This window comes from Daphnia pulicaria, chromosome 1 (genome assembly GCF_021234035.1).
Source record: "Daphnia pulicaria isolate SC F1-1A chromosome 1, SC_F0-13Bv2, whole genome shotgun sequence".
Lineage (NCBI taxonomy): Eukaryota > Metazoa > Arthropoda > Branchiopoda > Diplostraca > Daphniidae > Daphnia > Daphnia pulicaria.
The window spans coordinates 29940286-30068823 of NC_060913.1; the positions used below are offsets into that span (position 1 = coordinate 29940286).

Sequence of the window (128538 nt, forward strand, 5' to 3'; positions counted from 1 at the left end):
ACGGTTTAGCAATCAGCATCCTAAAATCGTCAATCGTAAATATTCGTTGCGGATTGCAAGTCGATCTCTTGTTCAAATCATAAAACCCGAACATGCCAAACAACCGCGCACATGCAGTGTCGCGTTTTTACGCTGTCGAACGTCGCTTATTGTCCCAAGAAAACAAAGTCAACGCTATTCGTTATCGTGAAATCATTGAAGGTCATCTCGCAAATGGCTACGCCATCGATGTCCCGTACGACCAGCTGCAACTCCCTTTCGGAAAGGTTTGGTATCTCCCACACCATTTCGTCACTAATCCGAATAAACCAAATAAATCCGTGTGGTTTTTGACTGTTCAGCTAAATTCAACAACGTCTGCCTTAACGACTTTCTCCTACGTGGCCCTGCCTTACTCTCCAACTTAACCGGCGTGCTGCTCCGATCGCGGCAGTATTTAGTCGCTGTATCTGCAGATATAGAAAGCATGTATCACCGAGTCGGAGTCACCCCCAAAGACCAATCCGCATTACGCTTCGTATGGCGCACTCCAGGCAATGATGAACCGCTCCGAACACTACAGATGACGACGCAAGTTTTTTGAGCCATCTCCTCGTCCACTTCCGCATTTTGGGTCCTGCAGCACGCAGTAAACAGCAATTCTCAATTCCCAGCCGTAGCTAAAAAACTCGTCGACAATTTCTACGCAGACAACTTAAGCGAATCGTTCGAAACCGAAGAGGAAGCCATCCTCTTCTCAAAACAGGCCGTCAAGTCTCTCGCGTCCAGAGGCTTCCGTCTAACGGCGTTTGCTTCCTCATCCCGACGCCTTTTAGCCTCCATTCCAGCTTCAGAACGATCGAACAAGTCACTCAATTTAGATTTCGACAAATTGCCGATTGAATACTTGCTCGGCCTCGTATGGGTTTGCGACGTCGATTGCTACCGTATCCGAATCCGGCCAATGGAAATGGCCACATCGAAGCGTCAAATGCTGTCCGCAATGTCCCGCACTTTTGACCCATTAGGCATCCTTCTACCCGTTATCACTCAAGCAAAAATTCTGTTTCAAGCGACATGGCGAACAACCCAAGAACGCGTACCGGCCCGAAAATCTGGCTCTCGTTTAGAAGCACTAGGTTGGGACGAAACGTTGCCAGATGGAATCCTGCTCAAATGGAAATCTTGGTCCAAAGAGCTGCCATTGTTAGAAAAAATCTCCATCCCACGATGTTTCAGAACGGCAGATCTCCCCCTAAAAGATAGCCAGTTCGAATTGCACCTATTCTCAGACGCGTCGTCCGACGCATTTGGCGCAGTAGCGTACCTTCGAACCATCGCCAAGGGAAAGATTCATCTGAGCTTTGTTCTTGCTAAAGGCCGATTGGCTCCTTTAAAGTTACACTCTATCCCCCACCTCGAGCTCCAAGGCGCAGTCACCGCTGTTCGACTAGCAAAAACGATTAAAAGTGAATTGCGATTGCCCATTGCAGAATACTATTTCTGGACGGACTCAGAAATAGTCCTTCGCTGGATCCATTCTTCCCACTGCAACTATTCCAGCTTTGTCTCACATCGCGTCGCCGAAATTCTCCGGCATCAGAACCAGAACAATGGAGATTCATATCCGGATCAAAAAATCCCGCCGACGACTGCACGAGAGGAATGTCCCCCTCCAAGCTAGAATCTTTTTCTCAATGGTTGAGTGAACCAGCATTTCTGACGGAACCTTTGTCTCTCGAATCAGGACAGGCCGAGCTACTACCACTCGGAACTAACGACACCGAATGGTGCCCAAAAAGAACAGTCGGCCACGTAAATGTAGAACCAATCCCGTCCCAGCAATCAGCGCCTATTACCGAAATAATTCGCCACCACGAATCCCTCAACGACTTGAAACGCAGCGTAGCCCAGCTACATCGCCCCGCCGAAGACAAAACGCCTCTCCAGGCCGATGAGTTAGACCAAGCGCTTACTTTATGTCTGTCAGCAGCATGTCGCGAAGCATACCCTCAAGAATATGCCGCCATATCCGCCGGAAAGTAGGTAAAAAATACCTCTCCTTTACGAAAATTGAATCCGTTTATCGACAAGATTTGCTTCTCCGAGCCGAAGGCCGCCTCAAAAACGCTGAAATCTCCCCCGAGGCTCGCAATCCCGTAATTCTAGGACTTAATCACCACCTAACCATCCTCATTATACCCGACGCCCATCAGAAGGTACACCATTCAGGTGTAGAATGGACTTTAAGTGAGCTACGATGGAAATACTGGGTGCCCCGTGGTCGACGTCAAATTTCAAAAATGCTGTACAAATGCCGCGAATGTCAACTGTCTCGCTCCCGTCCAAAACCGCCCATTATGGCAAGCCTGCCAAAAGAACGTCTTCCAGCATTCTTACCAGCATTTACAAATGTAGGACTAGATTTCTTCGGCCCACTTTATGTTGTCATCGGGAGAAAAACGGACAAAAGATATGGTCTACTAATCACTTGTCTCGCAACACGAGCTGTTCATCTAGAGGTAGTCTGGTCACTAACAAGCGACGCTTTCATCAACGCCCTTCGCCGTTTCATAAGCGTCCGTGGAAAACCCGCCTCCATATTTAGCTACAACGGGACCAACTTAGTAGCAGGAGAAAAGGAATTAAGAGAAGGAATCGACAAACTCAATTCAGAAAAGGTCACTATGCACGCTGCCGAGCTAAACATCCAATGGAATTTTTGGCCACCGTCAGGACCGCATTTTGGTAGAGTTTGAGAGAGGATGGTGCAATCCAGTAAGCGAGCACTCCGCACAGTCCTCCAAGATCAGTCAGTCACCGATGAAGTACTCCAAACTGTGTTCAGCGAAGTCATGTTCTTGTTGAACGGCCGTCCACTCACCAACGTCCATATGGACCCCCGCGAACCAGAAGCTCTCACGCCCAACCACTTTATTCTCGGTCGTCACGAGCCCCACGTTCCACCAACCATCACAGACGACTCGCAAAAACTTACTCGCCGCCGCGGGATGCAAACGCAATTCATCGTAGACCAGTATTGGGCCAGATGGATGCGCAAGTACGTTCCAAATTTAATCGAGCGCCAAAAATGGTTCCGTCCGACAAAGCGCCTCGAAGTCGGAGACGAAGTCATCATAATCGATGAAAACAATCGGCGCGGAGAATGGCCAGTTGGTGTAGTGATAAAAACCCTCCCCGACAATCAAGGCGTCGTCCAAAAGGCCGTTGTTAAAACCAAAACCGGTGAATACCTACTTTAATTAAATAAGTAATTAAACTTTGTGTCATTTCAGAAAGTAATCCGCAACCGGAATAATCGATCCATCATGGCGGCCGGAGTGTTGTGCACCGGCACAATGATACTTGGCAACATCGAAAGAGCATAGGATGAGAAAGCAGAGCAGCAGACGACGGGCAGTCGAGAGTAAAAAACCTCAAGAAGAATCACGTTTTCTCTCGTTCTGATTGATATAATTTCTCCCTGTCGTGTTCACGTTCCGTGAAATAAAAAACTTGTTTCTCGTTCTACCGTCTATTTCGTTCTCTGTGACGCGAGTAGTTCACATGCGTAATGCCGGGACGGCTGGGACACACAAATAAGGAGACTGATGGAGGGAGGCATGGACACATGATTCGCTGTTTCTCTGTTGTCGATCCAATTCATTCCTATAACAAAAAATCAGATACGATGCAACAACGAAACCACCAGCAATTAAATCAAATGAGGCAAAATTTAAAAAAGGAGGAGAACGTAGTATATAAAGGAGGATGCGACGATGACAAGAGAGATGCCACAACCTCTCTTGAATAAAGAACAAACTTTATAGGAAGCAACAGAGAATGCTGCTCGTTAAACGATATGTTAAAGAAATGTCGACGAAGTGGAATCGTACATCGATCCAAAAGAGCAACCAAAGAATTATTAATTTAAATACTTTGTAGCTGCGTATTATGAGACAGACATTTTTAGGGGTGGGCTTTCATTGCCTGCAACCCTGAGGAATATTACTAGCGTCAGCGATTTATATGTTATGTATATTTGTTAAGGCCGGTTAAGGCACTATATTAGCTGCCGACTTTTAACTTATTGCATGCTGGTGTTGATGAAAAATCAATAAAATGCAATATAGCCTAAGACGTATTTTCATGACATAGAATTGAGTTGGGCTGCTACAGAGAATCCCCTGAGAAAGAGAATAACAATTCGTATCTTTTTTCCTCGTAAAATACTATGAAAACAAGGGTATACATGATGAATCGAGTGGAATAACTCGTAAACAAGACTATTATTAGCTGGACGGTATAAACAAACACAAGGATAAGCAAATGCAGTTAGGAGAATCGAAAGTGTCCAATTGAAAAGAAAAAAAAACTAAGACTAAAACAATAAGACGGTTCTTTATATTTCGAATGAGACGCAAACTCTGCGAATGTCCATCAAAATACAAGCGACGACCGAAATAATAACAGCAGCGAGCATCAAGCAATTTGGTCTGTTTTTGCTTATATTCCCATTCATCAGTTCTATCATCATATGACACCCGCACAATATAAAAACGAAAGAGCTTAACTTATTGATTCATTCTCATCAGCAAGATAAAAAATCGGAAATCCATTAAATTCAAAAAAAGCCGGAAATATTAATGATTTTGTTTTTATTATCATTATATAGATAAAACAATGCGACGTGTAAATATAATGCCTACAACATGTTCCAAATAGAATGATTGGGATGTTCTTGTCTCGTCTTTTTCCATCCGCTGGTCGCCATCACTTCACGTGGATAACGCCGGAAGAAATCCACCGCACTTTGCTTCAAAATATCCGCGGTTGGATCTGGTTGCTGCTGAGAAGAAGCAATCCCATGCAATTCTCAGTCTACATTTGACGATGCAAATGTGACTCGCATTCGGATTTCAGTTGATCCAGCAAATATTTGTCGGCAGCTGAAAACAGTCTGGGGGCCATAGTTTCCATCGTTTCTGAAGTCAAGCGGCTGGAATAAATAAAACGGAGAAATTCTTGAAATACTTCAGGTTGAATGTCTTCAATTACGACAGAGTGACATTTCTTGAATAATGTATGTAGCAAATAAGCGAGCATCAAGCAATTTGGTCTGTTTTTGCTTATATTCCCATTCATCAGTTCTATCATCATATGACACCCGCACAATATAAAAACGAAAGAGCTTAACTTATTGATTCGCCCTCATCAGCAAGATAAAAAATCGGAAATCCATTAAATTCAAAAAAAGCCGGAAATATTAATGATTTTGTTTTATTATCATTATATAGATAAAACAATGCGACGTGTAAATATAATGCCTACAACATGTTCCAAATAGAATGATTGGGATGTTCTTGTCTCGTCTTTTTCCATCCGCTGGTCGCCATCACTTCACGTGGATAACGCTGGAAGAAATCCACCGCACTTTGCTTCAAATTATCCGCGGCTGGATCTGGTTGCTGCTGAGAAGCAGCAATTCCATGCAATTCTCAGTCTACATTTGACGATGCAAATGTGACTCGCATTCGGATTTCAGTTGATCCAGCAAATATTTGTCGGCAGCTGAAAACAGTCTGGGGGCCATAGTTTCCATCGTTTCTGAAGTCAAGCGGCTGGTATAAATAAAACGGAGAAATTCTTGAAATACTTCAGGTTGAATGTCTTCAATTACGACTTGATTCGATACATTATACTTGAACTCGGCCTCAAATACTTTGCTGCTGGATGCCAAAATACATTTGTGAGCTTGAAATAGGCGCCCATGGACGCTCAAAGTAACGCCGCTTAATTGCCCGTCTTCAAATAATCGTTCCAGTGTGCTGGGGGCCATTTCATCGTTGCAATTAAATGGCTGAGCGCAAGCAGTAATGTCCATATTTGATACGGATTCTTCCTTAGTTATATACTCAATCTCGCAGCTAATGGTTAGACTACCGTCCTTTAGCAAAATATTGCGTGTCCTTATTAATTCTTTGCGCTATAGCTATAGCTAGCTTTAAACTTTCACAGCGATGATAAAAAACCGTGAAAAACCCGGAAAAACCAACAACAAAGTCAAGATGTATTTTATGACATTGAATCGAGTTGAGCTGCTAATAATAGACTGAGAATTGCTGCCTATAGAGGATAATTATCATTTATTTCTTCTGTGTAAAATAAAAATAAAAATTCAAGGAGAATTTTATGGCATCGGGGCAGAGTTACATTTTTTGAATATATATGTATGTAGCAAATAAGCGAGCATCAAGCTTGATGGTCTGTTTTTGCTTATTCCCATCCTTCAGTTCCCATCATGGCCTATATGACATAACCCGCTCAGCATAAAAACGAAAGAGTTTGACTTATTACTTCCTCCTTCAGCAGCAATATTAATATGAGCTAAAAAAATATCTCCACGGAAGATGATAGCCTAAACGCTGGATGATGCTGTTCAGCTTGGAGCGTATAAGTAGCCTAATTCGAGACAGTAGTTCAACTGACATTCGACGACATAAATGATTTTGTTCTGCCAACAAATTTCCGACATCGCTTCAATCTTTTTTTATAGTCAAGCGAATGTAAATGAAGCGATTCATATTAAGTTTACCTACATTTTTGCTCTATAAAGTTGTTATTTGTGAGATTATTTAAAAATGATTTGGCTTTCGTTCGTTTCCGACTGATGTATATACAGTCCTTGCGTTCATAAATTTGATTCTCGCTTGCTGAGTTTTTATATTGTTTCGCTTTTTCGAAAAAGGCGGAAAAAGGTTCGGAAAAAGATACATTTTATTCTCGCTATTTTATGTCTGAGGTCAAATAATGAAGAACAGCTTTGATTCCCATACCTGACACAACACGACACTTTTCGAGACTTGACTGACCAATTTAAATTTTAGAATCAGACGTTTTGTTTTCCTTCGGCCTTACCTGCTGCGGCTGCTGGCGTTGATACAATTTTAAAATTTATTTTCAGCTTTTCGTACATATAATTTTCTGTGCGATTTCTAAAACAGATACGAAACCGTTAGGGGTTAGCCTGTTTACATGCGGTGCTTGATGCGATTTTATAAGTTTATAACGACTAATGGAACTGATAGCTATATCGTGGATGACTGCTGCAAATTATAATGGTTATTACTTCCTTTTTTTGAGATGGTTTAATCAAAATTGATTAAGGCTGTCAATGAGTGTCAATGCTCTTTAATTTTAAAATGAATTTTCTTAGAGCTCTCCTGATTTTTTTTTGTTGTTTTTCCCTTGCACGGAGTTCTCTTTGTTACTCCGTGGTGACCCTTATAAATGCATTAAATCATCTAAATGCAAACCTGTTCAGATACAGTAAGTTCTGTAAATTGGAGTAAATCTTCTTAAAACTCTCCGGTTTGCACTGGTTTGCGTGTAGCCTTTATTTGTTAGGCTACTCTATCGTTACCGTTATTTTAACTGGCTTATTTGTATATCATCTCAAACAGCACGCTGTTTATTTGAAGTTTATTAATTAGACAACAAAATGTGTATTTTTTGATTTTAAGAATTTTATTTTTCGGTAAAGTCATGATTCATGACACATTTCAAAAAAAAGAGAAAAGAAAATAAAGAAAAAGAAAAAATTGGCAAATTTGGTGAACTAAAACTCCTCTGAGAAAAATGGGGTTGGCTAAGTTGCAAACAATTTGTGGTTTGGAGATTTTTCCTTCAATATATGATTAGTTTAGGTATAGGAAAATAAATTTTTCGGTAAAGGCAAACATTTGTTTGGTTTAGCTTACACAAAATTTTTGTTTAGAGGCATGCACAATGGATCTGGCGGCACCGAAAAAAAGGTGCATTTACTTTTCCTTTCTTTTACTTCAGTCGTTAAAAACAAAGAAAATAAAAGCTACCCCTCTTTTATTCACCTCTACCTCAAGCGCCTTTAATCCCTTTTTTTCTTGAACCTCCCACCCAGCTCCCATCCCACTTTTCTGTAGGCCGGTATTATTTTGATTTATCGGGCGAAGAGTTTTCAAATTAACATTCGCCAGGTCTAACATTTACGATGTCGATGCGCGGATTTGTTTGTAATAGATATGTTTTTTGCAACACATAAATAGCTATTTCCTATGGCAAGCCGTTCGTGCCACTTTTTGATCATGCATAAACCTTAAAGCAATGCATAAACAGCTGCGTAATGGTTAGCATAAACCGAAAGGCAATGCATATATAAATAGCTTGTTAATAATCAATTAAACTAACCATAAGCTCCCTTTTGGTCAGCCATTTTCAGATAATTTGTTCTGCTAATCACTCGTAGGTCAAAGTCGTTTTAACTATGAGTTTAAAAAATTCCCCCTTCCAAAATGGCCGACCGAAAGGGAGTGAAATAGCTTGGGGGGATGAAAAAACACGCAGAAAACACAAAAATGTATGATTATAAACTTCAATATATCTCACGATTAACAAAAAAAACCTTCCCAATTTTTTTATATGTTATGTAAACATATCTCTTGTTTCTCGGAAAAACATTCGCTGTTTGTCAAATTTTTTGACTGATTTAATATGAATTTTTAAAGTGTATCCATTTTAGATTCATTTTTTTCAAATTGCGATAATAAATATATTTTTTTAAATAAAAAAAAATTGTTAGATCGACGCAAAATTTAATTTTACGTCGATTGATTTAGGTTTCATAAAATTCTAATGACAAATAAAGTCACAATTAAAGAAAAATCAAAAAATGTATTTTTTTTCAGTTAAAGGCAACAAACAAAAACAATAAAAGAAATTAAAATTAAAATATCTCCCAAACTTTTAAAGCAATAATTCTGAAACTTTTAGAATCACTTTTTTTGGCCCATCTTTACCCAACCCCCCAAAATGAATGGAATCCTAATTTTGAAGGCACCATCGATTGTCAGATTTCGCGTGGAATAGCTTTGCTTTAAAAAAAACGTAAAACTGGCAATGTCAGCAATGATTTGAATTTTTGTGAATTTTTTTATTATTTAGAGAAGAATTTCTTCTTACGGTTCTTCACGGTTTTTACTTTGATTTTCCCAATTTATCAAATCCATTTAATTTTTTGATTTTGGTTCTCTTGTGCGTTTGTAAAAAGCTAAGTAAAATTGTTTATTGCAAATTAGTATGGGATTTAAAGAAACGTTATTGATGGAGCAAAACGGCACTTAGATCCGAAGCGGACTTTGCACTTATGCTCAAGACTGAAGAAAAATTTAAAGAATTTGGTACATACAATAACATTTAATTGTTATTTCTTCTTTTCTAAACGGTTAACATTCAGAAATTTCAAGAACAATTAAGACTGCAAGATACATCAAATTTTGTTTGAATATATTTTTTGTTTTATTTTCGTGGGAGTAAACTATGCTGAACGATGTCTGACAACTTCTTGAGTAATGGGACTCCTGGTCCTTATCGGAAAACTGTTTATTTATTATTTAATTTTTTTTCGGCAATGTTTAGAAAACATTGAAGGGTGGTTTTCGGTGGCCCGTTATTTTACTTATATTACGTTATTCTGCTTCAAACGAGATAAACGGGGATGCCGTCCCTGACCTTTGTTACAAACACGCTGGCCTCGTATCTGTAATAACTGCACATTGTTTTTAAATTATTTTAACCACTGGAAATTGTCATCCCTGTTACGTTATATTACTGGAAATTATTCGTTTGTTTACCTAAAAATTAACAGATTATAATTTAACCTATCCAGGTCGAACCTACGAACACATACAATCGACTTTCGAACACAACCAGCATATGTTTCGACTTTCGAACAATTCTATTCCGAAAGGGTGTACAGGTATACTGTTCACGAAACCTGTTAGCCTTATATTTTGATAATTAATAATTCCATTTTACCTCCAGATCAACATATGAACACGAACATACGGCCTTCGAACACACATACTCATTTCAAATAATTCTCGTCCGAAAGGGTATCTATACTGACCGAAAACTAATTGCTTCTACGTTTCGATAATTAACAATTGTTTTTACCATTCCAGATCGAACATACGAACACGAACGTACGGCAAAGAACACAGTCCCTCGTTTCGAACACGCCTTGTTCGAAAGTCTCTGAAAAATTTAACTCACTGTCCGTGTGACGTACGTTCACATTCTTCCGACGCCATGGACGACCTGGAATTAATGAATGCCCCGGATTTGTTCCGGCTACGAACCACTACAAAACGCCAGCACACGAACCTCGTTACGCGAGTGTACAACATGATTAACAGACGGGTATCGCAAGCTATATTCGCGGTGTTGTCAACGGCTCTTGAAGCTGTGTTAGAGCGTATCATGGCGATTAACGAGCGTTACGTCATCGCGGGAGAGCTGGATGATCAAGAAAGAGCGGCAGCAGATGACTACATCCGAGGCGTTGCTGCGGTAAATAGGCAAGCACGGCTTACCATTGGAGGGTATTTACAACCCGGTGCTAACCCACGCTTAGAAGGATGGTGTTGGGAATATACCGACACCCCAACAGCATATTTCCAGATCTGGCCGTCAGAGTCGCCTGTCGCGTCATCTTGATGATTATTGCCTTCGGGACTCCCGTTAGGTGGCCCCATTGTCACCATTCTACCCTACCCCAAATGTGTAAACGGCCCATTCTTAGCTATCAATAGATCAGTGTGAAAAAGAAGTCGATGAGTCTACACCTCATTTCCAAGTGTTAATTTATTTATCTACTTTCGGTATGTAACCGGTCTGCACTTCCTTTAAAACGTTACGTCCTTCCAACGGATTGAATTTAGTATCTTTTTTTCCTTTTTCCTATTTTTCCTCATTCGACTCACACTCCATATTGCTCCCAGCTCAATTCCCAATTTTTTTTTGTTATTTCCTTTGGCTCTTGATTTTCCCTTGTTCATTAAAATCGTCGGGTAATCGTAGTCGAGTGTAAACCAAGGTCGCTTCTCTCTCGACTCAAATCGAATTGCTGATTGTATGTTGCTTTCTCATATTGCTACCTTCGGCCCAAAGAATAGAATTTCAGGGTCTAGATAAAACCAGACCCCAAAATTCTCTACAGATTAGAATCTATAGAAGTACAGTTAATTGAACATTTCGTAGTAAAAAGCCGAGAGTCGCCATTTTGTAAAAAAATTTCTTGGGAAGTAAAATGTGCCTCTTAATCGTAAAAAAACGCCCACAGGGCAGCCATTTTGAATTTTTTCTCTCCCTCATTTGTCACTCCAGTAGTCTCTTCCCCATCCATTGATCGAATTTAGCGCGAGTTTTGTGATGAAAGAATCGTCCTCGGGGCGAACAGATTATAGTCGCCCCAGCCGGCCGTGTCTCATATTCTTTGCTTGGCTATTAAAAAAATTAACGCTGTTATCTTTTACCATCATCCGCAGATTAGCGGAGCACCTAATAAGGTACTCCACCGACAGCTTAGAAATAGGACTTGAAAAGGCCAGGATAGAGAGGGCAGCAGCCCAGCTTCGAGGATAGATTTTCCCTTGGACAAAAGAGCGCCTACCCAAGCTCTACCACAACACGCCGGAGGGGAAGAAGGAAGCCGCGAGGAAGAAACGGGAGGCCTATTTGAATAGACCCATAGTCCCAGCCAGAGTGCTTGATTCAGACGTGCGCGACCTAAGAACGGACGAACACCAACGACTCAACAGAAGGGATTACGTGCTGGAAGTGCTGGAGAAGGGGTGGCCGTTGAGAGAAGACCCGCACGACCGCCGCATCTTTCACGCTCCGGCTCCACTTGACGGCTTTCTACATATTGCAAGAACATTTCTGACAACGGAACAGCTGGCAGAAGCCCAAAAGCCGGTTTTTGCTGGCGATATTCGTTACAAGCCGAAGGAAGGAGACGCGACCGCGACAGCAGCGCCATCAGCGTCAACGTCGGGAAGGAGAGTGATATTTTCGGAGCCGGCGCCATCTACAGCGGCTCCAGCGGCTCCAGACTCCAGCTCGGAGGAGGAGGACGTCCTGCAGTTGTTGGCCGAGGACGACGAAGTAACTGGAGTAGCAGCGGCTTTGGCCAAATCGTTGATCCGACCCAGCCAAGCAAAAATCGCAGCAGAGCATCTTCAGGCACCAAAAGATCCAACCAGGCCCGTATTTTCAAACCCGATTGGAGTTGGCCGCGGTTCCACCAGGGGTCGTGAAAGTAGACAACATTGGCGTGAATAATTATTTTTCCGTCAACTTGAAACACCGTATTGTATTCCAGGAATGATGGCGAGTGCCATTAAATACAAACGTGTCTAAAATTAACCTCATTCTAAATCTTTAAATCTTAAAAAAAAGAAAATCGTGCAAAGTTGCCGGATATAAAAAAAAAATTTCTTTTCTCCTTTTCTCATTCTCGATCAAAGTATTGTCGGAGCCGGTTAACAAACTAGCTCCATAACTGAAAATTTGTGATTCAATCATATTGTCGGATCTAGTAATAATCTAGCTCCATATTAATTATTCTTAATTAGGAAGAGTGGCAACCGGCAAATAGAGTGTTCCACAACAAATGATCACGCCACCACAACAAAAGCGGAAAGACGCGGACGTTGCGCCATCTCGGACTCAATGATAAAATTATTCAATTTGCATTGCAATCATTAATCTCTTTTTCTTTCTCACTCAATAGACGGAGCCACTAAATCAAAATGGCTCCACCACCAACAAAGACATCAAGATCTAATGTGAAAGGCCAAAAAACAAAAAAAGATTAATCAGCTGAAGACGTACGACTTAGTCACAATGACATTGAAGACGTCAAATGAACTAGAAGACTTGAAACTAGATCTGAAGGAATCATTCGAAAAATTCCAGAAGCTTTCCCTTAAGATCCAAGAGGATCTGAATACAATGGATGCGCCCCAAGAAGATTACGAGACAGAAGAAGATTATTGCAGAAATGTAAAAGACGAAATCAACGCAGCCAGAGTAATTCTGAGAACGAAACAGATGGAATGGGATGCCATTAAAAAAATAGAAGAGAAAGAATTAGAGTCAAGATTGAGGAAAGAAGAAATGAAAAAAGCGGCGGAGATAGAAAAGCAAAAGGAAGAAGATAGGGACAACAGCAACAGTTCCAACAGATAAATACGGACAACATGCAACAAGTTATAGCCGCAATATTAGCTGCCGCCGCACCCAATGTGACTGTGAACGCGCCGGCCGGATTCGCACAAGCAACGCTACTCCCACAAAGACAGATTCGTCACTTTAAAGGCGATATCCTGGAGTGGACATCATTTTGAGAGACTTTCAACGCAGCCATACATTCCTCAAGCCTCACAACGGTACAAAAATTTGACTATTTGAAAGAATATCTTAAGGGGGAAGCCCGTCTTTTTGTCGAGAATTTAGAGCTCACCGATGCATATTACCAAATCGCCATCGATGAGCTGAAAAAAACTTACGGAAAACAGGAGGTGCTGATCAGCGCCCATTTTAAGAAATTGGATTCTCTACAGCCAGTAAGAGTCGCGAAGGACGTCGCAGCTCTGCGAAACCTTCAGCTTACAATCCAATCCCACATTAGTGCGTTGGAGACTCTCGGAAAAGGGAAATCAACTTACGGGAGCCTCCTTGGGACCAAGCTAATCAAATTGGTCAAGTACAAACTTCAAGAGAAATGGTTGGAAGTGGAAACCAACGACGCTACAGACATCGACTGTATGCTCAAGTTCATCCGTGAACAAACAGAGGCGGCGGAGAGATTCAGCAGATTAAAGGTGGCAGAAAAACCAAAACAAACCCAAAGCAATCCGTAACAAAAACAAGCAGCGCCTCCGGCTACAGCCTCGCAGTTGGCAACGGGAGCCACAATGAATTCTGCTACCCCGGTAAAACAAAATCGAAAATCAGAAAATAATTTTCCTCCTTCCAACACAGGTCCAAGAGAAGCAAGCAGACCTTGTATCTTTTGCAACCAGGGACACTGGCCATCAAAATGCCCTAAGAATTTAAAGGAGAGAAAAGTCGTGATCGCAGAGCTTCAAAGGTGTACGAACTGCTTTGGGACGCGTCACGCGAACAAAGACTGCACTTCACCAAGAAATTGCAATCGATGCGACAGCCGACATCACACAGCTCTACGTGAACGAAAAGACACAAGATTTTCAGATGCATCCGGAGCCGGGGCAACCAGCTCCACGGTGTCAGGAAACGCCGCGACCATTACTACAGCATGTGCAAGTATATTTGGCGATATTATGTTAAAAACAGCAACAGTGTTCGTGATCGGCACGGATTGCCGAGAATAGAAGACCATCCTATTCGCCGACAAAGGAAGCTATAGGACGTGGGTACTTAAATCAATCTCAGAAGATCTTAATTTAGAGCGAAAACAGATCGAGAGTCTCTCAGTCAGAGTGTTCCAGCAAGAGGAAGAAAGTCCGCCGGAATTGAAGAATTTGGTGGAATTCAAAGTGCGGGGCACCTGGCAAGGAGCCCCAATAATCAATCTTCTTGCTTTAGAGACTGAATTCATCGCAAACACAGGCCCGTACATCAAGTCCAGATTTGCGGAGCAACTCTGGTTGAAAGACGAGGGGTTGGCAGACGATAGATTCGACAAAACTCAGACGGAAGAAAAACATCCATCTGGAATTTTTGTGGGCATGGACCAAATAAATTTGATCATAGACAGTGGAGCAGCCATCCAAAACCCGTGTGGGCTGAGAGCCTACAACACGCCATTTGAAAAAATGCTAGGCGGCCCATCAAAAGAAACTTCATCCAAAACTGGTCAAAATATAATAAAACATTTCATCTCTCAATCCAATTATTCATCTTCGCAGGTCGTAACATCATTCACAACAACTTGCGCCAGTTCAACAAAAGTTTTCCCAGTCCAGTCGAAAAAATCAACCTCGGAGACAGGAAATTCCAGTCTCCAACGCCCGAATGAAAAATCATCACTCTCGGATGAAGCAGATTGGCCAGAGTTAGATTTCGACACCAAAAGGATGGAAGAAGACGAGCTGAGTGCAATCAAATTTGATGTTTCTCTTTTTTGGAAATTAGAGAATTTCGCGAATCTGGATGGAGCGGATGCGGTGGAGCCGAATTATTGTTTCGACTGATTTGAAGACGAGATAACTCGACTTCCGGATGGCCGTTATTGCACCCCATTGCCCTGGACAACGGATCAATGGAGATTGCAGAGAAATTTCCATCTGACCGCCGGAAGAATGGAGAATACGCTGGCAAGACTATGGAAGACTCCACAGGATCTCGCCGACTACAGCTACGAGATCCAGCAACAAATCGACAAGAAGTTCGTGGAAGAAGCAGATATGGAGTACGATGGTCACCACACGTATGTACCAAATCATCCAGTTTTCAGAAGAGACAAAAACACGTCGAAGATTCGCCCAGTTTTTGATGGAGCAGCTAAATCGAAATTTGGGCCAAGCCTGAATGAAGTGTTAGAAATCGGACCGAATTTAAACCCCGCTTTCAGTCAAAATGTGATTCCGGATGACTAAATACGCCTGGATTGCCGACACAGAAAAAGCGTTTTTGAATATCGCACTACAGCCCGAAGATGCAGAAGCGATCAGGTATTTATGGTCTACGGAGCCAAGTAAAGTTGGGTCCCCGCTGATGGCTTACAAATGGTTAAGAGTCCCGTTTGGCTTAATTCCTAGTACCTTCTTGCTGAGAGCAGCTGTAAACAAGCACCTGAAATCTGTTTATTCTAGATATCCAGACACGGTGGACCAATTAATGGAAAATGTATATGTCGACGATTATTTAGGTGGAGCAGACAAAGTCGAAACGGCCAAAACAAGAGTCGACGAGACGAATATCCTATTCAGTGAAGCACAACTCAACAAGAGGAGCTATGCAACAAATAGCGAAGAGCTCCGTCAACACCTGGAAGAAAAAGGCCTCGAAAATCAAGCAGTAGGTCTTCTGTCTCCCTCTTTGGATAGTCAACAGAAAGTGCTCAGGATCCGGTGGGATACTGGATCCGATACGTTCCAATTCGAGCCGTCCACAATTGTACAATCAGCTGAAGAGTTCGGCGAAAAAATCACAAAGAGAAAAATTTTAAGTATTTCATCTAGAATTTTTGATCCTTTAGGTTTTCTAGCCCCAACAGTCCTCCTGCTAAAGATAATTTATCAACAGCTTTGGGAGAAAGACGTAGATTGGGGTAGAGTTGCCTCGGAAGAAATCCAAAAATCATGGAAAGCAGTGATGAAAGGTGTTATCAATTTCAACCAGCTGAAAATTCCACGCTGGGTAGGATTTGGAAAAGACATAGTGGCAGCAGAATTACACGTGTTCGGAGACGCATCGGAAGCTGCGTACGGAGCCGTAGCTTACGTCCGGCTTCAAAGAGCAAATGAAAAGCCGTTCACCACATTTCTCGTCAGAAAAACGAAAGTAGCGCCTCTACCAAAACGTAAGGTCACCTTACCACGCTTAGAATTATTAAGCTCTCTTTTGGCAGTCCGTCTAGGTGAAGCTGTAAGAAAAGCGCTGCACATTGAAAAATGGAGAGTGACGTATTGGTCGGATTCATTGGTAACGCTTGGATGGATCCGAGGTGACGCTAACAGTTGGAAGCCGTTTGTCCGAAATCAAGTGGAGACAATTCAAGGTTTCTCCGAGAAGAATTGGTGGAAGCACTGCCCAGGAGTCCAGAATCCAGCGGATCTTGCTTCGCGGGGAGTGCTGTTAGACTCTCAGCTGTGGTGGCACGGACCCGAAAGGCTGATCGAAGAAGAAGACAATTGGCCGGATTCTACACAAGAAAAGCAAGATCCATCCATTCAAGAAACTATAGACGCAGAGTCAAGAGGAGCAGTAGTTAACATCACTGCTGCCGTTGCAATGCCAACAGAGCCTATCGACTGGGACTTAGATTTCGTCTCAACCTGGAATCGACTTCTGCAGAGTCGAGTCTGCATTCTTAGGTTCTCCAACAGAAGCAGTAAAAGAACACGTGACCCAGGCGTAGGGCTAACTGAAGCAATCAAAGTGAAAGATAAAGTTATCAGAGTCGCCAGGTTTGCAAGCGAAGAATTAGACGAGGCGGAGCTGACGATTTATAGGCAGCTCCAGAAAGAAAGGTATCCAAAGGCGTACGAGACACTCCAGCCTGACTACCGATCCGTCAAAAGAAAAAGATCGCAGCTCTTAATCCAGTCTGGGATGAAAGAGACAAGCTAATCCGGATCAGTGGCCGAGTTATTCTCGCGCTCAGGGACAAAAATATCGAGCCTAATCACAAAATTGTTTCCTTTATTATTGCAGATAAACACGAATCACTCCATCATGCTGGAGTGAAGACGACCCTCTCCGAACTCAAGGAAAGATTTTGGATCGTCAGAGGACGTCAGCAGACAAAGAAAGAGTTGTTCAAGTGCGTCAAATGCAAAAAGCTGTCATCGCCACCATTCAACGAACTAGCAGCCCCACTTCCGCTAAATCGACTGAAAAATCCACAGGCCTTTAATGTCACTGGAGTTGACTTTGCTGGACCGCTTTATTACAAGCTAGTGAAAATCAAGAAAACTAAGAAAAAAAAATTCCATTGAAGCGGATTCCATTCCGGAGACACTTGCAGAGGAAGAGGCTCCCAAAGAACAAGAGTCGGAGCCACTGACAGAAGCAGAGGCTCCAATCGAACAAGAATTCGAAGAAGAAACAGCGATTAATCATCGCAAGTGCTACGTGTGTTTGTTTACGTGCGCCGTTACTCGTGCTGTGCATCTTGAACTTGTCATCGATTTATCCGTCAGCTCGTTTCTACTGGCATTCAGAAGATTTGCCGCGAGATGAGGGCCAGTGTCGGTCATGTATTCAGACAATGCTCAAACATTCCGCTGTGTCGAGCGCCACTTAAACATTCTACAAGCCGATCCAACCGTCCTAGATCTACTCGTCAGAAGAAAACTTCTTTGGATTTATTCCGCCAGCTTAGCGCCATGGTGGGGAGGATTTTGGGAGCGGATGGTGCGGAGCGTCAAAGATTTACTGCGACGCTCCAACGGCAGAGCCTGTTTAGCTTACGACGAACTCGAAGTAAGTCTTATCGAAATTGAAAGCGTAGTTAACGCGCGTCCTCTCAATTACATCAGTGACGGAGCAGATGAACCACTCCCTATCACTCCCAACCAATTTCTTAACAATCGACGATCGACTTGTGCCAACCCGGAGCCAGCAGTCAACTTGATGGCTCCCACCTCCACTAGTGCAACACTCATCGCGATGGACCAAGAGAGAAGGGAGTATGTGAGTAACATCTGCGCCCGATTCATCGAGGATTATGTCATGCAGCTGGATAACTTCCACTCAAAAGGGAAATCCGGCCGAAAAATTCGCCTTGGTGAAGTCGTACTTATTCACGAGGAACATACCAAACGCCTTATGTGGTTAACCGGATTAGTCACCGAACTTAGACCGAGTCGTGATGGACTCATTCGATCGGTCGTTCTCCGGACCGCTAACGGTAATCATATTAATCTTGCCATTCAATGTTTATATCCTTTAGAAGTGTTCCAAGAACCCGAAGACGTGATCACCCAAGATGAAGCAGGACCGGAGCCAGTCGATGATCTGGCTCCCCCTGACCCAGCACCGATGATCAACGATCCAGCGCCAAACGATCCAGATCCAACGCCAAACGATCCAGATCCAGCAATCGGAGAAGTCGAGTCGGACGATACGTGCTCTGGTGGGGAGTATGTTGGGAATATACCGACACCCCAACAGCATATTTCCAGATCTGGCCGTCAGAGTCGCCTGCCGTGTCATCTTGATGATTATTGCCTTCGGAGCCCCCGTTAGGTGGCCCCATTGTCACCATTCTACCCTACTCCAAATGTGTAAACGGCCCATTCTTAGCTATCAATAGATCAGTGTGAAAAAGAAGTCGATGAGTCTACACCTCATTTCCAAGTGTTAATTTATTTATCTAATTTCGGTATGTAACCGGTCTGCACTTCCGGGAAAACGTAACATCTAAAAACAGATGGATCGTTGAAGACTGGAGTGTTGATCAAGCTCTGCAGAAGAATCTCCCGACTGAATCCACTGGAACAGAAGAAGATCAGGGTAGCGGTCCAGAGCATAATGAAATAAACCAACGACCTGTTCGCAGGATCCCACCGGGAGATCCTCCCATCGATCCATTAATTTTGGGCCCAACTGATGGCATCAATAACCAAATCGAGCCTAACGAAGCCAATCAAGCAAAACGGCGAAAAATTGAACTTGAATTCGAACTCAAAAGGAAAAAGGTTGAGCGTTCCCGCAAGATGGATGATCTTTTACGTCAATGCGAGAGAGAAGAAGAAGATCTTAAAATGGCAATCGAGCGCGAAAGGGTCTTGGCTGGTGCGCTCGATTGATCGATTCAAGGAAACACAATCCTTTCCTCCACACCGAAGCGCAATATGGATACCATCGGAAACTTACGACCCATAGAAGCAAACGAAAGATCGGCAACAATCGCTCCGCCAAGTCGTTGGCCAAAGATTATCGTCGAAAAATTCAACGGGAATCCGCGAAAATGGCAAAGATTCGCGCACGGTATTCACGTCACCGTTCGCGACGCGAACATTCCTGACTCCTACAAGCTTCTGGGCCTTCAAGACAACATTAAGGAAGATATTCGGAAAAGGATGGGCCACATTTTTAACGGATCATATGCATTTGAGTCGGCTTGGAATGAATTGGAAGTTAAATATGGAAATTCAGGTCTTATAATGCAGGCGCAAAACCAGCACCTTCTCCAAGTTCAGCCTTTAAAAACCGGAGACTTTAATTCGCTCTTCACTTTAGTGGCAGATATCCGTGATGCCGTATCAAGCGTTTCCGTTGAGCACTCGAAGGAATTTACGTTTTCAACCGTCATCTCCTCACTCGCCTCAAAGCTTCCAATTCAGCTTCAAATCGACTGGGCAAAATAGGCATATTCTCTTCGTCCGAATCTACCATCGCTACGAGATTTTGACAAGTGGATTGATATCGCTGTCGGCGTATAAGAGTATCGTGGAATTCGACTTTCCGTGGCCGGAGATGCCGTTAATAAACCTGCCCATAATACTCACCCTCGGCAGCAAGGCGGCTATGGTCAACCTGGTAGAAGTATATCTTGGAACTACTGTGTTGACGAAAAGAAATTCAAGAAAAAGTAGAAGCTCCGCAGTGTCCTGCCTGCAGTGCCAATCCTGGTCACCGCCTCGAGTATTGCAAAGTTTTCAAGAAAATGTTGGTCAACAAACGAGTAGCTCTCTGCGCCGACAACAATTTTTGTTTCAAATGATTGGCACAAGGCCACTACGGAAGAAATTGCTCCCGCACTGACGTGAAATGTAAGGACTGCGGAAAGGACCACAACACTCTCTTACACGGAACCGATCGCCAATTTCCGTCTGCAAAACTCAAGGTATCGAATCTCTAACTGTATTAACGATTCGTGCACCTAACCCAAACCACATATTGCTAGCCATCCTACCCGTCACTGTAAAAGGTAATGAGTCCGTCGCCGAAACATTTGTGGTATTGGATCCGGGGAGCGAGGCCACGCTCATTACGATCGCTCTCGCAGAAACCTTAAATTTGACTGGGCCCACCTTTCGTATTCAGTTCGGTAACTTCAATGATTCAATCACCATCGACTCTAAGGTCGTTTCGTTCCGCATTGCATCTATGAACTACGAAACCCCCATCAGTGAAGCTTTTCTCGTTCCAAAAATCAGTCTATCACCTAGAAAAATCGATTGGCCAAAACTGAAGAAACACTGGGCTCATCTCGCAGACTTGAATTTGCCAGCAATAGACTCTTCTCAAGTTGGTGTATTGATTGGAGCGGACCAACTTTCGGGCCATATTCAAAAGGAGATTAAGGAATCAATTGAAGAGGACGGCCCTACAGCGATTCTGACTCAATTCTGATGGTCGGTGGTGGGGAAAATTTAAAATTTTCTTGTGGCCGGGCCAAGCAAGAAATTATATATCAACACTCACTCAGCTTCCCATGATGAGGCGCTAAGTAATTTCGTAGAACAATTTGACTCTACCGAGTCTTTCGGTAAGGATGTTTATGCTCCCACGATCACCTCGGCCGAAGATGCTCAAGTAATAGCCGTGCTCGAATCATCAGCAATTTTCATCGGATGCTGATGGCAGGTGGACCTCCATCTACGCTTACAAAACTTTGTCTTCCCTAATAATAGAAAACAGGCCGTGTCTAGGTATTATGGGATGGAAAGACGTCTCTCGCTGCCGGAAAACCAACATTACGCGGATAAATACAATCTCATCATGAAAAATCTTATTGATTCCGGCACCGCTGTAAAGGTAAACTCGTCTGCAATCAAAAAGCCGGAAGGAATGATATGGTATATGCCGTGTCACTTCGTTGAAAATCAAAACAAACCAGGAAAAATCAGAGTGGTTATGGATTGTGCTGCGAGTTTTTGTCAAGTCTCGCTCAACACCCAACTTCTCCGTGGGCCGCCGCTCCCAAAGCTAGTAGGAGTTCTCCTGAGATCAAGGGAGTGCTCTTTTGCGCTCTCCGCTGATATTTCAGCCTTTTATCATCGAATCAACGTCCCAAGTAAGCACCAATCTCTTCAGCCATTCGTTTTTCGTGAATTTGAAAGTAACAAGCCGCTACAAACACGCCAGATGACTACGTTGGTGTTTGGAGCAGTTCATGCGTCAACAGCAGCCATCTGGAGTCTACAACACGCTGTCAGTCAAAACAGAAATTATCCAGAAGTTGCATCGCGAATAAGGCAAAATTTTTATGCTGATAATTTAAGTGACTCGTTCGACACCGAAATGTAAACCATAAAATTTGCAAAGGACGTTACAGAATCGCTGGCGATCGGTGGTTTTAAATTGACGGACTTTGCGTCTTCATCTAAACGGGTCCTAGAAACAATCCCGTCGAAAGACCGAGCCGGATCGATCCTTGACTTAAATTATGGCGCCTTACCGACAGAATTCATATTGGGACTCGCATGGGACTGCAACAGAGACTGTTACAAATTGAGAGTTAAAGAGCTGCCTCCAATCATGACGAAACGGGAGTTGTTGTCGGCGATGTCAAGAGAATTTGACCCATTAGGAATTTGCCTTCCGGTCATTACGTATGCAAAACTACTCTTTCAAGAAACGTTCAAGCTATGGTCAAGAATTTCCCCCTATAAGAAGCCGATTGGGTGGGACAAGCCTTTACCAGAGTACATTCTAGGAAAGTGGAATATATGGGCCGGCTCATTGTCATCTCTCTCTCAAATTTCCATCAGGCGATGTTTTCGTTTCGGAAGATTGCATATTTGACCTCATCGTTTTCTTGGACTCATCTCTCCTTACGTTCAGAGCTGTGGCTTACCTAAAGACAACCTGTAACGGCAAAATGCACCTCGACTTCGTTATGGTGAAGGGCCGCATCGCACCCACCAGCATCCTAAGTATTCCCAGGCTGGAGCTACATGCGGCGGTACTAGCGATCAGAATGACGCAATCCATCATAAGAGAAATGCGCATCCCGATATCACCCATCGAATACCGAACTGACTCAGAAATCGTGCTTCACCAGATAAATTCTTCACATCACAAGCATCCAACTTTCGTGGCCAACAGAATCGGCGAAATTCTCCGTCACTCTAATCCCGAGCAGAGGAAAATTCATATCTGGTAAGGATAATCCGGCCGATGACTGCACTAGAGGCATCATCCCTGACTGCTTCAAATCCAATAGTCGGTGGCTTACCGGCCTGTCCCAGTCGCAGTTGTCAGCAGCACAAGTTTGACTGCGTCGCTCAACCAAGCAGAAGATCATGACCCATCCATATAGCACTGTCGGTGTGTGCCCTAGATTTGTCCTCCCTTCCCGTCAAAACCTCATTGCCAGCCGTTTCAAAGTTGATTGCGGATAGTCAAGATGGTCTTTTCTCGGTTAAAGCGTGATGTAGCCTTGTCATTGCGCAAAGGAGCCAATTTGAAGTCGCCAATCACTGATGATGAATTAAAGCAAGCAATGCGGACGTGCATCATTGTTGCAGCCGAGGAGGCGTTTCCGGAAGAAATCATCGCTCTCAGAAGTGATAAGCTAATTCCGAAAGTTTCCGTCCTTCGTAATGTGAGTCCTTACATCGATCCTGCGGACGGGCTAATGAAGGTGGATGGCCGTCTTAAACATGCCAAGCTGCCACAGCACGAGTGACAACCCTTTATTCTTTCCTCGGATCATCGTCTGACCTCGCTGATTGTTGCTGATGCTCATAACGAAATTAATCATGCGGGAGTAGAACACACTCTTTCAATTGTCAGAAGGAAGTATTATTTAACTAAATGTCGCAGGTCCATTCGAAAAACCTTGGCGCGTTGCGTCAAATGTCGACGTAGATGTGCACAGCCCTGGCCACCCATCATGGCTAGTCTTCCTAAGGAAAGACTGCTGCCATTCGTTCGACCCTTTTCAACATCTGGTCTCGACTTCTTTGGACCTTTTAACACCGTGATCGGTCGACGCACTGAAAAGCGTTATAGTCTTCTCATTACGTGCTTTTCAACCCGTGCTGTACACCTGGAATTAGTGTACTCTCTCTACGCCGACTCCTTTCTGATGGCGCTGCGGCGGTTTATTGATGATCGTGGCAATCCTACAACCATTTATTGGACAAAGGGACCAATCTGGTTGCGGGAGAGAAGGAGCTGCGCGAAAAAATTGTGAACCTCAACTCAAAGCTGGTGAACGAGGAGATGATCGATCGGGGAATCAATTGGAAATTTCGCCGCCATCAGGCCCGCATTTTGGTGGTTCGTGGGAGTGCCTTGTCGTCTCCAGCAAGAAATTTTTGCGCGCTGTTCTGGAAGAGCGCAGCGTTAATGACGAGGTGTTGCTGATTGTATTAAAGGAACTTGCGTCACTCCTCAACACTCGCCCTCTCACGCATGTACAAGTGATCCGTCCGAACCGAAACCTTTAACGCCAAATAATTTTATTCACGGCTGCCATCATCCCCATTATCCGCCGGATGTCCAAGAAGCGTTTTGTGGCTTGACCAGACGACGATACAGGCACTCACTATTCATTGTAAATCAGTATTGGCGTAGATGGATGCGGGAATACGTTACAAACCTAATCGATCGGAAGAAATGGAATCCAGTAACCCCTATGCTCCGCGTTGTCAACCGAGTGCTTATCATGGATGAGAACACTCGCCACGGACAATGGCTTACTGGAACTGTGTAAAAACTATTCCCTAGAGTAAATGGTCGCATCAGACGTGTCTCTGTCAAAACTGCGATTTCTGAATTAACCCACCCTGTTGTAAAACTTTGTCTATTTTCAGATGCGTAATCAGCCGGGCGGATCTGTTGTGCATCGGCACAGGTGATGAAAGAAATCGCGATATGGCAACGGTGGCGGGGGAGGAGAAGAAAAAACGAGCAGGCAGTCGATCCAGATTTTTCAACGAGGACAGAACATTCCGGCGAATCGAGAGATTTTCGTGCTTAATTTTGAGTTTAATCGAATCGATTGTAAGGTGCGCGTGTTCCCTTGTACGTGATTTCGTGTCGAGAATACATATTCTTCGCTGTCTATGGTGTTCGTGATTAATTTTCCTCAGCGGACAGCAGTCCGTCACATATATGATACTGTACTCTATTGCCCTTTGCCTTGGCTCTGTTCTACTGGATCCGGATGCTATCGCTTCCATTCCATTCTATACTATTCGACAGCGATACATTCTTTACTATAACAGGCAAGTGATTTAGCCGTTACAATATTTATATATTAACCTAAATAATTTATATATTAACAAACGCAATAGTTATAAAAGCTCCCTACGTACAGAATTATTATAGAAACTCATATTGACTACATTTACAAAAAAAAATAATTTCTAAGCCCAGAGAAGAAATAAAATTACGGAAATCATGAATTATTATCCTCGAAATTGGAATTAAGGTATAAAAACTACCAATATGTGTTTTTTGTTGATCTTTCATGCCCGTTTTCTAAATTTTGGTACCTACTTTTAATTTTCGTTGATACCAAATTACAAATCATGGGTAATTTTTAAACAGTACACAGCAGCGGTAGAGTACTTAACGTAACATATTTAACCCTTTTTCAACGCCAAAGTTATTTTGGCCGTGCTTGACTGAAATTAAAAGTACAGATTGCTGTGGACGTCTCAAACCACTCAATTAAAAAGAAATAAAAAATTCCTTTTTTTACTGTACTTTTATTGCTTTTTTGTTTTTTGTCCCGTCAGGAACGTCCCGACCGGCACTTCAGTCACCGAAAAACGGCCAAATTTCCAAGCGACTGCCGTCCGCCGGGACAAAAAAAATGTCCCGACAGTGACACACAGCAGCCACTTTAAAAAAATTTGTCCCGTCAGACGGCTCGCACTTAAAGTCTTAGGGGTTTCAGCGAGTAGAACGCGAAAGATGAAAACAAAAATGATCCGACACTTCGGAAATTCTTCGTCTTTTCTCTTTCTCATTTTTGTCGGCCAAAAACGGAATCAAAATGAATCCATTTAAACGGCGGAAGGAAAGGAGCTTGTCCACGAAGGAATAAACTATTGAACCGGACACTTCTGGTTCATTTTCGCTTATTCCAAACAGCTACATCCAACATCCGCTTCGAATCCATTTCTTTCGACCGTTCCTATTTCAGTTGATATCAATCCAGGCTTTCGCCCGTGCCGGTGACCGCTCATTCAGATCCAAACTCAGTAAAAAAACAAATTGATACAACATAAAACAGTTTATTGAAGCCATTCGTCTTCATCTAAATGGACACCATCATTTACATCATTATTTAGCACGTCAAAATAAGAATCATCAGAGGAATCAGATGAAGGATAAATCCCCAAAGGATCCGTTTCGACGGTTTGGACTTCGATCTCTTCGTCAGGATCGACAGCAAGTACCGTTTCAGCAGCAGCCTTTGTTGGATCGAGTATCCGATTATCGTGAAATTCCAAAAAGCAGTTTCTTTTCTTTGGACAGACAAAGAAAGATTTTGCACATAATGCACTGAGAGAATGGACGAGATTCCTTCGTATGACCATTGGGTCTTCTCTCGGTCGTGGCTTGGCACCATTTTCATCGTCCTCTATTCTCAACGAAAATAGGATGATGGATTCCGACCTGACTGAAGCGTATTTCATCTGGCACGCTCAGTCTATCTTTCCTTCTTTTGGCCCCGGGCCCCGCCGAAAGTGGAATCTCTTTCATTAATCTTGCTTCTGGAGCATCTCCTTTGCGGCCTATCTTATCATTCAGCCCGTAAAGTAAAAGAGAAGTAGTCACGCTTCGCTTGAATTCCAAAAGACTGAGATATCTTTTGTCCTTCAGGAAGGTTTTTCCTTTCTTGTTTTTCATCGTCTGGAAAGAAATTGAACAGAAAATTATTGAAGCTTGGCACTCTGTCAATAAAATTTCTGAACTTACCACCAAATCGCAGTAAGTAATCCAGCTATTCACCATACATGTTTCCATGAGGGAGTAAAAGAGACGGTGCCACCATTTTTTTGACTTGCGGTCTCTCTCGTAGTAGGAACGCAGCTGGTTCGCCGTGTCTACACCGCCCATGTTATCGACGTAATCGGCAATAGCTTTTGGACAAGACTTTGTTTTGAACGAACCATCGCGCTGCTTCCTTTGCACCTTGACAGCCTCTGAGCCGTGGAAGTTGGAAGCGACCCGAAACGGCTTAGTGTCCTTCCAGATGAAAACACCCTTTATTCCCATTCCTGGTTCACCGCCAAACTTGGCCACATATTCGTCCTGCGGAAGGTTCGATTCGTTGACCGTAAAAATGGGTTGTCCCACTCTGGTTTTAAGAATCGTCCCAACCGCATTGATCCCCCTTTTGTCGAGTTCGTCCAGGAGGGCGATGCTCGTGAAGAAGCGATCAAAGGCTACTACATGTCCGTTCTTTGCCAAGGGCTTGCAAAGATCAAGAACTACTCCTTCCACCATCGTAAAATTGGAATCCTTGAGCGTTTCACCAATTCGAGCTCCATGATAGATCTCAAAATTATAGGTGTAGCCTCTACTACAGCATCGACTCCAGATTATTTTTAATCTGGACATTTTTTTACCGCATACGCAGAAAAAAAAGCCATGTCACTTTGTATGTATGTATGTGTGTATGTAACGCTCCATAACTCGTGTGTTTTACGACAGATTTCGGACTTTTTGGTCTTAAAAATTTCACAAAAAATATGCGGTGCGACCAGAACAAAAAAATTTCATTTACCTAATTAGTTTTCCCGTAATTAATGAAAAACTGTTAAAATAATTGCTTAATGACTGGTGACATCTTGCGGTGGCGACTACAACTTTTTCACTTTAGGTCAAAATAAATCACCACCAGATGTCCAAAACATTGTCGTGATGACGCAATCTTTGATGACCCAATCATGACGAAAAAACCAGATTTGCATTTATGTTTTGTAGTTATTTTACTAAAAGATGGTGATCTTTAAATTCAATTATTGAACTTTATTTGTAAAAATGTGAATTTGAGTTGAGCAAACTAAACGTAAATAACTTGCAAAGATATTGAACTGTGACAGAAAAATCCCGTTATAAGACCAAAAAGTCTGTGAAGAAAAGTGTGAATTGTGAATAAGTCCGACTTAACAATAGGCCCTTAATTTGTCATTTAAGACAGTTTTCAACTGGCTTATGACTATCCCTTCGGCGAGCTGATAAGCTTGCTTTTCTATCTTATTATAAGGTGGTAAACGTCGTGATTAATTCTAACCCGAACATTTCTTCGGTCGTGGAAGGTCATTTATATTTCTTTTAGATTCGTTTACATAAATAGACAGAGAAAAGAAGCACGACGTAATAGAGGTCAACTGGGATTAGCCATAATAAGGTCTACAATAAAAATCAGAAAACAAATTATTAGTCGGAATTGAATTCAATTGAATTGAACAGCAAATACTGACCCGTAGCCATAGCCATATCCCCCATAGCCACCACTTAAATGAGGATAGCCGCCGAAATGTGGATATCCACCATACCTGTAAAGTGTAGATTTAAAAGAAAATAAGAGTTAAATTACAAGTAGATTTCTTAAACGTACACTCATAAGGATTGCCGTATGAACCCGGATAGCCATGTCCATATCCGTTTCCATATCCGTGTCCATATCCACCGCCGTATCCACATGGCGCCACCAGTATTCTATAGCTCTGCTACAATGTACACTACAAGGCCGCAGGCACTGATATGATTAACCGCTGAATTTGAATGGATTGGAATATAGTTATTTCGAGAATCAATCGCAGCGGAAATGTAGGTCACTAAATAGGTGACACTTAAATAGGAGATTCAGATATCGTGTTTATTCATGCTGGTCTTGTATGAGACAGTATCAATGACGTCTTTTTGTGGTCTTATCAATTTGACATATGTGGTCAGGCGATAATAAAATATACAAAATGGGTAAATTCAAATCGTGTTAAAAAGTTTATATGAGCTTAATATCTTCACGCACGCAAGAGTAAAACAGTCCGTCATCACTATGACAGAATTCTCTCTATCCAAGTCTCTATCTCTCCATACTCGATTTTTATTTTAATGATTATGAAAATAATTTACAAATATTTCTCCATTAAAATGATTGAACAATGAGGGTAAATTAATGAAATTTTAAAAAATCCAACAGCATTTTAACTAGAGTTGATATTAAAACAAAATATTAATGAAAATGACCTCCTCTGGCTACTTGCTAATCAAAAGTCTCATACTGAAGTGCATATAAGGACCACTCAGCTCAAAAGTAGACATTCAACATTTCTCAACGGTGAAATCCACTAATAGAGTCAAATCAAACTCCAAAAATGAACAAATCAGAGATCAACTCTTCAGAACCTGAATTCAAACCAATGACCACCGCTGACGTCCAGCAATCGTACGGCCACATCCCTGCCCTGTGCCAGAACCTGCACAATTTCCAAGCATTCCTTGATACGACGGATCCTATACCTGAAGTTGCGAGGTGGACCATAAAGACGATGGTGACAGAAGCCAAATTCGGTCTAACATCCATGACTGAGCTCATCGACCGTCTTATAAAGGAGAATCAAGTATTATCCCATCAGCAGTCGCAATCGACAAATCTTCGGCAGGAACTTGATACAGAAAGGGCACTGAACGTTCAGCTTCAGAATATAATCCGTCAATTAACGAATCAATCAAAAGACCTCGCAAAAGACCGGCGGATCGCGAAATTGGAAGAAGAAATAGCCCAGGCAAAGCGTACTACCCAGCAGCCATCTCAAATCGTTGGAAATGAGATAAGTCGCCAACCGATGTGGACTCATGAACCGGAAAAACAACTCACCGGCCACCACCAGAGTCCAGCAACGTCATTCCATCAGCAGAACGGATTTGGTGAAAACGAGGAGCGAATTCTCGGCCGATTTATTTCCAAACCACATCAGACTGTCAAACGTCTCAACAACGCCACACAAAAGTCTCGTCCAGTCTCAACCCAACAGGCTACGATAACTCCCGAATACCGTACGAATGGGAAGAAACCGATCTCTGAACCCATTCCAATGCAATTAAACCCCATCATCCAGTTTTCACCGCAACAACCCGAAGGCATTCCAGCCGAGGATTTCATTATTACTTCCGAAAAAATTGAGCGAACCCATGTGGGTACTATCAGGCTCCTTCTGACAAACATTTCCAATCAGCACTATGGCCGTGTCATTGGCCAAGGGGGTCAAAATGCCAAGCGTCTGGAACGGGAATACGGGGTGAAAATCAATTTTTTAGATCGCAAAAATGCATGTGAAAATCTAAAGCTCATGATATCAGAAGGTGATGCGGACAGTCGTCGTGCGGCCTCCAACGACATCATTGAGAACCTGCCGTTGGTTGTCGAATGTCCCTACCTGAAAAGTCACGGTCAAGCGTTGAAAAATGCCTCTTATCGCTACAAAGTCACCATCAACCGGACGAACGGGAACATGCCCGGCATGACGATTTGCGGAACCCTAACCAACTGTCAACAGGCGTACAACACGCTGGTGAACAACAAAGCAGTTTTTAATCCGTAATAACAACACAAGATAATCTGCTTTGCCTTCTGATACATTCTTTCTCATTCAGTTTTCCAACATTAATGACATGGTGTCGACAGATCAAATTTCAATAAAACTAATAAAAAGCACACGCGTTTTTTGTTGTTCAATTATTTAAAACAAAACATGAACCAGCACGTCTAGGATTGTCGTGACCCACAGATTTTTTCTTTATTGTTAATCAACATATTCATAGATTTCCAATCAGTATAACCGTGAACTTAATTGTCGTGACTTCGTTATATCATTTCGCGATTAACATAAAAACGACTTGTGGTGCCGATTTTCGATTAATTTTTCATCAAAGTAAAAACAAAGAGTTAAAATATGCATTTCCACAGGGGAATAAAAAGTAAACTATTTATCGAGTTGCGATTGTCCGTACGAACGAGACCGCAATGCACTTGCATCATTGATTAGATTTATCCCGTTATCCTTGATGGCAAGACTCGATAAAACCTTTGATAAATTGGTAGGTTATCTAGCAAAAGGTTTTTTTCTAGGTGACATTGGAGAAACGAAATAATTCGTCACCTTCGGATTTGCCGGCCACTTTTTCGTCGGTTGAGACGGCCGCCAACATCAACTGTGAACGCGCCAAATTCAAATTTAAAAATGTCTGGAGTCGAAACAGATTTTTGAAGCCGCTTTTGATGGGTTTGCCCTTCATCGTTTGCCGAAGCGTGGATCGACCTTTAAATTTCACCATGGATTCGTCTATACTTTGCCACCTGGGAGGCCGGCGACACTCATTAAATTGCTTATTGAGTACGTCCACCAACGATCGGATCTTATAAATAGGATCCTTTCGCACCTTCAACTGTTTATCCTTGTCTAATTCACCATGATCAGCGCAAGCCAAGTGTTTTGAAATGAATTTAAAACACTCACGTGTCATTGCTTGATGAACGATTCCAAGGCCGTACCCAGTATCCGGCTGCCTTTCCCAATACATCGACAGCTCCGGCAAACGATGATAACCCATCAAGAACTGTATTCCGAGGAACGCAACAAGTTCATATCTGTCGACTAAACCTCCAGGAAGCATTTCGCTAGACTGCCTCCCTTCTGGTCTGCCTCCAAATCTCCTAGATGGTGGATTGCCCTTTTCAACGTAATTCCAGGAGTCTCGGATCCGTTTATTTGTCTTTTCTAGCAAAAGATCAAAAGTTTGGTGTCCGCCAAGCATAGACCAAAAGATGTGGAGAGGAGTATCACCCGGATGGAACTTAGAAAATACGGGGCCCACAGGTTCCTCTGGAGTAAACGAGTAGGAATACTGCCGGTACTGTGGCCCCTGATTCTCATCATCATTCTCTTCGTTATCTTCTTCCACATCGGTCCAATAGCTCACTCCCTTCCAATGCTTGTTGATGGCTTTATGGTGTGCGATTAATTTAGCATCGGCCTTTTGTTGCATTCTAAGCTTAACCGCATCTGAATTGACCTTTTTAGGGGCCATGGATGGATGTCCTTTAGAACTACGAGGGCCACGATGTTTCAATTTCGCATTGGTCTGATTTTTTTTCAAGCGAAGTAACGAGTCACTTCGTCGTCGGTAACTTGACCGTCAGAAGAGCATCAACCTTGGCGGTTGACCGGGTCATTCTTCTCCTCTTTTCAGGTGGCGAGGAACCACCTTCAAGATCAGCATCTTGTGCTTTATTTTTTGTTGCCTTCGTCGAACCATCCGGATTAAAAGCCAGGCGTTCCAACCTGACGGTCACTTTCTTCAAATTGACCACTGTTTTAGCTTTAACCGGAGGTTCTTCGTTGGCAGTCTCTCTTTCTTTTTCGGTAATTGGTTCCTCCTCATCAGCCGGCCCCTGATCAAGAACCGGTTCCCTTTCAGGCGCCAGCTCCTGACCAGGCTCCTCAACCGCCTCCTCGGAGGCAACCGATTCCTTTACATTATTTTGAGCCTCAGTATCGATGGACGGCTCTTTATTCCCAGCTTCTCGTTCCTTTGCCTCTTTTAATTGCTGCCTTTTTAATACAGCTGCGGCGGCGGCTTTCTTGGCTGAATTTTTCACGGCTCTCGACTTAGTATATCTTGGGTCTCTCTTTTTATTTTTTGCCATTTTTAATCAATCTGAAAATACAGTGTAATGCGCAGCCGAGACTGACCAGAAGAGTGCATATCATCTACTGTATGTACCGTATGTAAACCCGCCCCCTTCATGCTCCTCTTCTATTAATAGCCATGATCATTTTGTCCCGCCATTTTGGAATCACTGCAATGGCCGACACGTTCAACTATTCAAATATGGCCGCGCGGGAATCAGTATATAAACTCCCGTCGCTCCCTCCAAGAGTTAGACTAGTCCCCTCACTCCTCAACGGCTTGTGGCTCCAGTTGTGAGTCGATCTCTATAATACTTCTTATTGTATTCTGTGCAGTGTTAAATAATAAACTTAGTTCGGCCCAACAATCCGAGTTATTCTTTGAAGTAAGCGCGCCTTTTCCAAGCCCCTGAAAAGCGCCTTACATTTGGTGAACGTGCCAATCCGAACAACACAAATGTAAGTAATGCACAAAATACCAAAATTTTTCCGTAAGGCTAAGACACAAGAAGGCGACTCTGTAGTTTCCCCAACTAATAAATATTGTCCCCGGAAGAATTAGAAAAGCTAAAAAATAAAATTAAAACAGAAATATCAACGGCAGAAATCAGAATCCAATACATACTAAACAAAACCACCCGACCAAATGAAAGAGACCCAAAAGAGATAGAAAATCTAGAGAACGACATAAAGAATCTGAGAGCTAAATACGCAGAACTGATAGACCCAATGGTTACCATATATAAAACAAAGAAACAAGCAGTTGAACAAACAGACCAAGTAACATCACAAGGCCCTGACAAGCCTAATCAGCCTAACGCCGCCCCGGTGAGGCCACGTACAGTAACCTTACTCGATTCAAACGACGAGACTGAAGAAGGAGCAACAGCCCTACAAACTCGAGTAGAGGAAAGGAAAACAGAGTGCGCAAAGTGTCACACCCCCATCGTACTATCGATAACAACTGACAAAGAACAGTGCAGACAGTGTAACGTACACAGAGACACAGGAGACACGGAAGAACAGAAACCAATAACAAACCAACCCCTGAAGGAAGAGCAGCCAAAAGAAAATATAGCAAGAGGCGAAACAAAAGAAGAAGAGGTTCAGCCACAACCCCCCAGGCAAGTGCACCGGCCGCCCATGCAACATCAAGCACAACAACAGCAACAGGTAGCCAGATACAGAGCCCAAGCCGGAAATATTTTTGACGACGACGACGACGACGACGACGACGACGAAATGGCCCTAACAAACGCAGCCGTAAACGCTTGGCAAGCAGCAGTAGAGAGGCAAGCTGAAATTCTCGAAACCGGACTAGTATTTATAAATGCGCAAAGCGTAAAGAAGGAGATACCAACATTTACCGGAGAAATCGAAGGAAAAATGGCAATCGAGGAATGGTTCAAACTAGCCGAACGTATGGCGACACATGCAGGATGGACGGACGAGCAAAAGCTACATTTTTTCCAAGAAAGAATGAGCAAATCAGCTGCTAACTTCAACGATTCCCTAACAGACGACGACAGAGCCACTTATGCAGCATGGAAACAAGCAATACTAGACGGCCTAGCGGACAATACGACAAAAGCAAGAAAGAAAGAACAACTAAAGACCCTCAAACAAGAAGAAAAAGAACGAGTCAGAGATTTTAAAACCAGAATAGACGACACCTACAGAATTGCATACGGCGTTAACGCAGCAACAAGTAATCATGCAGGCGTGGTAGCACTTCGTGATGAAACAAAGAAAGACGTTTTGCTAAACGGCCTCAAAACACAAATATCAGACCTCGTCTGGAATAGGCCCGATATACACGATGCAACATATGTAGAAACTGTAGAACTGGCCGAAGAATGCGAAAAAGTTGTAGAAATCAAGAAAATAGCAAAGAATAAAGATTTGTCTTCTGCCGTTACAGTAATGTCAGAAGAAGCCGAAAAAACCAAAGAAGAAATAAACAACCTAAAAGGACTGATCCAAAAACTGATGACAACACCGATTTCTCAACCAGCCGTTCAACTAGAAGAGAAAACTATAAACGCACTAAATAGATTGGCAATCTCAAATACAGACGGCAAATGGCCCAGCCAAAACCATGAAAGAAGAACAGTACGCTTCGCAAGTGAATCACCCAACAGAAGCCGAAGCCAGACTCCCGAAAATAGACGAAGATACAACACACCAACTCCGTACAGAGGAGACCGCGAAGGATCAAATTGGGGAGATCAAAAGCAATACGAATCTAGAAGATGTTACGTATGCGACAAGAAAGGCCACTTGGCAAGACAGTGCTGGAGGGCAAAACAAAGCCCATTCGCACAACAAAATACACGTCAAAACGGACAACAAACGTACAGACGAAATCAACCTGGCATGAGAACAAATCAGCCAAGGAACAGAAATTTCAACAATCTCCGCAACGGAACTGGGCGGAACGGCACCAACTAAAAAAGCTAAGAAAAAAGCAGCCAAATAGCCTTAGTTATAGACTTTTTCATGTAGAAATCAGCATAGATAATGTAGTAACCCAAGCTTTAGTAGACACTGGCGCATCAGTGAGCGCAATTTCAGAATATTTCTTTTCAAGATTAGCCAAGGATGTAACAAAGAATAAAATTGAATCGGAGGACGAAAAACTCCATAGTATTTGTGGAAAAAGCATGACCATAGCAGGAATATATGACCTACCGATAAAGCTAGACGCGAATAAGGATGAGATTTATCAACAGTTTTATGTTATACCCAATCTAACAGAAACTTGCGTGTTAGGAATGGATTTTATAACACGAAACGCTGTCACGTATGATGGAAAAACAAGAAAGTTAACTTACACAATTAACAACAAAACGTTTACAATAGACGATGAAGTAAAAAGATTAACACATTATAAAATAACATTAGCCGGAGTAAAAGTTGCAGTAAAAGAACCGACAGCAGCAACAATTAATATAGAAGACCCAAACTTAGAAATCCATAGGGATAAGATAACGAAGCTAATAGATAAATATAAAGATATGACAGCAGAAAATTTATACGAACTAGGAAAAGCAGAAGGAAGTAAGCATTCAATCCCAACAACAGGACAAATAGTTTACCAAAGACCTAGACGACAAGCAAGAGCTTTACAAGGCGTTATCCAAAAAGAAGTAAAAGAAATGCTTGACTGCGGGATTATAAGCCCAAGTACAAGCCCATACAACACACCTATCCACCTAGCTAAAAAGAAAGGAGGAGGATACCGTTTTTGTATGGATTTCCGTCAGCTAAATTCAACAACAACTAAAGATAAATTCCCCCTTCCAAGAATCGATGAAACAATCGACTACCTTTACGGATCAAAATTTTTCTCGACACTCGACCTGATCAGCGGGTATTGGCAAATTGAGATAGACGAAAAGGATAGGCCGAAAACCGCTTTCTCGACGGAAGACGGACACTATGAATATAATAGAATGCCCTTTGGTCTGACGAATGCCCCTTCTACATTCCAGCGTTTGATGAATCAAATTTTACAACCAGTAATTAACAAATTCGCACTAGTTTACTTGGACGACGTTATCATATACTCCACTTCTATAGAGCAGCATATAAAGCACATAGATATTGTCTTAGATTTACTAAAGAAAGCAGGACTAAAAATTAAATTGTCAAAATGCACGTTCTTGCAAACGTCAGTTAAATACCTGGGACATATAATCTCAGAAAAAGGAATCTCTCCCGATCCCATGAATATAAAAGCAATCGAAAATTACCCAACTCCCAGAACAGTTAGCCAATTAAAAAGTTTTCTTGGTCTAGCCGGATATTATAGGAAATTTATTAAAAATTTTGCTGATAGAGCCCATGCACTAACAATTTTAACAAAGAAAAATAACCCATGGAAATGGAAGGAAGAAGAAGAAGAAGCTTTCCAATTTTTAAAGAAGTGTCTGATCCATCCACCAATCCTACGCTATCCGAACTTTTCGCGAGAGTTTCTTATTCATACAGATGCGTCTGGATATGGTGTAGGATCAGTTTTAAGCCAAAAACATATAGAAGATGGCGAAGAAAAAGAAGTCGTCATCGCTTACGCTTCCCAACATCTGAATGATGTTGAGAAAAACTGGAGTACCATTGAGAAAGAAGCGTACGCAATAGTGCATGCGGTGAAACAATTTTACCCGTACCTATACGGAAGGAAATTTCAAGTATTAAGTGATCACAAACCATTGAGAGAATTATTAAGGAAGAAAGATACTTCAGCAAAACTAGCTAGATGGGCTTTATGCCTGCAAGATTATGATATTGATATCGAATATCGATCTGGAAAAACAAACCAAAATGCAGACTGCCTCAGTAGAATTCCAGAACCAGATAGCAATAAAGAGGCGCAACCTGAGCAAACGCCAGTGATAAATGCGCTGACAACCATAAACTTCGCAGAGGAACAAGAGAAAGATAAATACTGCAGGCGCGCGCGAAAAAATATAAGAAAATGTTGTAAATGAAAGAAGAATTAATTAATGAATCAGAAACAGAAGATGATAGTATGTCGATTAGGGATAATGCAATCGACGACAGCCCCCAAGACAGTGATCAAGGCTATCTTACAGATGAAGACAACGTGTACAACGATGAAGAAGTAGTAGTAGAGCTAGAAAAAGGCCTACTAGGTACATCTGCAGGAAGAATCCTGGTCCCGGAATCCTTAAAAGAGAAAATTTTTAAAAGATTCCATGACAGTCCATACGCAGGACACCTTGGAATAAAGAAGACGACAGCAAGGATTCAACGAAGATTTAAATGGCACAAAATGGGAAAAGATATCAAAGAATATGTTAAAGGATGCGAAATTTGCGCCAAACGGAAAGCAGTAGGAGCAAATAAGGCACCACTAAACCCGATTCCTCCCCCAAAAGATGTATGGCAGACAATGGCCATGGACATCATGGGACCGTTAGTAGAATCAGGAAGAGAAAGAAACCAATATATTCTAGTAATGGGAGAATATCTGACACGGTACATTATCACAGCACCGATGCCAGATCAAACAGCGGAGACAGTAGCAAGAACGTTTGTAAATAATGTAGTATTAATTCATGGAGTACCAGAAACGGTATTGACCGATCAAGGTACGAATTTCCAGTCAGAGCTAATGAATATCATGTATAAACAGTATGGAATCACTCGACTAAAAACAACCGCTTATAGACCCCAATGCGATGGGATGGTTGAAAGAGTGAACAGAACATTAGCGGATATAATAGCCAGTTACGTATCGAAGGAGCCAAACACATGGTCCGATTTTTTACCATCAGCAACATTTGCATATAACACAGCAGTCCACTCAAGTACAGGATACACTCCCTTCTATCTCATGTATGGCAGAGAAGCAACCGAGCCCCAAGATATGATTAAACCAGTCCGAAACCGGAACATGACTGATGTAAATATGATCTTCTCACAAATGTGGTACGATGCACTAGATATCACGAAAGAAAAGCTAGAGGAAGCTAAAGAAAAACAAAAAGCCTACTACGACAGAAATACAAAGAGAGTAGAATTTAAAATAGGAGACAAAATCCTATTAAAAGAAATGGCCAATACGCCAGGAAAATTCAACATGAGATGGGAAGGCCCCTATACTGTGAAAGAAAGAAAAGGGAATGTTAACTATAAAATATACGCAGACAACGGGACAAAGATGATGATAGTACATGCGGATAGGATGAAACATTTTCACAAAAGAAAGTCGCCAGAAGAAACAGCAGAAGAAATAAAACAAAACGAATCGATAGTAGAAAACCCAGAAGAAGTAAAACAAGACGAAAAGAAAAGAAAAACAAGTGTAAATCCCACTAAAGAGCCTAACCTGTCAGAGGAGCCCAGATACTCTTTAAGAAAAACAACCCGCATGCCAGATCGTTTCAGACCAAACTAATCAAGAAATCATTACAGATGGCAAAATTCCTTTCAATCATCATCCTGATCATCATCATCGTCTACATCACCCCATCTTCGTCTTTAAATAGCACAGTATGCGACTGCAAGAAACCAAAATTCATTGGAATAATGGACACCGAAAAACCTGAATATTGTCGAAATAAGAAGAAAGACGACCCAATCCTAGCAGATTATCAATTCTTCGTAAAAGAAGAACCACACATGTCATGGGAAGGGTACGTCTGTAAAGCATGGCTAAAGAGAAAAACGATCGACGGATTCTTTTTCGGAGGTTTTGATACTGTATTTTCCTCGGAAATACAGCATCTCTCCGAAAACGACTGTTGGCGAATGAAACAAACTAAACGATGCGGAGAAAATGAAATGATTGGAGACGAAAATCAATTTTCATTCACGTCAACTCCAAACGGAGAAGGCGTTTGGATGCAAAAAGTATCTTTCACATCCAATAATTGTATGGTACAAAAGATATCATTGAAAAAAGATTGCGCAACTTGCCCCACTACATCTCCATTCGGAATTTTGAAAGAAAAACCTAGAGAAACTTTTGTGTACCATCAAGACTCAGTCATTGTATGGATACAGCCAAAAAGAAATCTAGAAGAAGAATGTAAGATTAAAATAAAAAGAAAAAGCACAGGCACGATCACAAAAATAGACGACAACACTTATAAATTAGTAGATGCCCCAGGACAATTAGACTACATTTACACGGCGGAAACGCAAAACATCTGCGACTTTACCCTCCACAAACTAAAAAACGTTGATGGCGCATATCTTCAAGTACAAAACAAAAATTGGTCCCACATTTATAACGTAGAATCAAAATATTGCTTGAACCCTCAAATTAGAACGCCATCAAAGTGCAGTAACTTGACCGGAGGAGAATTTAAAATTGTAGATAACAAAATTAAATATAATACCCAAAAACAACTCAGATAAAAAGATATGCATCGCAATGTCACCATTTTTTCATCACATGGATGAATGTAGTAATTTGTACTCACTGAAATGGGACCCAGACTCATTAGAAATCACTGGAAACACAAGATGCCTACAAATGAACGATAATTCAAGTGTATTTATGAACATTTGCTCCGGAGAAAATCACCAGAAATGGATATTCGGAATGCCAGAAATGAATATAACAGAAAGTGGGGACACAAAAAAATCCCTTCTGCTACAACACCACCAATACGTAGAAGACCAATCAGTGACAAATGAGAATATTATCGAAAACGAATTAAAACGCATCTACTGCAATAACCTACAGATGGCACGTCAAGCAACATCTCTCATATCAGAAGCAAGTGGTTTACTAGCAGCAAGAGCTAATAACCTACCAATGTGCCATCGTTTAAAGCCTATGGGCGAATCTTTTCTTGTGCAAAAGTGCAGTGCAATAAATATCACAATCGGAGCAAAACAAACAGCCTGTGGATATGAACCATTTTACGATAATCAAACAATCGGAAGAGACGGATTCTCTTTACATCCATTTTCCGAATGCTTTTGGGAAGATGGAATCGTAAACTTTAATGGAAAAACATTTATGTGGAAAAAAGAATTAAATGACTGGGCGTATGTGCACCCAAATATTCACCAATCAACCCTCCGACTAACAGCAAAGTTCACCGAATTAAACGACAATGAAGCAAATTATCAGCTAAATCACCACGAATTTTACCAGAAACAAGAATATGAAAAAATAAATTCAATTAACGATTTAATCACTCGAATTCAAGTTACGGATGCCAGTCCATCCGTAACGATGAGCCAAGAGGCAGAATCTAAATTCGGAAAATTTGAATTATGGCACCGTATCCGAAAAGGACTGATAGCAGTCATCTCGATTCTGTTCTTTATTATTCTCTGCATGCTGACAGTAATTGTTTTTATAAAAGTTTGAACCCTAAGATCAAAGCAACGTTTCGAACATTACGCAGAACAACTTCAGGAGAACAGAAAACTGATACGTGCAGAAAGCCTGGAGCGGAAACGCGCGGAGACCAACAACGACGAAAGTCTTGTTTAAAAAAGAGAAGATAAAAAAAAACGGACACGCAAACCCAATGTTTACCGACCCCCAGCGCACCGGCCGTTCCCCCCCATAACCCAAAGACTTAACCTTTAACCCCCCGCGGACCACAAAAAAAAAAAAAGGGCTAACACCCAGACACCAATCATCTCTATATAAGGATACGAAGCAATAACGGAAAATTATCAGTCCCCATCATGCAAGCAAACTCGTCACACGGCAAAAATATGGAAGTCCTCATCCAAAATAAAGCAAAGAATTCAACAATAGAAATGGACAAAGCAGTAATTGAAGCAATATCAGGCAAACATGCTCCGGTGAGAATCAGTAAAATAAATATGACATTTAGCCGAATTGCAAGCACAGCAAGCTGGTTTGGAACTAGAGGGAAATCTGTTAATCGTCTCCTTGAACGAGTCAGAACAGAGAAAAACGTCAATATTTCCAACCACCGAAACGAGACACCTCTGATAATTGCAAGCCAACTGGGAGCCTATAGCTTCGCAAGTTTAATACTTACGCAGAAGGCTTCAATTAACATTCAAGACGAAAAAGGATATTCAGCACTCCACTACGCCATCGAAGCAAATGCGCACAAATTAGTGCTTGAATTATTAAGAAATGGCGCAGACGTGAACGCTCGTACAAAAGAAGGAAACACCCCCATGCATATTGCAGTGCAACTAAACAACATAGAAATTGGACGAGCAGTAAGGAAGAATCGATATTTCAATTCGACAATATTAAACAACGAAGGAGACGCGCTGATACTAGCGGTCAAACAAAATAAAATAAAAATGTTGCACATCCTATTGATATCATCCGAGAACTACAACAAACAGGACAAAGAAGGAAAAACGCCATTGCATTACGCATGCATGAATGCTAGCCCTTGCATTCTACACAAGCTTCTAGATAAAACCCAAGGATCAATTAAAGACGTTTACGGGGACATCCCCTTGACAATTGCCATTAAGTACAACAACGAAAGAGCAGTGGACATGTTGTGGCATAGTGTTCACTTTGATGCATCAACAAGAGACAATCAACAAAATACGCTGATTCACATGGCCTGCCGCCACGAAAACATATCACTTTTAAAAATAATTTCCTCTCGCACAACAGACTTCAACGCGAGAAATATGTATGACGAAACACCTCTTCACATCGCATGCTCTGTCAACAATCTAACGGCAATAAAAATGCTAAAAGAAAAATACGTGGACAGAAACGCCATTGATGTGAGAGGACAAACACGGTTAATCATAACGGCAAGTTTTAATTACACAGAAGCAACAAAGGAACTGTTCGACGACACAAACACGCCAGTCGATCCTATTTTTTTAAATGATGACTTCAATTCGACTGATGTAATCATCGTAAATGGCGAACCTGTCAACATAGAAACGTGTATTCTACTAGACGCCACAGACGAAAGTGGAAACACGGCCTTGCACCACTGTTCCCTTTTTGGAAATAAAGAACTGGCCAGTTTCCTCATCCACAAAGGCGCAAGAATAACAGTACTCAACTACGAACCCAGATAGCACACTGCAGTCCCATAGACGCCCAAAACACGTCACTTTGAGACGTCTGGGATGTACTTGGCACATAGCAGATTCCCAAGTTTACATTCCTAGGACGTCTTTTACGTATGGCCAATGTCCGCTTCGCCGAGATCTCATAGCGGTCCTTATCCCGTCCCATTGGATGGACTTTAGACGTACTTGGGACGGAAAAAGGATCTCAAGAAGTCATTAATAATAAATCTTTTTCTGGACTCTGAATTTCGTTCCTTTTTTCTTTACACTTCTTTTTCTTATGAGTGTTTGCTGTGCCGACATTTTTTCACGAACGGTGATCCGGATATCCGGACAAAGTTTATTTGTCAGAGTATGCAAAGGGTTACCAGGCACACATCATAATTCGACTGCATATAACCATCACAGTTGAAGAAATATGGAATCTGACCCGGGGATCGAACCCGGATCGTCATGGTGAGAGGCCAGTACTATACAGATGGGCCACGAAATCATATCTGAAGTTAGAAGATAAAGCTAATAATGGAATTTTAGAATCAAACTTTGCCGCGAAAAGACAAAGACAGTTTCTCCGAAATTTTCTAAGTGTCGAGAAGGAGCCAAAAAATAAAACGGGACGCATCAGAGACTTCTACGAGAGGGAGTAAAAAATGACGTATCCGACAAGATTAAAATGAGTAACGTGTTCAAATAAGGGCTCGCAATGGGACATCTTAGAGATTCCCCTGTGCCCCCCGCACCATCCGCACGGCTTTGGTCCCGCCTTGGGACAAGAATTCCTATCTGGGAACAAGACTCCCCAGTGACCATTCTAGCTAAACTACCATCTGGATACGATTGCCCCATGTATACAGAGGTATGCCCCATATATACAGAGGCACCCTAACAGGAGATGCCGTGGAATGCACCAGAATTGGACACTCAGCAATTATTTCCAGATGAAGGACAAAGTGACCTAGAAACTGACTTAATGTTTCTTTAAGATCAAATATCAAATGGTCAAAAAGAATAAAAATAATGAAAATAAAAGTTAGTAAAAGAAAAAGAAAAGAAAAGTAAAATTCAGTCTTGCGTCAACCCTCTTCTCTACAAAAACCAAAAATGTACGGTCGAGGACGCGGACACCAATTGTTAAACAGTGTAACAAATGGTGAAGTAAACAATTCATTTAGAAATGAAGGAGCAACAACAAGTGAAGCAACCAGTGAAATTGTGACAGTGCCGTCAATGACTTGGCGACGTGAGCTCTCGCCAGCACGGCCGGTTTCAGAGGAAGTGCAACGCCTCACGGAAATGAGTTTCCGACGAATGGATGAAGCGATGGAAGAGCAAAGGAATGCTCGTCCCCATCAAAGAAATATCCCGGACACTCCAAGAAGCCCGTCTCCCATGTCCATGGAAGAACAGGAGAATTACGTGCAGCCACCAAGAATCATCCCGATGGCCCCCGGAAGTCCTCCTCCGCCTGACCGTCACGGACGGCATTTGCCTCCATCGTACGATGCGTTGTACCCCTTCAACACGGTATTGCCTTCAACACGCCGCCTGCCCGACTTTCTACAAGAGCATCAGCAGGTGCAACGCGAGTTGATGGAATTAAGCGAAAAATTCTTGGAGACGCAAGCGCGGCTAATGGCCGTATACCAGCAGGACCGCCAGCGTATCCTCCGGCGTTTTTATTAAGATATTTCAATAATAATAACCAACTTTTTGTAGTCAAATGATAGAAACAGTAGACAATTTTGAAAGAAAATTTTAGATACCGCCGGGCCGACGGTAAATTGTTCATTATACTTTGTCTTTTGTATTTGGAATTCGTAATCACCAATCTAAATGCGTATGAATAAAAATGTATACTCGTAATCCATACCTGCATTCCCGTGCCTTTGTCATAACCTCTATTGATTAGACACGAGGGCGTGTCTTTTCAAAGGAAGGAGGTATGTAATGCGCAGCCGAGACTGACCAGAAGAGTGCATATCATCTACTGTATGTACCGTATGTAAACCCGCCCCCTTCATGCTCCTCTTCTACTAATAGCCATGATCATTTTGTCCCGCCATTTTGGAATCACTGCAATGGCCGACACGTTCAACTATTCAAATATGGCCGCGCGGGAATCAGTATATAAACTCCCGTCGCTCCCTCCAAGAGTTAGACTAGTCCCCTCACTCCTCAACGGCTTGTGGCTCCAGTTGTGAGTCGATCTCTATAATACTCCTTATTGTATTCTGTGCAGTGTTAAATAATAAACTTAGTTCGGCCCAACAATCCGAGTTATTCTTTGAAGTAAGCGCGCCTTTTCCAAGCCCCTGAAAAGCGCCTTACAACAGAATTGAAAAAAAATGCACGATTAGTCTTTGTGAATCCGGCAAAAGGATAACAAATTGCCTTACGTCCTAAGCCTTATATGACGGTCTTATTTTTTCATGCAGGGGAAAAGCATGCACATGCAGGAGTTACCGGGGCTGATTCTTATCCAGCGCCTTTCACCGCCTTTCGGAGTTTCCTCACGAGACAGCAGTAATCAACGCACGGATAAGAAAGTACAAGAGGCTTTGTGTAAAATTTAATTACACGGGCACTAATAGCGCCTCGAAGACTTCAAAATCAATTCAAAAGAACCGTTGGACGGAAAGGAGCTCAGCTACGATGGAAATGAAACTACAACTAACGCCGAACCAGACAACTTCCCATTCTGCGTCTTCGTTCCATTCCCCAAAGCTCCCCGTCGATGCCAAATTTTTTGCGTCGAAGCTACTAAAGAAATTTCGCGCTTTCCTTTTCACCTCTTTTGCCTTCCCTTCGATATCTATCCAACCACCGGCTTCAAATTCACTTGAACCCTTTTTTTTATTGGTATTTGAGGAATCGCGGACACTTACGTCACGCGGCACCCAGATAGGAATAAAAATAAATAAGGAGCGTCGGGCGGAAAGGAGCTCAGCTACGATGGAAATGAAACTACAACTAACACCGAACCGGACAACTTCCCATTCTGCGTCTTCGTTCCATTTCCCAAAGCTCCCCGTCGATACCAAAGTTTTTGCGTCGAAGCTACTTAAGAAATTTCGCGCTTTCTCTTCGCCTCTTTCGCCTTCCCTTCGATATCTATACAACCATCGCTCGATCCCATTTATTTCGACCGCGCCTGCCTGGCTGGTCAGCTCTACTTCTTTTTTTTTCTTTTTTTAAAATGAGGAACACAAATAAAACCTCACAATTTCTTATATCTCTTCCGGGCTTTGCAAATTTCAGCCGCCTGGAGGGACATATCTGGCGGAGACTTAAAAGTCCCGACGGTTCGCGATCAAAAGGTTCTCGTGTAGACTTCGATCGGAGCCGCCTGACGTGCCAGAAATGTCCCTACACCAAAACCTCGTAAAACACGAGAATGGCTCGTACGAATCGTTTGAAACTCTTACCCTCGATCAACCGATGGACGATTGACATATGCTGAAAAGGCGATTTAATTTTGTAGGCAGATCATTGAGAAAACAGCTTATGTTTGAGGCACTTTGTCTGGTTTTAATTTCTCGTTTCTGCCTACTAAGGCCCGCAAATTTTTTTGGTCCCGACGGTAGATAAAGGGTTAAGTGGGCCGGGATTACCTACAAGACGAAACTGCTTACGAGCTTAAGATACAGAAATAATTTTTCATACTTTTATTTCTCAGTAACGATTAAGCATGTTAGTATGTGAAAGAAAAACCTACAACATGCTTGCGAAAAAAAAAGAAACAATTACGGTAGGAATCAAACACGACACTCTAGCATAACTATCAGATGCTGATCCGCTGTTGTTCCAAATTGGAGCTAGACGAGGCATACCCAGCCGCAACAACAATAGTCCCCTTCAGCGCATAGTAGTCGGAGCAGAAGAGCAGTGTGTATCAGAGATCGAGAAGACCCATCTATTTAAACTTGCTTACCCCGACTGATGATTGTAATCCCTTCCTTTGATCAGCGCTTTTGAGCATAATTGATTGGAAAAAGCACTTTATAAATACAAACTATTATTATTATTATTATTATTATTATCATTGTGTCACCGGCTTTAGCGCAGTCGCTGACAGTCAGTCAGAATAGAGTTAAAGTCCGTTTGTTGTGTGTGTAAGGGCAAACTAGGTCGCGCCTGCCAGCAGGTAGCCGTGACAGTAAATCTAGTTCCCCTCCCTGTATCGTTGAATATTTCCGTCTCTTGAAATACAGTTTGTTTAAATCCCAACCCCCACGCGTTCTGAACATTTGGTGCATCGACCGGGAATTGTCTCTCGTTCGTTAAACGAGACACCCATCCCTTTTTCCGTCATTTCACGTGGTGACCACGCTTTCGTCACGCGTTCATCGAGTTTGTATCCGTCTTCAGCCGTGCCATCCGCCATCCCTGGTTGCTGCAAAGCGTGCAGTCGATCTCAGCGGTCGTGTTTTTGTGCCCAGAAGGAAGAAAATTACCCGAATATCGTTCGTGACAAGGCCTGGCCGGCATTTGCTGTTTGCGTTTGGCGGTATTTACCGCTCGTAATTGGCTGTCATTCCCAGCCTTCGTCTGCTAGCTGTTTTGGCCCATTAACCATCGCTTATTTGCTGAAACTCTCCATTGTTCGAGCCCTTGAATATTTCTGTATTTTTTATTTGTTGCCAGTCCGCCATTTGTTGGCTGTGTCTGCCCAACAGTCCGCCATTTGTTGGTTGTGTCTGCCCGTCAGGCCGTCGTTGTTGGCTGCGTCTGCTCTTCAAATCCGCCATGTGTTGGCGTCGCGTCTTTTATTCAATTGGCTCGTCGTTAATGGTTATTTCGTCGCACATTTTGGTGGCCATTCAGTTCGTTGTTCTGTCCGGAAAGTCCTCCACGTGTTGGATTTGGCTTGTCTCATCATTGATCTCGTGTTGGGAGATTTGTTTTTAATTTTGTCTTGCCCGTTTACGCAGTTCGCCATAGAGTTGGTTGAGTCTGCAGCGAGTCCACCAGTAAGTTTGGTTGCGTCTCTTCCGCCGTCGTCGTTAGTGTATCGCGCATCTCTCAACACCAGTCATCTCCTGTCATTTAAGTGTAAAGTCCCGCGTGGCAGTCATCGTTTTAAGTTTTCCAGCGTGCCGATTTGTTGCATCGTTTCGCCAGTCGCCAGATATCGTTCCGTCGTGTCGTCAACTGGCCAGAAGCTCCATCGCCACTTTCGTGCAACCGCATTGTGCAACATGTACGATCATCCATTTCGCCCATCGCCGGTTTGTCGCTGCATCAAACACGTGAATTCCGTCACCTCGTCCACCACTGCTGGAGCTGGTTTCGGCCGTAAACCGTTTCCGCCCACCACTGCCGACTACGGGCTACGTCATCCATCTGTATTCGCCGCGTCGCTCACTATTCCTGATCGTAACTTTGAGTCGTCGTTGTCCATTAGGACTTCATCGGTTGCCATTGTTTATCCGTCATCTTTTGTTTGTCCTTTCGTTCCTGTTTTTAGTCATCGCTCTGTCGCCGTTTTCAGGCGTCCAGCGTGCCGATTCGTTTTCGCCATTTGCCGGCCATCGTTTCAAGCCATCGTTCAAACCATTGTTTCTAGCGCATCATCAACTGGCGAGCAGCATCAGTGCCAAGCACGTGTAATTGCATTGCTCAACACCCGTGGTCCTTTGTTTCGCTCATCATCTGTTGTTCATCGCTTCTGTTTGTTGTGTTCCTCGTCGTCTCGCCCATCATGGCTGGAGCTGGTTTCGCAGTCAAGCCGTTTCCGTCCACCACTGCTGGCCACGGGCTATGTCGTCCACCTGCAGTTCGTCGCGTGGTTCACCACTGTTGAGCGCCATTCGTACCGCCTGTGTTTGCGTCATCTTTCTACACTTGCTGTCGTAGATTATTCGTCATCCGTTCGTCTGTTTCGTCTCGTGTTTTATCGTCCATCGCCACGCACTTGTAGCCATATCGTCCAACACTTTTGGTCATTCATTTGCGCATCGTTTGCTGGCCGTCGCTTCGTCAAGTGTGCACGTCGCTGTTGGAGCTGGTTTTCGGCCGTCAACCGTTTCCGTCCACCATTGCTGGCCACGGGTCTCGTCGTCCACCTGCAATTCGTCACACCGCTCACCGCTGTTAATCGCCATTTTGAGCCGTTTGGTTTCGTGATCGTGCTACACCTGCTGTCGTAAATTAGTCGCCATCTTTTCTCTTATCTCGTTTTCATTTCATCGCTTCGCCGCATTAATCACTGAATTTCTTTCTTGCCGTGTTGATCGGCTTTGCCCGTAAAGCTCATCTCCCTCCAGCTAACCTTAAGTCGCTATGATACCCGTAGTCAGCTACGCGATAGTCGAGATGGAAAAATACCGTGTGGCAACGGTTCCAGTAGCCATCCAGTCTTCACGCTCAAGCCGCTCATCTAGAACGTCGAGCCCGAAGGTTTCTTCTTGGTCCATCGAAGCTAGACTTAAGGAAAAGGAGCGTCAAATCAAAAGGACGCAGCTCAAGTCGAAACAAGCCATGGAAGAAGCAAGGATCAGGCAGGAGGAAGAAGATATAACCCGCTGATTGGATGAAGAAAAGAAAATAGAAAAGGCGAGAGTGGAAGCCGAGAAAGTGCAGCGGCAGCTAAGGAAAGAGTTAGAGAGTCATCAATTGAGCAGCCGAATTCTTCAGCAGCAGCTGAAGTTTGAGCAGAGAAGCCCAAAATCTGTGACCCTTGTCGAGGCGTCCATTAACCTTTTCTTCCATCCAGAAGTTAAAGCGACCGCCACTCCGGTTTATTCGGTCCAGCAACAGCTCGAAGTTAGCTCAGTGCCCGCCAAGGGCGCGCTGGCCAAGATTAAGAAGTTATTCTCAACGTTTACACCTGCCCGGACGTCGTCATCACACGGGCCGGCAGAAGAAAGTCGTTTGTCGAAAAATTCGAGTAGGAGTTTAAAGGCACCGTGGAGTGATACGAAGAATATGTGGATAAAAAAACACCTGGACGATGAGCGGGACGCTCAGCAGACGGCCAAGTTAACTCTAACAGCGTCTCTAGATGTTTCCACGACCGATCTAAATCCACGGGCCGGCGAATTCGAGCCCGCACGGGCCGGCTCGATTCAACTCCTCGAAAGTTCCGTGTCCGTCGCTTAACCCAAGACATTCGGCGACCAGCCGCCAGAAGAAGGCGGAGTAACGTTTTTGGAAACTAGCCAGTCAACTTATCCAGCTAGTTCGTGTTTTATTCCGTTTTATTTTTCCGTCTTCAAAGGACGCCATTCATTTTACACCGGTTTCATCAACTATGTTAGTGTTTCGTCGTCTCATTCCAGCCAGTCTGCAGCAGCGCCACCCAGCACGTGTTTTGCTTCCCGCACCTTCCTGTTAAGTCTTCCTGATCCATCTGATTTTAACAGCCGGCTCGAATTTTGTGTTCGAGCGTGCAGTGATCGAACTTCTCCTCCAAGCGCTCATTTTGAACGACCGACAGGAGCAGAAGGGGGGAGGATGTTAGAGCCAAAGGTTTGCACAAGCACGGCACCTGAAGTAGCATCGGTGGAGAAGAGGTGCGCCCAATGTGAAAAGCCGCATCATACAAGACGCTGCAGTCAATCGCGTGAGAGCTCAGTGAAAAACAGAATGCAAGTGATTGAAGAAAAGAAGCCGTGTTTTATGTGTCTAGAGCCAGGCCACACTTTCAGCCGCTGTAAAATTGAAAATTTGCTTAATTTGAAGCATTCAGCGTCCAGCAAGCCACCGTTCTACGACATGGATGTATCAAATCGCCTGTGTAGCTGTTTGTTGTCCGTTAGGATGGCTACAACCGTTCTCAAAGAGCTCAGCATCAGGATCCGCCATGTCGTTTTATTAATCGGGCCGTCGTTTTTTCTCGACCCACCGGCTATGTGGCCCACCTTTCCCGACCTAAAGGACCCGCTTGGCTCCGCCCTGGATCTGGAGGTAAAAGATTCGCCGCCAGAATTCATCGGTACCACCAGAATGTCCGTTTACATAGATACGCGCCCTTCATCGTTAACACCATGGAGCCGCGTGAACAGGACGATGGTGCCGATTCTTCGTTGGTGCCGGAAGCGAAAGCGGAGCAGCGAGATCAAGCCAGAGTTTTTAGTTTTACCGTCCCCAATTTTAAAGAAAAAACCTTCATCGAAATAACTCGATGCCGTGTTTTATCGGCTCGTCGGTCGAGCGCATCAGCGTACAATTCTCGTCCCGGATCCGTTTTGCATCCGCCACCCGATCGTGCTGCCGCCCATCGTCAGATCGCCGCTCATGGCCGAGCTTCCGTCCGTCTGTCTTCAAGTCGTGGCCATTTTACAGTCCGTTCCCGTAAAGAGTAATCATCATTCGCCTTGGATAACGCCACCAGAAACAAAGCGTGAATTTCGGATTCCACCACCCTGCCGTTGTAGGCCTATTCATCGAGTCGTCGATCGCGGCAAGCTCTTCCGCCAGTTTGCAGCAAGGCAACCAGCGCCATTTATAGCCGCTCTACCGTCCGCCCGTCTGCAGTTATTCCAGCAGGCATCCGCCTGTACGGGCGTCGACCATTTGCGTCCAATTGAAATTAAGAATTTCCGTGGGAACCAAAGTGAATCGGATGAAGCGCTGGAACGTTTTAACCATTCCAGTTTTTATAGCCAGTGTCTTCAGCCGGAGTTGAATAGCAGTTCAATCCGCAAAAACTTCCGCATTTTTATGAGAGCTTGGAGCGTCTCGTCGGATCGTCAATAGGAGCGCTAGAGCGCATCCCATATTTGCAATCATTCACCGACCAGACCCTTTTCGGCCACGTTAAAGTAGCCCGAGCATCTGTCAAGCAATCGGCCTCTCACGTGCGTTACCGTGGAATCACAAACCCCAGAGCCGCTAACCACTTATCATCTGTCACCGGATCGAAATAATCCAGCAGTCATCCAGCCAGTATCGTCGCATCTGTCTTGCCGAGAGCAATAGCGAGTCGCTGAATTTTTTGGATGGCGTCAGATGATCAAGTATGTTCCGGCACCCAAGGAGCGAAGAAAATGGTTGAAGAAAAAGAAAATTTTTATCGTCAAAGAAGTCCTGCTGTCCATCTTCAACCACACGCCACGCAGCCAGTTGTCGTTCAGACCAGCTACGAAATTATTTTTGGACTGGGATGGTGTCATGCGCCCAGCAAAGGCGCACCACAAAGGCATCGAGATTCATCGTCCCGTCGTCAAGCCTTGCCTGTTGGAGCCGGATCCAGAAAGAAGATGCGTCCGCTTCCGGACGCAGGGCCGGCGATGTTCCAAATCGGAGCCAGACGAGGCTTCCCCAGCCGCAACAGCAATAGTCCCCTTCGGCGCGTAGTAGTGGGGGCAGAAGAGCAGTGTGTATCAGTGTGTCACCGGCTTGAGCGCAGTAGCTGACAGTCAGTCAGAATAGAGTAAAAGTCCGTTTGTTGTGTGTGTAAGGGTAAACTAGGTCGCGCCTGCCAGCAGGTATCCATGACAGTAAATCTAGTTCCCCTCCCTGTATCGTTTAATATTTCCGTCTTTTGAAATACAGTTTCTTTTTATCCCAACCCCCACGCGTTCTGAACAGCTGTGCCATTCTAGATACCTAGATATGTATCTAGTAACTAAATATCTTTTATTGTCCCACGGGGGGGTTTAGGACTTAAAGATTTTCATGTCTAAACATCATATGCAATTTGCTCTCCTAAAGCGGCTAGCGTGTGCCCTTATTCATTTTTATCACAAAAATGACGTTTGATATTTTGTACTTTTGATTTCGGCCATTTGAATACATAAAATGATTGCATGAAATTTAGCATTGTCAATCATCACATCCAATTCGCTCCTTTCCAGACTAGTTGGCTCAAATCGAAATAAGACTATTTTTAAAAGTTGAAAGTTGAAATTTTTCGGCAGTCGGCTGAAATTTTTCGTGAATTTCCCCAAAATGACCTAGACAAATCTATAAAATTCTCTTGAAGCCACAAATCGCATATTCTTTCATTTATTAGTAAACCAAACATCTAAAAACTCAATTATAACAGAAATTTTTAAAGACCAAACACCAAACATAATAGAGATAACTTTTTTCCCAAATATCTCGAAGGCGTCACGCATCATGCGGCTTGATTCTGAACTACACCTGAAGTATATCACCGCAGCAAGAACAACGGCAAAAAACGTACCAAGAGGGCCCAGCCGCCCACGCGGTTTCTTCAATTTAATAAGTATAACATCCGAGAAGTAGTAGTAAAAGAGAAGTTATGCTGTTCTGTAAGAGATCATAAGTAGGAGTACAAGTATGTTATTAGGTGTTTAAGGATGTATTAGACGCAAGTAGTGTTGACCAAAGCTTCTTGGTAAGTGTAGGATACTTAGTAATGATTTTAATGCTTAACAGTAGAACTAGTTTACGAAAATAAGTACGAAAAATAGGTATAAGTATGTTCGTCCAAAATACTTACAAATTTACAATACTTGAAAATAGTTGAACATAGTTAAAACTCCCTAAACTACTTAATATTTAAAAAAGATAGTTCTTACAAGTAAAAAAAATAGTTGTAAGAACGTTAAAAAATATTTCAAGTAGGAAGTCGTCCAAATTAAGAATGATAGTTCCCCTACTTGACATTCAGTACTTTTAACCTAATAACATACTTGAAATGACCACTGCTGTTTAAACGACACTTTTGAGGAACAATTACTTTATCGAAAAGTCCTGACTTTGGAAAAACCTACCTTATAAACTGTTTTAAAACAACTTGTGTTTTTCAAAAACTAGCTTTTACAAAATTTGTCAAGCAAAAAGTATTTAATATTTTTAATGAAGTATTTTTTTTTATTAGTGTATTTAAAAAACATCCTATTTATTTCGGGATATTTAGTTTAAAAAAAATAAAACAAACATTTTCTAATTAAAAAATTGTATCAAATCATTCCCCCTAAATCAAAATTTATTTTTATTTATCGAATATTTCCCAAAAGAACAACAAATATTTAAAAAAATATTTATATTCTTGAATTTATCGACTAATCAAATTCAAATTGTCGAAAGTCTTCGAGAAAGTCTTGAATGTAAACAACTTCACGGGAGTATGCCATGTCAATGTGCCCAAACTTGACATACTTATTCCTCTCCATTAGACGAGTCATGGCCACTTCTCCCTCAGGAATGTGGTTCCATTCTACTGATATAACCTAAATTATTATTAAAGAATGATAACAGACCTTTTCCAATGTGCTCGTAAGACAACACATAATATATGTATACAGTTATGCTTTGAAGTTTCATGAGAAGATGCACTACTATACATTTAAAAAATAACAAATCGCATTACCTAAAATCGCAAATCTTACTACTAGTTTTTACTTATAATTTTTTTCAAAACAGGTTCCTTTTTTGGAAAGCGCCATAAGGAATTTACATCAAACAGCCCAACTTTCGGTTAGCGAAGTTGGGGCAGTTAATGCCAATTCTAGAACCAAAAAAATTCAAAAAAGAAAATTTGCTTTATCCTATCCGTAACAAGTAAACGTAAAAATCGCCACGTTTCGGCGAAAGTTTCATTTTTAAAAACGCCGAGAAAAACTAGAAAAAACTTCTTCCATTAGGTCCTCTTGGACGTTGCCAAACTTTAGGTAGATAAGACATGTTGTCTCATACCGCAAAACGAAAAGTATGTGGTTGAAGATCTAGTCATGCATGATTCACCCTTTTGTGAAAAATTATAAGCATGCTTAAAATATTTCACAAAAGGCTTAGGGTGTGGAAATGAGCGTGATTGCCAGTAAAACGCTTTATAAGTATTGAGTTTTAAGAGGATGACGCACTGCCTAACCCAGTCAGAATGGTGGCCAAGTGGTGGGGGAGGTTAACTGCGTGCACAGATGGGAACTCTGGAAACATATCTGAAGGTAAACTACAGTTTACTTAGTCGGTGAAACTCCCCAGTAAGAATCATCTTTTAAGTTTGTTAATCGCTGGTATAGGGGTTAGAGATTTTAGGTGTACGGTTATGAAAATCAGTAGCTCGACCCGCCTCGACCTCATCCTTAAAACATTGCATTAATCTTTCATCTAAAAATGAACCACTTATTTCGGGTGGTTACAACCACGCATTCTATTGGTACCAGGTACCAGTTTTCGGTATTTCAATCGATTCGGCTGATTAGACCTACTTATAAATTGAAGCTGTTTGAGTTTCTATAATAATTCTGTACGTAGGGAACTATTGTTATTATGTAACTGTAACTGTTGCTATTATAAAAAATTAATATGAATATATATCGGGTCAATAGTGCTAGTGTGATCAATTAAGATCAATCAACATTATTGTGAAGATCAGGGTTTCATAAAAATATGTATTTAATGCGAACTACAGATATATATAATACTATTTAGAGAATATGAGACTTTGAAAACTTTTGTCAAATGGGACTTACAAAATTTTTTCAAGTGGGCCAGTGAAAATATTTTAAGGAATCAAGTCTGCTGATGTATGATAAAGCTTATCACAAAAAGGTTTTTAATTTCCAATAATATATCAGCCAATATTCAGACTTATTCAAGAATGTAGCAACCTTTTCTTGCAATTTGTGAGTTCAAATTCGTAATAACTTTATCAATATGAGGTGTAGTAGTTAGCGTAATTACTTACAGGTCTTAGGTTCAAACCGTACTGGAGACCAACTTTTTTATACCTTTTAACATTAATTTCTCTTGATTATGCATTAGAATATTATGATGAAAAAAACAGGGACTTGATATATCTATTCTGTAAGCTTTTAACCTTTAACTTTGTGTGTCGCATTAACTTAATGGTGACTACCATTGGTCCGGTTGTTGCATGTTAAGATATATATCGAATGGTGTAATGAAGATAATAGAATTTAATAGGTAGATTGTTATTTATAGCGAATGGTATATTTGCCGATTGATGGATTGTTTTTACCTGACATAAGTGTACATTTTATATTTTACACATTAAAATATTTAAGCGTGATTGATCAAAATTAATTTTTATTTAAATGTTATGATTGCTTGCTTACACTAAATGTAATTGATCAGTTTATAACGAAATTTTTTGCTTAAGATTGCTTTACATAGGATATAAATTAACACATAAAAGCTAGTTAAAAATAAAAAATGTAGGCCTATATGTATAATAAAGTAAGGGAACTACAAAGATTTCTGAGATCCAGAGAAGAAAATAAACACTAAGTCAAGCTTGTTTAAAAATGTCTTAAATAACTCTCACGCTGGTTACGAAAATCGTAAAAGTATAACCAATCGAAAAAATGGAAAAAATGAAGGGAATGTAAACGAAATAAAGCTTTCCAAATTCAAAAAAAAAGAAAATAAGCCAAGTTCAAGATTGCAAAAAATGGTGGTAGGAGAGAAACAGTAAATAGATATAGCTTGAAGCAAGATATAGCTCGGAAAAATCTCCGCATCGACAGAAACAAAATATTCAAGGGTATCTTAGCTCTCAATTTTAGTTTCCTACCTTGTCACTTATATTTTTTCTACTTCAAATATTAGCACAAAAAATTAGGAAAACAGGTAGGAAATTGATTCTACTTTTAAGTAGTAGATGGTTAAAAGCTATGAACGTAAGTTAAAAATTATTGCAGACGTTTGCTAAATTATTGCGAGCGAAGGGCGAAGCTAATAATCGCATACGCAGAAAAAAAAACCATGTCACTTTTTCTGTATGTATGTATGTATGTAACGCTCCATAGCTCGGGTGTTTTACGACCGATTTCGGACTTTTTGGTCTTAAAAATTAGACAAAAAATATGCGTTGCTACCAGAAAAAAAAATTCATTTACTTAATTAGTTCTCCCGTAAATAAGTAAATGAAATTTTTTTTCTCTCGTTTTGGGTTACCTTTACTTTTTTTTTTTACTTTTTGGTCTTAATAATTTGACAAAAAATATGCGTCGCGACCAGAACAAAAATAATTCCATTTACTTAATTAGTTCTCCCGTAATTAATGAAAAACTGCTAATTGCTAATTGCTCAAGTTACATCTGGTGGCTGCGACAACAACCTTTTTCACTTAAGTCTAAATTCCACTTTTCACTATAGCTTCCCTCGGTTTGTGTTTTTGCAGATTCATGCCATGTCTATGAGTGAAACCTCTGTTTTGCAAATATATCGCCGGAGACCATTGCGCTCTTGCAAAAAAGGTTAGTCAAACAAATTAGTTGTCGGTGTAGTGGTGCTTCAGATTCGTGTGGTGAAGATGGGTGGTTAAAGTCCACCTCCCACCAAAATCGTTTCTCGAGAACATCAGCGTTAATGGGTTTGGGTATGTGTAGTCTAGATTCGTTAGTGACGAAATATCTTGATGAAAATTTTTCAATAAAAAAACACGACACTGACGCAATCAATTTTATTTGAAAATGAATCGATGTAAAAGACGAAAATTAGATTATTGGATACAGCGCTGGTATGATAATGAAGAGGTTCATGGTTCTCATTAAAGATTAACTTTTATTAAAGAATAAAAATATTGTTTTGAACTATGCCCTTAACCATGACTCAGACAAGTCAAAATTTTACGAGAAAGTTTTTTCACAAAATTTCAGAGAAAAATCAGAGAATTTACAGAAAAAAACCTTAGGTGGTCACGCGTGAAAATCTCTACACTACAAATATACCGCCGGAGGCAATGCGGGAATATCCTCTATCATGCAAATTTACCACTGGTGGTAATGTGTGATTATCCTCTACACAGCAAAATTACTGCCAGAGGCAATACGTTAAAAGCTCGCGTTGGTAATCTATCGTCGTAGGCAATTGCACTTTTGCAAAGTTTGCATAAAAAATGAGACTGTTGGTGTAGTCAGAATTATTTGAGAAACAATAACAGGAGTTTAAACGATAAAATGAGACCAACAGCCATTAAGTAACGGGCAGGATGAGAATGACGGGCAGGGCGTTAACGGACAACAACAAATTAAATCGCTGTAAGTCGAAAACAAAATTTGCAGCAACACACAATTATGCCACGGCGACCAATCATCAACAAAAAACAAAAAACTTCCACTAGCTTTGCTGAAGCAAGCGGCCGTGGAGTGGATGAAGCGATAATACCTCCAGCGTGGTTCGAGCCCGCGGGAGTGGGGGCCCGCGGGAGTGGGGGCCCCGGAGGGGCACTCCCGAGAAAACATGAGAGGAGTGCTGGAGATCCTCGCGGCTAAAGAGCGGAGCCCGCGTTGCATAGGTAACGTTGCCAAGCTAGATTGTATTTTTTTACCCCAAACACTGTAGGCTCAAGGTAGATGAATAAAACGGGGGCAATTTCGGGCGCAGGCACAGGCAGGGGCTTCGTGACCGAAGTTGCAAATCGCTTAATAAATAAGAATATGCCGATACAAGCAGCTTTAACGCAAAACTCACAAAGCAGATGCAACGTTGCCAACCAAAATTTATTTTTTTTTTCACGTATGACACTGACTGGTCTAGGAAGGCCTTAAGCCAAAAGTCCGACTTAGACCTAGGCCAACTAAGGACCGGCATCGGAATGGCTAAAATTTACTAGGTTGTGTCGTAACGTATCGATAAACGTTGCGGCATAGGCAACGTTGCTAAGCCAGAATATATATATTTTTCCCGGACACTGTTTGATCAAGGTAGGTAATTGACAAGAGTGTATTTTTTTTTTAGAATTGATATTGAAAACTTACGTTAGTACTGCATTAATAAGTGTAACCTCTTAAGCAGAAACAACGTTACAAGAAAATAGTTTTTTATGTTCAAGACTGATTGCTCAAGGAAGGCATTTAGCAAAAAGTCCGACTTAACAATAGAACCTGAATTTTTCATTTAAGACAGTTTTTAACTGGCCTACGACTATCCACTCGGTGAGCTGATAAGCTTGCTTTTCTATCTTATTAGAACAGTTGTTTCCAGGTAACTTTGTATCGAATGGTTTCATTATCAGGCCCATAGACTTGTTCCGAATCCTGCACTCCCCCAATAGTTAGCAGATGCTTTATTTCCCCCTCCCCTATCACACAATAAGTTTGATCGGAGGCTGGGGAAGAAAGTCAAAATGTCGAAAAAATAATTCCCGGTTAATTTAGTGTTCTTTGAGTCTTTTTTCTTTATGCACAGTTTGCTTATCAGGTTCGTTGTTCGTCTTGTGTCTTTCTTTCTTTTCCATCATTTTCAAAGCGTGCATTTCGTCTAAAGTTTATATTTGCCGTTGTAGCTCTATCTCTAAATCAAAGTAACATAGATACAACTATTTAAGTTTAATTAGCATCCCAAACCTGACTAATAGACTCTTCATCAGCATTGTTTTTAACTAATTTTCAGTAAGTTCCACTAAGTTTTTCTATGTTCTGCTTGGCCAGTTGCTGAAGTGTGCAGTGTGAGCTCACTGGAAGTCCCAATATCTATACTTTCATCGTCATCACCATCAGTCTTATTGTGTCACTTTTCTTTATTCTAAACAGATTCACGTTTTTTTATTCTTTTTTATTTTCATTTTTTTTTTAATTCTAACTATTTTTCAATTTTAATCATCCTCCCTACAGTTGCTGACTTCAAAACCGATCTGTTGTTGCATTTTTTCTTATTACTTGCTACCAACAACTGAGATTGCATTGTTATATTACCCATTTCTGTATGCTTAATACATTTCAAAAATGGTACTATTCATTTAAAAAAGAATTACAATGACGCATAGACATATTTCAATTGTATGGGTAATCCTACCATTCAATTACCAATTAGATAGCAAAATCGTAGTAAAAATGTAGTGAGAATTTGATCTGCCTTTTTTCTACTTTTACGAATGTGTAGACAAATGATAGAGGTTAAACTCTAGCTGGTATATCTCTACTTTTAACAAACGGTAGTCAATATCCAAGGTTGAGACTATCGATTTGATGAACGATGAAAACATCATAGAAAATCATATTTTTCTGGTATAGCGCAGTACTTTTCAAGATGGGTATCGTTCGATACTAGAAATGGGTATCGATCGATGAACGATGCCGATACTTTTGATAAAGCAAAAGCAACAAATTTGAAAGCACACGAGCTATCTGTTGAGTACGGGTTAAATTCATCACGAATTCAAATTGCTATAGATAATAAGACAGAACTTAAAATTCAAATTTTGGGAGTTTACTGAATCCTTAATTTGTTTTAACTTATTACTATTTTCATATTATACCGATTAAACTTAATTATTATTCAATTACCAAATTATTATACATTTGACAACTTTTACACGGACAGCAGCGGTAAACTTCTTAAATATCAGGTATTAAGCAAGCTGGAAATACTTCAAATTTATAGCGACAAAAAATTTCCCCTTTAAGATCATTTTTATTACTTGGAACTTTAAAGAAACCTTTCCGATTATCAGAAAAAAAATTCCAAAAAAACACGAATCCAAATTTGTGTATTTTTGTTACTTAAAAAACCGACAGTGGAATGTATTGCTAATGGGTGATTTAGGTTATAGTTTTTATGCTGTATGCCTACCCAGTAAGTTGTTAAAAATTTACAGAATAGCTATATCAGGTTCCTTTCCGTTCCCTTCATTACAATATAATGTACGATAAATGGAAATTAATGTAAAAGGTAAAAAATTTTTATCTTCAGTACGGCCAATAAGACCTTCCAGTGTGTCTTAAACTTCCGATCTATGAAACTACATCATAGTATGCAAACCAGTACCCCATAAATTAATCAAAATAATTTTAATTTTAACTGACATATTACAAGAAAAGGTTGGGGAATTGGTTTACCGAATTGGTTTGCTGAAATCAATTCTTGTATTAATTTATATTCTTTTGGAATAAAGGACCTGTTTTCTGTCAGCAAATGATATACAGTCGCGGCTGAAAGTTTCTTTACGTGTAGCTCCAAAACCCGCCTTTTTACTGTGTATTGGCAGATGGTGTTAGCCTATGGTAGAGGTTGAGCAACCTTATATAGCCCCGTAGAGTAGTGGATAGCATAGTGTGAAAAGCGTAGTTTTAGATTAGTAATGCGTTGAGCAATATCATGACATATAAAAAATGGCGGGGGGTTTAATTTACTTAATTTTTTTTTTCAAACTTGGTACATACATGTAGTTTGACTAGAACAAGAATTTTTTCTTTAAGGCTCGATTTTTAAAACTAATATGCAGTCCAAGCATGCCGAAAAACCGTAAAAAAAATCCATTTTGACACTTCATGAGTTGGTGGGGGTCTAAGTTTTTTTTAACAAAAAAAAATTGGGTAGTTATTCAACCAACAAAGTAACCTCGATCTGAAAAGGCCCACAAGAAATTTAAAAAAGTGTGGGAATGAAACTTACTTTTAGCTACTTAACTAGAATTAAATAAAGTAAAGTAAATTTCTTCTGGTAAAGTAGACTTTTACCTGTAAGGTTAAAGTAAAATTGACTTTTTGTAAATTAAGTGACATAAATAAAAAATAAACACCACAGATTCTGACACAGGGCCTTTTTATTTTCTACAGTACCTAACAATTTGGAAACGCGAGTGAGAAGCTTATGAAAAAAAGCTAATTTTAGCCACGTAAGAAAAAACCGAATTTTTGACGGAGTGCAACGAAAATATTTTTGGAAGTATGTGAAATCAGTTCCCACTATGGAATCAAAAGATTTTTATGTATACAGTCATCCGTGAAAGTTTCTTGAACAGGCAAATGGCTCTCTATGTTTTAAGTTTAATTTGACGGAAGGCATACTACGGTGCCTACCGTACCCCTGATATTTTACGCCCTTTTCTCTTTTTCTTTATATTCTTCTCTTCCTTTACCTACGAAAGAATCCGATCCCTTGCTGCGCGCGCGAGTTTCCCGATAGGAGTGGTCCAACAATTTGACCATATACATACAATCATTTCCAATATATTACCTATTTTATATTACGGTTGCCACCTGTTTCGGCACTTTTTTTCGGCACTTCGATTTCGTCGTTTTCGGCACTGTTTTTGTCGTTTTCGGCACTGTGTTTGTCTTTTTCGGCACCGCAGCCAGATTTAGTTCCAGGCGTCATGTTTTTGGGAGGGTTGCCAGGCGTGCGTGTTTTTCCGTTTCGGCACAATATTTTTCCGTTTCGGCAATATGTTTTTCCGTTTCGGCACTATGTTTTTCTGTTTCAGCACTATTGTATTTATTGTATTTATTATTAGATTTATTTATTGGATTTTAATAAAATTTTGTCAAAATTTTAACACCCCAAATTGGAGTGCTGATGCTTTAAACCACTCAACTAACTAGACATTTCAATCTGATAAAGTTGGTTAGACTAGCGATGACTCCGGGATGTTAGTTTTCGGATTCTGTTCCAGTTTTAGTTTCCGTTTCGGCATCGTCGAAAAATTTGTATTCCACCAGGTGTCGTGTAAACACAAATAAACACACACCGTGCCAACCTTACACCATGGCCTACTGAAATAACGGCGCATCAGCTCGCTATCTATTTCTACAGGCCAAGCGCTATCTATTTCAGTAGGCCATGCCTAACACACACCACATTAAAAAAAAAAAATAAGAAGCAGAACGGCACACCCTAGAAGGCTCTACCCCCCCAAAAAGCTATTATCTAAAACCAGTCAGAGCGCCCCTAGCGGCCTGACGGTGCAATAGCGCGGATGGTAAATTGACATGAATAAATCGAGTGATTCAATCACATGATTATTGTCCAAAAAACTTCCATACGGGTGGCACAGAATTGGTGCCGAAACGGTGAAATTTGGTGCCGAAACAAACAATAGTTTTTCATGTTCGAGGACGTATGGTTTGCATGGGGTGCCGAAACGGTTGAAGTTGGTGCCGAAGCGATCGAAATTGGTGCCGAAACGGTCAAATTTGGTGCCGAAATGGACAATATTTTTTCATAATCGAGGAAGTGTGGTTTGCATGGGGTGCCGAAAACGACGAAATCGAAGTGCCGAAAAAAAGTGCCGAAACTGGTGGACACCATAAAATACAATCATACAAACATTTGAGGAATATGGTTACTTGGTTAGAGTAGATTTCAATCCTACAGTTCCTCATTGTTCACTTGCCAGCCTTATTGGTCTCTGCCTGAGAGGCAAGATTCAGAAAAATGTGGTGGAAAGGATCAAATTGGACATAGTTATTGCAGAGGGTAAACACAGCACAGAAGAAGAGAGTAAGTCCTAATACCATATTTAAATGTTCAAAAAAGCTTTCATAAAATATTCTTTTACTTTATTCCCATCCAGTCAATAAACAAATCAACGATAAGGAAAGAGTCGCCGCCGCCTTAGAGAATCCCAACTTAAAAGAAATGTTCGATAGTTGCATAAGAGATGAAGAATAAGAATTTTTTTAGAAGAAAAAAAAAATAAAAGACAATAAATTTCCTTAGATTATTTTGTATTCCATTCCATGAGATCAACTCACAAGTATGAAAGGCACTGCAAAGGCACTGCAGAGACAATTTCATCGCACACATACAACCTGGATTGATTTTAGTAGAAGACTAGAACAATTACCAAAAAGCTCACTGGTATATTTATAAATTTTGCAAGGGTTATCTCTGGTAAAAAGAAAAGCATAACCAAAAGCGACATCAAGTTTGTTTCCTGAAAGACTTGTAAACTTAAAAAGAGATCAAAATTTCTCAAAAACGAGACAAGTTAAGTGAAAAACAAAAGGGAAGTGGGGCGGGAGGCAGTAAGTAATTTCAGGCGGGTCGAGGAGAGAGGGACTTTTTAAACTTCGGACCGCAGGAGTGCTGGGAATAATATCCATAATCCATAATCTTGACAGGGTCGTTGTTGTTTTTCTCAGGCTCGATCTTGGACGCAGGCTGCTGCTTCTCCAAGTCCGTGGCGGTGCAAAGGGAACGAGTGCGGGGTGTTCGACGGCCGCTACCGCGTCGGACGGGCTTGTCTGGCTGCGCAAGGTGTTGATTCAGCAGCTTGCTGACTTCCTCCACGTCGGCTTCATTCTTGCCTTTGATGTTCTCTTTGATGACCTCGACCACACCGTCATCTTTCTTGTCCTGCAAAAGAAATTTCAATTATCCGGTTAAGAATTGAAAATAAGAAAACAAACTCACCTTGAATGTTTCCGTAAGGCCTGCATAGGTGATGCCCGACTCGACGAGCATATGGCGGAGGAATCCAGCTCGCCGGCGAGGCTTAATATCTTGACGAAACATGTCAGCGAATACAGGTCTCCATTGAGCCTCCTTAGTCAATTCTTCTTTGATCTTCTTGACTTGTTCGAGCAAATGATCGCAACTGAAAAGGTTCTCCTTATGTACCCCAGTGTTGATGCGGCCGCCATGCACCTTGCGAAGGATCTTGTGAAGTGCTAGATTGAGCACGTTGAACAGCGCTCTCCAAAGGTGTGTCGACTCCAAGGTGATGATCAGCCAAAGCTTTAAGGACCATGCGATGTTCATCCTTCAAATCATACACCTGTTTTCGATTGAAACGTTAGAATATCTAACCAATTCACTTGTTACTATTTCAGTTGTTACCTGTTGACGGAGCAGATCCCAGCCATTAACACATCCAAGCAAAATCTTGTTGACATCATCAAGAAGACGGTAACGTTCCAAAGCCTAAAACAAACTGAAAGTTAGAAACGAGTCTAAAAATAGAAACTTAATGGCGATATACCTGGAAGAGCTGAAGGATCTTGGGAGTGGCGTGGTTAAAAGAAGACTAAGACAATTTTCTTGTCGGTGAAATTATCATTTCGGAGCTTGATGAACCACGAGGCGAAATCGTTGCAGGCGGCCACATTGCTCTTGGACTTGAGCATTCTGTTGTTGCGGATCTCCTTGAGCATGCGGTAACGACCCGTGTCAACGATGCGAAGATTGTAGTTGCGAATTACATTCAGTGGTAGCTTGCCATACGGCATGACGTACTCGTTGAAATCGTGCCCTTCTGCTTCCTCTTCCTGTGCCACGTAAAATGATCCATGACGTACTCGTTGAAATCGTGCCCTTCTGCTTTCTCTTCCTGTGCCACGTAGAATGATCCCAGGTTGACCATCTCGTCGATGAGGCGTCGACCAGTAACGGTGGCTTCCCACATGACCACAGCAATGCTGTCATCGTATTCAAGCATTGGCTGTGCTGGCTGAGTGGTGATCACAGCGGGGGGAACATCACATTCAACCTTGGCCTCTGTTGTTGGTGGCTGAATTACCACCTCTATGATGGTCTCCTCAGAAGAAGATGAGGTCTGTTGTTCTTCACTGTTGTTGGTCATTTCTGTAATTTCATTCTGCATCTGCAACACAAAACACTATCGATAATCAAACAGCATTCAACAACAGTGTAGTGGTTAAAAACAAAATGCGAGCAAAGAGAATACTTAGACTGTGCTGGCTGAGTGGTGATCACAGCGGGGGGAGCATCACATTCAACCTTGGCCTCTGTTGTTGGTGGCTGAATTACCACCTCTATATGATGGTCTCTTCGGAGGAAGATGAGGTCTGTTGTTCTTCACTGTTGTTGGTCATTTCTGTAATTTTATTCTGCATCTGCAACACAAAACACTATCAATAATCAAACAGCATTCAACAACAGTGTAGTGGTTAAAAACAAAATGCGAGCAAAGAGAATACTTAGACTGTGCTGGCTGAGTGGTGATCACAGCGGGGGGAGCATCACATTTAACCTTGGCCTCTGTTGTTGGTGGCTGAATTACCACCTCTATGATGGTCTCCTTGGTGGAAGATGAGGTCTGTTGTTCTTCACTGTTGTTGGTCATTTCTGTAATTTCATTCTGCATCTGCAACACAAAACACTATCGATAATTAATCAAACAGCATTCAACAACAGACTTGTAGTGGTTATAAACAAATGCGAGCAAAGAGAATACTTAGGCAGTCTTCAAGAACAGTTCCCCTTTTCTTTAACCAATGTGGTAATTGAAATTACTTAATTCTACCATTGATGACCGCTGGTTGATGGAAGAGTACCATTACTTTCGAATGAAGACTGCAAATGGAAAGGAAAACAGAAGACCGAGTTGACTAGATAATAGGCTGTGTTTATATAGCACGGCCTTATAGCAATGCGTCAGAACCATCTAACGGCAGTTTAATAAAACACGAAAACACAAATTCGAGTATATAATTATGATTTCGTCGCAATATAAAAATCTAAATGCGACGGATCCATGTAAAACCTTGTCTTGCACAACATGATCATAATTTCCTAATTTTTTAACTCTAAGAAAAAAATCGTATAAGATATTAATGAAATAAACAACTTTCCTATCTCTCTGAGAGGAACAACGCCATCTGTTGGTATGGGTTGGGTTGGGTCAGGAAACAGGTCTTTGGCGATAGAATCCCTATCGGGAAATTGTGAACTGAAAACTCAAAAATCTAAAAAAACGCAATTTTAGTTGAATCGATTCGAATCAAATGCAATTCGGGTAGGAGCGCTAATACTACATGTTTTTATTGTAGATTCCGTGCCACTCTTGGCCTTTTCCCAATGTTTTTAGATTGTCTGATAGAAAATGGGAACTCGAGATTTAAATATTTAGAAAACAACTAATTAATGGAAAATATATCTATTTTCCATTAATAAGGATCGACATAGACTTATTAAATTTTCGCAGTCCCGCCATTGAGTTCTTGGGGTTGGTATTTTCTGAAAGCGAGCGCGCCAGTGCCCCTTATTGGCACAAGGAGAAGTTATTATTTTCGTCTCTTATCTTATTTTTGGAGAGATTGAACTTCAAGGGATAGGAAAGGGTCTTCAAATATATTTTTTAAATTAATTAATTCATGATTCCATTAAAAAAACGACAACAAATCTTTTGGCATAAAGAAAAGTATTTTAGCGTCATTCTAAGTATTTTTTTATATGATAGAAAAAGCCGGTTTCAATACTGCGCTTATGGGGGGAGGGAACGGGGTGTTCTTAATTGGTTAACGAGGGTGTAGAGACATGTGGGTAAATCCTACGAAAATGTCAAATGTAAATAATTTGTAGATCGTCTTTTCTTCTGCTCAACAAAAAAAGAAATAAAAATCTATCTCTTGCCGATCAAAAGTTATTTTAGTTGCAATGAGACACGTAGCGCCATAATAAAGCACGCAAAATGAAGGGGGTGTTCTTAATAGCTTGGTGGGCAATAAATTACTTTACTTTCACTTCACTTTTACTTGAATCTTATTTAATGAAGAAAAATTTTATTAAACAACCTTTCTTTTCCCTACCGTGTAGCAGACTGGCTTAATGACAATATTATTTAAATATTTCTGCCATAATTTCATATTTAATACAAAACTGTTAAGTCTCGGCTTACTTTAGAGGCCTGTAATTCTGTAACTACCTAATATTATAGGGTGGTAAAGTTGTTTAAAAAAAGCTGCATTAGTTCTATGTGTGGTCGTAAGATCACATTTTTCAAGTTTCGTATAAATTAATGAAATTGAATATGTAAACACGGATTACAATTTTTCCGTTTCTCCTCATCGTTTCCCCCCTCACCAGTTTCGCCTTATTCCAAAATCTTTACATTTTCTCTTTCTTCCCTTTTCTCTCTCTCTTTACCTTTTCTCTTACTATAAATGAAACGTAAAAAATTTGAACTTATGACTACAAATAGAGCTAATGCAGCTCTTTTTTTAACTTTCCCACCCTATAATTTTAGGTAGTTACTGAATAACAGGCTTCAAAAAAAAAGCCCATTCCATACTAATTCTCTCGGCCGTACGGATACTTACGCAACGCGATTCAAAAAAATTAAATAAAACCCCACCCTAATATTAACCTTAGGAAACATTTTCATTGAATTCCGCCGAGAATTATTTCAATGGGGACATTTTTAAAAACGCGTTTCCCTACTGATCCTCTCAGCCGTACGGATACTTTCGGTAACCATTTTTTTCTAGCCGTTCAAAAGTTATTTTAGTTGAAATTAGGTACGTTGCGCCATAAAAAAGAAGGCAAAACGACAGGGGTGTTCTTAATTGCTTGATGAATGCTGTAGTTTGAGATCTGTCAAATCCCTACTGAATGTTGTTGTGAAATCTCTTAGAGCGCATTTTACTAACATGGGATTCATGAAAAATTCTAACTTTCTCTTAACAAATACCCCCCAGTTTTTTCCATCGTCAAATTAAGTCCGTACAACAATGTCATATACCTCAGTTGTCAGTGATGGATGCTTCGGAATCTGAATCAATTGAGTATTGAGTTTAGATCCAGTTAAAGACTCAAGTATTGTGTTAGAAGAAAATCAAAGAGTTTTTTTACAGAAATCTTTACACAGATCATATCATATCTCAACAATCTTAACACATGATCATACCTTGAGGAGTCAGTCCACCACTCAGACCCCCGGTGAATGGCTGGCTTTGCCTATACTTGAATTGAAAAAAAGGCGCTCTACCCTTGAAAGGGGATTATTGGGAAAATCATTGTTTTTAGCTGGACATGAAAGTTCTTTTCTACTTAGGACTAATATATTCGTATAAAATCTGGATATGTTTGTTCTGAAAGGGGTTAATGGACAACATTGTCCATAAAAAATGGATATTTTTCGTAGGGAGTACCTACCACGTACGAAAGATTTTCATTATATTTAAAAAGATCGCCCCAGCCCGGAAATAAACCTCAACATTCACGTCTTAGCCATCACACCACAAGTCATGTTTTATACATATACATAAACATGAATTAAAATACTCGCTAAATTTTTTTGCATGTCTTAAACAAGGGTCAGTCAAAGGCAACCCACAACCCTTGACTTCTGGCTTCGTCCAATTAGGTAAATTCTGTAAGTAAAATTTGCCCAAACAAGTATTTGCTTACGTATACACAGCGGTGAAACTACTTTAGTATAAGTATTTAAGTAGGAAATTCCCTACTGATTGATAAAGTATAACACAATTTTACTTAATTGTCAATTTTTCCACTTAAAGCTAGTTTCCAAGTTAGCCTAGTTAAAATTCCAAGCTTTGATCGTTAAAATCAGAGCTATAGAATACTGGTAGCGCCACTGCCATGTTAACTCCTCCTCTCGGAAGATTTCTCTGGGTCTGAAGCCAAGTTAACGAATCGATTGCAAAAATCGGAGCTAAGACATCGATCTCGTCTCTTGCCATCTTCTTTTTCCCTTTCATTACACAAACCCTCCTATTCCCCACTTCCCAACACGACCGCCGTGGCGCTTATAGCTAAAGAGAAGGGAAAGGAGCAGGCAAACAAGCTTCACTTCCAAAGAAAAAAAGGAATGGCAGGGTTCGCCATATGAGTGGTGCTACCAGTATTCTATAGCTCTGGTTAAAATTCTGCATCGTTAAATTGTTGAAATCGTCCAAATGGTTTAGTAATGACAATAATAAGAATTTTCTCGCTCCAAAATCGTATGACTTTGTCTGCTATATTTTTTCTAATATAAAGTTACGGTTATAACTTAAAATTAAATAAACGAAAGATAAAGAAAGGAAACTCATTTCATTTTTATGGACAATTTTCTTCTTAATTATATCTATTGTGGAAGCAATAAAAAAATAATTGAATCGAAGACACCTTTTTTAGGCAAGTTGGCCTGGCAACGTGGGGTGTGTTGTCATTACAAAGTTCCTGTTGTTATGGTTTTTTAGTTTGGATGTTTTTGTGTTTTTAGTTGTTATTTTTATAATAGACGTTTACCTAAAAAACTAAACTTATTTTAATCTTGGTAGTTGTTGCAAGTTTAAAGCTGCGAGGAAAGTTCTATGGGAAACAAAGCAGATTTCAGTTTTTTCAAAGTACAGTCGTGGCTGAAAGTTTGTATACCTTGTGCTCAAATATACGCCTTTTTACTCTGTATTGGCGGGTAGTGTGAGCCTATCACAAGAGAAAGGGGTTGTTATTTGTTCGCATTTTTCTTTGTTGACGTCAAAAGATTCTGAGCAAAATTAGTTCTTAATTTAGATTTCCACAAGTGTGAAAATGAAAACTGGAAAAAAATTACTCTGTGGATTCTTGAAAAGATATCCAGACAAATCCAGACCTCTGTCAGCTAATATAAATTTCTTCCCTTTGATGTCATGATATGATTTCAATTATTTTCAATAAATTTTTATTTCTCTTTCGGAGTTCATTATGAATTAGCTTCATCAGAGCTAAAAATTGAAATCATATAATTTGTCTTATGTAATTTTAATGTAAAATGTAATATTTTCACAAGTCATGTTAGGTCATAAGATTAGCATTGACCAGCATAACCTCATATTGGGAGCAACACCACACAGCCCCACCAGTGGGTCATTTTGTCTTTTAATGATTAAGTTTTCAAATTGAATTCATGGTTTAATAATGGATTTTGTCTTTGAATGACAAATACAGGTTAGAAATTATTTTTTTCCTTAACTTTAAGACCAACGGGGGTTTTTAATATTGGGAAATTAGGAAACGGTAGCCCCCAAAATAAAAATCGCGTCAACTATTCAAACTCCACCTAGGCTAGCGACTATTTATTGAATCTACTTAGATACTGAAACCATACTTGCATAACGCATGCATAATTGTAGGAAATCTCGCAAAAGTTGGGCTGAATTTAAGTACCCAAAGCCATGTTAGAGATCCTGGCTCCACTCAAGTAGGAAACCATATGTAGGGAGCCACCGCTGTGTCCGTTAACATAACTGTAAACGCAACTTTTTTTTCACCGTACCATACCATACTTTGTTAATTGAAATTTATTACCTGATTTCTTAAATGACGTAAAATGGCTTGCGACTGGCCGTCAGAAGGATTTTTGATTTCCGGTTTGCTCAAATTATATGCAAGGTTGAAAGGAGCAGGGCGAATCAAATATTTACTCCGAATCAAATGAATGACACACGGATCGTCTTGTTGAAGTTGGTTTTTATTGGCATAATCTGAAAATATTTTTAAAAAAGTTATTTTCATTGATATATAAAATGCAAGTAACGTTTGAATACTTAATTGGTTCCATTTTTAGTATTTGAGGAAACACGTTTGAATTTCAAACGCATCCGCTATGGGAGAGTGGGGTAACTACACTCTAAATGTTTGGGGCCAACTTTGATACAGCTATATTGTATAATAATGGATCACCATACCAATGTACTAGTTTGACTAATTGATAGACCTACTATATCCAAATATAGTAGGGGATTTAGAGTATCTCCTCTTTCAAATGGCAGCCAAGATTGCTAATAAGAATTAGACCACCAGTGACATGGGATTCAAACTGAAAACATAGGCCTGCTATGGGTGCGTAAACCTATCCTCCACATCTTGAGACAAACCTTTGTCTTAATGAGGGGGTACTCATTCAGACAAAGGGTTTTCTCAAGAATATTGTTGTTTTATAATTGATTTTTTTAGCTGTTATTGTTCAACCACATTATATTTTTCTATTATGCCTTTCGTTACGGCTTTTGGGTCCACACCCACTACATGTATCTTGAGACAACGCTTTGTCTCAATTTTATTAGCGATTTTTTAGATCCATTAAATGTTGTCAGATAAATTAATTTAAGCTATATTTTTGAATAATTGACTAATAATATGGGAGCACAAAACCGCTAATTTCCATAATAAAAATGTTTCAAAATATTTAGGGTAGAATTAGGAGATCTGGAGTTCGGGTTGGTTTGCAGGATGCATCTTTTGGTGCGAAAAAACTTTTGTAGCTATTTCCCAAGTATTTTTTTCCGATTTTAGAAAAAGCCATTTAACACTGCGCTTATGGGAAAAAGTGGGTGTATTTAACTGGTAAACAAGGGTTTGGAGACGTGGAGGTAAATCCTACGAAAATGCCAAGTGTATATGACTTGTTGATTATGTTTTATCCTGGTCGCAAAAAAAAAAATCTATATGTATGTTCAAAAGTTATTCGAGTTGCCATAGGGCACGTGGTGCCATTAGAAAAGACGCAAAACGGTGGGGGTGGGGGTTCTTAATTCGTTGGTGGGTACTGTAAATAACGATGAAATATAAGCATAAAGAATGTGATCAAATGGACACGGTGGTGGTAATGTATTTAATCAACATGCTTTTTAGGGGCTATTTGTAGGAGAGACGGGGGCTATGCGGGGCTTGGGGCTATAATGTACAGGGCAATTTTAATCTAAACAATTTATTTAAAAATTATGAAATAAATACAGCATATATTAAATTTTCAAAAAACCAATCGAGATCTATTCTTCTGGCCATTAATTTTTGAATGATTGAATTATTTAGAAAGGAATGGAATCGATGTAAAACTGCTGGGATTGGTTGGGTTCGATAGTTGTAGTTCGAAAAAAAAAATTATGGCCAGAAGAATAGTAGATCTCCATTGCTTTTTTGAAAATCGGCCGCTAGATGACGTGGCGAAATGACATCTGTCAATGGCGAAGATCTTTAGAAAATGACGAAAAATTCTCAAGATTTTCAATTGCCAATATCTCTGCTAATAACCGTTTAAAATAAAAACGGGGCGAGATGTCTCTGGAGGGAGGCAAAATCTTTCATTCTGAAAAATTAGATTTTTTTTTAAGGTCTGGTTTGCCCGAAAACTGATGTCAAAAATCGGAAAAAACACTGCAATTTCTGGGGGGTCCCTTAGTTTTTATTAAATAACTTAAAAACTATACTAGCTAGAACATTGCGGATTTCACCATTTGGTTTTCCGTAAAATTCTGCACAAAATGATTTATACATGAACTGGCTGCGATGCCTTCGTCACCCTTTTCCAAAAATTGTAAACCCCCAAAACCCCCAATTTTGGCCTCATTGAGTGGTGGACTCTGTGTTAAATTGGATATTCAAAATTTTTTTGTAGGGACTTCCAATTCCAAACTTTAAAGAGTGGTAAGTGATTTGAGTGAAATTTTTTACTATGTGAGCTGAGTTTTTACGTTCTGAATACAAAATACCTTCAGTGCAATCAGCAGGCCGATCGGAAATTTTTGGTTCCTTGAATTTATCTCCAAAAAATTCCTCCATAAGATTATATTTGAATACTGCTTGATACCTGGTATTCTGTTCAAAAGGCCGCATTCTCGAAAAGTTCTATAGTTCAGAAAAACATTACTTAAAATCAGTTTTAGTGACATTATATATAGAGAGAAATGGCATTGTTGGTGCGCTTTTTATTTATTTATTTTCCGTTACTCCTTTTAAATTCCCAAACGACTGAAACCATGTCTTGAAATTCTTTTTACAGATGCGCAATAAAGCTACCATAACTGAGGTTTTTTATATATTATACCTTCATTGCAAGATGACGAAAGGGAGGGGGCAACTTACCAACCTTAACTTTCCTTTGTCTTCCCTATTAGTTGTTTTACAAAAAAAAATTATATTCTCCTAGTTTTTAACCTAAAAGAAGCATAAATTATAACACTGAATAAACAGAAGCGATAGAGTACTCAATTAGGTTACTTAATCTGGGGTCACTTTGTACTTAATCAATTTTCGTACCTAAATTTTGTTTGTACTTAAATCCGATATAATTAACAAGTTTTTTTAAAGTATACTGTTTCCCAAATAAAAGATATTGCTTCGGTGTGTATCGAACACGTTTCTATCGGGTCATTATAGTGGGTCTCTGTTCTGCTGTGCGATTCTAGATATCAAATAGTCAGCTAAAGAACCGTACTAATTCTATGGTGGGTTTTATATCGAAACATCATATTCAATTCGCTTTCCTAAAGCGACAAGGATGGGCCTCTCATTCATTTTTTCAAGAAAATGACGTTGGATAATGTGTACTATTGATTTTAAATCCTTTTGTTTACAGAAAATTTTGTCATGAAATTTCGCATGTCTCATCACATATTCTGGGTATAAATTTTCCAAGTAGGGAAAAGTGGAAATAGAAATCCCAGGGACAAGTTACTATTTTTTAGTCCCCGAGAGATTTACCTTTGGTAAAGATAGAAAGCTATGTCGTGGTTATAGGCCCAAAACTATTTATTTGTTCCAGGGGGTTCCAGCCGGTCTTTGATTGACTGCAAAATAGGCAGAATTATCACGTGTAAACAGGGGTATTTTTCGTTTCCATTCATTTTTCCAATGAATTCGCGGTATAAAACTATGTGACTTGCAAATTTTCAAATAAGTTGGTGTTTCTGATCATTTTATATATTTATTAATTCCATCTAAATATAAATTTTGGTCTTGTATGTCGGGTGGTGATTGGTTGGTGGATTTTGGGACTCTTCCGTGCCACGGGTTTTCGTGTTTGGGTGAAATTTTATTACAGTTTGATTCTTCATGTAAAAGTGTATTCTTTAATTTTTTTTTAGATGAAAGGTAGGTTTGTTAATTTGTAATTTATTTTTGTTTAGAAATGATGAGGGCGGCTATCGTTTGTCATTTGTTTTTTATTCTGCCTGAAAAGTAGAAAACGCTGGTTTTTTCAGTTCATCTATTGGTTCTATTCGATCAGTGTTTAGTAAGATTTCCCTATCAGAGCCCACTTAATCGCAATCTTGAACGACTGTAAGAAGAAGCTCAAAAATAGTGGTGAACTGCGTATTGGTAACCGTCGTTTAAGAGAATTTCCCAAGTGGTGGCTAACAATCTAAGGAACACTGTTTACAGTGGTTAGTAGATCGCTTTTTGGTGACACTTTTATCTCAACATTCATCATATACTGTTGGCAATGAGCCATAAGTACTTTGTTTCATTATGCATTTTTGTCAGTTTGGCTCTGCTGTCATTCTTTCATGCTGATTGAAAATTGTTCAATGTATGCTCTTACTTGAAGTTTATTGAAATTTTGTTTGTAGATTTCTCAAAAACAAGCTGTCAGAGCTAACCAGTGAAATAACACGATTTACAGCTTTGGATAAGCTAAATCTCTACCATAATGTTATCCATTTCATTCCATATACTGTCATATTCCTGCAATATCTAACATATTTAGATACCAGGTACCGCTATTAATTATTATTATACTTTTTTATTGAGAATTTCTTCAATAAATATCCGTGTCCTACAGCCACAATCATTTAATTGTGTTTCAATCTTATTTTTGCATGTTACCATTTCAAGTTATACTGGTCAGTCACGATTGGTTGCTGAGACTACCAGAATAAATCAACCAGTTTTGCCAATTGATTGGGCTAGATGATTTATGCAACCAGCTTTGTCACATTCCCATCCAGTTAGGTAACCTCCAATACTAAGAAGCCCTCAAGCTGCTCAAAACCTTTCTGGTAGAATTGCCAAGAGATATTATTTCAATCACTTATAAAATTATTTGAAAAAAAATTACAGTTATAATGGCTTCGGCAGGTGTGGTAACAGTAACAGCCAACCCGTTGTGGTCAATGGACCCAAAATGCGCTGGCCGCCACAGAACAATCAACAAAATAATTGGTACGTTTCTTATACGGTAACAACTCCGTTAGTTATATCCAATCCCGTCTATCATAATGAAACATTTAAGGTATTTTTTTTTTGCTTTGACCACGTTTTGTCCACTGTTATTTTCAAATTTCCTTTCTTCCTAGCCTGAAGATGAAGATAAACAAAGAAATGAGGAAAGGCGAAGAGGTAAAATTTTGTAACACCAAATGTATAATAAATTTTTGTATTCATTTCAAACAGTCTCCTTACTTTGAGCATTGCTAAAATAGGGCATCGCAAGACAAACAGAGACTTCTTAACCACGCCCAATCCATGATCAAGCCTACAGAGAATACTGGGAAGTTTTACGGAAACAGCAAATCATGTTTACAAAGGTAGGGATAACAATAAATACACTCCTAGTCCTGATACCTCACATTTCTCTGGAAATCAGACGATTTTGTTATCGATTCGATGAAAACTACGTGGAATAGGACCCCCCATTTCGACACATTTTTTAGGTATTTTATTCGGCGTTGCCGATTGCAGTATATGTGCTTTTCGCCCCCTATTCTGTCCACTGCTTCGCTTTTTCCCTGTTTCCTATTTATCAACGACTTATGTGTCGATACATATGGGACTTGATACAAAAGAAAAAATGGAAAAATCGAAGGAGTGGGGGTGAAGTCACATATAGGGCAATCGGCAACGCCGAATAAAATGTCTGATAAATTGGTCGAAATGAGGGTATCACGAAAATCGTGATATCTCGGATATCTTATAGAATTATAAAAAATCCTCTTGGATTCGGAAAGACAAATGAACGGGCTACATTTTCTATAATTTAGTTTTTTATTTAAGGCCGAATATACGGCGAAAAGCGATGTAGACGGAGGGGGAGACTTTGCACACCAGCGGTAAACTACTTATTTTGGTCTTTTTTAGTAGTTTTTGCCTAATAAATCGATAAGTAGTCTGTAAAAGACCAAAATAAGTAGTTTTCTCATACTTAATTGTTAGAATTTCATACTTATTATTTTTATGATGCTTATTCTTGTGAAAAATAATTAGTTTACATAAATTTAAGTAATTTTACAAATAAGTAATTTGAAGATTCGTACTTATTTTACGTTTTCGTATGTATTATTCGAAAATTTAATTTATTTACAACATTAAGTAGTTTTTTAACTACTTAAAAACTAAAATTTAATATTTTCCTAACTTAAATTAGGAATAAATTTCGATCTAACAATTGGTAAAGCTACCTGTTCACTGATAAAAATGATTTCGAAAATCCAACACATTAGTGATTGCGACTCCAAAATGTATTAAATAATGTAAAAGCGATAAAATATCATCGTAAAAAATGGATAAGAGGAACGAGGGTGTGATTTTTATGCATAATATCCCTTTCCCAACTATGGAAAAATTTTCAACTTCGAAAAAATGTCTAAGTCCCAACGTCAAAAGTATGATAACCGTTGAATAAATTCTAAAATAAAAAAACTAGAAAGGTCTGTCGGAAGAAGCTCAGACTGGAATGCTAATTCAATAACTGACTACTACCAATATATTTTTTATTTTAGTGGCATTTATTGCATGCATTTTTTCGCGAAAAATTTATACTGTTTTGGCATTAAAGACTCCCGATTATTGGGTTCGATGCCTACTCGTGGATTTTCGGCATCTTTCGATCCAAAAACAGGTCAAATTTTTAAATTAAAGGGTGAAAAGTAGTGAAAATTTAAGTAGTTTTTCTGTTTTTTTTAAGTAGGAAAAAATTTAAAGTAGTCAAATGTGATAAGTTTTTTTTGTCCCACCGATAAGTAGTTAAAATAGGTAAAAATAAGTAGTTTTCCGCTGCTTGTGGGTTTTCGTGATATTTCACGATTTTCAACCGTGATTATCTCGTGAACGACACAAGATAAAGATCTGGACTTTATTCCGTTAAAATCACCGTGCGATTCTGAGCAGAATACACTAGTCCTGATTTTTAGAGTACCTTTCCGGATTATGATCCGAAAACGACCTCCGGAAAAAGGGGATGTTTAGGTGCGGTTGAGCGGGAGATCGCTTGTTTAAAAAATAAATTATCGCAAAAGTCTACTAATATCCCCCTCAATTTAATTCCAAAAGGAAATCTTTCTCCGAATTTGATTGGCCGAGTTATTAGCAATTTAGCGCCATAAGACGCCGTGTTAAAAGCGGCCGAAATTGGTACACTGTACCAATTTCATTGGTAGGTACTGTATGTAGTTTTCCGATGTGAGGTTCGAACTTTCATCCCATTAATGGTTAGCTTAACATTCTTACCACTACACCAATTTGTATATTGATACATATAATTTTTTATGATACTATAACGACGTGGACATGAGCAAAATATTTACATTTTCCAATTCAAGCCTGGTATAACAATTTTAATTAATAATAGTAAGTTTTAACTATCGTTGTAAGTTCTAAAAAGTGATGGCTTACAGCTTTGACTCATAAATTTTGGGTTTCTACAACGAATGTTTCGGAGTTTTTTTAGGCACGCTGGTTTAGTGTAAAAAACTCCGAAAATTAAGTAAACTCCAAAATTTCATGCATCGTAATGACCCGTTAAATTCGTAGCTGGCAACCCCTAAAATTTAGTAACCGTTTTGACAGTGATTGTATACCCAATAGATGAGGACGTGGCAATTAAGGTAGTATGTAAGTTGGCACCCATCGTTTTTACGTCCTCTTGCGACAAAGGGAATGGGTTAAAAAAATCTGTTACAGTCTTTACTAATGCGCATCTTTAAAAAAATTACTGAAATAGTCCAAGTAGTATGGGAACAACAAATAAATTTTTTTTTTACCTTAATTCATGTCGTCCATTTCGTTTCCTTTGTTCCTTTGTGGAATTCCCTTGTTAACTTAAAATTTATTAAAAATAATTTTCTAAAAGAAAATTCTTTCTTCTTTCAGAAACATTTTTTTTAACTTTTATTGATCAAATTATTTCTTGAAAATGCAATAATAACAAATACACCTTTTCTTGGGGCAAATTGTGTCGCTGGGTTCGAGATAGGAGGGAAAATTTTTCGGAAAATTTAGTTCATGACACCATCACCAGTTGTTCTCTTAGCCCATAAGAATAACATAGACCATTTTTCGTCACGTATATGAGCATGTTGCCCCCCCCCAACTCGACCAACCCCCCTTCATTTTCAAAGTGCTTTTGATTTAAACAACGTAATTTTACATAAAATAAAAAACACTTTTGATAGCAAATTTTTTCCCTTTTTTAAGCCTAGCGGGGATAAAAAATATCGAGAAATAAAGAAGTTGGGGTTCAAAAACTAAAACAGCGTCAACTTATACAACTCTCCCCTATACTCCCCTATACTCTCCCCTACCGACCTTCAAGTTCCATACGCGAATTTGGCTACCCAGGCGCACCGAAGCCCTTCGGTTACCTCTTCGAGTACGTAGAGCCTTGAACTTACTCGATATTTCTAGTAGATCACTCAAACAGTATAAACGTATTCAAAATGCAGTGAGGAGTGCGGAGAATCGAAAATTGATTGAAATCTGGCAACAAGGCAAGCCAGCAAAAAGTTTTTGCTTTACAAATTTATTGGTTATTAAGCATTACCTTATCTATTTAGGAAGCCGAAAAGAACGATACCCCTCCCGTGTGGAAAAATTCATAATTATATTCGAATTTTTTACCATTTTGTTTACATTATTTCGGATTAATTGCAGTATACACGCCAAAAGGATAAGGTAATGATAGATTCTATATAATGGTACACTGCCCAACAGAAATATGGCATCCATGGTCAGAATAATATACATACAGTCATGCCTGTAAGTTTCTTTAGCAGGCAAACTGCTCTATATTGTAACGTACAAGGTTAAGGAGTGTATTGCTAATGCTACATTCTAGTACAGTAAGTGTTAGACAGCTACGGACAGCCCGATGCTCTATGCTTATATACCCGGCTTGGCCGGCACAGTCATGCAATACGTCCGGTTGTACTACATACCAGTCGTATCACATAGCGTGGTCATTGACCATGCGACATCCCCCACTTTAACTCGCAGTCGTCCCCGACTGCGGCAACACAATGACAAAATTCATTCAAAAACACACAAAACATATCAAATAACTCACATCAGCAAAAAATTACTCGTTAGAAAATATCTCGCACGTGCACGTGCCGAGTAGTCAGGACAAAACAAAGTAATCGTCAAAAATATCCACAACAAAATAAATCTATATGAAAAAAAATTAACGCATCGACAGCACAAAACAATAATTCAATCACGCTTCCCTATCACACAGAATCCATACAATAAATAAATGCATCTCTATGGCAAAGAAAAAACGAAACGGAACAGTACTAAGACTTAAAAAAAATGGACAAAATACTGCAACCATTTGAAAAATCAATCTCGTACAAAATGACATAAACAATTAACTCAGTTCGACTTTCAGATCGTCACCCGTTAGTCTCTCCGATCGATAGCAACACTAATATGTAATTTAAAAAATCGTTGCTCTCTCCTCTGTCGTTTGTCGCTCTCTCCTCTGTAGTTCGTCGCTCTCTCCTCTGTCGTTCGTCGCTGTCTCCTCTGTCGTTTGTCGCTCTCTCCTCTGTCGTTCGTCGCTCTCTCCGTCGTCGCTCTCTCCTCTGTCGTTCGTCGCTCTCTCAATCGTCGCTCGTCGCTCTCTCCGTCGTCGCTCGTCGCTCTCTCCGTCGTCGCTCGTCGCTCTCTCCGTCGTCGCTCGTCGCTCGTCGCTCTCTCCACCGTCGCTCGTCGCTCTCTCCGCCGTCACTCGTCGCTCTCTCCGCCGTCGCTCGTCGCTCTCTCCGCCGGGACTGTCTCCTCTGTCACTCTCGTTCCTTCTTCTTTCTCTAGCTCCATTGTTTCTATCCCGCTCTGTAGGCTCCGTCGCTCTCTCTCTCCGTTGTCTCTTCCGTCGCTCGCTCCTCTCGCCACCGCTCGTCGCTCTCTCCGCCTCTCTCTCCGTCGCTCTCTCTCTCCGCCTCTTCTCCGTCGCTCTCTCTCTGTCGCTCTCTCTCCGTCGCTCTCTCTCCGTCGCTCTCTCTCTCCGCCTCTCTCTCTCTCCGTTGTCTCTCGCCGTCGCCTTGCTGTCGGGCTCTCGACCTTCTGCCGGTCTCCCAGATTCTCTCCTACCGTAGGTCTCTTTCAATTGCTCTCTCTCTGTTGGTCTCTCTTCTCCGCTCCTTCCGCCGGTCTCTCTTCAATCCTCTCACCATCGCCAATTCTCTTGTCGATCTCCCGCTCCATAGGGGCTGATCAAGCTCTCTTTCCACCGGTCCAACTGCCTTCCTCCTTCGGTCACTGTTTTCATCTCCGTACACCATACACAGCTCACTTCTCTACAACACAACCAACACAAAAAAGAACACGAACAAAACACTAAACGACCCCGGCATGTCGCAAACTTCGAGAAATGAAACACTTCCCGTTGCTTACCATGCGTTTTCTGTGACTCCAGATCTTGCCCGCGTCCGAAAGCTTTGACACTTCCCGCTGCTCACTGTGCACTGTGAACGACCGCGTTTCTTGCGGGAACCGAAAAGGTTTGCACCTTTTGCTGCTCAACGTGCGCTCTGTTACAGTTTACCCTAGTAGTTACAAATTACCCTCCTTACCCCGCTCTCCCCCTATTTCTTGTATGATCATAACTACCTTTCGGGATCACCAAGCGATCCCTCTGATAATTTTCAATTCCGATAATGGGATATGATGTTTGTGTTATATATGTATATAAATTATTCGTCGCAGGGATATGGCCCTATCATATCTTCTCTTCAACAAACAATGAGCAGGTAAAAATTGGTTGCCAAATACGATTTTCATTCATTTTTGATATTTTTTTACAGTTTTCATTTTTTGTGAGGAAAACATCACAAACCTAATAAATTTCCTACACTGTCCAAAGGCAAGGACTCTGCAGAATAACCTCAACAATTTACTTGAATGTTGTTTTAATTTATTTTTGGTGACTTCGATGGTGATTGAAGAAATTAACGCTAATTAAATTCGAAAATCGTCTTAAGATGTTGCTGTTTTTGATGCATTCAACCAGGAGGTCCCAGTTTGTAGCATGTCCCTATTGGTAAGTAAGTATTTCGTGCAAAGACATATACATTTCAGTCATTACATTTAACATAATCGCTTTAACGATTAACTAGCTGTTATTTGAGTAATTCTCTTAAATTAGTTCTTCTCTTAGCTGTAAAAAAATCTAGCTGTAAGTTTGAAACCGATCTCTCAAATCTGAGAAAACCAATACATGTATTGGACAATTTTGAAAAAACCGTCCCCCTAATGTTAAGACAATGTTGGCCCTAAAGACTGATATTCATAAATATTTTTTTGAATTTTTCATTGATTTTGGACACATTACTTAATTCACCTGATTTTAAATATTTTTTTACCTCAAAAAATGGTTCCCAGGCAGGGCAGGCCCGGTAGTTAAAAAAAGTACCGCTACCGCGGTAGTGGTAACTATAAAAAAAATGTAACTGCGGTACGGTACTACCGCGGTAGTTTTAGGGGCTACCGCGACAGCGGTAGTTTTTCAAGGGTAGTTTTGGGTTATATTGTTAATAAAATTAAATAAAAGCGTTGAAATTTTTAAAATCTAATTCAATTTGAATTAGCAATGTTTATTTGCTTTCAGAAACAAAAGTTTTTCGAAATTTTTATCCGAAATGGATCAATCTGATCGGTAATCTGGACAGAATTTATAGAATGCTCGAGAAAAATAAGACTGCCATCTATTGTTTTGTAATTGTGTTTTTTACTATCAGCGCTAGATGGCGTTGAAAATTACCACTACCGCATGGAAAAATGAGAACAAACGCGATAGTGCGGTAGTTTAAGCTACTGCGGTACTACCGCGCTGTTCTACCGCTACCAAGTGGTATTACTGCGGTAGTAAGTTTATCGCGGTGATCCAGCACTGTTCCCAGGCTACAGAAAGGTATTATTTGATCTATAAAAGCGTTCCTGAAGAACCCGATTTGACTAAAATTACCTAACTCTTTCAAGTCAAATGAAGCGATTTTAATAATATTCTTGTCAATAACTATCCAGTCTGCACAAGACAGAGCACATTCGTGGAGAAACTTTGGAGATTCATAATAGAAACATCTCCAGTGAAAGACTGAGTATTAATAAAGTATTGATTTAAACCCAGATATGTGTTGGACAACAATGCAACTTCACGACAAGGTATTAAAACAATTCGGTTTTCTGTTTTACATCTCAGAAGCTGTGATTGTTTATTTAATGTTTCAGTTTCATCGATTAACCTATCAATTATCTCAAGCACAGATGGTTTTTAACTTTCTAAAACTTTATTTTTTTTCCAAACTAATACTTCTAAAATGTACAGCTTTTTCCCTGAGAGATTTCCTCAGGAAATTCGAGACCTCCCACCTGTTTTTATTTGCTTATACGTTAAATGAGAATAATTCAACTGTCTGGCACTGCCATCTAGTGGCCAAAAGTGAAAACACTGTTCTAGGCAAAAGGGTTTGCGGCTTTTATTTAAATATAACCTGGTGTCAGCCTGCGTGCCAGACTGCTACGGGTATCTACAATGTCCTGGCTCGACTGACTGTCAGATAGGGATCTTTGATCTTTTTCCCATGCGAAGGCATAGGAAATGGGGCATGGGATAGGAAAATAAAAGATGCTATTCATCCCTAAAGAAATAGATTAGCTAGAGAACGTTATAAAAAAATGAAATATGTATTTTTAGAGCGTGTCCTAAGTTACTGTTTATGTTTTTAAAATGTGTGTTCGAAGAAATGGGAGACACATGGCTAGTTTAATTGAGAAGTTGAGAGCAAACCACAACAAGAACGCAATTCGGGGTAGGAGTAAGCTTGATTCCTCTAGTGAAACGACAAAACTTAGAAAAAGAAACGAAATGTTGGAAAGGGTAATTATCAGTTAATTCCTATTTTAAACTCCTGTCTATATTTCATTGGTTTTACTTAATCTGCAGGCTTAGCTGTTGTCGAATGACAACTACAAGGCTCAAATTATTATGTTCATTCATTTCACCAACACGAAACACATCAAAAACCTATGGAAATTGCCTTTGGTAATGTTGCTCAGTCTTTCTTTTATTAGGGATCGGTAAACCTAGGTGAAGGTTTATTTATTTGGTCGTAGTAGCAATATCCAAATCTTTTTAATGGACTAATAATTTTCTGAGCAGATAACCTTTACTTATCGCTAGTCACAAAATAACGGAGAACTAACATAATTATAAACGGTGCAACTCCTTCGAGAAAATCATGCATACCGTCGAGAATCAAATGTTTACCTGAATGAAATGAAAAAGGACCATGTGAAATGCCGCTGAGCTCGGCGACACCTCGCTGAGATTTCTCCCAGTTTGTTCGGCCGGACCTAGAGATATTCGATCGCTCAATCGGTACTTACTTTCTAATCTCTATCGGGAGAAGTCTTCTCTGCTTCGGCTGAGTAAGATGAATAGGCTCGTACAGGCCTGTAAAGATAAATCAGACTTAGTTAGCGACTTCGGCTCTAACTCAGAATAGACGAGTGGGGATCCAACTGCTCGCAGAGTCGACTGCAAGTTGGCCGGGAGTAGAGGTGGGTTAGTCCCGGGATGGGGCCGTTCGACGGTAGGTCGTACTAGGCGCCCGAGAAGGAGAGCGAGTGCCGTGCTACTTGAAGGCACAGCAATGCGTGTGCTCCTTCCAGTCAGTCCTTCGGATGTGTCCCGACACTTAGAATGCCCGTAATCGAGAGTGATTCTAAGTCCCAACTATACAAGTTGTTTACAAAGGCTGGCTTCTCAACTGAAGCTGGCAACCTGAACAGTGTTCAATACAACGGCGCTTCGAGGCCGAGGGGATGGCTCTAAGACCCTAAGAAGAGAATCAAATAAATGAGACGCTTACTGTTTCCGTGCTGTTCACTATTTGATCCCATTTGCCGTTGGCCAGCCATGAGATCTGCATCGCCCGTTTTGCGGATAATATCGCCGGGGTTTACGAAGCCCAACGGGTCGTATAGTGTTAGTGCCAGGCTAAACAACTGTCTCTTGGTTATCCCTTATCCTAGCCTTTGCGCTTTGTACACAATTTTGTCGGCGTTGAACTTCAACTGGTCTGTTACTGGGTCCCAAAGAATTCCCAGAGCCTTTTTGTCCGCATGTTCGAACACGTCATCGATTCCCAACTTCTATGGTTGGGAAGAGAACTCGAACTCCCCCCGTAGTATGTCCGTTAACTCGGGCGAATTCGTCGACCATTTGCAGAGTTTCATCATGATTTCGCCCAGGATTCGGTTTATTAGCCGTATCTCTGTGGCCGCTTGCTCGGGAGTTTCGGCTCCCCCCATCCAGTCGTCGACGTAGATCTGGTTAAGAGTCCTGGCTGTGATGCCTGGATGCTCGGTTTCGTATTTTTGTAGGTACCATGTTAGAACGGCCCTAAGTATGAATGGGCTTGAAGCGAGTCCGAAAGTGAGTCTCTTCCATCGGTAGACTACTACTTTGGGTATGGCCGCTTTGGGGTCTTCGACCCAAAGAAATCTCACGATTTGCCCGTGGTCTTCGTGGATTTTAATCTGCAAGAACGCCTTCTCGATGTCGGCCGTCCATGCTATGCAATACCGTCAAAATCTCATTAGGATCCCCATGATGTCTGGGTTTAGTTTTGGTCCTATCTCAAGACTGGCGTTGAAACTACGCCGGTTCTTGTGATGGACCGATCCATCAAAGACTGGTCGGATCTTTGTGGTTTCCGCGTCTTCTCGTTTGACCGGTCTGTTCGGTAGGAATGCCATCGGACCATCGTAGTCTGGGTCGGCTATTTCGATGAATCCTACACGTAAGTACGACATCATTATTTCGTGATTTTTTTTCTCCTCGGTAAACGAGTCGCTTTTCCACATATTTTTTAATCTATGTCGGCTATGGACCTACATGGGTCGTAGTCTGGTCGTTCTTGGGTAAAGGGATACCGTACGACGGCTCGCCCTTCTTCATCGGTTTCGATGCTATCTATATAAGCTTGGATGAATTCGGCATCCGTTGGTTCCTTATTCGGGATACCTAAGCTTTCAAGGCTCCAGAAGGCGGTAAAGTGTTTGTCGACGCTTGAGATCTCGTGCTCTTCGGGTACGATTTCTTCCTTGGCCACACCCGCGATTGTCTTATATCCTGGGTCTCCTAGGGAGCCCGAGATCGTCCATCCGAAGATAGTGTTGTGCGCCACTATTTTCCGATGTCTACGAGGGGCTTCCAGTAACATGAACTCGTACATGTTGCTGTTTCCTATTAGGATATCTATCGTCTGGAACTGGGACGGTCTTCGGTGCCTCGGGTCGGCCAAGGTTTCACCTTCTTTGAGCAACCTCTCACCGAGTTTCGTCTCGGTGTATGGTGTTAGTGTCTGAATGTGGTTTTGCACTATGAATTTTTTCGTCACCGTTTTCGATGTGCCGGCTATCGTGACTTTGACTATATCGCAGTACTCGTCGATGGGTGTGTGAGATCCAAACGTCAAGACTTTGATACGTTGTCTGCCAATGACTTTCGCGTTTAGTTTTCGTACTAGGGCTGCTGTGATAAACGAATTGCCACAGCCGCTATCGAATATTCCGAATAGTGGGACCCATTCTTCTTTCCCTTGAGTTTTTTCTGCTTTGGCTTTCGCCCCAAAGTTCAGTAATACTCCGGCGGAAATTTTTTCCTTGCCGTGTGACTCTATTATTCCTACGTTCGCTTGCTCATTGATTGACCGTTCCGATTACACATTTGAATTACACATAACTTCAAATGTTCAGCCATGTACTTTAACTTACTGCATTCGAATGAGTAGTAACATCCAATAGAATGTTCACTGAAGCGAGTAGAAAGTCACAATTGCAAGTCTCTTGGCAGGAGACAGGATTCAAATTGAGAACCACAAATGTGAAACTGCCAAATGCTACAGGTTTCTAGGCCGAGCTCTAGGCAGAACAATCAGGTCCAAAACAGAAAAAAAAACCTTTTACAGATTACTTGAAATGTGCAGCCATATGTACTTTAACTTACTGCAATGGAATGAGGAGTAACATCCTATTGAATGTCCATCTGAAGCGAGTAGAAAGGCACAGTTACAAGTATCTTGGCAGGAGACAGAAACAACACGGAACTGGTGAGCTAGCTCAAACGCTCGTCCTCAAAATGCGCTCTCAGGTTAGTAGGGGAAAACGAGTGCTGCCGCGGTGGCCAATTTGTCGATCCAGATTTGTTGATTTCGGCGGCCATTTTGTTTTTTCTTAAATAGGCCCGTATTTTTTTACTGTATTTTCTTATTTATCATCAATATTTGAGCTGTTTAGTGGTGTTTTTCGTACTCAGCTTTCAAATTTACCCTATGTACATCTATTTCCAGTCATTTTGTCTTAATTTTTTTACCAGTTATCTTTCTCTCTCTTGCCTATAGGAACTGTCAAAATTGGAAATTCTTGATTTTAAGGTATATTAATCACATTAAGTAACTCAGTTTGTTACAGGTGATATTTCCTTCAGTAACCTGCTTTTTCCCCATCAAAACACCCCCATTTTCTTTGTAAAATATCAATTATGGGGTATGGCTTGGTAAGCTCGCTAAGTTGTTTCCTGCATTTTACATTCTGTCTATAGAAAGTTTGCAGCCATTCAATTTTATTAACCATTATTCTATTATTATTGATCCAGGGACCCTTTTTCTGAAGAAAATAACCAGTATTATTGGTTATCAGTTGAATTTTCTTCATCGTGAACTATGAAGGCTGGAATGAGAACATGTAAGTTGTTTTTTTTAAATATTGGAATTGCTTCCATTGTATTTCAATTAATTTAAATATGTTCTTTCATAGGTTCCTGTGTTAGAAAACCTCATACACACTCAGATTTAGTTATATATTCTTTATTTAAGTTAAAATTTTCCTTCGCTCTGAAGCATAGGGTAAAATGGAATTTTGTTAATTTAAACTTAAATTTCAATTGTTTTAATGTGATCCCAATTAATTATTATGTTTGGTTTCATATTGTTCTTTGTAAACAGTCTAAATTTAGCAAATTCAATTTATTTGAAAATACAATTTAATTTTTTTAATTTGGATACTGTTTAGTACTTTTTGCAGACGCATCTTTCTATACTTGTTTACATTTTTCAGTTCGGCTGTCCCCACTGTCAACTGTAATATACTGAGTTTTTTATTTTAGTTTGTAATTGGATTTCATAATTCTAGAGTAGCTTTTGAATTCGTTTAATTGAAAATATGGAACGTAAAGGTTGTGATTTAAGAAGCGAAGAACAAAATGCTCGAGTTAAGAAGTACAATGACAGTCGAAGAAAAGGTTTGTGTTTTTTAGACAAAGGAAATATTTCTAATGTTAAATTTGCTTTATTTAAGGAATGAAATCTTTCGGACTATTTGCTAGTGGTGCGGATAACTCAGGAGACGGTTCTAAACAGGAAAGTTCTGAACTTGTAGCTCAAAGTAGGAATAAGCGAAAGAGAGATGGTAAACTTGATTGTTTTATTTTTTGTATAACTTATTCGCAAACTACTTTATTGTTCCACTTTGATTGTTTTAGAAAGTTTTTATCGGTGACCAGATATCCATGATCAACCAGCTGATTCATTTGATTTTGAACCAGATTTCATCCAAACTGTACCCCGTAAGAGCAGTTTTTAAATGTTTGTAGTATTACCATATTAATTTCTTTTCGTGTCCATAGAATTCCTGCAAAGTGCTCTTGAAAGTTTTTCTCTCTTAGAAAAAAAGACTGGACTGTCTAGTGAAATCATGATTTAGTTGATCCGTCTTCAGTCAATGAAAAGGCGACATCTCTGGAAGTAACTTCACTCGAATCTAGGCACTCTTTAAATCTCGCTTTAAATTACTACAACAAGACGATGGATCCTGCTGCATTTTCTGACGCAACTACGAGTGAATGTACTAATTTTTTGTCTAGCAGAACGTCATTAGCAACGAAATCGAGCGATCAAGAAGCCTTGAATGCGTCCATTTTTACACAAAGAAAAAGAGGCAAAACTGGTGAAAGCATTTGCTCAAGCAGCGAGAGCAATTCAACAGACAGACAGGAGAAGAAAAGTAGCAATAAACAAGTGAAAAGCACTGCAGATGTCCCTCCTTTAACAACACTAGGTACAATTTCTATTTAAGACCTCTAGATTTAGATCAATCTTCAAATTTACTTTACATCTTTGTCATTTACTTAGAAAATCCTGGTACGATAACTACCATTTCAACGGGTCGTGTTCATGGTAATGTGTGTGCTACTCTCTTTGACGTCCCTGATATGGCACGAACGGAAACTCCTATAAGTGATTCGGACATGGAGATTGCACCTGGTCGGCAATCTAGTCATTTAACATAATTTGCCGTAAGGGATTTTTGTATTCGTATTTTTGGCTTGTTAATAATATGTCAACATTAATGCATTACAAAAGGCATCCAACCAAAGATTCCCGGCGTCGAGTGTCATGATCTCGAATGAGATAGGCCTACGTGTTGATACTCCAATCAGCGACAACGATGTGCCACAAATCTCTACACCGTTGAGGAAGCGAAAACTCGTAGCAAACAAGAACATTAAAATTGTTCCAAAGAAGAAGATAGCCAAAGCAAAAGATACAAATGAAGAGGATGAAACGTGCAAAGCCACTATGTGCAAAATGGTGAGTGGTATTGTAATCTATTCTATGCACTTCATTTTTATTCTTCATTTTTATTTCCATTAAAATTTTTCTTCAGACTGCACGGGATTCGAGTGGCGATTGGACGAAGTGTGACGGGCCTTGCAAAAGATGGTTCCACAATCGTTGCGCAGGGATAAAAAGAATCCTGAAGAAAACCGAAAAGTGGGACTGCATCAAGTGCGCCAATCAGTCCAATCGCCCCCGTCGCAATTGTATTAAATAATTATTTGGTTGTAGTGTGTAATTAACAATTTCAATTCAGATCATTACACTGATGTTACCAATGTATTCAATTTTATGTGGTTTTTGTTTAAACAAACTGTGTACATTACATAAGGTTAGCCGTTTTCGGCGGTTTTCGGCAGATTGAGGCTAAAGCGTGAACATATACATTTGTCACCAATATGAAACTGGGTTCATGAAAGACGTCACAACAATCACATGGTCTCCAATTTTGAAGGGCTGCAATGGGTGAGCTTTCCGGTTGTAGTGCTCGATTTGCACCTCTTTTGCTCTTTTCGCCCTTTTTTCTAAGATGTCAGCTTTCAGCTGCCATTCAGGTGCAAAAGATCGGCGGTGGGCCGGTAGAGCGTCGCGCACTGGTCGGTTAAATACCATTTGGGCTGGCGATGCTGCACCTGAGCGAGGAGCGTTCCTGAAAAGTAAAATAGATTTTGCGAATTTGTTTGTGTCAAAGGAGCCATTTCTCCATGAGCCAGTGATGAGTTTCTTCATGCTCTTGATGGTCGCTTCGGCAAATCCGTTTGACTGGGGGTAGTGGGGCGCTGAATTTCCGATTGATACGCCCCAGTATTTTGCAAAATTCTTGAATTCGACGGCATTGAATTGGGGCCCGTTATCACTCCAGAATTTGACAGGGGCTCCTGGACCACGAATAAAAAATTCACGCACTGCATCGACGACGCGACGGGCTGTCGTGTTTTTGTTCGGGAATGGGATGACGTCTGGCCAACCGCAGTACTGGTCGGCGATGATGAGAAAATCGCGTCCGTTCATTGTTGCAATGTCCGAATGGAGCTGTTCGAACGGACGGGTCGCTGCTTCGTGTGGTTTTAACGGCTCACGCGGAAGCGACGGAAGTTTTTCGGTGCACGACGGGCATGTTTTGGCGGCGTTGGCGATGTCGTTGTCCATTCCTGGCCAATACACGGACATTCTTGCGCGCTGCCTTAGCTTCGTGGCACCTTGATGCATGTTGATTAAGTCTTGGAGTAGGGGTTGACGGCATTCGGCTGGAATTACGACCCTGGCTCCTGCCACGATCATTCCATCTGTCTCGTCTATTGCGAGCTGGGACCTAATATTCCAAAATGGACGGAGAGTTAGAGATAAATTGCATTTGTCGTTTGGGAAACCGTTGATGATAGTCTCCCGCAACTCGATCATCTGCTTGTCTTTTTGGGTTGCCATTTTGATGCGTTCAAGCACGGGGTCCAGTACTGCTGCATCGGACCCACTGATGGCGTTGATAAGGGCCAGCTTTGCAGAAAATGACGCTGCTCCTTCTGCTAATTCGTCTTCTTTGGATGCGGTGTCTACCGGCGCTCTGGATAGTGCATCGGCTTCGACGTTTTCTTTTCCCGGCACCCATCGGGCTTTAAACTGATAACGCTGCAACTTGAGTCGGAGACGGAGAATTCTCGGGTTGTCAAGTTTGTCGAGGCTGTGGTCGTTTAGGATCGGCACTAGCGGCTTGTGATCCGTGATGAGCTCGAACGTTGGCAGACCTTCGATGAATTGACGACACTTCTGCATCGCCCATGCTGCTCCTAAGCACTCCAACTCGATCATCGCATAGCGCGATTCAGTTTCTGATAAATACCTGGAGCCTGCTTGGACCATTCGCCAGCTCCCCTCGGCGTCTTTTTGTTTCAAGATGAAACCAAGGCCGAAAAGTCGAGATGCGTCGACGTGTAGAGCTGTCGGTCGATTCTGGTCGTAAAAGGCTAGGTCGTGCATTTCAGACAGGGCTTTTCTGGCTTTTAGGAACGCGTCTTCATGCCTTGTCGTCCACTCCCACAGCATTCCTTTTTTCAGAAGGGGTGACAGCGGCTTCAGCGACTCGGCGACTTTGGTAGAAAAGTTGAAAACCTGTTGACACAAACCATGAAATGCTCTTACGTCTGTGATGTTTTTCGGCTGCGGGAACTCGCGGATTGCTTTAGTTAAATCCGGATTCGGCTGGAAACCTTCGGAGCTCACGATGTAGCCTCCGAATCTCGCTGTTGGCTGGGCAAATACCATTTGGCCAACGTTGATCGCGATGTTGTGGTCGGCCGCTCGTTGAAAAAGACGGCGCACCAGCTCGATGTGCTCCTCGTAGGTTGCAGAAAAAACCATCACGTCTTCGACGATCCGGCGGCAATTTGGGATGTCGTCAAAGACTTCGGAGACGCGACGGCTGTAGTCGTCTCCTGCGTGCGTGATGCCGAACGGAAGGCGCCGATATTGATACCGGCCATACGGAGTTGAAAACGTTGTCAAGGCTGCCGATTCTTCGTCCAGTTGCACTTGGTGATAACCTTTCAGGGCGTCGATTATTGTGAAAAATTTCATACCTGGTGGAATCGTTCGCACTGCTTGGAAAGGTGTGGCCGTGTCGAATCTCGGCCGGATGATGTTGTTGTTTAAGATTGTGAAATCCACACAAACTCTGATGCCGCCATATTTCTTCGTGGCCAGCACCATCGGATGGACCCAAGCTGTTGGTTCCGTTATTTTCCGGATTATCTCCTGCTTCTCGAGGAGGTCCAGCTCCTTTTTTAATCTTGGCATGAGAGGGACTGAGACGGGACGAGATCTGCGGATGGCGGCTGGAATCGCGCCTTCCTTGAGCTCGAAATGACATGCCGGGCCCGCCATGGGTCGACAGATTCCGTCAAAGATGTGGGGGTAGACGGCCGTTAACTGGTTTAGGTCCTCCTTCTTCCTTTCTTCCGTCGGGTTGATTCCGACTGTCGCCATAAGATGTGGAAAAAACTTTGGAGCCAGGATCGTTTCGTGGCTCCTCCTATTTGATTGCGTTGATGCTTTCGTGAGGGTAACCAGCTGGCAACATTCCGAGTGCTTTTTGAGTCATCTTCGATAGCACCGGTTGTTTAAAATCCTGTAATACGTGAAAGATTGTTTTGATTGATTTACTCTTTTTACCCGTTGTCCAACGGATTGTTGCTTCGAACGTTCCGATGCTGATGATGGGGCTTCCGGTAGCTGTAATGGCGTTGGTGCCCCTGGGCAAAAGCTTGGTGTCTCGAATTTCGTCGTGGTACATATCGGCCGGGATGGCGTCAATTTGTGCCCCTGTGTCTGGCAAAATTTGAATGATAAGTTCTTTCTTACTGCCATTGGGTTGAATTCCTGCTTTGACGAAATCGGACTTTTCTATGCCTGCAACACGGGCTGGAGAATTCGGGTCGAGCGTGATGCATCCGGTTTGAGGCGGTTTTGTGCTCTTCTTTGAGCTGCACACTCTTGCAAAATGACCAATCTTCGTGCATTTTCCGCATTCTTTTCCGTTTGCTGGGCATAGTTGACGTGAGTGGCGGGTTTCACTGCCACAGTTCCAGCATCCTTCTGATTTGATGTCATCTTTCGGCTGCTTACGGGACGGTTTGTCCTTCGCCGACTGATTGGATTTCGTGCTGGACGGGTTTTGGGATTTACCTTTCTTGTATGACGATTTGGCCAGCGCTTGAATTGCTGCCGCATCGCCCGTTTTCAGATTTGTTGCTTGTTGAGAAGCAGCCTCTGCTACACGCAGAATGTCGATGGCTTGGTCGAGCGTAAGGGTTGCACCTTTCTCGAGGAGTTTCCGTCGGATTTCGTCGTCGTAAACTCCATAGACTACCTGACCAAGGATGCGAGTGGGTTGACAATTTGCGCAGCAGTCGGTAGCGAATTCGCACTTGCGAGCTAAATCGCGGAGATCGCAAAGCCAATTGTCGGCTGCCTCGTTCGCTCGTTGTTTGCTTAAAGCGAATTGTTGGCGCCAGACGTGTCGATTTCGTCCTGCATTACAGCGTTCGCGCAACTTCTGGATCACGACCTCGTGATCCCCCATCTGAGCATCAGTTAGCCCCATAGACATAACGGATTGAAGAGTTTCCTTTGTGAGACAAGAAAGTAAAATGTTAGTTTTGTAGGCTGGGCGCTCACCGTCTTCAAGTACAGAGTCGATGGTTGAAAGCGCGAGAAAAATCTTCCATTGTTGGTGCCAAAGCTCGAATGAATCTTTGTATTCATCGAGATCAAATCTTGGAGGTGATCCATACGGCTTGAAAGCTTTCGGTGGCATGGCTGGCACGTGTGCAACTTCTTCTTCTTCTTCTTCTGAAGCCACGATGAATAGTCGGGATAAACCAAAAATATCTGCTGGTGATTTGCTGTCTTTAGTTTTCACCATGAAAAATTAAATTCGTCGATCGTAGACAGCGTTTGAATTGCTGAAATCACGAGTACAAAAAATGACAGCGAGCAGAAAAGATTTTTGTGAAAAAATGGCAGACTAGTCACGTGGGGTCGTATTCTTGCTTCGACCCCTACAAAATGGTATACTAGTTTAAGAATTAACAATACTTAACACGGTGGTGTAGAATAAGTTATCAACTGCGCCATGTAATGACGTCACTCGGCGGAATAAACTAGACGTCGATGATTGAATGAACTAAATGTATTGAGTCGTGTAAAGTAATGGAGGGGCCTGAGTCGCGGGTGTGCACTAGGCCTCAGTCGTGTATCTACTGTGTCGATTAGACAAAGGGTAAACTCAAGGGGAGGATGGGAGGCTGTCAAGTAGCCGACGGGCAATGCAATGTTGCAATATCGCAAGTCATCACACTTACGGCAAATGATGTTAAATGACTAGATTGCCGACCAGGTGCAATCTCCATGTCCAAATCACTTATAGGAGTTTCCGTTCGTGCCATATCAGGGACGTCAAAGAGAGTTGCACACACATTACCATGAACACGACCCGTTGAAATGGTAGTTATCGTACCAGGATTTTCTAAGTAAATGACAAAGATGTAAAGTAAATTTGAAGATTGATCTAAATCTAGAGGTCTTAAATAGAAATTGTACCTAGTGTTGTTAAAGGAGGGACATCTGCAGTGCTTTTCACTTGTTTATTGCTACTTTTCTTCTCCTGTCTGTCTGTTGAATTGCTCTCGCTGCTTGAGCAAATGCTTTCACCAGTTTTGCCTCTTTTTCTTTGTGTAAAAATGGACGCATTCAAGGCTTCTTGATCGCTCGATTTCGTTGCTAATGACGTTCTGCTAGACAAAAAATTAGTACATTCACTCGTAGTTGCGTCAGAAAATGCAGCAGGATCCATCGTCTTGTTGTAGTAATTTAAAGCGAGATTTAAAGAGTGCCTAGATTCGAGTGAAGTTACTTCCAGAGATGTCGCCTTTTCATTGACTGAAGACGGATCAACTAAATCATGATTTCACTAGACAGTCCAGTCTTTTTTTCTAAGAGAGAAAAACTTTCAAGAGCACTTTGCAGGAATTCTATGGACACGAAAAGAAATTAATATGGTAATACTACAAACATTTAAAAACTGCTCTTACGGGGTACAGTTTGGATGAAATCTGGTTCAAAATCAAATGAATCAGCTGGTTGATCATGGATATCTGGCCACCGATAAAAACTTTCTAAAACAATCAAAGTAGAACAATAAAGTAGTTTGCGAATAAGTTATACAAAAAATAAAACAATCAAGTTTACCATCTCTCTTTCGCTTATTCCTACTTTGAGCTACAAGTTCAGAACTTTCCTGTTTAGAACCGTCTCCTGAGTTATCCGCACCACTAGCAAATAGTCCGAAAGATTTCATTCCTTAAATAAAGCAAATTTTACATTAGAAATATTTCCTTTGTCTAAAAACACAAACCTTTTCTTCGACTGTCATTGTACTTCTTAACTCGAGCATTTTGTTCTTCGCTTCTTAAATCACAACCTTTACGTTCCATATTTTCAATTAAACGAATTCAAAAGCTACTCTAGAATTATAAAATCCAATTACAAACTAAAATAAAAAACCCAGTATATTACAGTTGACAGTGGGGACAGCCGAACTGAAAAATGTAAACAAGTATAGAAAGATGCGTCTGCAAAAAGTACTAAACAGTATCCAAATTAAAAAAATTAAATTGTATTTTCAAATAAATTGAATTTGCTAAATTTAGACTGTTTACAAAGAACAATATGAAACCAAACATAATAATTAATTGGGATCACATTAAAACAATTGAAATTTAAGTTTAAATTAACAAAATTCCATTTTCCCCTATGCTTCAGAGCGAAGGAAAATTTTAACTTAAATAAAGAATATATAACTGAATCTGAGTGTGTATGAGGTTTTCTAACACAGGAACCTATGAAAGAACATATTTAAATTAATTGAAATACAATGGAAGCAATTCCAATATTAAAAAAAACAACTTACATGTTCTCATTCCAGCCTTCATAGTTCACGATGAAGAAAATTCAACTGATAACCAATAATACTGGTAATTTCTTCAGAAAAAGGGTCCCTGGATCAATAATAATAGAATAATGGTTAATAAAATTGAATGGCTGCAAACTTGTGAAAGTTCCAAATGCAACAGTTTTCCAGTCAGGTATCTGCCATTGGAAAATAAAGATGTCATAAATGGGTCAACATACTAAATAGTCAATAAATTGTCAATACCTTGCTAGCAGAAATGCGAGTATGCGACTATGATGCGACTTCAATCTTTGAACAAAGAAACAGGATGCGTGAAAAAAAAAGAAATAACGTTGCGAAGTTTTTTTATGAGGCTTTATTTTTGTCACCGAAATTTTTTTGGCGACCACAAAATCAAATTTATCAAAATTTCGAATAAAATAATCGTTCACTTCTGTATATTTTTGTCTGCCCAAAAATGCTCAGTAACTCCATGTTATATGCAATACAAAAAATATTATAAATCATAACAAATAATTTTTATTGGTAATATTTTACCTCCTATAGTTAATACTCGCTCAACCAAAGTTTGTTTTAAAAAGGATAAATTGTATCCCTTCCAATCAACCACATTGGCATCTATTTCTCCGTAGATTTTCGGATCCAGCAGCATTTGATGATTAAAGATTTTATTCACATCAATAGAGTTGAATCGAGATTCGAGATTCACATTTATTCTCTTTTGGTTTCCAAATAACTAATGCAAAATATTCGCACCAATCGTCAAGTATTTGACCAAAATACCAGGAGTCTGACTCAAATATGGGATCCATTGTTTACAATTCGGTTCTTCTGATTTCTCCTTTTTCTTTTTGTGGTAGACAGTAGTACTATATCCTCAAACGGTAGACTATTTAAAATTTATTATTTTTCGTCCATTTTTTCTAAATGAATAGCAGGATTTATGATTTTGTATCAATTTTTTGTGTTTTTAATAAAAAGAACATTGGTAACGTAATGCATAATAAGGCAAGCAAAGACATGGTAGGTTTTTTTATGCGACTGGATATCAATTAAACCTAAATAATTTTTAGTTTCAGATTGGATTGCCCGGTCTTCATCAAATAACTCGTCTGTGGTTGGTTCAAAAATCTAGATGTAATAATGAAGTATGAGTGTTTAACATTCTGTTAAAATGTAAACTAATTTGCATCACTGAATTACTGAATTTAGACGTGTGTTACAAGTGGTAAGAAAAATCAAGCAAAGTGTAAAAAAAAATAGACTCAACCAATTAAAAAAACTAGAATTATTCTTAAACAGTAGTAATCAGGAGTAAATAATGAAAATAAAAAAGATTTATCGTTAGAGGCAACTTGGAAGCCAATATTTGAAAAAATAAACACATGATGCAACAGAATTTCTACTTTAACGCCACCATACCGACCGACGGTGTTGTAAATTCTACCACTAGGTGGCCTCCCATCTTCCGCTACCATGTCGAGACCATCCTGACGGCACTTGGCAATACACAGAGAGACTCGGACTACCGAGACTACAACAGACGGGGAAAACTTTTCTTTCTGCAACGAAAACATTGATGAATTTTGAAACGACTACCGAGTGAGCAATTAAAATTTCTCCGGTTTCTGCAGAGCGAAGACGCAGTATGACTGGCAGAGCCCTGCCTTCGTAAGTAGGAGAAAAAATTTTTATTGAACTTTTCCCCCCTTATCCAGGTCTTTGACGCATTTCCATTTTTTCCTTTTCCACGAGGTAAACTACACTTGGAAGACGTAATGTCGTTGCAGAGTGAGCCTACCGGTGGTGACCAATTCGTTGTCAGAGCGGAGCCAAAAAACTTTCCCGGCTTCGGAAACGTGGCATTTAAGTGTCTCTTAAGTCATCACATGCAAGAGAAATGCCCACTCGACGAATCACTGTGGCAGAGGGTATATTACTCGTTGACGGGTCAGTGCTTTTACAAAAAATAGGAGAAAAAGTCGCTACAACAGTTGGTGGAAACTCTTCCTTGGTAAGTTACTTGCCAAAATGACGGGCAATCTTTCTCTGTTTTACTGTCTCTTGCGATGAAGTGAAATAAACGGGTGTGATTGACTGAATCAGATCTGTTCTGTATTGAAACGTAGAGAGAGAGAAGATCTTCGCTACACGTGAGACAAAAGAAAACTGAGCGGGCGCGAGCCTCTCTGTTGGGCACATTTAGGTTGGGGGAATGGGTGCCGTGTTGCCAGATGATTGGTGGTGATTTAGGACTGAAACGAAGTAGGGCTGGTAGAAATAGGACTACGTTTTAGGACTGGTTAAATTAAGACTGGTCGAAATAGGACTACTTTTTGCAACTGATTATTGCCAGTCCTATTTCTCCTTACAAGCAGTCCTATTTCTACCTGTCCTATTTCAACGGATAAGAGATCTGGCATCCTTTTAGGATTTGCTAGAAGTCGATTGACACATAGATCCGGCACCGTTCACTTACTATTCAGCCAATGAAACTATGTTAGTAATAGTCCAGTTCGTTTTTCATTTGTAACTTTTATATTTCAACTCTTTTTTAGACTTGGTGCTTTGGAGTTGGGGAAAATCAGGGTCACTACTGGTATGGGTGAGACCACTGACGATGAAAGATGCTTGCTTGCTATTTGCCTTTTGAAATTCATGAAAGCAGGTTTTCGTACAGAACTTGGAATCTTTATTCCCTTTTTACGCTTGCAAGCAGAAGGCACAAGATTATTTGGCTTTGGTTTACAGTCTCTCAGGGATGTCACGACCGTCGCCCTGACTCTTGTTGATGGCCTAGGGGACAATTCAACAGAATTTACAAGTGCAGAGAAAAATAAAAAAGTATAACACGGAATGCATGGGATAAATAGCAGTAAGATGAGACCAAAATTGAGTGAGTGGATGAAGAATTCACAAAATGGTAGACACAAATATGGGTTCGTCTTGTTCTTTACTTGTTCTGACAGTAGTAGCAGACGAGAATCCTATGAACATAAAAAGTTACTTAGCTTACATTTTACCTCAGTAAACATAAAAATTATATATACCTGGATGAAAGTGATGCTTTCCCTATTTTGCAAGATGATGTTGTCGAGTTCCAGTTTCTCAACACTGTATGGGGTGGGATTGTTTTCTGATTTCTTTTCCTGAAAAAATTAACGATGATAGGACTGACAACTTCGGGTCTATTTAAAATTTTAAAAGATGAATGTTATAAAGAAATTGAAATCTATACGAAGGAATAATGTAAAACATATGTCAAAAAGTGAAAACTTGTCTAGCATGGTTGTAATATAAGCGATCATATAAACCTTTGAGCATACGATATAAAGAAAAAAGTAAAAGGTAAATGACTTATCAATAAACTCATAAATGATGCAAGAGATTGGATTGAATGTTGGATTTGATCGAAGAATTCCAAAATCTATTATGAATCTGTGAAGGACTCTGCTTTTGGAGCTAGAAAATATGTCAAAAACACTGCCCAAGCATGGCAAAGAAAGGACGTGGTAAGTTGTATCTGAACCTGTCAAGTTTTTCAAAGTTAGTACGTCTGTCTAAGCTCTAATTTCTATTCATTATGGAAAAAATTAAAACAAAGTACGCTTTTATATTTTTGAAAGAGCGTCTTATTCGATAAATATGTTGCACGATGATTAAGTAGTGGACAACGTAAATTTTCCTTAAGAAAAAGGGACCACCGACGGATGGTCCAGCTACCCAGAAGTGGTTCTTAAATTATATGGTAGTAATTTTATTTCTTTTTATAAACTTAAAGCAGATTTGATAAGCTAAGAAAATTAATGCTCCTGATGAAGCTGACTCTCTGATGGAGCAGTTTAGATTGAAAAATCCTGATTTCGTAGCTGCGACAGATGATGGGAACAGGGATAGAGTGGAGACGAAAAAAAAACCCCAGAAAAACCCAGAACTCGGGTATATATTTATTATTTCTTTTTTTGGAATGAGTTTTGAATCTAATTTGTTTTATTTAAAGAAGATAAGCTCAACTCGTGTCCCAATGCTGTCTCATCCTGATGACACATCTCAAGAAACTCTTGAATTCAGGATTAGAATTCAGGATCAGGATTATTAAAGTATCTAAAATTTGAATGATGGCTTTTAGCTGGGACTATATTATCTTTTTGTATATAGGACCCGTCTAACAACAACATATCTCAAAGCAGTATGGAAAATTGGTCTGAGGTAAAAAAAAGTAATCATTGGTTTAGATTTATTTTATTGCAATAGTGGTATAAAAAAATATTTGTTTACAGGGGCGCAAGATGTCGACTCGTGAAAAGCAGGCAAACCAAGACTTTTTTTAAACATTAATGCTCAGCAGTTTATATTAAATGGTTAAGTAAAGGTTTTTGATTAAGTTTTGAGAGCGCAGGAACACTGAGCTTGAGCTGTCTTTTGTAGAATATGAAATAATGGATCTCACTTCGGAATTCCCTGGTAAGTATTCTTCGGAAGTCCCTGGTGGTATTTTTTTGTGTGGAGTTTTTTTATGAAGAAGCTGAAAATGAGGTAAATAAGGTTCTTAACACCTTGAAAAAAATCAGCTGGAGAGCAAGAACAGGCTTGAATCCTAAGAACGAAATCCTAGGAACCTCCCAAAGAGATCTCATTTCGGCAATGTAGTTTTTAATGTGTGATTTGTGAGTTCTTCAACTAATTTTGCAATGGTATCAATGTTTGCCTCTATTTTTGATAAGGATCTAATATCGATAGAAGTTCGAATAACGTAATGTAGCTAGCGGAAAACTGTTAACTTAGATTGAACAGTCTTGCCAGACACAATTTTCCCATATAATAAATGCACAGGGGGGAATAGGATTTGCAACAAACATGGCGGATTCCGAAAAACAGCGTTCACAAACAAGGGGGAGGAGTAAGCTTCAGTCACTTTTTGTATTTTCAATTCCATGGTGAATAAAAAATGTTTAATAAATCTTGCAGACAAATCCACAAACAATGTAAGGAAAATCTTGTCGTCTCCCTACTTCATCTTCAGAAAACAGGGCAAAGGGGTTAGTCGATGCACATCTTAGCATAAGAATATCATCAAAACAATTAAATTTGCATTTATCAATTGTCACATTACTCGAACAAGCAGGAGCTTTTATGTTGTTTTGTGTTTCTTATTATCGTTAAGTTATAATGCTAAAAGTAAGTCGGGTTGCCCTCTCCACGAACACTATTTGCTGGTTGGTAAAAAGCGTTTTCAACACAAGCGGAATGGTTATTTGTGTAAGGATGTGTTATTCTTTATCTCTAGGTGCTTGTGCAACATGGCGTAAAATATCGGTGCAGCTAAGACGTGTTGTTATTTTATGATAACTCAATACTAAGGCATGATACTGGCAAGAAAAAGAAAATACCAGAGGAGGCTTACTTAAAAAAACCGATTATCGTTTTTCCTGGTCATTTCCGTCCCTCAGCTGATATCCCTCCGTTGAACTCTTTTCCACTCTCTCTATTTCTTTTGAAACAGGTCGTCATATGTGCAATTCTTAGCGTCAATCGACGTGACGTCGTCGCCAGCTTGGCTCTGTTACCTTCTCTCGTTCTTTTTTAGTATTGTCTTCTCTGTGGTCGTGCCAGCCGGATCTATCTTGATCTCTCTTTAATCTGGTTTCATCAGGTTTTACGTCTACTTAAATCAGTAAACCCGTTTCCTCCTTCCCTTCTGAGTCTTCCGTGTTTGTTTTATTCTTGTATTATGTTTGACCTGGAATTCCCCAATGCATGGCCAGCATGTATTTGGAACTGGAATGCCACAAGCATGGCCAGCCTGTATTCATGTATGTTGGAGCTGGACTGCCACAAATCATTGACAGTTCTTGAAAAAAACAGCAGAAAACTTTTTTTTTTATTTGGGTCCCTAGTGGTCAAAGTTGGAATCCGTGGCCGGGTATTGCTTGCTTTCGATCGTAATTATTTTAGTAGCGCCATTTCTCCCACCAAGGGGGTGCTATGGTGTAGTGTGTGAGTGTAGTATGGTGTAGTTACCCAGCTAGCATGTCTTTATTGGTAAAATATTTTTTTCCGACAATATTCTTCAATCGATAACCCACATATTGGTATAATATTATATTATTACTTTGTTGCTACAAGGTGGCTGTTAAATTTTTTTGTTATTTTCCCAATAAATGACTATTATCAAATATGAATAAATTAATATTATTATTTTTTTATTTTCCCAATAACGAATCATTGAATAAGGAATACATCATTTTCTATGGAAAAGCTATAGTCTTTTACATTTACCACACGTTCAAAATCCTAAATGATCGATTAGCTGCTGCCTTTTTTGCCGAGAGTGGGTTTGAACCATCATCTTTTGAGTCATCAATCCAATGCTATAACCACTACACCAGCAACGGAGATGATGCTTAAGTCCCGATGTGACCAGATGGATAGTGCATACTTACACATTGTCATGGTTATAGCCCAGCGTGAGCAAAATCAATTTAATTACATCAGTGTAGGAATTTATGATTATTGAGACTATTTGTTTCATAAGTCATTTGTTTGCTGAAAGTGGGTTTGAACCAACCTCCATAGAATTACCTATATAGATATATATTAATAGCAGTTTTAACATTTCATCTCCTTAACGTTTAAGATAAATTATATCACGTTAGCGTGAAGGTAGAGTTTTAATTTCGAAGTACGTAAAGTTAGTTGTTCGAGACTTGTGCAAGATTTGGATTTTAAGACAATTGGATTGTTCATTTAGGCAATTGTATGCAAAACTAACGAATTGAATACGATATAAAACATTTAGGATTTTGAACGCATGTTAAATGTAAAAGACTACAGCTTTTTCATAAAAAAAGGATTTATTACTTTTTTAATGGTCCGTTATTGGGAAAATAACAAAAAGTAATATTGAGTTATTCATCTTTCATAATAGTCATTCATTGCGAAAACAACAAAACAATTTAACAGCCACCTTGACGCAGCAAAGTAATAATCTAATATTATACCAATATGTGGGTTATCGACCGAAGAATATTCTCGGAAAACAATATTTGACCATTACGGGACTAGACTTATCCCTTTTTTGGCCGTAGGAACATCCTTGGCGAGATCCTCTGGATCTGTCTGTTGCCTGTCGGGACAAACCCCTATAGGGAATCACCTCTTAACCCTTGTTTACGTGGCTTCTAGAAGTTGAAAACTTTTATTTCTTCAAGTCGAAAAACATTTGTAATATCGCTGTTGGTGTAGTGGTTATAGCATTGGATTGGTAACTCAAGGTGTGATGGTTCAAACCCACTCAAGACCAAAACAAGAACTTCCCTAATAACAAGATGAAGATGAATAAATATTCCACGCTGGACTATATAACCATAATCACAACAACCAGATTCAAATTTCCGTCAAAATTTTAAAAGTAGTAAAACTGTTATTTCACCAATAAAAGTAAAATAAGTAAAACAAGTTGAAAAAATATTGTGAGCCAACAAATTTGGGTGCAAAAATATATTGTAAAAATATTTAAAAAAATTATTTTACCAACATCTCAATTGTAGGAATATAATATTTTAGCAATATTTGGGAAATATACTCTGCTAGCTGGGTAGTGTAGTTCTACTCAAATTTCTCATATTTCGCTGATGGATTACAATTTTTGCACCTGCTGGATTATTTCACTGTCTGCTGTCAACTCCCGGTAATACGTTTGAGTTTTTTTTTTGTTTTTTTTTCCTTGTATTGTTTAGCTTACATTTTCGGCGTGTTAAAAACTTAAAAGTTGTCGTTGAGGTTTTGACGTCGAAATGAAAATTGCCGTTTCATTGCTAGAAACCGGGCTTTTAAGAAAAAAATGTGGAGGTTTTTCACATTTTATCGCAATCATTGAACGACTGGAAACATTAGGTTTTTGACAATTTCGCGTGGGTGTGTGTGCATCGTTTTTTTTCTTCGTTTTCTACATGCTTTTTCTTGTTGCGATACATTTGAAACGCAACATCACTATTTTTGAAAATTATTTCTGTCATGAACTTATTGTCATGTTCATGGCATTCCACCCAAGGAACCTTATCGTAAATAAATCCTCTTAAAAAGGCTTTAAAACCATCACGCAAAAAATAATTTCCTCTTTAAAAAAATTTATCATTGTTTTTTCCATAATCGTCAAAAGATTGTACATATCTAATGATGCCCATTTTAGCCAACACTTTGATTTCAATTTAATCAGAGTTTGTGTGGTAATTTTTTCGGGCAAACTACTTCCGTTTTCTGCTGCCATTGTCTTAACGCAACAAGCAAACTGTTTTTCTCCCAAAGGAATAGACCAAGTAGCCCACGATGTAATATACTATGTTGTCGCTCACTTCCGTGGAGTCATCTTTTTTTTCTTCCTGGGGCCCTAGCTCTATTACAATCCCCTATAATAAAATATCCTTCATTTCGGCTCTTTTGGTGGCAAAAGCTTTCTGATTATTTTTATACAAACTTTTGAGCCGGTCCTTCTAGGATGAAAGCATAAATATTCAATCCACTCCATCCACATTTGATCCAATAAATATTTTGGTGGGGTAGTATAGTGTCAGCATTCGAAAAAGCTGAAAAAATGATGAAACAGGTGGTTTGTTGCATAACTCTCCGCAAGAGCGAATAATCCCGAAAAATCTCTAAAAAATTTAAATTTTTAAAAGAATTAATTTAAGTTTGCACCCCAAAGAAATGACGTAAATATTCTACTTCTATGCAATCTTGGTTGAATTTCTCCGTCAGCACGTATCTAAAACCCAAGTCCAAGAGCTCGTCCACCATTACATCAATTTGCATAATGTTTGTTTTGTCTAAAAATATTTTTTGAATTCAATTAATTAGTTGCTTAAATTTTGAAATCAAAATAAGGGGTGTTAAACTGGACAATTTGGGGCGACGCCGTTAAAAAAAGGGCGTTTTCCCAGGGAGGCTTTTGCTCCGTATCCCAGTGTAATTTTCCCCCACGTTGCCTGTCCAAAATGGACGTACCTACGTACGTAAATGAAATATTAATTTGTTGTTAAATTCTCGACTTGTTCTGTGAACCAAAATAATGTTTACAAAAAATTCTTCGAAAGAAAGCCACATTTTTTATCATTGAAGATAACTTCAAAAATATAAAACGTAGAAAACCAAAATTACATTCCCAAATGGGCATTGAAATTCTACACATAATTATATTTTTTAAAATAATTTATTCCAGTTAATTCCTAGTTTTACAAAAAATTGATTTGTCAAACCTTGGATACGTCCAACATAACCAAGAACATTTTTTGTTCGAAATAGTAAGCCGTGTCTACTTACGTACCGAAATATTTTTAGTTGAGACGAGTTGAATGACACGGAAAGATAGATGTGTGCCCTGATTCTATTGTATTAAGATTGAGCGTGAAGTATTCTATATTTTACATTGACTCTTGGACACTTCTACTGACACACTGCCTACCCAATGCCTCCCGAGACATCAAGTGGGGTAAGAGAGGGGGGAAGCAAAAAGGGTTTTCGGGTTAAAGGTGGTTGTGCAATGGGGCCACCTGTCGGGCCCTTTAAATATATACAGTTGGGTTGAGTGAATTGGAGGTGATTCAGCTGGATGTTGCAGCCATCTGTTGGAAGTCCATTTCATTTCCAACATACTCCCCACTAGAGCCCATTCCATGGGATTCGATATCAATGGCTGGATCGTGGGCTGAATCATCTTCTGGTTGGTCAGAAGAGATGCGAGAACGGCTGGCTCGGGTAATGTGAATAATGAGGAGCAGCTATGCCGCTGGCTCCGGATCCGTTTGCTGCCCGTTAACTCGATCGTCTTCCTGTTGGTCGTTTCGTTTCGTTGTTGGCGTCAATGAAGTTTCAGATGCGAGTCCGAGTGAGAGTCGGCTATTTGTGGCTTTGCCACCAGGATCCCAGACGAATTGGAGATTTTTAGATCTTACTTCTGTGACAGGAACGAAAACATTGATTAGTTGTTGTGAAAGATTTGTGTTTGATACTTGGATTGAAAGTTTAACGCGTAGCAGCTGATCGATAAGATTTTCTGCTTTTGCTGATTCTTTGTCGAGACGGAGTGGTGTGACTCGCTCCAAGCGTTTTCGTGTTGGGGAATTTTGGGTACGGAATTCCTCCAGTGATGCTGTTAAATCTAGTTGTTTGTCGTCGTCTGCCTCTGGAGCTTCCTCTGAAGGTAGCTCCCCTTCATCTGGATTCTCTTGTCTGTTTTGGGTCTCCAGAATGATCGGCTTGACAGATGGCGTTGATTTAGTCTTCTTTGATGTTGAGTCGTGCTGTTTTCCCAGCACTGAAGCTGGCCATCTCAGGAGAGAGAGGGCAGCTTGTTGAGGGTATTTCGGAGAGGATTGCCTTTTCTCCAGCGATGTAGCAGACGTTCTCGAGAAAGAAGGAGCAGCCGCTGACTCCGATTTGGAGTCAGGCGACAGAAGATTGACAGATGAATCCAGCGACGTAGCTGGCCCTTCCGACAGAGAGAGAGAGGCCGCTGATTCCAGTTTGGAGCCCGGCGGCAGAAGATTGGCGGATGAATCCAGTGACGTAGATGGCCCTTCCGAGGGAGAGAAAGCAGCCATTTTCTCCGTATTGAAGTCAGGCGGTTCATGTTTGACGGATGAAACTGGATCTTCTAGAACTTGAGATGTACAAGAAGATTTGATTAGTTGAGAATTGTTTGGGAAAGTTTGTGGAGCAATCCGGTCTCGAATCCTGGCGAGGTCTTCCTGCATCTGCCGCCTTCGTTCTTCTGCAGCCACACGAATCTTGTATTCTTCTCTTTTTCGTCTGACGATAACTATTGCATCTTCGACATCTTCTTCCAATTGGATTTGGTTGTCGACCTCCGCATCGAATTGTGCCTGGGTCACTCCGGCTTGTTTCATGTCTCTGGTGACCATTTGCCACCAGGCCCCCGTGAATTGCTTGAACTTGTTGTACACGTTTCGTAAGTTGGACTCAGCATCCAGCACTAAATTGTAGACTGTGAGGTCCATTGGCACGTTGTCGTATTGCTGGATGTTATTAATCCAGCGCGTGATATGTGCCTTGATGCCCATCCGAGACGCTTCGGTCGTTGGAGTGGCCATCTTCTTTGTTTTGAGAAGAAATATAAGTTAGATTAGTTTGTTTATTTGATTTATGAATGGACAAAGCCTGTGTTTGAGTTTTGATTGCTTGAAGGGCTGATTCAAGTTTTGACTGCAGCGCCTCTTGCGGTGTTGTTTGCTTGAGTGGCTGCTCCAAGTTTGATTGCAGCGCCTCTTGCGGTGTTGTTGGAGAGCGGAATGTTTTCTGTTCTCCTTCCTTCCGGTCGACGGCGTGCGAGTGGTGGTCGGCTAAGTTTTGGCTCGACCCTCGTTCACCTTTGGAAAGCTGAGTTCCTGTTTGCTACTGAAAGGAAAATTGTTTTGGAAGTTTGTTTGGATTTCGGCTGGATTGCCTATCTCCTTGGGTGTTTGACTCAATTTAACACAAGGGTTTGACGAGAATTGTTTGTTAACACATGTTTGTTTAGTTTACTCTTGGATTTGGTGTACCAGCTCTTTGAGTTGTTGCAAGAAATTTAAGAAAAGGGGGAAATGTTTCCGGTGTGTCTCCTCTTCTCTCTGGCGTTCTTGTCTTGTAATCGCTGACTGAATTCGTTCTTTCTCTGGACTTCAGGCCATGATGGCGAGCCTCTACTCTTCCTCCTTTGATCTGGCTAAATCTTGTCAATAGAAGAGAAAAAAGGAGCTTCCGACTGAAAGCTCCGCGAGTTTGCGGAGGGCGAACAGAAGGAAATAATTTTTAATTTGCACAAGAATTCAAGTAAGAAAGCGTATTGGTGAAGAATGATTTACGAAGTAAAAAAAAAAGAATCTTCAATTTAAGAAAAAAGGGAATTTACGATTACAGGTTTAAGTTTAAGTTAGTTGTTACAGAAGAAAGTTTGATTGAAAAGATTTTGATGAATGAGTTTACTAAAGAGAAATGACAAGGTACCAGCTACAGCTGAGTGTGTGTGTGTGTGTGTGTGGCGGCTCAGAATATCTGACGCCCCAGGTCGCCATGCGGTTTCGCCGAAAAATGGCGATGGCGGTCGGACGATTTTGTTGAAATCGCACACATACATACACTTAACTAAATTTCACTTTCAAATTTGTTGGATAGTTTAGAGTTTAGACAGCAAGAAAGAGAGAGAAGGAGGTCCTTTACAAAGAGGACCCGGTTCAAATTAAATTTCTTGCCGAATGGTGTTTCAGTTTGTTTAAGCTTTAGAATCGGGCGAACAAATTGATGGTTACAAGAATTAAGTACGACGGACCAAGTCCGGTCCGACTTAATTAATGTCTCCGGTTCGAAGCACCATGTTCGGAATAGTAAGCCGTGTCTACTTACGTACCGAAATATGTTTAGTTGAGACGAGTTGAATGAAACGGAAAGATAGATGTGTGCCCTGATTCTATTGTATTAAGATTGAGCGTGAAGTATTCTATATTTTACATTGACTCTTGGACACTTCTACTGACACACTGCCTACCCAATGCTTCCCGAGACATCAAGTGGGGTAAGAGAGGGGGGAAGCACAAAGGGTTTTCGGGTTGAAGGCGGTTGTGCAATGGGGCCACCTGTCGGGCCCTTTAAATATATACAGTTGGGTTGAGTCAATTGGAGGTAATTCAGCTGGATGTTGCAGCCATCTGTTGGAAGTCCATTTCATTTCCAACATTTTTAAAGAATTTATAAACGTGACAGAAAAAAATCACCGTAAATATAGGCCTTGATAAAGCTTTAGAGGAATTTTTGAACGATTCATTGTTCAACCACCTACACACCAACAAATTGTAAGGTACTTGGAAAAAAAAATTTAAAAATATCCTTGACTATAAAAAACTAATTTTGAATTGATAATTTTGCACGCTACTAAAAAACCACATTCAGACTCAAACTTCTATGTCCAACTTATCAACGAAACAAGATTTGAAATGCAACACAAACAAAAATTCAAAACGAAGACATTGAGAAGTAGACCAACTATCCAAAAAGAAATTCACAGTTATAAATAAATCAAAAGGATGATTTTCTTGAGATGTGGGATTACTGTTTATATTGGGTTCCAGATTGTCCTAATAGATAAACAAAGAATTAGTTGAAGAAAAAAACGATTTTTGATTTCTTCATTTTACTGCGTGCGCTGCTGTGAAAAAAAACGAAAGTCTGGAGTGTGAATGGAAGTCGATCGTCGTGGAATGGAATTCCATTCTGCCAGATAACTCGAGTGAAGTACCAGGATAGCAAAAAGATACCATTGATTTCAGAATCAAAATAGGAAAGCCTCTCGATAGTTCAATCGCGGAAAAACTTCATCCAGGATTATTGCAAAAAACCACAAGCATGTCGAACGAAATCAGGAGAGTGAGGAAACTTACACGATTTTGAACAATTTCCTGCGAAATATGGGAAAAAGAAAGAAAAAATAAGCGAAATAAAGGAAAAACACCATAACATTACGCTACTATAGTTTTACAGTTTTACGGGACAATTCAATTGAAACATGTGGTTTTGGGTGAGAAAGCATTGTATTGTAGAACTGTTACGTATGTTGCAATGTGATGTGGTAAAGTAATGCATAACGAACACATCAACACTATTACGTTACATTGCGACATTTGCTAAACTTCCACAGTACATTGCTACGTTACTTTCTTGGTTACTTCCCCTTCCAAAACCCCATGTTTTAAACAAGCTTACCCGTAAGTGATGATGTGTTTCTATCAAAACAATCATTTTCTGGAACTGAATCATTCAAAGTTTCATCTTTTTGCTCAATTTGTGACAATTGACCACACACAGAAAATTATGTTTCCTCAATACATTTTTATGAAAGTGAAAATATCTTTAAGGAATTCTAAGAAGTTATTAATATTCTTACTTTAAAATATTAAAATACGTATAAGTCATACGTCATACAAGCTCATACGTACTACGTCAAAAAAACTTCAACGTAAAACCACTTTTTCAAAAACGTCAAACGTCAGACGTTACATAATCAATACATCACCATTTTATTTATACATTTTCGAACATAAATATATTATACACCAATGGCAATTTTTTAAAGAATTAAAATTTCTAGAAAGCTATCAAATAATTTGTTCCGTATAACTGTAAGTATGAGGGCAGCCTGACTAAAGAGGCGCTCTACGGGAGCACTAGTTGAAACGGCAGTATTGTGTTTTATAAAAATGTTCTTGATTTGAGGATACCTTTTAAGCATCTCCATGCTCACATCTTTGTCGAAAAAAAAATTGTACTTGATGTACTTGCTGTTCCTATTGCCTCTATTGTGAATCTGTCGCTCCGGTATTTTGCATGGCGAAATGAAACTTCCTTTGTCTCTCCTCTCCTGAAGAAACCGAGCCTCTTTGTGGATGATCTTAATAACTATCGACCTGTATCTCTGCTCTCTTTTCTATCGAAACTTGTCGAGCGTGTGGTTGCCAAGCAACTATCAAGTCACTTATATGGCCGGTGACCTCTACGTCCCTGTCCAGTCGGCATACAGGCCGAATCATGCAACGGAGACGGCATTGCTCAAGGTTTTAATGATCTCGTGCTGAGTGTGGATAGTGGTGATGCGGCTGTTTTGGCCCTGCTGGACCAGAGCGCAGCCTTTGATACCATTGACCACTCAATCCTATTGAGGAGACTAACGTGTCGATTCGGCATAACTGGCTCTGTCCTTACCTGGTTTCGGTCATATCTTTACGATCGCTGTCAATCTGTTTCAATCTCTGGAGTAACTTCTGCTGCTGTTTATCTTTCATTCAGCGTGCCCCAAGGATCTGTACTTGGTCCCGTCCTTTTTACTCTGTATAACAGCCCTATCCATTCCATTTCGCTGAAGCACGGTGTGACGGATCACTACTATGCCGACGACGACCAGAAGTATGTTTCATTCCACCTTACCCCTGACTACTCCGAGCAAAGTCGGGCTTTCTCCACACTCTCCGCCTGCGTTGGTGAAACAAAGCAGTGGATGGCAAAAAATCGGATAAAGTTCAATGACTCAAAGTCTGATGCAATCGTCGTGTACTCGAAGACCAGCCCGTCGCGATGCCATGACCCCTTATCTGCGGGAGCTTCACTGGCTGCCAGTCCCTTATCGGGTTGACTTCAAGATCGTGGTGCTGACGTACCGCTGCCTTGATCCCTCCTTCTTGTCCAGCCTAATATCTCGCCGTGTAGTCGACGGTCGAGGAGGTCGTGTTCTGAGGTCCTCCGTTGCCCCCTCTGCTCTTTATGATCTTGTTCCGCCTTCGATTCATGTGAAATCTTACGGCAATAGAGCATTTTCTAATTATGCACCCACTGTTTGGAACAAACTCCCTGTGTCTGTTCGCTCAGCCTCTTCTCTTCCTCGCTTCCGTACTACACTTAAAACTCATTTTTTCCGTATTGCGTATAAATAATGATTTCCCTGCTTCAGTCGTGAGCCAAAAGGCGCCTTTGATCATCTGTGCTTATGTAAAAGTGCGCCTCATAGAAATGCAATATATTATTATTATTATTATTGTTAATATTAACTTTAGCTCGGTAACGACATCTTCTTTTTGTTTAGAGATCTTTTTTTGTTTGAGTCTTCAATCCAATTAGTTAAAAAAAACGGATGTGTGTAAGCTGCAATAAGGTAGGTGTTATGAATAAACAGATGACCGAACCTGAAATTCATAAGGAAAATTCTGTTAAATATATAAAGTAAACAGAAAATGTTACACCTTTCATACCTATCCTGAATTTTTGACAGTATTTTACCACGTACATGGTTGAACTGCTTCTCGAGCTTTGTAAGCAAAGGCAGAACAACTCCTATTCCGAGAAAACAGCTCCTTGAAAAATATATAAAATAGCATCTAATCGCTAAACGCAGTGCATGTACTCGATCAATAAGTCCGAGCCGTCTTTCGTAAGAACTGGAATGCCGTGAACGAAATACAGTGCTTGCTGCGTCCAGGCTCTTGTAGTGTTTAAAATGGAAGACAGACTATAATACAGATAGTTCCATCGAGTGGGACACGATGTTGGAAGGGTAATACCAAATACTTCTTTTACTTTTTCAGCTGATGCACTGATTGATCTGCAAATTTTGTTCCAAGGAGCAGTCATTTTGGAAAAAGCTTGATGAAGGGCATTTCGTTTTGGAAATGACTTATTATCAAAATTTAAGAGTTCTCTATGAAAACTAGCAATCAAGTTCAATGTGTGTGAGGCTTTCCTGAGGAATATAAATTGTTATTAATAGCTATGCAACAAAATAAAAATTATTTCACCTCAAGTGAGTAAGAAAATAATTGAAGAATCTCATAGATCGGCTGAGAGGGAATCGTAAGCTGATGTCTGCAAATTTGCTGCTTCGTTAACCTTCGTAAGATCTTCCTCGTCTTCGTTGAGTAGTTCCACTACGTTGTAAATATTACAATCTTCTTCACTACAAGTAAAAGTAGCAGACCTACTATTAGCCATCTCTGTCAGAGCAGATATAATTATTCAAGGGACAAGTTCATTAATTTAAAAAAATTCAAGCAAAACGCAACTTAAAACTTACTGAGAATTGGGTCATGAGTCAATGCCTGTTGAACCAATTTTCTTTTGTTGTCGCATTCACTTTACATCTAGAATTCGTGACGTCAAAAGAGTTATTTAAAAGACTCGCGAGTTCTTCCAATGCTTCAGTGTCTTTAAACTGATATGAGCTAAGTTTGTATTCCCGTCTGAACGGTAATGCTTGAGACCGTCGGTGACAGTATTTGACAAAATCTGGAAAATACATCCTTATATTAAAGAAGCTACTGTTGAATTATGGTTATGGACACATTAATTCATACCTGAACTGCCAGCTTCACACTCATTTTCTGGAAGCTATTAGAGCTTAGATGAACGAGCTTAAGTTTTGAAAGAACACTGAGTCCTGTGCTTCCCCTCACAGAATTATTCTAAAACAATTTCAGAAGATGCGAATATTGAACCGCCGTTTACCGGAAACCTGCAAAACAATGGAAATTGAAAATGAATTAAAACAACTGTAAGTATTAATATAAAAGATTAACATAATATACTTGAGTATCGCCATGATTAAAGATATGATTTCAAATACACTTAAACAAGTGCGGTACGTCTCTCATAAAATAAATAGCTGTATCAGAAATCTGATGCCTGATGGAGTTTTTCATGGTCACGTAGTCAGTGTTGCATCCTGATATTCCCAATATGTTCCACAGTGAATTATTTGGCTGTACCCTTCACACATCGTAGTTGCAACTCTCGCACCCGCTTTTTGTAGCAAAATTAATGTTTTCATCACGATGCTTTGTAGCTCTTTGCCTTTAGCTGCACTTTTTTAAGCGAACACTGAGATGGATTGTATCCACCGATCACGAAGAGAGCAAATTATTTTCGTCGTCCTCGGCTTCATCAGGGCTAGGATCTAGGTAAGAAAATCCTTTAAATTGGAAATCGTTTTTCTCAAATCGTATGTCTTATAGGATGGCCATTTCGTCCAACATCAACGAACCAAATCTCATGTGTAGTGGCAATAAGTTTCTGAAATGTTTCTTTATGCAATGAATGCAAAATCGTTTAACCTAAATTCAGATGAAAGACAACTTTTTATTTTTCTAATTGTATTTTTGCACGGTAATGGTAGTATGTTGTTAATCCTTGGGTTATCGTCGGTAGCAGAACTTTTCACTCTTATCAGCAAACATTCTAAAGGCCATTAAATCTTATATCATGCATGCCCCTTAAATTCTTATCCTTACATCTTGTTTTCATGACAATGGTTTTGAACACAAGCTTTCCCTATTAAAGAATAAATAAGATTATTGAAACTTGGATTATTAAAATCGTTCTTAATACCAGGACACAATCTTGATTTGTCAATACTTTTAAGTATTTCTTCAATATCCCTTTTCAGTTGTATACATGGCATACTTGGTCCATCAAAATCTGGGACATTTTTAGAGTTAACTGAAACAGAAAATTTGTGAATGTCTGTAACCCAATTAACGTTGACATTCTTAAAAATGGCGATGCTGTAATCGTTCTCCTGTACTTCGAAAAAGTAGAAACTATACGCATTTCCATTTACTTGTTTCTTGAGCCAGAAACTTGAAGGTAATTTCACTTCTATGTAAGCTAGTGGTAGTGTATGATTTTGTAATAACATTACTTCCAGAATTTAACAAGATTGAGCTTTAATTGGTTTCTCTGAGTGACAAGTAGTGGCAGTCTTACCGTTTCCAATATATTGTTCTTGCTCGCAATCAGTGCTAGTGTGACTGTATTTTACAGTTTTGTGTTTGTTGTTTTCCTTACTGTACTGTTTGTAGTTAGTTGTATAATTGGTGTCCATCAGTTTCGGCACTTTTTTCGGCACTTCGATTTCGTCGTTTTCGGCACCCCATGCAAACCACACTTCCTCGATTATGAAAAATATTGTCCTTTTCGGCACCAAATTTGACCGTTTCGGCACCAATTTCGATCGTTTCGGCACCAACTTCAACCGTTTTTGCACCCCATGCAAACCCTACGTCCTCGAACATGAAAAACTATTGTTTGTTTCGGCACCAAATTTCACCGTTTTGGCACAAATTCTGTGCCACCCGTATGGAAGTTTTTTCGACAATAATCATGTGATTAAATCACTCAATTTATTCATGTCAATTTGCTATCCGCGCTATTGCACCATCAGGCCGCAAAGGGGCGCTCTGACGGCTGACGGCTGGGGTACCCTCCCTCTTCCTGACGGCTGGAGCAACCCAACCCGTTCCTGACGGCTGGTCGACTACCCCCGACAGAGGCGCTGCGGCCTGACGGAATCCGAAAACTAACATCCCGAGTCATCGCTAGTCTAACCAACTTTATCAGATTGAAATGTCTAGTTAGTTGAGTGGTTTAAAGCATCAGCACTCCAATTTGGCATGGTTTATTAGTCTGGTGGGGGAACTTTAATTGGAATCGGCTATCTCGAATGAAGCCAGTTTCCGGACAAGAGGCGGAGCTTAGTGCAAAAGTCAAAATTCTTAACAGCCAATTGCAGGGCTGGTCACCTATTTTCGGTGCCCTCTATGAACCAAAATACTAATCTTTTGTAAAATAATTCGTTTAGAGTCACGAGAACCAGTAATTGGTTAGTCACGAGCTACGACTCCTGGGTAGAGAGATTCGAATCCCAATTACTTCATTTCTTTTTTTCTCATATTTGTTGTCTATTAATTTTGAAATAATTTAAGCTGGAAAAATAATACTTAATTACTGTTATTGACTCATATTTTACGATTTTATAGCTTTATAAGCAAAGTGCAATCGGACTTAGAAAATTTTCAAACCGTTTATAGCTCTTAGTTCACCCAATTGTCCACCAGGCAGCGCTGATCATAGTTGACCACTGGCTTCAGCCGAGATAGCCGATTCCAACCATAAGTTCCCCCACTAGACTAATACACCAGGAATTTGGTTTGTGGTACTAGACTATACGCAGAATAAGAAAAGGAAAAGAGTTTCAAAATGTGGTGTTAAAATTTTGACAAAATTTTATTAAAATCCAATAAATTAATCTAATAATAAATACAATTAATACAATAGTGCCGAAACGGAAAAACATAGTGCCGAAACGGAAAAATATAGTGCCGAAACGGAAAAACACACACGCCTGGCAACCCTCCCAAAAACATGACGCCTGGAACTAAATCTGGCGGCGGTGCCGAAAAAGACAATCACAGTGCCGAAAACGACAAAAACAGTGCCGGAAACGAGGAAATTGAAGTGCCGAAACAGGTGGCAACCGTATAATTGATGTTAGTGATAGGTAATTGAAGAGTTGGCTGTTTTCTATTATGGGATTTTGCTTGTCAATTTCTCAGTAGGTGTTCCTACAAAAGAAGATAGATATCAATACATTGAACAACATAATGCATTTTACATTTTTTACCTCTGAATATTGTTGGCAACCCTTCATCTTTTAATTCACATTTTTGTCGGTCTAATTTCACGTGTCCCTAAAACAGTGCGTTTATTTCTGCAATTTATTCAACAAATAATGAAACACTTCGCCGTTTCCTAAACCGCACTTAAGTAATTGTTTATTAAAAGTGTGACATTAAGACGAAACACTATTTATAACTTACGAGAGAGAAACGCTACAAACATATCATTTAATAAACTGAAACCAGCTAAAACTGAACATGGTCTAAAAAAACCACCAAACAACACTGACATTTACGGAATTTTTCTATTTTCTACATACACGTTTGAATTCGTTGATGAATTGTTCGTAGATGAATTTATTGAGCTTCCAACTGGCCTGGCACCAACTACTGAGTTTTTTGTGTCTCCAATTATTTTTTCTACTTTCAATTCATAATAAATTGGTCAGTGTATTTTCCGTTATGCAATTCTTTTCACAACAATTAATTTGTGTTTATATAGATATCGAGATATTAAGTGGATCGTGAAAATAAAAAATTTCAAATTTCCAAAAATTTTTGAAAAGACCCAATTGATAAGTTTAGCAACTTGAAATATATTGACTTCGCAACACCAAAATGGTCAACGTATTTGTTATGAATTGTGCGTCGTTGTGTTTGTGTCCCTGTTCAATGTTTCTTTTTAATATTAAATTAACATTTTTAAAATGATGATAGTCGGTCAAGTTACGAAAACAATGACGTAAGTGTTATTACACATTGATTATCCCTGAGGTATATTTATATACGAAGGTCCTTAACAAAATAGGGTGTGGGGTATAGGGGGTAGGGTAGTAGTAGCTAGTAGTGAAATTCAGAGGGTTTAATGTCCATTTTGTAATCCTTTATACGTTTCTTCCCTGAATGACCAATCGTCACCAAATTTTGTACATAATTCTGTCAAAATTTGATAAATTGCGTAACGGGGTTTTCATTTGTTTTTATTACTGTTTTAGAAATTTAATTTGCGTATTTGTTACCTAGCTGGTTGCCGAATCCTAGTTAGTGAATTCGCTTTTTTTGCGTAACCTTCCAACTGTCAGTGCATGCTCAGCAGTGTAAACAAAAAGAAAAAAAGTTTGGATCTTCCCTAGCAAGACAAGTTTTCTGCTATGGGAGTAGTATTAATTATTTGATTTGGTTTTTATGTTCGATTTCGATTTCGTCTTTATTCTTCTTTTTACTTTGTATTTTTTCACTCTTATTTTTTTAACCCTTTTTGTTTTATTATTACCTCTTTTTGTTTACTATTTTTTATCTTGATTGTAATAAATTTGGTTGTCCAAGTAAAATTTCTATGCCTCCTTTTTTAACAGTTAGTCATCAAACAAGAAGATGGGGAACATTTTAAAAATGTTAGATTATATTCATTTTGAAGCTCTGGGTCATCTCTCCCTTCTTCCTCTGTCCTCTCCTCGGTCATCAAGATCTTCTTGCGGTCTTGACGAGTTACCACCGATCTTCCACTTCCATTTACATCCGAAAGCTTATTAAGAGGAATTTTTCAAAAATTACAAACTTAGTTTTCCTTTCCGACTTGATCGAGATTCGAACCGCGAACGATGCGAATGGCAGCCTGGGTTGATGACCATTAGACCATCATTGATATATAATTGGAAGGGAAAAAAAAGGTATGATGCTAGCTCGCTATCTATTAGCCAAGACTCATGTAATGCAAAATGTGACCGCATGATATAATTGTATTGTTACTATAGTAATAAGTGTTACTTTAACTTAATCTAAACATGAAGTGCGACGTGGGGTGTCGGGGCGAAGCCTCCGCCACACCTAAGTCGCACAACTCATAATATTGACTGATTATTAGTCAATTACTCAATAAGAATCAAATCATTTAAGAGAATAAATGAAAACAGAATTTTCCAAACATAATAGTATGTATACTATTTACTTTCTACTATTTAACCTTGATTTTCTGTCTCTTTAACGTTTAAAGAAATTCCCGAAGGACATTCCCGAAGGAATCTTGTTAATTAAGAATTGTTGTGAAGAAATTATTAAGTTTCTGTGATTTTAAAATTCAGGAGTTGCAAAAAAAGCGACTGAAAACTAAACTAAATCTACAGACCACTCGTAGATGGCGCACTTTTACCACAACCTCCATAAAAAATCGCTAGTAAAAAAGTAGCTTCCCGTCAAATCCCCATATGGAAAATTTACATTGTCATTGGAAACCTTCTCTTCATACCCCTGGCTAGACAAAATTACCACCTGGTTTCAACAAGCCGTCTGCCACTCAAACTGAACGTTTGGGGGAATTTTCCTGAAATTGTTGCTAGGGTTTAAAGAAAAAAGATGTGGTTTTTGTTACAAATTTTTTGCTTAGTCGATTGGTTAAAACCACAATCACCTAGCTTTTGTCGTTTTAGGAGATATTTCAGAAAAACAGTGGAGGATATCGAAATTTAGTTTTTTTTGTTTGTGTGCAGCATGTTTTTCTCGTCAACTGCTGCACCTAAAAATATTGTGATTAGTTTAAAACTATGGGATAGCTAACATCTTCAAACCATCACATTTCACATCTTTTAAATACTCGGCTCAGAAGCCGAGATATTAATGAGATTTCCCAAATACATATTAAAAATTCCTAAAAACGTTTTCGTTTTCTGGCAATGCCAGCCAACAAGCTGGCATTTACTTTTTTGCTTTGCTTTGTTTGCGTTGCTGCGTCATACTCTTCGTGGTTTTCCTATGTCGGGCATGTAAATTTTTTCCGGAAGAATCGGAATCAGAATCCAAAAATAACTATTGAACTGCGAGGCGCTTTTTGGGGGCTCGAAAAGGCGCGCTTACTTCGAAGAACGGTTCAAACATTTAGGCCGAACTAGTTTATTTGCTATATAGCACAGAATACAAACTGAGAGAGAGAGAGTTTAACTTACAGCTGTTGCCTTAGGAGTGAGATGACTAGTCTGACTCTTGGAGGTCGCGACGGGAGTTTATATATGTATTCCCGCGCGGCCATTTTGGAATGGTTGTACGTATCGATTATTAAAGTAATTCCAAAATGGCGGGACGAAACGATCCTGCCTCGGGAGAAGTTATTTATGGTGGGACAAAACGATCCTGTCTCAGGAGAAGTGATTTATGATGGGGGCGGGGTTACAGACGATACATACAGTAAACGATATGTACTCCTTTGGTCAGTGCTCAACTGCGCATTACATACCTCCTTTCTTTAAAAAGACACGTCCTCGTGTCTATACCAAATTTCTTGCACATTTTTCATAAAATTTGGAAACTTACGACAAGATCAACGAGAAAGCAAAAAATCATTACTATTAGCGAATATAAATGCATAAATAAATTGTTCTCGCGATGCTTTGCGTGGAGATCGTCTTGTCTTCATGTAGCGGGTGTCTGTGGTTCTCCGCCGATAGGAAAGTACTGATGTATACGGATACGTACTCTTCCTTACAATAAAGAGTAACGCCGACTATGCTGAAGTCTGGTATTCCGGCGTCTAGTCTTAAGAGGGAGTACAAAAGAGATACTGCAGGGGAGAAATGAGAGGGAAAATAAGAGGGAGAATAAGAGGGAGAATCAGAGGTGGAGCAAGAGGTAGAATAGAAGGGAGAACTCACTGGGATCCTGCATGGCAGTTATATTCATGACGTAACATTTATTTAGCAATCACTGGGCAGCCATCCGAAGTGGGCATTAAAGTACTGATGTATATATTTTTATCATTTTTTCGATTCCTTTAACGGGCCCATGAGTCTGTAACCAAGTCTGTTAGACATCATCTGGGGGAGGGGATCGGGTAAAAGTGGTTTTGGATAGCTTTTCTGCTTTTCTTTGATGCTGATGTCGTATCCACGAACGATTTTGTTTGATTTATTTACCAATTAGTTCCAATAAAATCTAAGTTGAATCCGTTCCGTTGTCTTTCTCTTTTTTTTTTCTTTATGGATTCCTGTACCAGCAGTCTGTCAGCTTGTGTGTCGATTAAACTTTTGTCAAGCTCATTGATTTAATCGTTGTCATTGAAGACGTCGTTAGCTGAAAGATGTACTTGGTCGCTGTCTCAGGGGCTGTCATCGATTGCATTGTCCTTAATCGACGTTTCTGTTTCCTTATTATTATTCTTTGTAATTTCTCATATTTTGCGCGCGCATTCACAGTACTTAAAGTTTTCCTGTTCATTTGCGAAGTTTATGTTTAATAACGCGTTATTCGCTGGCGGCTGCTCAGGTTGCGTTTTCAGTTTGTCGTAGGTATTTGGGATTCTGTAGGTTCCGTTCGTTAATCGTTTTGTTTTCCAGATTTTTTTGTCAGTCCCTGACAATATCACAAACTTGCAGGCATATAGCACATCTAGCAAATTTTGCAAATTTTTTTTTTATTTCTTCATAAATTCTTAACGGCTCGTAGTTGCTCAATGCTTGATTTTTCTTCCGTTTCTCTACGGGGAATTTAGCTATAACGCTTGCACAATTGCGTAAGCTTTTCTTTCAAATTTCTCGACATTTATCTGAAATGTCACGAAGTCAGTGTTCTGTATTTGACGAATAAAATACAAAAAAAATACAGATAAAGCTGTATTTTATTTGTATTTTTGCCTTCTTTTGTGGGCGTATTAAAGTATTTTTTTTGTATTTTATTCGTCAAATACAGAACACTGCACGAAGTTATAAGCAATGGCGAAAAAAATTTCATTTCACGCCAATTTGTGTGCGTTTGGCTTATTTAAACTGATACTAAACCGTAATTCTTGTCGCATCATTATGAATATGAATCTCTCGCGAAAAGATTCGGATAGCGTAAGATTGTTGGGCTGATCAGGTACTTCGTTAAATAACTGGGAAGATTTTCAAATATTTTGTGTTTCTTCTTCTTCATCCTTTTTTTTCGGGCCCTTTAACTACGGATTACTTTTCCGTGTCTTCTTCTTTGTGGTGAGCATTTTCAGCAAAATTTAATGTTTCTCGGGCTTGGGTGAGAAAACAGATTTATTGGCTAATGGTTTTTTCTTTCCTTGAATTTTCTTCTTCTTTTCACTTGGTTTCTTCATGTTTTAAATATATGGTATTTTCTTGCACTTCCATTACTTTGGATTTTTGTTTTTTAAATTTCTTCTTTTATGCAGCTATTCTATTACTACGATTATATAAACTACAACCTGTTGATGTATTTTTTTTTTTTAGTTTTTGGCTATCTGTTGATTTACTGACATACTCTCCAACTTCTGAAGTAGTAGTTTCAAGTTGTTGACTTCTTCCGACATTTCCTGACTTTTCTTTGCTGCTAACATCATAGCAGAGGACAAGTCTTTATTTTCCGTAATTGTTTCATTTTCACAACTTTTTCACATTCTTCGGCCGATTCTACAGTTTCTGGATATGTTTTGTCGTTCAAATTGTGCCTATTCCAGACTAGATCTGCTATTTGCGGTTTTAGTCCATTAAGCAATACGTCTTTCAATTTTTAATTACGCACTGCTACTACGTCTGCGCGACGACTTGTTGCTGCGTTAACGCCGTATGCAATTCTGTAGGTGTCGTCGATTCTGATTTTAAAATCTCTGACTCGTTCTGTTTCTTTTTGCTTGAGGGTCTTCAGTTGTTCCTTCTTCCTTGCTTTTGTTGTATTACCTGTTAGGCCGTCTAGTAGTGCCTGTTTCCATACTGCATAAGTAGCTTTTTCGGCTGCTGTTAGAGGGTCGTTAAAGTTAGCGGCTGATTTGCTCATTCGTTCTTGGAAGAAACGTAGCTTTTGCACGTCTGTTCATGCTGCGTGTGTTGCTATGCGTTCGGCTATTTTAAACCATTCTTTCTCTTGCCATTTTTCCTTCAATTTCTCCGGTGAAAGCTGGTATTTCTTTCTTTACGTTCGGTGCATTCATGAATACTAGTCCGTTTTCTAGAATTTCAGCTTGCCTCTCTACTGCTGCTTGCCAAGCGTTTATAGCTACATCTGTGAGAGCCATTTCGTCGTTGTCGTCGCTGTCATCAAAAATGTTTCTGGGTTGTGCTCTGTATCTCTCTATCTGTTGTTGTTGTTGTGCTTGATGTTGCATGGGCGGCAGGTGCACTTGCCTGGGGGGTTGTGGTTGTACTTCCTCTTCTTTAGGTTCGACTCTTGCTATATTTTCTTTTGGCTGGTCTTCCTTCACGGTTTGGTTTGTTTTCGGTTTTTGTTCTTCCGCGTCTCCTGTGTCTCTGTGTATGTTACACAGCCTACACTGTTCTTTGTCAGTTGTTATCGATAGTACGATGAGGGCGTGACACTTTGCGCACTCTGTTTTCCGTTCTTCTACTCGAGTTGGTAGGGCTGTTGCTCCTTCTTCAGCCTCGTCGTTTGAATCGAACAAGGTTACTACCGGTGATTTCGCTGGGGCAACTTTAGGTGGATTGGGCTTGTCAGGGCCCTGTGAGCTTGCTCGGTCAGATTGTTCAACTACTTGCTTCTTTCTTTTATATATGGTAACTGTTGGGTCAATCAATTCTGCGTATTTGGCTTTTAAACTTTTTATGTCGTTCTCTAGAGTTTCTATTTCATTTGGGACTCTTTCTTTTGGTCGGGTGGTTCTGTTTAACAGTTATTGGATTCTGATTTCTGCTGTTGATATTTCTTTTTAATCTTATTTTTTAGTTTTTCTAATTCTTCGGGGGGTCAAAATTTGTTTAGTCGGAGAAACTACAGAGTTGCCTTCTTGTGTCTTAGGCTTACGAAAAAAGTTTGGTATTTTGTGCATTCCTTACATTTAATCTGTTCGGGTTGGCACGTTCACCAAATGTAAGGCCCTTTTTGGGGGCTCGAAAAGGCGCGCTTACTTCGAAGAACGGTTCAAACATTTAGGCCGAACTAGTTGATTTGCTATATAGCACAGAATACAAACTGAGAGAGAGAAAGAGTTTAACTTACAACTGTTGCCTTAGGAGTGAGATGACTAGTCTGACTCTTGGAGATCGCGACGGGAGTTTATATATGTATTCGCGCGGCCATTTTGGAATGGTTGTACGTATCGATTATTAAAGTAATTCCAAAATGGCGGGACGAAACGATCCTGCCTCGGGAGAAGTTATTTATGGTGGGACAAAACGATCCTGTCTCAGGAGAAGTGATTTATGATGGGGGCGGGGTTACAGACGATACATACAGTAAGCGATATGTACTCCTTTGGTCAGTGCTCAACTGCGCATTACAGAACTTTATAACGTTCCTATCCAAAAAATTCATTGTTTCAGAGATATTTCAATTTTTTTTTACGAAAAAAATTCAAATGGGTAGAAACACTGATGCCATCTGGGAACCAAAACCCTTCTTAAGCTCTTGTAAGTTTGCAAGCCTGGCTATCCATATAATGAGAACCCACTCTCGCTCCCACTCTCAGGAAAACACATTTTCTAACTCTATCATCGCCGCCCGCTTTGCATTTCCTCATTCGTCATTCGCATGCTGCTCCTCTTGTCCGTTCTGAAATACCGGTGTATACTGCGGTTTTAATTCATGACTTGATACCATTCGGGAAACCGGTGACACCAGAGGCGACATTAGAGTAAATGCGTCCGGTGCTACACCATCGCTGGATTACGTTTGTGAGCTGCAAAAAATCCATCGTGACGCAACAACGATAGCTTACTATCTGGGTTTTCTGTTATTGAACCGGTAATTTACGCGTATTTCTCACTTTGTCTTTGATTACAATTGTTGCTAACTGTTGCCAATTGACGGCGATAACTGAATAGTAGAGAGAAATTTTCTGACACATAATCTACATAGCAAATTGAAACGTTGGACAAGTCGTTAACCAAGCAACGTCCATCTCGTAGCATACATCATTTTTCTTTTCAAATAAAAATTATTGCAGGCAGGGAAGATGAAAACGGGCATAGAGAGAACATTAATGGGATGACATTGGAAACAGGAATGATTCGGGGCGGAAGTCAAAGAAAAAATATGCATAGTCAAGTCGTGGTTTAGTTATTAGGGATAAGGTTACCACAGACAGCGTAGCTGCAGCAAAGCGTGGGTTACGTCTCAGTCTCTCTTATTAGCAGGCACACACAGTTGAGTCGCAGTGGTTCAAAGTGCCTCGAAAAACTCGATAAACTGAATGTGGTGTACGGTTCTCCCATCACCCGCTAACTAACCTAACTACAGTTTTAGACCTATGTAAAACCTGGAGCATTTCCCGTTTGGGCTGTTTTACTTACGCATTTGGAAAGGTCTCCCAGAACGAAAGGCAACGTCTGCTGAGCCGTACTACCCGACACAAGTAACAGTTGTTCTGCAGTTACAAACCCGTACGTTGGTGATGGCGACTAGGCGTTGTATTCAAGATTTAACACGTACATTAACAATGCCCCCAGACTCTCGCTGGCTCTGTATGATCAAGTTAAGTTCACGCCTGGACTCGCCATTCGGCCAATGCCTTGTTGGCCAGTTTTTCGGTGGAAATCTCGACCATTTCATCCAGCAACAACAAAAGTGTCCATGTCAGTAAACAGATCAGAAATTGAAATACGTATGGCGAAAGTACCAGGTGAAAGCCGTCTGCTAACAACATCCAGAACTAATTCATTATTTCTCTAATATTTGATGTTGTGCCGCAAAGACCGCCTTTTCTCAAGTTTTTCCTGCCTGTACAGGTGGAGGCGAGAGAATCTTCAATCTCAACCACAATTTGTATCACCGTAAGTTTGTCAACTGCTACGTTTGCCTGTAAACAGCGACCTAAAAAAATTCCGACAACTTGTGTCCAATTTCAACGTTTTAGTTACGGTCTCTTCTTCGGTGATTGCCGGGATGTCGCTTTTTCGGTTTACTGTCGCCGTAGTGGATAGGTAATCAGTTGATTTTTTGCTTATACGGTATTCAGTTTTCGGAACGGTGCGAGGTGGAGCACTTGTTATTGGCCAGGTGAGGTGAGGTGGCCAGCCTACAGAGTGAGTAGATGTAAGTACTGATGTTGCAGCGGACGTCGTGGGTACCTCCACCATGTCTTGGTTCCACGGTCAACTTTGGCAGATATTTGCCTCGAATTGTCCTTGTCTTCTACCAGGGTTGAAATTGCTTTGATCCTCCTTGACCTGCATCCGGAACACCACAACGCCCAATATGACGGCAAAGTTGTAGTTATCACGTACAGCTAAAAAGAAACAAAATGCCTATAGCAGCGGTATGGGGGTTTCGGGAGTATTTCTACATCACTTAGATGCGTCAACAAACGGCGTCAGGGCGTGGGGCACAGGCCTCTATTTGGCTAACGGTACGAGATAAAAGTTTTTTATATTGTAAGGAAGCGCTGAGGTTGAAGTGGAATCAATTACTCCTACAAATTTCTCTCGTGTAACGTATCGTAGAGGAAGTTGTGGCCAACAATTTCAGCACTGCTAACCGGATAAATGAAAAAAAAATCTTTTCGCGAGGTGCTTTGCTCACCAAAGCCAAGTAGGTCCACGCCTTTTCACTTGAAATGACTCCTCTAACCTCCATTGATTTAGGCATTTTGAAGTAATCAGAAAGCTAGGAAATTTTGTTCTGAAAATTAACAGTACAACAAATTAAAAAAGACAGAATAATGGCACGAAATTGTACTTGCTTGTTGCGGCACGATTAGACATCTGTAAACTTACGTTTAGTTCACAAATATCTGCTCTGAAACTGGTGTGTTCATACGTTATTGACGCTCTCCGAGGATTTTGTTTCATTTTCGATGATTTGGAAAACGTCGTAGTTGTTACAACGTCTTCCTGTATAAGATCCCTGTATGCATATTCCACTGTCCCATACCGGGGTGGTTCCGGTTATCCGTCTGGTGGACAACCGTAGGTTTCTCTTGTCGGAGTGTCTCTTGGTCGCTTTTGCCATTGCTTGTAGAATGTCCTGAATTCACAGGTGACCCCAAAGCCATAGGTTTTGGGTGCGTAAAGTGTGAATTACGTGATTCCTTGACAGCAGTCCAAGCCGCTACATTTGCAGTTGCGAAAGTCGCATCTTCTTCGTCGATGCTGTTGCCATGCCTGATCGAGCCGACGCGGAAGCAAAGGTTTTTCTTCCAAAGCGTTATTTTTGTTTATCAAACCTAGAATTCATCCGCAATGTTTTGTTATCCACAAAGAGCTTGCCTAATTTAGTGGTTAATTCTCGCTTGGTGAATCGCCATGATTTCATCACGGCTTTTTAAGAACTCTGTGCAATGGCCGGCTCTCCAACTCGAGTGAGCAGGGCTCTTCTTTCATCCAACAACTGCTGAATACAAAAGTTAGAGTGGAACTCACAGCAAGTGTTGACTTTTCAACGTATCCTCCAGATCTTGAGACAATGCTTTGTCTTAACATTGAAAAGCAAGAGACAAAGCATTGTCTCAAGAGTAATCAATAAGACAGTTTAATTTTTCATAGTTTCTTTCTTCAAATTATTGTTATGATAACCTTTTGTTGACAAAATAATGAGTTTCAGGGGAATTAAAGTTATTCGTAGACAAGCAATTATGTTTTATGAAGGAACACATAGCTTTGTCTCAAGATTTATTGTTAGTTTCTTAAATGAAATAATTCATGGTCTCATTGTTCAAATTAAATGTACGATACCCTATTTTTGACCAAAAAATTATGATTTTTTGGGGAATTTATGATATTCGTAGAAAAAAAGTTTCTGCAATATTAAGACATAGCTTTGTCTCAAGATAAAAAAAAAACATTTTTTGAAGATTCTTCCCATTTTCATCGTTGGAGCTTGGATACGTTGCTTAAAAAGTCGGTAAATTTTTAATGTATAGATATTCACACATGGCCTCCGGCGGTAAATTTGCAGGGTGGAGGTTGTGTTATATTGACTCCGAAAATTTCATTAGTTACAATTAGAACAATATTAAAGTTATACAACGAAAAAAAAAAATGGCGCAACATGCTGATACAACTGGGCCCTTTGGCTTTTCCTGTAATTCTAATGGGAGAACAGCCGATACGGGGTTGATTTGAAATCTCGAATTTGATAAAATAAATCATAGTGACAACGATTAATTTTTTCAGGGTGGTTTTTAGGTTCTTTAGCCCCACTCTCCTCTACTTAATTCTTTTTTCTTATTTAAATATTCTGGCAAACGCTATTTATGAACTTACTTACGAAACTACTTAAATTTGTTTCAGGAGGCTAGGCAGTAGTCTAGTCAGTAGGATAGAAATAGCAGAAGCATTTTCTCCTAAAAAAAGAAGTGCTTTTGTCAGGAGAAATGAAAAATGAAAATTAAGTAGGCCAGACCTACTTAATTTTCATTGAAAGGCCTATGATAACAATAGTTAGTAGGAAGAATCACTATTCAGTAGGCAATTTCCGATTTGAAACTGCACAAAAACAATAGTTTTAAACTACTGAAATAGGCAAAATTAAGTAGTTTACCGCTGCTGTGTAGATCTAGCGCGATATATTTTAAATCTAACCAGATATATTTTACATATATTTTATTTATGGGAAAATTATGAAAGTTTTTTTTTCTAGAAATATTTTATTTTATTTAGATCTAGCTAGATATATTCGAGTTAAATCTAGCGCTAGGCTACTATAAGGCTGCATGGTGCTAATGATTTTTTTGAAATAAACTTGCGCAAAATGTGCTGAATTTCTTTGCAATGAGCGCTGAAATAAATATTTAGCGCTACTTAACGCGCATCGCAATCAAATAATTTGATGCGCTCTTCTCGTAAATTTCCGGTTAAAACTAATTGTGCTTAATGTTTTTCATCGCGCGCTGCCTTTGTTTAGTGCTAAGCGTAGCCCTTCCGTTGTTTCATACGGGTGGCTCCACGAAAATATTACCATGCACTAACAAGCTTATGACACTAATAGGGCCTTATTTAGTTGTTCTTAACTTGCTCGCAATGCGATAAATGTAGCGCAATTAATTTCATAAAATAATTAACGAAAGAAGCGCAAAATAATTATTTTGCACTTCTTAACGCGCATCGCACTGAATTTAATTAAACGGGCGCGACAACGAATACGATTGCGGTCACGGGGCAGACGAGTAGCGCACGATCGTTCATTATTTTAGTGCTTGTTGTGGGTTCGTCCGTTATTTTAGCGCTAAGCGAAATACGTCATCAGTTTTAAGCGGCTCGCAGAGCAATAAACAATTTGGTTAAATATTTTTTGCTAGATCTAGCGCTAATCTAAGCGTGCATGGCGATAATGATTGAATTTTGTTTAACTTTTGCGAATTGCGCTAAACGTAGCGAAAATAAGTTCATTGATAGCATTTACGAAACAAGGAGAACCAGCTAAAATAAATTTTTTCAGCGAAAAATCGATAAGTCAAATATTTCGCGCTAGATCTAGCGCTATGTAAGCGCGCTTGTCGGATTTAATTGAGATTAACGCAAGCGCGATGCCCTAAATTCTGTGCAATACATTTCACATATAATTTACGAAACGCTTAGCGCCACTTAACGCACATCGCATTTAAGTAAAATGAACAGGAGCACTTCTCGTAAATTTTGGCTTGAAATTAATGGCGCTAAAGTTTGCGCATCTTGCAGAAGCATACACATAGGCTACAAGCGCGCCTGTAATTTGATCTATTGGCCTGTATAGAAATGTACAGTCACGCGCATGTCTATTTTTAGCGATTATTACGGGTTGGTTCGCCATTTTAGCGGTATGCACCGCATGTCTACTGTTTTGGGCGGCTCGCTCTAAACAAATAATTAATTTAATAATATCGCGCTAGATCTATAGCGCTACTAAGCGCGCATTGCGCTAATTTTTTTCTTCTGAATAACTTGCCCGTGATTAAAATAATTGTGTGCGCTACTTAACGCGCATCACACTAAACGAGCACCCTTCTCATGAATTTTCATACGACATTTATCCCGCTAATTTTTTACCCATAACATTCACTTGCTGGCGACGACACGTAGGCTACACAGTCCGATGATGGGTTTCACGACGGTCGATCTGTCCAAGTTGATCGGCTACCCGTCGTTGACGGCTTTTCTTTACGGCCGAGAGCACTCGCTACTCAATAAATTAAAAAATGAATAATTTAAAACCAAAATTTGCGAGAAGTGCGCTTGTTAAATTTACTTAAATGCGATGTGCGTTAGCCTAAGTTGCCTGAATATTTAATTTAGCGCTTGCGCGTTTCGCTAATAAAATAATGAAAATAACCGCGCTAAATTTCGCTTATCGTGCACAAGTTTATCACAAGTAAATGACAAGCGCAATGCGAGCTTTCATCGCGCCAGATCCAGTCTAGATCTAGCGCGAAATATTGGACTAATCTATATTTCGCGCTAAATATTTTGTTACCGGGATATCCGGGTTTCGTAAATTATATAATGAACTTGATAGCGCTACGTCTAGCGCATCCCGCGAAAGTTAAGCACAAATAAATCATTAGCGACATGAACGCTTATATAGATAGCCCTAATTCTTGCGCGAAATAATTGACTTCGTTATTTTTCGTGCAGCGAACCGCCAAGAACGCAATGGGCGACAATTACGCTTGAATAACGGACGGGTGCGTGTGCTAGGCCTACTCGTCTGAACGCAGTCGCCACAAACGTTTTCCTTGTCTCGCCTGTTTAATAAATTTTAGTGCGATGCAAGTTAGGTAGCGCAATAACATATTTATTTAATCGCTTTCGCGTTTCTTAATAAATCTGACGAAATGAATTTTCAATTAAGTATAGCGCATCCTGCATCGCGTTCTATAGTGAAGCGCAAGTAAATTATTAGTAGCCTACTATGCGTTTAAAAGTGCATGCTGTTATTTCCGTTTTGCCAGCAGCCTGAAATAGCGGACAGGCGACATAGCGCTAGATCTAGCACGAATTATTTGACTTTTTTAGCGCTAATGTCCGTTTCTGAGCGAAGAACCACCTGTCTAGACTGTTTTAGGCGGCTCACTCCGCGCAAATAATTAATTCAAAAATATCGTGCTAGATCTAGCTCATAAGCGCGCATTGCACTAATGATCTGGATAACTTGCTTGCGATAAGCTAAATAGCGCACGATAAATATCATCATAAAATTTACGAAACGAGCAAGTGCTAAAAATAATATTTTGCGCTAATTAACGCGCATCACACTAAATTTATTGAAACGGGTGCACTTCTTATAAATTATCGACTGAAATTAATTCCGCTCATATTTTACCCTTAAATTCCGTGCTGGCCAGACTAGTGAGACTACCGCTTGCTTGCAACGACACACATGTGGTTCATGTAGTCGCAAAGGGGTAGTACTGCAAGCCCGGAATTAAACGGAGAAATATTACCGCAATAAATTTCAGCCCAAAATTTGCGGGATGTGCTTCCGTTGTATTTACGGCGATGCACTTTAATGCGATGCGCGTTAACCCTTTTTCGACGCCAAAGTTATTTTGGCCGTGCTTGACTGAAATTAAAAGTACAGATTGCTGAGGACGT

General features: G+C 40.2%; 7 protein-coding genes and 4 long non-coding RNA genes across 16 annotated transcripts; 5 read left to right on the top strand and 6 right to left on the bottom strand.

Moving 5' to 3' along the window:
- Positions 1-466: 466 nt before the first annotated feature.
- On the top strand, positions 467-1663 carry LOC124321360. The gene is made up of 2 exons (XM_046784224.1): positions 467-574; positions 623-1663. The coding sequence occupies exons 1-2, from the start codon at positions 467-469 to the stop codon at positions 1661-1663; spliced, it is 1149 nt and encodes a 382-aa protein (XP_046640180.1).
- A 336-nt stretch (positions 1664-1999) lies between these two features.
- Positions 2000-2738, top strand: LOC124321376. The gene is made up of 2 exons (XM_046784226.1): positions 2000-2021; positions 2074-2738. Exons 1-2 carry the CDS (start codon positions 2000-2002, stop codon positions 2736-2738), a joined length of 687 nt encoding a protein of 228 aa, XP_046640182.1.
- A 2744-nt stretch (positions 2739-5482) lies between these two features.
- LOC124321392 (speckle-type POZ protein-like) lies at positions 5483-5863 on the bottom strand. The gene has a single exon (XM_046784227.1). The coding sequence runs from the start codon at positions 5861-5863 to the stop codon at positions 5483-5485; it is 381 nt and encodes a 126-aa protein (XP_046640183.1).
- A 9280-nt stretch (positions 5864-15143) lies between these two features.
- On the top strand, positions 15144-17136 carry LOC124321408. Its single transcript, XM_046784228.1, has 2 exons — positions 15144-15422; positions 15493-17136. Exons 1-2 carry the CDS (start codon positions 15144-15146, stop codon positions 17134-17136), a joined length of 1923 nt encoding a protein of 640 aa, XP_046640184.1.
- Positions 17137-25712: 8576 nt separating this feature from the next.
- On the bottom strand, positions 25713-27045 carry LOC124321424 (piggyBac transposable element-derived protein 4-like). The gene is made up of 2 exons (XM_046784229.1): positions 26401-27045; positions 25713-25946 (listed from the first exon to the last, which is right to left on the bottom strand). Exons 1-2 carry the CDS (start codon positions 27043-27045, stop codon positions 25713-25715), a joined length of 879 nt encoding a protein of 292 aa, XP_046640185.1.
- A 697-nt stretch (positions 27046-27742) lies between these two features.
- On the bottom strand, positions 27743-28130 carry LOC124338729. Its single transcript, XR_006917975.1, has 3 exons — positions 28051-28130; positions 27899-27986; positions 27743-27840 (listed from the first exon to the last, which is right to left on the bottom strand). It is a non-coding gene; the product is annotated as an uncharacterized LOC124338729 (long non-coding RNA).
- Positions 28131-40307: 12177 nt separating this feature from the next.
- Positions 40308-41657, top strand: LOC124321455 (ankyrin-1-like). Its single transcript, XM_046784230.1, has one exon. The coding sequence runs from the start codon at positions 40308-40310 to the stop codon at positions 41655-41657; it is 1350 nt and encodes a 449-aa protein (XP_046640186.1).
- Positions 41658-61964: 20307 nt separating this feature from the next.
- Positions 61965-63017, bottom strand: LOC124327280. The gene is made up of 2 exons (XM_046786277.1): positions 62670-63017; positions 61965-62612 (listed from the first exon to the last, which is right to left on the bottom strand). Exons 1-2 carry the CDS (start codon positions 63015-63017, stop codon positions 62292-62294), a joined length of 669 nt encoding a protein of 222 aa, XP_046642233.1. The 3' UTR covers positions 61965-62291.
- A 496-nt stretch (positions 63018-63513) lies between these two features.
- On the bottom strand, positions 63514-64740 carry LOC124327291. 6 transcript variants are annotated; one of them, XR_006915986.1, is made up of 4 exons: positions 64522-64740; positions 64196-64362; positions 63943-64111; positions 63514-63858 (listed from the first exon to the last, which is right to left on the bottom strand). It is a non-coding gene; the product is annotated as an uncharacterized LOC124327291 (long non-coding RNA). The 6 variants fall into 6 exon arrangements; XR_006915983.1 differs by having other exon boundaries at positions 64196-64356; positions 64453-64740; XR_006915987.1 differs by having other exon boundaries at positions 63514-63873; positions 64196-64356; positions 64453-64740.
- Positions 64741-92367: 27627 nt separating this feature from the next.
- Positions 92368-108270, top strand: LOC124339248. The gene is made up of 3 exons (XR_006918014.1): positions 92368-92521; positions 98331-98340; positions 108259-108270. It is a non-coding gene; the product is annotated as an uncharacterized LOC124339248 (long non-coding RNA).
- On the bottom strand, positions 93127-93438 carry LOC124339237. Its single transcript, XR_006918013.1, has 3 exons — positions 93398-93438; positions 93241-93324; positions 93127-93180 (listed from the first exon to the last, which is right to left on the bottom strand). It is a non-coding gene; the product is annotated as an uncharacterized LOC124339237 (long non-coding RNA).
- Positions 108271-128538: the final 20268 nt, after the last annotated feature.

What these genes read in the sequence shown, in the direction of transcription:
- LOC124321360 (XM_046784224.1), top strand. Translation starts at nt 467, where the DNA reads ATGTATCACCGAGTCGGAGTCACCCCCAAAGACCAATCCGCATTACGC. An exon ending in CACTACAGATGACGACGCAA is followed by an intron (nt 575 to 622) that starts GTTTTTTGAGCC and finishes TGGGTCCTGCAG; the next exon opens with CACGCAGTAAACAGCAATTC.
- LOC124321376 (XM_046784226.1), top strand. Translation starts at nt 2,000, where the DNA reads ATGCCGCCATATCCGCCGGAAA. An exon ending in GCCGCCATATCCGCCGGAAA is followed by an intron (nt 2,022 to 2,073) that starts GTAGGTAAAAAA and finishes TTTATCGACAAG; the next exon opens with ATTTGCTTCTCCGAGCCGAA.
- LOC124321392 (XM_046784227.1), bottom strand. Translation starts at nt 5,863, where the DNA reads ATGGACATTACTGCTTGCGCTCAGCCATTTAATTGCAACGATGAAATG.
- LOC124321408 (XM_046784228.1), top strand. Translation starts at nt 15,144, where the DNA reads ATGGAGAATACGCTGGCAAGACTATGGAAGACTCCACAGGATCTCGCC. An exon ending in ACCCCGCTTTCAGTCAAAAT is followed by an intron (nt 15,423 to 15,492) that starts GTGATTCCGGAT and finishes ATCGCACTACAG; the next exon opens with CCCGAAGATGCAGAAGCGAT.
- LOC124321424 (XM_046784229.1), bottom strand. Translation starts at nt 27,045, where the DNA reads ATGTCCAGATTAAAAATAATCTGGAGTCGATGCTGTAGTAGAGGCTAC. An exon ending in TTACTTACTGCGATTTGGTG is followed by an intron (nt 25,947 to 26,400) that starts GTAAGTTCAGAA and finishes GTCTGTCCAAAG; the next exon opens with AAAAGAAACTGCTTTTTGGA.
- LOC124321455 (XM_046784230.1), top strand. Translation starts at nt 40,308, where the DNA reads ATGCAAGCAAACTCGTCACACGGCAAAAATATGGAAGTCCTCATCCAA.
- LOC124327280 (XM_046786277.1), bottom strand. Translation starts at nt 63,017, where the DNA reads ATGAACATCGCATGGTCCTTAAAGCTTTGGCTGATCATCACCTTGGAG. An exon ending in GCCTTACGGAAACATTCAAG is followed by an intron (nt 62,613 to 62,669) that starts GTGAGTTTGTTT and finishes TTTCTTTTGCAG; the next exon opens with GACAAGAAAGATGACGGTGT.